The 144,179-nt window shown below is 43.4% G+C and overlaps 3 protein-coding genes and 1 long non-coding RNA gene across 7 annotated transcripts; all 4 read right to left on the bottom strand.

The window, feature by feature from the left end:
* Window positions 1–2,506: 2,506 nt before the first annotated feature.
* Window positions 2,507–21,802, bottom strand: AP1S3 (adaptor related protein complex 1 subunit sigma 3). Of its 2 annotated transcripts, none has more exons than XM_069864442.1 (5): window positions 9,670–10,226; window positions 7,352–7,530; window positions 6,258–6,366; window positions 5,162–5,299; window positions 2,507–3,606 (listed from the first exon to the last, which is right to left on the bottom strand). In XM_069864442.1, exons 1-5 carry the CDS (start codon window positions 9,751–9,753, stop codon window positions 3,571–3,573), a joined length of 546 nt encoding a protein of 181 aa, XP_069720543.1. In that variant the 5' UTR covers window positions 9,754–10,226; the 3' UTR covers window positions 2,507–3,570. The 2 variants fall into 2 exon arrangements, with proteins under 2 accessions (XP_069720543.1, XP_069720542.1); XM_069864441.1 differs by lacking the exon at window positions 9,670–10,226 and adding an exon at window positions 21,737–21,802 and having other exon boundaries at window positions 2,508–3,606.
* An 8,509-nt stretch (window positions 21,803–30,311) lies between these two features.
* On the bottom strand, window positions 30,312–59,185 carry WDFY1 (WD repeat and FYVE domain containing 1). Its single transcript, XM_069864806.1, has 12 exons — window positions 59,014–59,185; window positions 50,176–50,243; window positions 48,483–48,556; window positions 47,221–47,275; window positions 45,726–45,876; window positions 42,716–42,828; window positions 40,046–40,172; window positions 38,317–38,422; window positions 35,950–36,051; window positions 35,079–35,209; window positions 33,938–34,046; window positions 30,312–33,226 (listed from the first exon to the last, which is right to left on the bottom strand). The coding sequence occupies exons 1-12, from the start codon at window positions 59,148–59,150 to the stop codon at window positions 33,167–33,169; spliced, it is 1,233 nt and encodes a 410-aa protein (XP_069720907.1). The 5' UTR covers window positions 59,151–59,185; the 3' UTR covers window positions 30,312–33,166.
* Window positions 59,186–66,417: 7,232 nt separating this feature from the next.
* On the bottom strand, window positions 66,418–91,822 carry SERPINE2 (serpin family E member 2). 3 transcript variants are annotated; one of them, XM_069864476.1, is made up of 10 exons: window positions 91,799–91,822; window positions 76,548–76,822; window positions 75,223–75,342; window positions 73,828–74,055; window positions 72,571–72,768; window positions 69,803–70,001; window positions 69,558–69,658; window positions 68,505–68,591; window positions 67,892–67,975; window positions 66,418–67,080 (listed from the first exon to the last, which is right to left on the bottom strand). In XM_069864476.1, the coding sequence occupies exons 2-10, from the start codon at window positions 76,801–76,803 to the stop codon at window positions 67,043–67,045; spliced, it is 1,311 nt and encodes a 436-aa protein (XP_069720577.1). In that variant the 5' UTR covers window positions 76,804–76,822; window positions 91,799–91,822; the 3' UTR covers window positions 66,418–67,042. The 3 variants fall into 3 exon arrangements, with proteins under 3 accessions (XP_069720577.1, XP_069720578.1, XP_069720579.1); XM_069864477.1 differs by having other exon boundaries at window positions 75,223–75,339; XM_069864478.1 differs by lacking the exons at window positions 75,223–75,342; window positions 91,799–91,822.
* Window positions 91,823–102,092: 10,270 nt separating this feature from the next.
* LOC138724476 (uncharacterized) lies at window positions 102,093–136,860 on the bottom strand. Its single transcript, XR_011338064.1, has 3 exons — window positions 136,766–136,860; window positions 135,232–135,323; window positions 102,093–102,248 (listed from the first exon to the last, which is right to left on the bottom strand). It is a non-coding gene; the product is annotated as an uncharacterized lncRNA (long non-coding RNA).
* Window positions 136,861–144,179: the final 7,319 nt, after the last annotated feature.

Here is a 144,179-nt window from a genome sequence, read left to right as displayed (position 1 = left end):
AAATGAAAAAAACCCAAAACAGTAATTCATCCTTTCTTAAGTACGGCATTACTCCGTCTAGCACAAATTTAGACACAGAATCAGACCTAAACTTTACAATAAGTTTCCCACCTGGGTTTCCGAATTTTGTAGGTGTAGCTGGGGGGAGGTGTTGAAGATTCATTTTCAGTGGCTTTTCATTAAACAAAGGCTGACAGGAGGTAACGCAAATGCCAGTTTTTCTACAGTTATTTGTAAGCGTTAACACCTTTTAATGAGCCACAACACTCAGAAATTAATAAAGAAACAGAACTGATAGGAATTCATTAATCCTATGAATTCTGTCACTTTTGCTTCTCACTCATGATGATTTGTCATACTTTTAATATTCCTGTTGCCACTACAGCACTTATTTTTATGCTAGTCTAATGTCTGTCTCTCTCTTTTTAATTGCCATGATACGTTAAAAGACGTCACAACTCATGTTTTCTGTCGCATGACAGAAAACCAGCCCCATCACAACTGGTAAGCAGTAAGATCACAGTAAGAAATCTTTAGGCAGAGATGCTAATAAGAAAATCAAGGCACTTTTTGTTAGATGCAGCTGCGGAAAGCAAGGAGGGGAATCTAGGCTAGCAACATGACCATGATTAATGGTTATTTTAGTAAATGCAATTTTGAAAACTAGGATATATGTGCTTGAAGCAAGGTGAGAGTTTAGATAACCACAGAAGACACTACTGAGACTGGGAAAACTGTGAAGGAACCTGCTTTCTAATACTTTCTTTTGATAATAATTTCATAAAGTAATCTCAGAAAAAATTACAGCTAACATTTCCTAGAATAGACAGGTAGGCTGGGAAGAAAAACATCAACGGCAAACACAAATGAAATAGCTAGTGCTTCAGAGGGATTTGTGAATGTGTACAAAGACATATGCATCTCCTGCTTTAAGAAAAATCAAAGAACTAAGATATTAAGACATAAATCTTCTAATGAGCTAACAATGCGGTCCTAATGATGACAACAGCATTCCACAAAGATAGAGGAGGAGGCATTTTGACACAGTGACCTAAGGGTAACCTGACAATAACTGGGATTCATTTGGGCTTTTTCCCCTTAGGAGAAGAGCTGGGTTGAGCTGAATGCCATTCTAACACCACTTAGGGGTGTTAGTATATTGGGCAGTTCTTTAGAGTGCTTAGCACATGCTCTGCAGCACTTCCAGCATATAATTCTATACTAATTCCTCACATTCCTCTAGTTGACACTGGATACATCAGTTTGGCACTGCTATTTACTTCAGATGCTGTGTTGATACAGCCGGCATAAGTACCCCTAGCTAATGTATTGGTTTTTTCCATGAGCAAGACTTCATTTGAAGTTAGAAAGAAAGATGTCCAATAGATCTTAGAATGACAGAACAGACTCCTATTCACACCTGGATATCTTCTTGCTGGAACTCCTGTTTTGATATACTCCAGAATTCAAGCAACACATTTTTAAGAGTCTAAGAATCACAGCATGGCTCCAAAAAAAGAGTAAAAGCAAATGAAACTACTGATTATTTCACTGAATAAAAGTCACTTATAAAAGTAAAGAGTGGAAAGAGCCTCTTTGCACATTCTGAAGTGGCTTCTTAATCAATTAAACACTCTACTTTAAAAAACTTCATTTCAAACCATGAGGAAATAATGTACAACTCACAATTTCATTAATTTACTATTAAATTCAATGTCTTCAGAGCTATTAAAAGCCCTTCCAGCAATTTCATTCTTTTTTTTCAGTGCTGAAAGTATGCCTTTGACATCCATACAGAGAAAACAGATGGATAAAGTAATTATAAAAAGAGCAGCACAACGCTCTGAAGCAGCTTGTCACAATTTTACTAACAGACTAGATAACACAGGCAGAAAAGTGGGCTGAGAATTAGCTTAGTTTTCATGTTGTGTCAAAGTGCTCCCACCCCTAAAACAACTCCCTGAGCCCCTCCTCAGGAAGATACAAACAGACTGCGAAGGAAGAAGCAATGAAAAAAGTTAGAATAACCATGTAGGACATTTAAAGATTAGAAAAATCCCTGAAGGAAAATACTGACTGTACACCCCAGAAATCAAAGAAAATTCATGTTGAAGGGAAATGTGAATCAATACGTGGATCATTATGGTATGTTTGTCTGATACCTGCATAGGATAATCTCATGATTTTACAGAGACAAAATATCTATGAGTTATAGGCTGAGATAATTAGAATGTCTCTAAGGTCTGAGTCCCGTTAAAGGAGGAAATAATCCCTCTAAGGAAGCCAGTTCATTCAATTCAAAGAATCCAAATCGCACTGACAGGAAGGACAGGCAAGCTAACACACCTGGCTCCCCACACACATTTACTATGTTTTATAACACACAGTAAGAAGCACAGCACAATTGACCACAAAATCATAGAATAGTATGAGTTGGAAAGGACCTTAAAGATCATCTACTTCCATCCCCCTGCCATGGGTCCCACTAGATGAGACTGCCCTCTCTACTATTCTCTTTCTATTTGACCCTCTCCTCACTACTATTTGATCCTTTATTCCTTCGTGCAGCTTGCAGAGTTATAAAAGGTTGATTAAATTGTCCAACCTTCATAAGCATGGGTCATGTTCAATTACTGGAAAACTAATCATTCCAATAAGTGTGTGAATAGGGGAAAGGAAAACTCTGCTGGGAAAGATGGTTATTGGTGGCTACAGAGTGAAAAGATATAAGAGATGACCTTCACCCTAAAATCACACAGACTAATCTTGTCTCTTCAGGATAACTCCTACTCTCAAATCGCACAATTACCAGAGGTTGTAGCCCTTCTCTAGGTCCAGGGGATCTAGGAAAGCAATAGGAAAATGAGGAGAAAGGCAGAAAGAGGCCATCTGCACACAGCAGCAAAAACGATACATTAAACCTGGAAGGAGCCTACCTCGAGTCAGCACAGTCTTCCAGATTAAATGGTGTGAAGTGTGCTCTCTCTAATAGCAGCTGGAGAGGTCTTATTAGCAAATGAGCAGAAAAGAGAAGGAAGATAGCAAAAGAATGAGGCTGGTCCAAAGAGACACATAATTCTTCTTACGCTGGGTAGGTTCATCTTTTCAAAACAAGCTTGTGAAATCAAGGCCCACAACAATTTGGTTTTTAGAAAAAAAATTATTATTAGAGTAGAATAATCATTACATTCAAAATAATTGACATTTGTACAAAAGTAGTCATACGGTCAGCAGTGGACCAAAACGAGTAAAAATACCTCTTCAGAGTAATGTTTTATGATGACAAAACCCATAGCTAAAAGCTGTTGTACAAAACAAGTGTTTAGTCCTGCAAGTAGAAGAGAAACTAGACCAACAGTACTAACAATTCTGAGTAAACTCCTATGCAGAGTACTGCATGTACAGAATTGCTAAACCCTGAGCTACATTAGCTGACCTTCATCTTCATCATTAAACAAACAACCCCCTTCAGTTTTTGGTATTTCTCTAAGGATCTGGCACATTGGGAAGGTATCCAAGGAACTGCATTTTACCGAGGCACACAGCAGTTCCTCTCCAGGTAATTTAATGTTAAAATGCAGGCTTGTTCATGTACTCTTCCACTGTCTGGAGGGAAAAAAAAAAGAAAGAAATGATGCATTATGGAGCAGTACAGTAATATTCAAATAAAGACTTGTCCTCTTCGAAGACAGATGTGGTTTGGCATTACAGATGTATCAATACATATATAATAATATATAGATAAAATAATAGATGTAGCAATAATATTGCTTCAAGAAACTTTAACAGCCTTTTAGAATCTAGCCTTCAAATCGTAACATACCACAGTTGTGACTAAACTTATCATGTCTAGTTGGCCTTTGGACACAGCTGGCCTAGTTTCATCTGCAAATGCCAGACCACTTTGAGAAAACTGTTTGTTGTGCCCCTAGCTAGTTCTACCAGGAGGCTGTTTCCTTCAGTATTAGAATGGATCCTTCACTACCTAGGAAAAAATTAAGTAAATACATCACATTCCACTGTTCTTGTCTTTCCTGGCTCTTTCATGTACAAGTTACAGAAGAGGTCCTGCAGGGTTCTGAACGCAGGTTACATAACTGTACGCTGCAGAAAAACTACACAGGTGTTTATGAAGTAAAGTGGCATTTGCTGGCATGTACTGTTTCCAATTTCAAAAGTTAATAGTAGGTCATCTGTTTCCAATGTATTAGTGAAACAGAATAGATTTTTCTGTATTCATATATCATAGAATGGCTTGGGTTGGAAGGGACCATGAAGGTCGTTCAGTTCAACTCCCCCTCCAGTAAGCAGGGACATCTTAAGCTCAATCAGGCTGCTCAGAGGCCCATCCACCCTGATCCTGAATGTTTCCAGGGGTAAGGCATCTACCATCTCTCTTCTGGGCAACTTGTGCCAGTATTTCACCACTCTAAGCAAAAAATGTCTTCCTAGTATCCAGCCTAAACTTCTCTTTTAGTTTAAAACCGTTACCCCTTGTCCTATTCCCTCAGGTCCTGCTAAAGAGTTTTTCCCCATCTTTCTTATAAGCCCCCTTTAAGTACTGAAAGGCTGCAATAAAGTTTCCTCAGAGTCTTATCCAAACTGAACAACTCCAACTCTCTCAGCCTCTCTTCATGGGAAGGTGTTCAAAGCTTTTTATCATTTTTGTGGTCTCCTCTGGACATGCTCCAACAGATCCATGTCTTTATTGTGCTGAAGACTACAGAGCTGGATGCAATATTCCAGGTGTGGTATCATCAGAGAAGAGCAAAGGGGAGAATCGCCTCCCTTGACCTACTGGCCACGCTCTGTCTCTCAGAGGTGTCAACCTCACCACTCATAGATTATGTTGTTTTATTAAATAAATATCTTAGATGTGCCTTAAACTGTTTCTTAATATAATATCTCAGAAACTCTAGTAGTTAACCCTGCAAGAGAAGAATAGCAGTATATAAAGAGCTTCAAGATGATTCTGCAAGATGCAACAGAGTTCAACTGAAAGCTTATGTAACTGCTCCCTTTACTGCAGTTGTTTCTATCAAAACTGAACCTCGGACACATTCGGATAATTAAGAACCAGAAGTGCTTAGCTGTATCTTAAGCTATGGTCAGACAAGGAAGAAGTAGGAGTATGTTCACCTTTTGTCTTCCTCTGCCTTACCTCCTGCAACATGTCAGAGTCTTCTATGGCTTTCACAGCAGACTTCTTTGAAGTTTCTTGTACTTCTCCACCAATTATAAACTCATCAAGAATAAAATAAGCTTTTTCAAAATTAAAGATAATATCCAGCTCACACACCTGCCAGAACAAAAGGACAAGCAACATTTAAATTACTTTTAAAGCATTATATTATTATGTACTATATATTATTACTAGACCAAAAGTTAAGATGATCAAATGTATTCAACATATGCACTTTTGTGGCAGGTAGCAGGGTAAAGAAAGATACTGCGTATTATGTAATATCACAGGTTCTGCATGTATTCTTTCTACATGTATGGCCTAGATTTACAGTAAAGATATTGCACTTACTATATTTTATACGATATAGTACTTCCATGCTGGTTTTCAGAGAACAGAGCTGACTTCCTAGCCTACTGACCTTGTAAGAGACCTTACATACCACATGTAATATGGGTTACGTATGTTCACATGGTTTCACAGAGCAAGACAAATTCCCTGCCCTAGTGTTATCAACCTTACAGTTATCAACCACTTTTTGAATTTGAGACAGTACAAATGTGAGTCGCGGCACCGTGATTTAAATATGGGATGAATTAAGGTAGTGGAGACAATTTCAAAAATACTCATAGAAAAGGTGGATCTCTTGTACTTTTTATAGACTTACTGGAAGGCTTATTTGGGCCTTCCTCAGGTACTTTCTTTAAAAAATATATATCCTTATTTTTCACACTGTATTATGAAACAAACAAACCAATATATCTGAAGACGTCAGGAATTAAAGAACTGTCACCTGGGGTAGTAGTTTTTACAAATTTTCCTCAAGCTTTCCCCTTGAAATCTGTCCCGAGGAAGATATATGAAGCATCAAGATCAATTTTTGAGGGGAAAAGGATGGAAAAAAAGTCTTACATATTTTATACAATATTCTACTAATGAATTTCACTCTAGGTGGAGTCAGTCTATGGGGAAATAGTGTGGGTGGAAACAAAACAGCAACAGCAAAACAGCTATAGATAACTGTTTGCTTATCAGACAGCCAGGAATGCAGTTCATGGGAGAAAGCAAAACCTACATTTCCAAAGTATCGGTCCAGAAGTTCTACGTATCGATGAACAACCTCTAGTGTCAGGAGCTCATTATCCTGGTCTTCTATTGCACAACAGAAATACAGACTAGCATACCTAGGGAAACAAAGGCAAAAACCTGTGAACAGCTGGATCCTCAGCGCTCTGCTTGTCTCTTAGAAGTTATGCAAATGTCAGTTAATGTCGATCTTGTCCTTTTAAGAATACTTTTCTTTCATTCTCATAGCGTCCCAGAGAACACTTTAAAAGATCAGATAATTTAAACAAATTATTAACTCAGAAAAACAAACTCCACTCTTGGCAAAAAGGGATACCTCCTACAGCGGTCTTAATAAAACAAACAGTAAATCAATAGTAACTTTAAAGGTCTCACTCTCTTGCTGCAATAGCACTACAGTAAGTGAGGTTAATTATAGAATGAGTTACTGTTCTTTATTAAAAAATGAAAGTAAAGGCAAAAATAAAATTGGAAGGAGTTACACTGTTTTAGGTAGGACTGGAAAACATGAAAATGCTTAGACCAAAGAATCTTTGTAACTTTCTTACAGCACCACTTTACATTTAGATCAACCCAAGATGGAAGTTAACCATCTACTTCAGCCCTCTGGTGCTGTGGCTGGAGCCCCAGCTTCTCACAGCGTCTGGTCAGATGTTTACAGCCATTACTTCACAGCATGGAACTCAACTTTTGCTTAATTCGTTCTACACCTTAAGGTTATTTTTGTTTGCTACAGCTTTCCAGAATTAACAGGCAGTCAATGCTAAGCATCATGTAATCCGGGACCAGTGATTTGTCTGGAAAAGGAAAGAGGAATTAACACCTTCCAAAGTAAGAAGTATTTCAAGGGCTAAATTTGACCAAATGGTGAAAGCACCCCAGAACAATTCCTGCAAACTCCTGAAGAGCTTGATAAAGCCCAGCACACATTTCAGCAGGCTACCTTGATGAATTAGAAGTAGTGAAGCCTAAAGCCTTTTAACAGAATTTCAACCACTAATACTTATTAAGCCTTTATTTTTCCTCTTCTAGCATGTCTTACTTATACGAATAGTGATTATGTTCTCATAAAATTACTCACACCTTTTGTAAACAAGCTTGAGGTCTTTCCAGTCAACAAAACTACTTGTTTTTTGATTGCGAGACAAAATAATCTGAATGATTTCTCGAATGATCTTTTTCTTCTCCTTATCAGGTAGTGTCGTATACCATTTCTGAAGCCTTAATTTCCCCTGCCGACTGAACAGCAGTATAAAGTGTATCTAGAGTAAACAAAGCAACATGGTTAATGCTGGGGTCGTGGACAGAGAAAAGGATTCCTAGACCTGATACAGGAAACCCATGAGATCTTTGTGAAGGTATCTCCAGCCCTGATGTCTGGAGGTGGTGTCAACACGGTCCTGGGGAGGCTGAGTGTGGGAACAGTCATCCCTCTCCTGTTTCTTCCCCTGCCAGTTCTCCCCTCCCTGTGAGACCTCTCCCCTAGACATCTTCTCTGCATCCCCTGCCCTTCCTTACCTTACCTTTTGCCAATAGCAGTTTTGCCTCCAATTCGGCTTCCTCCCTGGGAAAGAGGAAGAGTATCACCACTCTGCAGTGGTGAAAAGAGGGCCCCTGCCCCTCCTCCAGCAACATTAGACACCTTAGTGAAGGGAATAAAGACTTGTATACAACAAGGCTAGGGAGATGAAGGAAGTAAAGTGTGGTACAAGACTAGAAATATGAATACCTAGATAGTAATAATAATCACTAACAACTCTGGCATTGTATTGTTTCAGCTCACAAAGAACACAGCATGTTCCTAGAAGAGGCTATAAGGAGCAGAAAATATCAACTACTTTGGGAAAGGAACTTGACAAGTTTTACTAAAGAAATCACCAGATTATGAAACACAGATGACTGTGATGACAAAGGACAGACCTCAGTGACCAAGGATATTACGTTAAATAAAGTATAATAAGTACACTCTTCTAAAATTTCCATTTTAAAGCCAATCACAATTTTGCATGGTTTGACCTATGATCTTTTTCATGCTTAACATGTCCTTATCACTACTACTGAAATACAGAAAAGCTAGCTTTTAAATGCCAATAGGCCTTTACGAGAAAAGTATCAATTCATATTTACACACATACTTTTATTAGTAGATTAAAACAAGACCATACCAAGTCTTTAAGCAGTACAGTAAGTGATCTACTCACAGCACAGAAATCGTTCTAAGAAAAAGGAAATCTATGACATCAGTCTCAATGGGGTGTCCTCTGCTAAACGAAAAAAACCTAGCAGGGACAGAGATGCTTCCAAAAGGTGAAAGCAATGTTCTTGACAGGCATCCCCATTGCTTTTCTAACCAGTACCAATGCTTAGAGTCCAAGAATTTGTCTAACTGCCATCATAGCAATGTGCATGATGACAGGCAAGCTCCAACTTGCTTGTGCAAAGAGACAAGGCTTCTCTCAGTCCCTGGGGACAAGCAGGAAGGCCAGGCTTGTTGAGGCTTTGAGCAATCTGATCCAGTGGGAGGTGTCCCTGCCAATGGCAGGGAGTTTGGAACTGGATGGGCTTTAAGGTCCCTCCTGACCCAAAACATTGCATGATTCTATGATTTTCCTCACTTGCTCCCAATCCTTGCAAGCTCCCAGTGGAAGAGCTGGCAGGTCCGTTGCCATATCCCCACTCACTCAGCTCACCTTTCTCTATAGTTTCTCAATCTACAGCCTAATCCCTTCTGCCCCTTGTTTTTTATTCAAGCTTATTGCTCTGACTATACTTCCCCATCACTCCATCTCCCCACTGAGGACTAAAGTTAACATTCACAATTACTATCCATATTACAACATAGATTTCCGTAAAGCCAAAATCATTCTATGCTCTGGTGAAGTCCAAGCAGAAAAGTGCACCAGAGAAGCTTCTATTTAAAATGAAAAAAAAAAAAAGAGAGAGAAAAAAGCTACCGGATTTTAAACAAAGCATTCATTCATAATTCAGAACCATCCTCTAGCTATTAAGTCACATAGTTGTTGACTAATCCGGAGATAAGAGTTCTGACTATATTGAGAAAGCCTTAAAATGTGGGATCATTTTAGGGAAAGGTAGCCTGTTTTATTCATATCTGCCTGTGGCAGGATCTACTGCTGGAAATAAGGCTCTTGCCATCATTAGTCTAAAGTGCTTGATAAAATTACATGGATTTTGTAGCTGCCTTGTGTTGAGTCCTGTAATACTCTCCAGATGAGCTTGCTATATAAAAACAATTATTCTGCTGGCAGTACACATGGTCTGCTTGCAGTGAAGATCAAAGCACCATGCTCCTGCCTTTCTCTGTCCTTATTACCAGTGGGGTTTTGACATGGTAATACTCCAGCTGTTCAGGGTTACCCCTTCCCAGGAGACAAAGGGACAGTACCTCCTGTCCATACACTTTTCCACTGGATGGATGAAAGAAATGATGAAGGAAAGACTATTTTGCTTGCCGCACAACACATTAATTCTAAAGCCTTTGTACAGATGAGAGCATTTCAAAAGCAGAGCTTATGTTCTGCTGATAAGAGCAGTGGGTCAGCTAGAGTCCATCTAAAAGCAATCAGGCACAGGTAGCAGTGATTTAATAAACACATTTCTAAAGCTAGGGTTAATCAGACAGGAGAGAATGATCTGATTCGACTGAAAATGCAGGGAATTAGCCAGTGAATCTCCAGCAAAAACTGATGGCACATTCAGCATAACAAGATCATGCTGTTTGAGACATCCTTGGGAAGAAATAGATCTGCCTGCTGTGCTTCAACAGGGGTAGATAATGCAGGGGTATTCTGGCTTGACTTCAGCTGTTGGACACAAAGGACTTTAAATGTGAGTGCCTGCAGGTAATAAATACATCTCCAGGAGAGAAGCCTTATGCCTCTAAAAGGTTAAATACCAACAAACCAGGGAATTACTGTGAATATTACTGCTATTTTCCGCTGATTAGTTTACTTCAGTAGGTTATGCTTTACTCACAAGAAAGCGAGCTGCTCTCCATATAAAAGTGCTTTGAAAACTCCTCTATTCCTTATACACATGCAGCTGACGTTTCACCACCACTTTCAGGGCCAACATTCTTTACAATCAGAAAATAACCATTAATATTCTTAAATACGTCAGGATTCATTCACAGGCCTCAAAAATCCTATATTTGGGTCTTCCATCCCACACTCTATTTCATATGTGGGACATAACTACATATCTCATAAGGCAATTTTATTACTATATAGGAATACATACAGCTAGAAAACAGATAAGAGTCTTTACTGCAGTCCATTTCTAGTGTTACAGTCTGCAGAAAAACCTTAGACCCTAAAGCCTAGGCTGGTATTGCCAGACAGCTAAGCTCTCCTGTAACAAAATAATGTACTAGAAAGCTGCAGATGTTTAGAAGAGAAAATATTGCAAGGTGGTGGTTTTTTTTCTTTTGATATTTCATCTTTTTTTTAATTTATTTCTGAAGTCCATTCAATCTGGAGAACTCTCTAGGAGGCAAATAATACTACATTCTCAAGAGGTTAAATGGCTTAATTCCTGGAAGTGCAAGCAGAGTGCCATAGGCACTGTTGTCATTCAGTTCAGCTTTGCTCTGCTCTGCCACACTGACATGACACATTCGTGACTCTCATAGCCCCGATTCTGATGCACCAATAAACCTAGAAATGTTGAAGTAGTGCACAAACATAAATCTAGGAAGTCATCTGCTCTTTGCTCCTTATTTGCTTTCCTATCGTGCTAATGACAAGATGGATGTTGATGAAGGAATTTTTGGTTTATTTTCAGCAGCCACACTACAAACAGAGGTAGATTATCCTGCAACGTTTTCTTCCTCTTTAAAAGTTCTAATTCTGTGTGATAACAAATGCAAATTATTTGCTTCAAGCAAAACACCTTTGAACTTGATCCCTTTCCTACCATTCCAGTGCTGCTGGCTGTGTACCAATCACCCCACCCCGGGGATATTCCAGAGGGAACCTGTAAATCCCAGCCTGAGTGGTCAGGATGAGGAGTGCAGTTCCTATGAGAACATCCACAGCCTTTGCATGCGGAGTCTGGAGGAGACAAGCCTTGGTCTGGAAGCTGAGTATAACTGTATTAGCCTGTTTTACTGAATCAGACCCAACCACCCACATCACTGTGCCAAACGATCTCCCTACATGTCAGTAAGTAGCCTAAATTAGTGCATTTTATATTTGTAGTCCATTATTTTCTAGTTGGAAAAACAGTGTTTTTTTAAATCAAGCATTTAAACCAGATTCCTAAATCTGAACTCTACCCCCTTCTTATGCATGCCTGAAACAATCGCAGCAGTGTTGTATAACGGGTCAGAAAGTTACAGAGCCTTCTGCTTTATAAAGATCTACCAAACTGTACCAGGGTAACAAAAACCCACCCTGAGTTACAGGACTATGAAAAAACAAAATGTTAGACTTTGGCATGAAATAGCTTAACAGTAAACAGAAAAGGCATTGAAAATAGAAAATACAGAAGTTTCACACAGTCACAAAGAGCAAATTTAAATGAAATCATAGAATTATAGAATCATAGAATGGTTTGGGTTGGAAAGGACCTTAAACATCACCCAGTTCCATCCCCCTGCCATGGTCAGGGACACCTTCTGCCAGATCAGGGTGCTTAAAGCCCCATCCAACCTGAACTTGAACACCTCCAGGGATGGGGCAGCCGAGGCTTTTCTGGACAACCTGTGCCAGTGCCTCCCCACCCTCACAGCATAATATTTCTTCTTAATACCTAATCTAAATCTCCCCTATTACAGCTTAAAACCATTTCCCCTCATCCTATCCCTGCATGCCCTGATAAAGAGCCCCTTCCCAGCTTTCCTGTAGCCCCTTTCAGTACTGGAAGGCTGCTCTAAGATCTCCCTGGAGCCTTCTCCAGGCTAAACAACCCCAGCTCTTAGCCTGTTCTCATATGGGAGGTGCTCCAGCCCTTGGACCATCTCAATGGCCTCCGTTGGACTTGCTTTAACAGCCCCACGTCCTTCCTGTGCTGAGGACTCCAAGACTGAATGCAGGGCTCCAGGGGAGGTTTCACCAGAGCAAAGGGGAGAATCCCCTCCTGAGACCTACATAAAAAGAGAAATGGGATGAAAGAAGCCACACTTCTGGCTGCTGACTTCAGTGCCGAAGCTGGAGGGGTTGGAAACCAGACTGACTGGCTGGACCTGGCAGAGAAGAAGCCACTTTTTATGATAAAGTTCTCTCTTAACTTATTCAGACTCCCTGGAAGTCTACATGGTTTTCTGGCACTGCTCTAGTCTGGTCGAGTTAATATTCTGCTTATCTTTCACTATTTATTATCCTTTCCTCTGATATGAAAGAATGAATTTCCCAGCACCAGCAGCTGTCCAGAATTTGGTTTATTAGTATTTATTTTTACATGACATCTGAAAATGAACAGAACCTACTTGCATTAAATTGTTTCTTTTTAAAAAGTATGAGCACTCAAATTATTCCAGCCATTAACCGATCTTTTTTTTTCCAAAACATTTGAAGAACAAAAAAATTCCTTTTAGTTTTTTGCTTTGTTTAGTGGTTTTGGAGGGAGGGAAGTAAATACTGAAACTTTTCCAAAGAAAATGAACAGCTATACTGTGAACACACAGATGGTTTGGAATGCCATGCAGTAAGGCTAAAATGAGAAAGATGTACTGAACAGACAACTATTGACCTGATGTATAACAATCTAGCCACATCAGGAAGAGACAGAATAATAACTCTCAGAAGTACAGGCATTTTGGTATTCTGCTGCTGCACAAAGTCCCCATCTGGCTACTGACTGTTAACAGAATCATAGAATCTAATTAAATTTGGGAAAGACGTGTAAGCTCATTCAATTCAACCATCAGCCCAACACTACCTGCTAAACCATGTCCTGAACTGCCATGGCTACATGCTTTCTGAATACCTCCGAGGATGGAGACTCCACCGCTACCCTAGGCAGCCTCTGCCAGTGCTTCACCACTCTTTAAGTAAAGAAATTTTTCCTAATCTCCAATCTACATCTCCCCTGACACTACTTGACGACATTTTCTGTCATCCTACCTCTTGTTACTCGGGAGAAGAGACCAACAGCCACCTCAAGACAACCTCCTTTCAGGAGCTGAAGAGAATGATGAGGTCTCTTCTCATCCTCCTCTTCTCCAGACCTAACAACCCCAGTTCACTCAAACATTCCTCATGAGATTTGCGCTCCAGCCCCTTCATCAGCTCCGTTCTCCTTCTCCAGATGCACTCCAGCCCCATAATGTCCTTCTTGTAGTGAGGGGCCCAAAACCGAACCCAGGATTTGAGGTGCAGCCTCACCAGAACCAAGTACAGGGGGACAATCCCTTCCCTACTCTTGCTGGCCACATCATTTCTGATCCCAGCCAGGATTCTGTTGGCCTTCTTGGCCACCTGGGCCACTGCTGGCTCATGTTCAGCCACTGCCAACCAGCACCCCCGGGTCCTTTTCCACCAGGCAGCTTTCCAGCCACAATTCCCCAAGCCTGGAGCGCTGCGTGGGGTTGTTGCAACCGAAGTGCAGGATCCAGCACTTGGTCTTGTTGAACCTCATACAACTGGCTTCATATCTATATTTAGGGGTTTTAGGGACTTTTAAATCAATTATGTAAAATCAAAACCAGGCTACTTTATTCAAAATATTAATTTTCTTAATTGTTTACTTTGTCACTAAAACTTTTATTCACAGCAGTGCAGAAGCTGACAGAAATGTTTATTAAATACTGCAGAATCTCAGCTTTAACGTTTAAAGCACATATTTAATCTGTACAATAAAAGCAAATAAGAAAAAAAAACCCAAAATAAGTGAAAAAAAGAGTGACACACAACCACCAAAGTAGCATATTGTTGCCTAACTGGCACAGAATTCTTTCTTGCTTAATCACCATTAGGAACATTTCTGCACAATTTCCCCTAAACAATACATCCAAAGTCCATGCAATAAAAGCTGTGCCAGATCATTACAGGCATATGTGACTATAGTTACACATTGATTTTATGCTTTTCATGATGCAGAAGTCTCCCTTATCTTATTACCAAAGATTTTAAATTGACAAGCGCACTAACATTTAAAAGGTATTTACACCACATAGTATTGATTCAGCCAACAATCTTCTTGATAGCCTCACTAGAGTTAAATAAAAGTAATCAAAACAGTATAGCTGAGCTCGAGTTCTGAAACAAAAATACCTTGAAGCTCCTCACTTCTGATCCCTACCTAAGGATCAGAAACAAAGCCCAAGGTGCCTGTAAGCGCCCCACAAGCTCCCTCCAGCTCTGCTCCTGTTATCGCTGCCTCTAACAGGTCTAGTCCTCCTGACCTTGACTCAGTTCTCATAAACTGGCCGCACTCCTTTAAACAACAACATCCTCCCTACAGTACAGGCAGGCTCCTGCCTCTTCCTTGCAGGCTGCTAGGCATCCCACCAGCAGCAAAGTCAGGCTTCCAGCACCTCTCCAGAGACAAAAGACAGCACAGTTTTCCAAGCCGGCTATAAAGACAAAAATGCAAGCAATGACATCCATTTTTTACAGAAGATAGTTACTCACCACTTTCTTAAATCAGTGGGGGTTTTTTTTATTCCTGCAAGTGGAATTAACTGCAGTTTCTAGGCAATGAGCAAGAACAAATCTATGCTGGGAGTTGGCATAAAACCTGCCCTGAACTCTGCAATGTGAGACCAGGCCAGTGACTGCGCTAGCACCACATGAAACAGAGAGAAGGCACTCACATCTTCAGCCTCAGCTCCAGGGTCAGATGGCTGCAAAGATGCTGGCTGATCTTACAGAAAGCAACACAATTTGAAGATATTCAGAGGTAATCATACCCCTTCTGCCCTCTCAAAGGTTTTTGTATTTGTTCATACATTTTTTGGGAGTCAGTGGACATCTTCATTAGGTTACAAGAAGCAGGAGGACACATGGGGAGAGGCTGAACAACTTGCCAAGAGAGCCACCCCTAACTCACCATAGCCTCAGTGTACTCTACAGTCTGAAGAAGCTATTTTCCCAGTCTCTTCCTTGAACACCTGTGAAGAAACAGCTAAAATCCCACCCAACACATTCTGGCAAAGGGTGTAGCCTGTTTTATTCTCATTTCCAGTTTGTCTTATCAGGTATTTGCAAAGCCCTGCCATATGAAGATTCTGCAGTGCCCTTCCCTTGCCTCTGACGTTTCAAGGAGCAAAGTCAAAAAGCTTTGCTCTGGGACAGGGCGGGCACGCCAGAAGGTGAGGAGTTTCCCCAGCTCCTCAGCCAGCTGACAGATACCACTTCAGCCAGAGACACCTGTGTCTGGTGCAGCAGGAACACTGCAGGGCTGCAGCAGCCTCACACCCATTCCTCCAGGTCCCAACAAAGACGCTCATGGAAAACCTGCGCCCTGGGAGGACTGAAGACACACATGAGTAAGGATCACATTTGTGAATGACTTTGAAAAATCCCAGGACTCATTTTCTGGAAACACCAAAGCGTTTAGTTTAGGCATTTTTCAAGTGATAAATTCTCAATTTTCCCTTTTAAATTAGCACTTCTTCAATAAGGTAAAAAAACAAGATGGATTTAATAATGTCAACATGAAAGAAGCAACCACTACTTACAGAAGGAAGGGCCAGAGCACAGGACCTCAAAAATGTTTTACGCTGGTCCAAAATTTAGCCTCAAGAATAAAAATGTAGACTAAGAATGAATTCTGCTATTCACCCAGGTGTCCTCATGAGATTTGGAGGACAGGAAAAGCCCAAGATCCTGACCACCCCCATCTCCTGAGCCCACTGGCTGCCAGAGTTGTGACAGTTCAATGCAGCTATTCCCATGGCTTTGCTAGAGCTCAGAGCAGACAGTCAGGAACTGGCCCAACACTTCACAGGTTCTCCTTCTAACAATGCAAGGCAAAGGCCTTTGTAGTTTGTGTCTATGGCTCACCTCAGGGGACTAAGCAGAGGGTGATGACCATACAGGAGCTCCTGCGCTGGTTCTTGAGCCATCAAGAACCATAAATGTCTCTGCAAAACTACCTTCAAGCTTCAAGGGCAAGTGGCGAGGAAATAGCAGGCATTCCTGCCTGGTGAGGAGGGGTTTTAATGCCCTCTCTTCTCTTTGCAGGTCTGAACAGAGGATAGCAGATGGACACCTTACACTAATTCAGCAAGTTAGGGAATTAAAAAAGACTGGTGCACAGAGTACCTGGGGTTACATCTGTGATGGTGAGAAACATAAATCCAGGATGAATCAGGCCAGAAAGGCATGTCTGGCCAGAAAGGCATGTCATATTTGCCTTCAAACACATAAATGTAAATTTTTTTCCCCCACCCCACTGACTCTGTATGCTATACTCCTACTCACAAATGAAACATCATTTGCACAAGACTGGACCTTGCACCTCTCGAAACTGCAACATCTGCAAAAGCAAAGGCCAGGGGTGGCCACTCAAGAAAGCATGCAGGTATTGCAAATAGAAGACAGCCTGTACATACAGGACAGTAGGGAAATGAATGGGCAGGGACAGTAATTAGTAGCTATGCACCTGTGACACAGAAAGAAGTCTTTTTACAGGAGCAGTATGGCTTTAACTTAGGCATCTCTGGGAAGACCACAACTGGCTGACAGAAATGCCTGAGGCACATGACAAAGTACTCTTGTGAGCACTATGGGGAGGAGCAGCTCTGGCTCCCCCTGACCCCATCGATTTCCTCAGTGCTTTCATCATTTTGTCCCTTTGTTGCTCTTGCAAATAACTGATGCCTTCAGGAGAAGGTCTACTGGATGGTTTATAAAGCATGGGATTTTGAAGTAATTAAAGATACAGGAAACCAGCAAACATTTAACATGATCCTCATGCTTAGCAGCATTTTCTTGCCTCCTCATAGCCCTGGTTGGCCATTACCCCTCCAGCCCTCTCCCTGCTTTTGCTTACCCCAGATGCCATGGCTTTCTCCAAAGCCTTCCAGGCAGTCCAAATCCTAGTAACTCCTGGCCCAGACATGCCTTCAATTTCCTTAGTTGTCAGTGAAGACATGAAAAAAATTACTTCAGCAAAGAATCAGCAGACAATCTATCATAACATTTCTTTTGCTTTCCGGAAACGAGCTTATTACTCAGGGACAGTAAGGCGTGCATCACATCACAATCACTGCAAAGTCAGAGCAGTCCCTAGGGTAACAGTGAAACCCTGTAAGATAGTGAATACTCCAGAGAGAGGATCACATCAACAGTCATACATCAAAAACTTCCTAAGAAGAATACTAAAACCCATTTTTCCCAGCAAATTCTGCAAAATGGTATTCAGAAGCTCAACTGAGTGACAGAGAGTAACTGAATACCAGGTTACAGATCACCCTCTGAGTAGTACTCTGATTTGAGCACCTTCAGAAGGAGCGACTATAAATAACAGGGCATGTGGAAAATCATTCTGGCAAGAATGATCTCCAAGAATCACTAGGTTCAGAATTTAGGGCCAGAAACTGGATCCAAACAAACCACCTGTGGACCCATCTTCTGTGAACCGCCTCACCACTAGGGGACTCGCCTTTGGCAGGGATAAAAAAAGGCATTCATCCACACCACAAAAAAAAAAAGTATTCCCTTTTGTTTTCTTTACATTCCATGCCTAAAACTTTCACAGGATGTACCCAGACTCTTCTGGTAGCGACCATTCTTTACAGCATTCATGATTTCACGCATTTCTACCACTTCCCCTGCAGCCATCTCTTTCCAAGCTGAAAAGTCTATCTACTCGGTATCTTCTAAAAAGGATGCCATTCCATCACCATTGTTTGTTCCCACACTAATTGCTCAGTGAGATAAAGAAACAAATACCACACCGACAACTTTTGTTGTCGTGTAGAATGCTGCCTCAAATAGCAGGGACCATTGATCTGTAATTTTCTGTCCTTCCCTCATCTATTCTGATCTGCTGCCCTTGTCTTTTAGAGGTGAATGCCTAGAGGGAAGGTTCATTGTCTTTGCTAGGACAATATTCAGCTGTATCTCAGAGTGGAAACCAACAGTTGTTCTTCAAGCTGCAGACAGTAAATTCTGGGCAGCATTGAAAACATCTTTTGCAGATTTATGTCTATTGTATGTCTAACAATTAAGGGCACGGAGAGTGTTAGTGAGGTCGATATTCAGAACAGGTGAGAGTTCATTTCCAAACACCAGGCAGGTGTCAGCAGCTGCAGTCACTTCATTTCCATCTACGCTTCTAGATCAGGGACTAGGATCAAATGTCTTCCTTAGTGGAAACATTGCCTGGCAACTCCTTTTTTTATTCAGACCAAGCACACGTTTACAGCCCTTGTGCTCAATGGAATTCTTTCGATCTCTGAGTTTCGGATTGTGTCCACAAGGACTAATTTTTCTCACTACTCTGATGAGCAGCACAGGTGGGAGGGAAGCAAGCCCTTTACTATGCAGGCACCAATTCTGCACCCAAAGCTACACAAGCAAAGCCAGGTACTGTCATGAAACTAGTACTGGTAACGCTGAGATAGCAGTAGGATCAAGGTGTGGCAACACTTAGAGGCACGAAAGACTTCTGCAACACACATCCTCGGGGAAACAACCATTTTTATTGCTCTCTGCTCTCTCCCCGCTCTTTGTTGATACAGCAGTCCTCCAAGACATATTGCTTGGCTGCACCCATAGACGTTGGGGGGCAGAACTTCACCTCTTTTCTAAAAAGGATTTTTTTTCTTTTTTTTTTTTTTTTCTAACCTGCCACAGAGCAACAGGCAGAAAAGCTGTTTTCCTCCCCAAGATGTGAAATTAGCTTTGCTAAACAGACCCTTTCCTGAAACCTCCCTGGAAATCTGCAGCAGAGCAAACAGCTAGAACAACCCTCTTGCTACGACATCTTGTGGAAATACCTTCCATTCAGATCTCAGAACACAGGAAAAAGGTGGCAAGCACAACCAGAGGAACCGATGTACAAGGAGTTTAAATGACCTGTTGAAAGCTCTTCCCTTGTGACCCTTGGTAAGGCTTATTCTTGGTTTGTAACCCAGTTACCCTCACTTCCTGACGCATAACCCAGTGTAACAACCCCTTCATGGAGACTGGATAACAGATAGAAGAATTTTAAGTGAATAAATACCCTGACAAAAGCACCCTTTCATCGGTACTGGTTCTACAACAGGAGAACAGGGTAAGGCTGGCAGTGCCAGTTAATGGAATAACGCCAGCATGTGTTTGCACTTCAACTTTAGAAAAGGGAAACAAAAATTATGAATTGTAAGAATGCACACTCGTCTTATAAAATTATAACAATCAATACAGTGGACAGTCTCCAAATCGTCAATAAGCAACACTATTGTAAGCAGTGCTCCCCTGGGACCATCGTGAGTGCTTTGCAAACTGGTATTTGCGAAGTGCGTGCATCAGGGAGAGTTCTGAGATCAGCTTCCCTGAAATCAGCTCCCTTATTTACTGACCTTCAAGGGCAGAATAGGAACTCCAATTGTTTATATAAGCTTTACCCCAGGGAAGTGGATATGTAGGGCTGTCTCGAGGTGTAACCAGAAAGGCTGTATTTACATACGGACTTAAGGTGTGGAGTCTGCATTGCTGTCTGTAAATTCATTACTGTGAATATTCTACTTGTCAATGTAATGACAAGTACACCTTTCTAAATACACTAGACTAACACATATTTAGTGTTCTGGCTAAACCACTGAAAAGAAATAACATAGCTCTGCCTTTGAGGATAGAAACAAACAAAAAAACTTGGCCTATGATGAAGGAGGTGAGAGACTTCTCTTCAGCTGCGCTGTTGATAACTGATATTACAAATGCACACAACAGGACAGGCAAACTGTGTGAGACACCAGCTCAGAGAATGCTCACAGAACCTGCCCCAAGTCTGAACTGTCAAGCAGCGAGATGGTTTCTCAATTAAGAGGCATCGCTGACCACCTCACTGCTTGAGAGCCTGCAGTCCACCTTGGGGAAAATATAGCCATTATTCTAAGGATATTGGTCATCTGGCTTAACAAACCAGAATAAACATGGCAACCTTTTCTAATCCCAGCAAACCACCACCAAGCACAGCACTGGAGCCTCACTCCCAGGATCCTGCCAGTCAGTCCTTTCACCTGGAGGGCTGCTGCCACCTCTGCCCAGCTGTGGAGCCAGGCTGCACACACAGACATCATACAAGGAACAGAATCAGACCTCTGTGTTCTCTCAGATGCACTGCCGGACGGAAAGGCAGCACTAATAACGACCAAGACCCTACAATGCCCGCGACACCCAGCAGTGGAGCAGAGGCACCCAAGCTGGAGACAATGCTACCACCCAAGCTCTCCACAAACCTCGTTTTAGGAAAAGCTCTTCCCAATGCTTCCGTCACAAGAAAACCCACTGCCCAACACTGCCTCGCTCTGACACCAGAGCCAGCCAAGAGACACAGATCCCTGAAACTACACTCTATCCTTCACCAGGCACTGGAGTCGAGCCTCAGCTCCTCAAGTTACAGGAAGGCTTTATAAAACCTCTCTCTGTAACAGCCTTGTTTTCCTTGTTGGTGAGGAAAGGCTGTCAGCACGACCCGAGCTCACCCCAAGGGTCAGAAAACAAAGGAAGTTAACTTTCGTTTCCTCAAAACGGGTGCGACCTTTGCTCAAACCCACTTGGAAACAGAATCTCTCCTCCTTGGAGCAGAGGCACAACCCTAGCAGGCAGCCTGGCACAGAACACGTTTCACCTTTATTAAAACCCCCTCATATTACTACAGCAGAAAGTTAGGGTTTTTTCCCTAAAAAAAATCTAAGTTTTTTTTCCTAACCCCGAGCGAGTTGCTGAGCTCTGCGCTTCAGCACCTGCCGGACCCCGGGCGCTGGGCCGGGTCTGTGGGGGCTGCGGCGGGGCCAGGGCCGAGCCCTCCCACACGGGGCTTTCAGGCAGCGCCTTGACCTGCTTCTGTTTGGTTCTGGCTCCCGGGAAGGCAACAGCCAGGCCGGCTGGCAGCGCAGAGGGTCTGTCCTCACCGGAGCCAAGGGGCCAGGGGGCAGAGCAGCTGGGCCCATGGGTGCAAGGGGCAAAGGGCAGCTCAGCTTGAGCCGCTGCAAAAGGCAGCGGGGCAGCTCGGCTTCGGCAGGGCAGTCGGTGCCCGTGGGAGCAGGGGGCAGCTGGGTCTGCGCAGGGGCAGGCGATGCCCACGGGTGCAAGGAGCAGAGGGGCAGCTCGGCTGCAGGCGACACACTTGGTGCTCGTGGGTGCAAAAGGCGGCGGGGCAGTTCGGTTTAGGCAGAGCAGTCGGTGCCCATGGGTGCGAGGGGCAGAAGGGCAGCTGTGCCCGCAGGTGCAAGGGGCAGCGGGGCAGCTGGGTTTGTGCAGGAGCAGCCGGTGCCCATGAGTGCAAGGGGCAGCCGGGTTTGCGCTGGGGCAGCCGGGGCTGTGGGGCGAGGGGCCGTCGAGGCTCTCTTACCATGTCGCAGGCGGCAGCGCAGCCGCCCGCTCGGCGGTGCCGGCCCTCTCCTCTCCTCCCCTCTCTTCTCTTCTTTTTTCTCCTCTCCTCCCCTCTCCCTCCTCTCACGCCCGGCAGGTGAGGCCCCCGCCTTCCCACAATGCACGGGAACGGCCCGGCGCCTCCTCCTGCACCGAAAGTGACGGCAAAGAAACTCCGTACGACTCGTTCTGGAGTTTCAGAAAGCGAGCAACCTCTCTCGGGGCTGGGCAGAACGAGGAGGGGTCTCCATCCATGGTGTGCAGAGAGACAAGGGCTGGGACAGAAGGTATTTCCCACTTACATGCATATGTGTAAACTTTCCCAGGAATCTTATGCACGTTCTGTAACTTTCCAAGGACTAATTTTAATGTTGTTATGAACTTCACAACAGTGAAAACTCTTGCTAATTTGGAGCTGGCTCCAACTCTCTGCTTCACCTTGCGTTTGAGACTGCAAACGGGTCCTTACTGCAGAAGACACCTCTGTTCAGCACAGATCACACTGAACACAAGATGTTATCATCTCCAAAAGTATGAACAGCGTCTGCAAAAACACTGCTTTAAAGAAAACGTGCTCTCAGGGGGGCATCCTGTCGAACTTTCAAAAAATACAATTACTTTGATGAAACGTAACTCTAGCTTAAATAAAAAATATTCCAATTTTTACAATACTGACTACTTGTATCCAAGGGCTCAGAGGGAGCAGGCAGAGGCATCCCAGGAGCACTGGCGGCCACCACTTCCCATCCCATGGGAGCAGGGAAACAGGGGTGAAAGGTAGGGTTTGACAGAGACACAGTGCACGTGTCTCTCAGACCACTCATTCCCAGGGAGCGAGGGTGCCGGTAGCCGCAGCGACCCTGCCTGCACACGGGGTGACCCCAGCTGCCGCCCTGTACACATGTTGACTGCTCAACAGGTGACTTTCTCGCCCCAGCAAAACCTGAGTGTAATGAAAGTGCAGTTCCTGTCCTCCGTTGGTCCGAGTGACTCCTCTTCCAAGCACCCTTACCCTACCCAGGTGGGGCTACAGGCGTGACTGCTCTGTGGTTCATCTCCATCGAAATGAAACTCTGATAGTTCAGATTCCTTTAATGGATGGGCTTTACGAATCTGGGCTTTTCAACACAGCTGGATGAGAAAGCCAAGACATGAGCAGCTCTGCCTGTAGATCAGCAAATCCCTGTAACCTCTGGCAGTGATTTGCTGATAAGCAGCTGGTGCCAAAAGAACGCACAACATCCACAGACTCAGCACTTGGATCAAAAGCTCTAAATCCAGGCCTGAGGCTTCTCAAGCTCTTACCAGGAGTCTGATCCAGGCGTTAACTACCACATGAGCATAAAATGAGAAAAAACTGGCCATTTAAGTCCCATGTTTGTAGTCTAAAGGAGAGACGTTCCCCAGCACATAGCATGCATCCAGCCCCAAGCACGGTGTGTCTGGATTCAGGATCTGGTTCCCATCTGCTCTGGGCAGAGACATGCCCTGCTCTTCCATGTAGTGCTAGATGCATCTGAGTCATCGGTGAGAAAAGGAAATCCGAAGGAGCTCAGGGACTCAAGGGAACACTCTGATGTCAATGGCTGACACCAGCAGAACTCTTCTTCAACCTCTAGCTTCAGCAAAGGGGAACAGTCCCCAGGCAAAAGCAATTGTGCATGCATGGCTGAGAGGGCACCTGGGCTGAAATCCACTCCCAGTTGTAAATGCCTGCTTGCAAGAGCGGAGAGCACATGCATGAGTGTCTCACTTAGCAGTGTGTCTCATTTAACAGGCAATTTCTACATTTCCCTGTGTATGCATGACCCTACTCCTCTCTGCCCTCCATAAGTTTTGATTTAATTTATACAGACATGCTGTTCACAGAGCCCTTCAGTGCTGCTTGCTCAGTTCTGGTTTCTGTATGTTCCAACCCCATCCTGCCAAGCAGCATGATATGTGCAGCGCTGTGATGCCTCCAGCTGCTGAGCACTCTGCTCTCACTTCTGGAGTGCACAACACAAGAAGTACAAGTCTCAGCTGCCTGCAGATTTCATTGATACCTCATCTGCTCGCTTGCTTCTGTTGCTTCCTGAGTACACATGTCGGGCCCATAAAGCAGCAAGCACTATCTACAGACCACAGGAAGATGCTCACGCTTTACTGCACAGCTGTGGTGCAGCACACACTGTGTCGTGCTGCCAAACAGCACTGGCCTCGCTCCTTTTGCTGGGGCACCGTCTTGCCTTCAGTGCACCTGCCAAATCCCTGCTTCTTGCTATCACCTTCTGATAAAGCAGTACAAAACCTTTACCTAGATTCTCCAAAAGATAGCTGGGATGAGTAAATAAGCCACACAAAGTACCACAGTTTAATGAAAACAATCCTCATCAGCAGCCTACATCCTACCTAGCTATGCAATTTATTCCAAAGATGGATGATAACCTATTCTGCTTAACAATCTTCTCCCAACAATCTCACTTTTCTATGCAAAGACCTTACTTAATTAGGCCCATGAACTCAGGAGAACTAGCCTGCTGCTTTTGTTTTGTTGCAAGTACATCAGAAAAAAAAAAGCAGCAGCAGAAAACACATCACGCCTACAGTGCACATTAACAGTGGTAGCGAACATCAACCCACTGCAGCCAATCTTGCAGGTTAGCAGAGAAGAATTTTCCTGTATCTGCAGATCCGGGATCATGCCTAAATTGGATGCTTTCTAGCACAGAAAGCCAGGGTGTATTTAATGGCAGGCTGACTAGAAGCCTTAGGAGAGTATGAATTCCCCCCACTCCCTTGGCTTTCCACCACCAGCACAGAGTGCCTGCATAATGTAGTGATAAAGAAGATAGCTCAAACTTCCCAGGTAGGAACTACTGATGGTTATCAGTGTTGAGCACCGAAGGGAGTGGGGGAGGCTGCTGTGGCACACGGTTGGGCCAGGTAAAGCGATCTTTTGCCAGCAAAATCACCATACTATAGACAACTTCCCTTAGGCCTGGTTAATTAATCTGAACACAAAAGCTACCAAGTATAGCAAGTTTACTTCTCTAACCAAAACCAGCTGCAAAAAGCCTCGAGATCTTTCTCTTTTGGCTTCTGTTTGTGCCTGAAGGAAAAGGCAAATATTCCTTTCTTGAGGATCCTATGAAAAGGCTTTTAAAGTGAGGAAAGGAGCTTTTTACTGCTACTGGATATTGCATCCTCTTTGCTCATATTCCATGCTTCTGGCAGCTATCACATTCAGAAGCAGAAGATATTCACAACAGGAGTTACAGTGGATTCAGTCAGCCTTGTGTGCTCTCAGCTGCTGGTTAAGAGCTTCTCTAGCTCCTAGGGATAGGTTTGGGTGAGTGTGGACATTATTTGAAAAGAAGACACTGCTAAAATGTCAGCTACCATGGACGGATGGAGTCTTACACCTGCAACAAGTTTTATATTAGGCACTCCTAATCTCTGCAAAGCTTTATGGACTGCAGAAAATTATCATGGGCCATATAAGTAAAACTATACACTCACTAGTGATTTACAATGGATTGGGGAGTTATATACACATACATTTCCAGGGAAACAAACAAATCCTGACAGCTCCAATTAGGAGACACAAACCACTGTCTAAAGAATGGCAGAGAGAGAACAAAATATAAAATTCTCACTTCTTTTCTAAAACAACTGCAATACATTTCCTTCTGAAAAAAAACAACCCCACCTTTTTACTGACAACAAATGTAGCAGAGCACTGTGCATAGAATCACAGAATGGTTTTGGTTGGAAGAAACCTTTGAGATCATCGAGTCCAGCCATCGATCCAGCCCTGTTAAGTCCGCCAGTAGATCATGTCCCCAAGTAGGACATCTACTCTTTTAAAAACCTCCAGGGATGGTGACTCAACAACCTCCCTGTGCAGCCTATTCCAATGCTTGACAACCCTTTCAGTAAAGAAATTCCTCCTAATATCCAACCTAAATCTCCCCTGGTGCATCTTGAGGCCATTTCCCCTTGGCCTGTCAGTAGCTACAAGGGAGAAGAGACCAACACCCACCTCACCACCATCTTTCAGGGAGCTGTGGAGAGCGGTAAGTTCTCCCCTATGTCTTGTTTTCTACAGACTAAACAGCCCCAGCTCTCTCAGCCACTCCTCCTGAGGCTAAACACATTGCCAGCTTTGTTCCCCTTCTCTGGACACGCTCCAGCCCCTCAATGACCTCCTTATAGTGAGGGGCCCAAAACTGAACACAGTATTTGAGGAGTGGCCTCACCAGCACTGAGTACAGCGGAATAATCGCCTCCCTACTCCTGCTGGCCACGCTATTCCTGATTCAGGCCAGGATGCCAATGGCCTTGACCACCTGGGCACACTGCTGGTTCATGTTCAGCTGACTATCAATCAACACCTCCGGGTCCTTCTCCTCCAGGTAGCTCTCCAGCCACTCCACATTTCACTTGGTGATTTTACAGACCTGCTGTGCAGGTTTTTTTCCACTTGATACTAGGTCTGTGGGGGAAAGAGAGAACTTTAAAAGCCCAATCTAAATTCAGCTGCAGGAGGTAGCTTTTAATTGCACTTTGGATCAATAGAGAAGCAATCTAACACTTGCTTTTGGTTTCTAGGCAAGGGTTTGTACTTTTCCAGCTAATTTTCCCCTGCTTTTCATATGTTCCCTTTTCCTTATTTGCTCACCCAATCTGGATCCTCCATAATTTAAGTGCAGAACAAACCACTCATATCACTAGAGAACATGTTGAATTATGTATCTGTGCCACTGATTTTGGTATGTTATCAGCAGCAATAACACGTTAAGGAAGTAGTCCCAATACTTAAGCAGTTTAAAGTACTAGAAAAGTGTTAAAAATAGCAGTCTCAAATTTATGTAGCCTGTACTAAAATGATAGGGGTACACAAGTACTTAAAGGGTGTCAAGTAGTATTTCATTTCTGAGCTGTATAAAACTACGAGCAAGCCAAAAGGCAGACAGACATTAATAAAGCTCCATCCAGAATACTCCTTCTGTCAAGAGTAAACGTGTTATTGTAGCCCTCTTGTGTTCAGTTGGATTCACAGCTATTAGATCCATAGTGTCCTTCATTATCATCCCTTAAATCAAGGCTCTGCCACGCTGCCATTCGGTTCTTTGTTCTCTCCACCTTCCCTCAGTTTCTTTCATGTTTCTCCCCGAAATTCTGGCTGTAAAATCTAAGCATATTCAAACCATGCTCTGAAACAGCAGTGCTCCATTGGTGTATTCTCACAGTAAAACAGGAGAATTGCTGTTTCAAAGCATGAGGACTACAAAAATCTCTCATTGCCTGTAAGCACACTTATGTTCCCAGCATTTCTTCTTCGTAAATGGACTGTAATGAACACAATTTACAGCCTTGTTTCCCTCTTTTAAATAATGCCTATGAGATCAAATTTTAGTTTGTGTCCCACAGACACCATGTAGACACATGCATCATTTCTGTACCCTTACAGAAACCACCTTGACAGTTGCCAAAACCTGTCAGTACTATTAGTCCTGTTGATTCCAGACCTTCCATACCAATTGCCGAGATTAAAAGCTCTCACGTTCACCACTTAACTGGGACACCACACATTCAGGGCTGTAAAAAGCAGTGGCTATTACAGTATTCTTTTCCAGCCTGTCAATGCTGTAGCAAACAGAGTAACAAATTACAGCTCCATTGCTATGGAATGGAGTCTTGTAACTGAGGAGGAGTTAATGGTTTTTTTTTCCTAAAAGGCACTCACCTTCTGTGTCTGCTGCCTCAGTCATCCTTAATTCAGCCACTGCAAGACCAGCTCACTCTCACAGATCAGAAGGCTCAGGGAAGCAGTTCAGTCGCACTTTGAGAGCTGCTATCGCCTGTCCCAAGAAGCCAAACTCCAACATGGGCATGCTGCTGCGGAGGAAACCTGGAGAAGGAGCCATAAACTAAGAGAGAAAGGAGGAAAAATTAATGAGACCAGAGAAAAGACAAAGGGCAGTACTAGAAGAGAAGAATAGCTATGGCTTAGCAGCAACAACAAGGAATATTAGCAAGCAGAACCCACTCTTCATCAGCAACAGGGGTGCACTTCAGGTCATGAAAAAACTTGAAGAGTTTGCACAGATACACAGACTAGATTGAAAGCAGCTGAAACCATGAGGAAAGCAGGCTTCAGAAATAAAAATCCATGTAAATAGTGTGAGTAATGATGTCTTCTTATTTTTGAAAGGCAGCTATAGTAGCAAAGCTAGAAGCAAGTTAAACCCTATTCTGTGACTTTCCCTATAAACAAGGTAAAGGGGAGGAAAGCATGCACCTCCATGCTGTTTGTTATTGCAAGCCAGTTTCCTGAAGAGCAGGGTAGTATAAAGCATTTCAGAAAGAAATAAAGGATAAAGCAGTTTATGAAAAGACTGTGTATGAAAAGAGAGACAAGAAATGCTACAGTCAGCCTGTATTTCTACATTAATTTATCTTGTTTTGAGCTGGATAAATCCAAAGAGATACCTAAGCCTCTGGGTTCTCAAAGAAAGCAGGATTCACAGCACATCAGGGCCTTTGTAAACCAAATTGACAGGACTTACCTAGTAACACAGTTATAACAGCTTAGCAACCCATGAAGTCTTTGTGACAGAAAGCGATTCAGGAATGGTTGTACCAAATATTCTGCAGATAAACCAGTCAATCCCACCCAAAATAGTATTACACATTGAGAGTAAGTCAAAGAATATGTCTCAGCTTCTCTGTGTGAGCACAGATTAGACAATAAAATTGGTAAAAGACTCTGGGTGTCCAAGTTGGAGGGCAATTAGTTAAGGCAACTGAGCTGCCTGTGTATTGGGGGAAAAAAGACTCATTCTATAGAAGCAGAAAGCAAAGCTTTTAATGACCCCACATCTTTACATTTATCATTTGATAAAATATTTAACTTTATGAAATTGTATAGATTTCATTACAGATTTGGATAGTTTCCTCCATTGGCAAAGCAATAAAACCAATAACAGTGTCCTTGAATCTGTTAAACTATTAGCTTTTAGATACTAATAGAGTTCAGCAGACCACTCACAGCACCTAGAGACCATGCCCTTACTCCCTCCAAAGGGGCAAAAAGCTTTGTGGGATCATTTGGTAGCAGTCACTTAAGAGACTGTTGAGAAGGCTTGACTTATACCCATGAGAGGAGCAGTGAAAGCCTTCAAAGGTCACATTACAACTCACTGACAGATGATTAGTTGATGACAAAAAAAAAAGTCTTTTTAAGGGTTAAGCTGGCAGAAATTAATTTTCTGTAGTTTGATCATGTTATTTCACTGCTAGCCAGGTCACTTAGAAGAGAGGACTTTGTCTAAAGCCTTAAGAGAGCTTTTCTTCTTAAGTATGTGGTAGTACTTCTGATCTGTCCCTTTCCTGCATCTAGCACGTTCTAAATCTCTCCAATGAGTAAAGTCAACACCTCATCAAAAACACCTCATTGCTAAGACCTGCCACATAGTCTACCTGAAACTTATATTTAAGTTTGCAACATAAGGAATGTGAGAAGTGATCAACTACATGCTCTCATTTAGAAAACTAATACACGTATTTTAGTGCTTTCACTACAAGGATGCCATCTGCAGTTCTTGGACACTTTCAAACTTACCTAAACTAAAGTTCACATGTCTTTTCTAATACATTCTATGTCTACACAGTTGCCTAAATAGGCTTTGCTGACTACAGATAAGCAACAGCTTCATTGTTTTCAGTCAGTTTTTGTTGGAAGTGAGAAATGGGGTATATTGTCTTGGGAAAGGTGAGAGTTTTAAGCTGATCAAAATGAGATGTCATGTTAAAAAAGAATCATAAAAATTCAGTATTATGTGCCACCATAGGCTACTCGGCCACCCTTCAGAGGTGGAAAGAGGTTGTGAAACCGTTTCAGATTACATTGCTCCTGAATACTCTAGGGAGCAATGAGCTACACCAGGTGTTAACAGGACAACATTCAGGCATTCTAAGTGTTAACAAAGCTGGCCAGTGCTGTACTTGAGCCTGTGAAGGCTGAGTAACTGACAGGAATTAGGATGCTTCAAATTCCCTATCCTTCCTCTGTGAGAAAAGATCATTAGACAAGTGTGACCACCTCCTGTGGCTGCAGTTTGTGTCCTCTGTACATATCATACTGTAAACTTTGCTCATCCCATCCAGAATAAATTAGAACTTGCATAATACCTCAGACAGGTCCAAGGGACCTCAGGGAGGGGGTTGACTTTCTGAAACTCTATGTTGTAAGAACCTTTGCAGACGTCTGAAAGGGACCCAGATGAACCAGAGAAGATGACTATATGAGCTGGCAAGCAAGACACAGCACAGGGTTATACATCCTTCCTTAGCTGGATCCAGGCAGCAGTTGTTTCTCAGCTCTCTGGTTCATCACAGGCCTTTAACCCCGCTGCTCCAGCTCATTCAGCTCCAATACAACAGATCTACAAGCTCCTCCTCCAACCTAGAAACGGACACAGATCATGTAAAGGAGGAGCCAGAGCAGACAATGTGGGTGTGTGCATTCACTGAATGGAAGAAAAGATGGATCATTCAAATAGACTAAATGAATATCAAGAAATATTTTATTGTACGTGTAATCAAAGTTTAAAAAACAGACAAGAAGGAACAAAGGACAGATTTATCTAGCATCTCTTAACTATGTAGGGTACAGAAATACAACTAGTAAAGAATTAGTACATATTAGTACCCTTTGCTCCCCTTCCCTGGCCCAATGAAGATTATACAAGCGAGATTAGTAATGCTTCAAATCAAGCCTTCTCAGTAACTGCACACTTGAGTTGACATAGTTGAAAGTATGTTCAGTTTCATGAGAGAGTATGTGCCTTCAAAACAGTTGTTTATAAACAAAACACTATCCCTTTAGTGGTTTGTAAGCATTACTTATTCAACACCAAGAGTATACTTAAATGACTAATGATTTAGCAGCCATAACTGTTGTGTTATATATGAACTGACACTATCTTTAAGTATATCAAGTATAGAAAATAGATTCCTTAGGTTTAACAATATGTAGTAGAGAATATAATATCTAGTGGCAAAACCATAATGTAAGGTAAGAGGCTGTCAAGAAGCAGAGGAAGTATTCACAGGAGCGGGGGAAGCTGCATGCTGAGAGCTGGGAGCACGTTGGCTAGTCAGAACTCAAAAAGCTGAAGCTCAGGAGTGCTAGCTGCAAAGGAGTTACACCTCAGTATCATTGGTGTAGGTTTCAGAACATCTGGTTTGAAAAATCCCACACCTATGTCAATCTCTTAGCTTAACTCATGACCCTAGAGCCACCCTGCCACAGCACAGTAGGATCAGTTCTAACAACCAAACTCCTGTTCTGCCTTATGTGCTGTGAGGAAGAAGCCTTTCAAATCTCTTCCACAGCCGGCTAGGAAGAAGTATGAAAGTGAATGCAGAGCATTATCAGAGCTTATTCAACCCCTCAACCACTCAGTTTCCTTCCTAGTTTACAAGGGTGAAGGCCTTTGGAACAGAAAGCTGCAACTTCTTTCCAGTACAAGCTGATATTCTCTCAACAGCTTAGAAATAAGACTTCATAAAAAAGTGAGCTATACAGCTTGTAGCAAGGGATGAATAATATCAGTGTGCCAACTGCTGAATCCCAAATTGAAGGCAAGACCAGTTTTGAGACACCCACAAAAGAGGGATTTGTTTATTTGTCAGTGATCCAATAAGCCTAGCAAATTAAAAGACTCCACAAAACTTCCAGAGAAGGCCCAGGGAAAGGCAGACAAAGCCAGATCCAAAATAACAACTAACACATTCTGGATTCTAATGCCCTGTGGAGACTATCGTCAGCTTTTTGGCCTAAAATGCAGGCGAATTGTGACATGGAACATGATCTCCATCTATTTCAGCCTACAGCATGGTCCAACTCAGATTGTTAATGTCAAGTTACACAACTAGCACTTGAATTCACTAACACTCATAGCACCACTTGATTGTTGCTGTAAATAAAGAGAGTCTAACCCTTAAGTCCCCTGCCAGAAACAGCCCATTACCTTTGATAGTTGTGCAACATCACCACCTGAATGGGCCAGGTGACCTACCCACAGTTTTTGTCCTTACAAATGCAAGTTTTCAGAAAAATCTAAATAGCTCCAAGCTTAAACTCTGTGACACATTAGCTTGGTTTTCAAAGTTTCAAAATCAGCTCTCCTTACAATGTTCAAATGTAGGAAATTCTCACTACCGACAGATCAATTTATTGACAATCTCTCAGTGGTCATTTCCTGTATGTGCCAACTACACAGTCATAAAAAGCCTCCCAGCTCTTCTTCATAGTTCTTAGCTTTGAAATAGGAAGGGATCAATATAGGTCTCTTAGGATTAACAGACCTAGGTGTAGGTAAAAAAAGCAGCTGTTCTGTACCTCAGTAATTATTGCACAGTATTTATCTGTTTCAAGCAACACCAAGGCAGTATTTGAATTTATGCTGCACTTTTAGCAGAGACAGGTTCCCTACCATTAAAGAAACATAAGCCTTTCCACAGGAAAAAGTCTCTAAAAATCAAGCTGGCCATTTTTTCTCAGCCATTACATTTAACAAGGCAGATTCGCTTAGCTTCCCATTCTAACAGCATTATAGAGTTTTCAAAGTACATGGCACACACCTATGGTCTGTCTTTAGAGTCGAGTAGCTGGGCTGCACAAATTTGTAAGAACTACAGAAGTTTATTAGCTACACTAAACACCACTTAAAGAGCCTAGATTTGTTTGAAGACTCACCAGCTACTTAAACAGAACAGTTGTCCCACAAAAGTGATTTCACTAGTAACTGAACTTGAAGATAAACACTACAAGAAAGCCAATAAAGGAAATCTTGTGTGATCAAAGGTTCTCTTGCTATTTCATCTGAAAGAAGCTACCTGCCACTCTGAAGTTTCTCCTCCTTCCATAGGAATAACCAACATACCTTTTGGAGGCAGTTTAGACAGAGACTACTTAAAAGTGTTTCTGCGAACTTCTTTTTGGAAGAGAAAATAAGTTATTTTACTATTTGCACAAATTGAATTTACTACACTGGTTTTACTCTGATAATGGTTTAACTACAAGGTATCTGTACAAGATATATCAGCAGAGATAGCACATGGTTAACACTGAGAACATTGTAAACTGAGAAACAACAGGTCCTTCCATCAAGGTGTCACATTGCAGGTAAGCCATTTTACATTAGTCCAAGAGCCTGTGAAACTGCACTTCCGCACCAAGGAGAGTCCTGGTGAGCCCAACAGAAAAGCTGTGTTCTACAAAGGTGACTGTCCATCCTGGAACAGCAGCAGGAGAAGAATCAAGCAACCAGTGTTTGCAGTAATATTCTTAAGACGGATTCCATTCATTCGGTGCATATTGCTGTACATAAGGTGCAAAAACCTGTCAGGTATGAGATCAGCGCGAAGAGAAGCCAGTTGCAAGGCTGCAACCAACTACTGGCGTCATGTCCCAGATCTGGAAGAAAATATGGGTGAGAATTACATGGCATTACAATAAGTCCCAAGAGGTATTTCTGTAAGAGGCATGGAAGCAAACAAAGACCTCCCTGGATACAAACTAATAAATCCGTTTTAAACCATACTTGAGGAAAACCTCAAAGATTTATACCAACCCTTACAAATGAAAAGCCAAACTTTGGCTCAAGAGAGTCCTCTACGAGTTCTCTTTAGGCCTATGCAAAGTGCTATGCAGTTTGTTATAAACGTGTTTACAAAGGGATAGACTAGAACAGTCTCAGTTCTGACACACATGGAGGAAGTGTAGTGTAAGCACAGCAAGATTTTACATCAGTCTGATTTCACGTCACTGTCATAACCAGGGCTTTTAGTGGCAATGCTCCAAGAAGTCTGGCAGCTCAGAGTAAAGGAAGCCTGCATATTTCATCATGTCTGCATCTTTAAGGCCACTGGCATATTCTCCTACTGTTGATGCCTGTTTTGTTTGTCTGGAGGACATCAACAGTTCTGACAGCTAGACTCCATACAGCAGAGTTACAGGTCACTTCCTTCTTCAGCTGCAGGAAGAACAGTCTGCAAAAGAATACAATTCTTCCTGCCCACAACAGTTAGCTTTGTAGAACAACTGTCAGAAGGAAAAAAGTATATACAAATATTAGTTCTCTTATTAAGTATCTCCGATACATGCAGGAAAGAGGTACATGAATACCTTCACAATCCGGTCACTCCCACAAGTCACCATTAACCCTCTGGAGATGTCCATGGACATGTGTGAAATGTTGTGTTTTCCTTCATGAAATGTTGCCAAGGACGTACGGCTGCAAGGGAACAATTCAAATGAAAGCCAGCCATCAGATGAAGCTTGATGGCATCACTACAGCAGTGCAAAATAAACAGAAAAAAAAATTAAGTTGCTCAAGTACCCATAAATCAGTCCTGAGAACTGCAGTGCCATATTAAAAAAGGGCATAATTAAATTAGCAAGTCATGCTATGCCATTGCTTGCGTATTTATACAGGTGACATTTCCCAGCCTCCTGCAGCCTGATTGTTAATAATACTATAGCAGAAATGGGACACTGCATTAGCAAATAATTCTACTTGGTTATGAAGTCAAGCTCAGCCGCATTTTTTCCTGCTGGCTCTAGTGAGTCACCTAGGGCACAGCACCTCCCTTTTTTAACAAAACCCAAACCACTCCACCAACAGAAAAAAATCCACAAACCAACTAACAACAGCAAAACAAAAACCCCAAACACACCCAAGACTGGCATCTAATTACTTTAGTCCTCTAGCATTCCAGGTGTCCAAGATGACAAGACAGTGAACAGCGAAGTTCTGTTCATAACAAAAAGGGGGTTCCTTACTTGCTAAGAAGAGTTTAATGAGACAAACAACATTAAACCCGATTTGCTTGCATGGGGAAAATAATGCTGGGCTGTGAGGAATATTCCGATAGAAACAGTTTTCCGTAAGTGTACATGAACTAATGCAGATACATCCTGGCAACAGTGACGCATTGTCAGGCATCCATTTACCTATTTTAAGTACAATCAATAGCCTTTACCTGACCAGAAATCTTGAGACATATGTTTCAACTCTAGATCTAGGCTCACAGAAAAAAAGAAACAAAGTGGATAAAGAAGTTGTACTACCACATCTGATCCAAATCAGCTTGTAAAGCCCCTTGAGGGATCTCTGCCACTGTAATGCTTGGAGTGCCTGAGGCAAAGGTGCCCTATTAGCAGAGTGTCAGCTTGGTAGGTTTGTGTAGTATCATGTATGGATATGGAGCAAGTACAAGGGTTTCTGCACCCCAGCAGAATTACTTTATTATTCCTTAATACTCACTCTTCATCCTTGATGGACTCAAAACAGGAATCACAGACACGGACCTGGAACTCAAATCCCATGATTGGGTAACTTGACCGTTTGGTACTGCACTTGCCACACACTGCTTGCCCGCATTTTCTGCAATGATGCTTCATGAAGGAAGAAGAAAATAAAATAATCACTATATTGTACCACCTGACCACCTTATCAAGTGTTCACTGATCAACAAAAAAGCTTCTAGTTTTCAACCTGTTAGGAAGCCTTCCATTACTTCAAGCAAAGACTCCTGAGTTCCAAACAGGAGTTGGCCATTAATGGGTTTACCTCAATAGTCTCCCTGACCACGCTCTTCTCCTTTTGCAAGCTCCTTCTGGGAGCAGGGAAAAAAGAGGGTTGAACAAGCAATCAATGAAATAACAGTCTAAGAGAGCCAGAAACAGATGAGTGTCTTGGTGCCTGTCCGAAAAGAAAGTTATCTGGAAAGCTTTCACATTCCAGCCTAGTAAGAACAGGGCCATCACTGTTTCACTGAACCAAGTACCTTACAACTTGTTATGCTGCAGTTTGCTCAGTTATGGGGCACTGTGTGCCACTTCACACAGCACTTGAGGCTTAGCTGTCCACAGCTCCCATGTACAGAAATATTCCAAGAAACCCAACAGAGCACTCCTAGCACAGCCTGCTTTGCCCTACGACAGAAGTTTGATGCAATGCTTTCCATAGAATTTGGAAATATCTTAGCCTAGAAGGTGTGACTTCTCAATAAACCCTCACTTCAAAGCAGCACAAAATGCCAACTGTTTGAAAGATCTAACAGCTTCAGTAGTTTTCTGTTTGCATTTTGCTTAATTGCTGAAGTACAGCTAAGCACTCAAATTGGCTATCTCACCTGTCTCAACCCTAGTGTCTTTGTGTCCCACATTTGCTTTATATTCCAGAAGAAAGGTTGTTCACACTTCTGACAGGAATCGCTTTCTAGCCATTGAGGAGCCTACAAAAGATCAAGAGATGGAAGTAATCAGAATAATTTTAGTTCATGCAACAGCCGAGGAAGTTATCTTTTAAGAACCCAGAGTAAAGTTTTACTTGGAAAGATGGTCTGTCTCAGCTCTGGACATTACAACAATAGATTGCCCACAGTACAGTATACAAGAGGTTTAATACAAAAAAACTGAAACCCAAGACAGTGATGTGTTAGACACACACCTCCTATACTTTTTAAACCCCCAGCAATATGTTAGTTACTGCCTTAATAAGAAAACAAATTCAAACATCTAAGTTATTAAACTTGCTACAGGCATTCAAAGACTGCTGCTGTGGTTGCTTAGATGATTTTTAAGGACTAGTGTAATCCAAGTTGTAGAAACTGAGGCAGTTATTCCCTCCAAGAAAAGGAGTCCAAAAGTAAATTCTGAAGTAAATATCTTTCCTGCTTCCCTAGGACTGCAGTTTGAAATAACCAAGAACTCATCTGTATTTTCCATCCTGCCTACATCTCCATTAAGCATCCCTTCTCCTACCCACATATTTCTCCTGCCACAAATGGACTAGGCCAAATGAAAATAGTTAGAGCTTTCACACTTCTCAACGCTCTCAGATATTTCAACTGAGCACCCTCGTAAGGGATGGAAAGAGAGGCACAGCATACAGGCTTGAATTGGAACATGCACATTCTACACAACCTTACACATCTGATGTGAGAGGCTCTCTAAAATGCAACAGGAAGAAAGCTGGAACCATAAAGATGCTTGTCTTCTCAAATCACTTACATCCATTGTTGATAACAATAAAACAACAGTATTCAAGTTGCACTTCCATCTCGCCATCAATTTTTGTTAGTATCAGATGTCCAGTTCCTACACCTTCAACCTCGAGCGCATCCCCTTCTTTCCCCCATGCTACTGAAAAATATTGCAGAGGGTAATAAAAAGTCCAGTGTGGAGAGTGAGAGGAGAGTAGAAGAAATGAGTTGCCTCTCCAAGTGAAAACTTCCATATTGCTGCTTTCAGTTACTTACACTGGCAGTTTTCAATTAATATCATATTTGAGAAGACAAAGCACTTGGTCTCCCTCTAACAGAGAAACAGGATAATTTTCTATTCTTGTAACCTTAATTTCAGGCATTAAATAGGAAGTAAAAACCTGCCAACACTACCAACACTATTACCAACATACAGCTGGATCAGTGCAAGATCAATAGTGTTGCTGCTAGTGGAGTTGTTCCTTTTAATCAAAAGGAACATTCTTATGTGCATATTTGAAAATGCCCTATGACTCGCTAGCAAATGCTTCAGATGCAGTATGTTCATAATTCTTCAAACATTTACATTCTCTGCTTTTGCATTGAGCTTGATTAGGTTTTTTTCAAAGAATTCTGATACATCAAGGCTGTTCTAAGCTAACCGTATTATTTTAATTGTACTGAAACTGTCTATTATTTAGAAGATCCCTTAATTACTGCATGCAGATCCAGAAGAGAAATGGCCACATCTTGATTTCCCAACTGTATTATAAGTCAATTCCTTGCAACTACAAAGATTCATAATACCACAGACATTTTGAAGATAGATCATCATACCAAGAATGTTAGGAGTCATCTGCAGCATTCAGTGTGTTTAAGGTGACAGCTCGATGCATGTGAGAAATTAATTCTTAAACATGACACTTGCATTTAAGGAAACACAACGGGGCAAGGAAGGCTGACCCTTAAATACTGCTTTATAGAACAACCAAAACTAATTCCTGGAATTATGGTTTAACCAAAGACAGTAGCAATATAAAAGTTTCCAGTGCCCACAATGGATATGAACAGATGCAGAAAGAATGCGGATGGGAGGCTAAGGTGCTGTGTACTGAAGTATTAAAAAAAAATTGGTTGCGGACTGAACCTCTGCATTCTGAACCGCATCTCAAAGGCAGCATCTCGCTTATTTAACTGCTTTGACACCAGCTGAGAACTTATTTCAAGACTGCTGAAGCACAGTTCTTTGGTTTCTATACTAGAGAGGCTTGCCTGCTTTGGAGTGTTCCAGTAGCAAGGGCTGTAGCCACCATTCCAGCGAACAAGTCTCACTGAGATAAGACTAAGCAGTACCAAGCCTGTCCTGCATGTCTGTCCCGGGAATCCACCTGCTACAATGCAGTATGGACAGCCACTAGAACAGAGGAGGTTTCAATAATATCATTCATCCCTAAAGTTTCAGGCAATATGAGGAAAACAGCCTGCAGAACTCTTTGACCTACGCCATGATCTTACCTCTTCTCGGCTGATATCCATGTTCCAAACAGCAATTCCCCCATCGGCTGAACAAGACACCAGCTGCCGCGTCAGCTGGATGTAACAGATAGCCTGCACCTTGTCACTGCAAACAAAATAGACGCTGTTTGCCCATAGGTATTTAAACAAAGCTTAGTTTCCAAGCAAATCACAATTTATTCTTGTAAAGCTACTGAGGAAGCCAAAACTACTTCCAAACACTTTGATAAGTGTACTAATTGAAGCTATGAAGGTGAGTGAACAGACACTGTCACTTAAGCACTACCTTAGCATCAGGATGTTGCCTAGAATGGTGTTCCTATAGTCTTGACCAGAATACCAGAGGTACAGTTTCATGTTAACATTTGCTGTCTGTAAGCATTCACAGTGAGCATCAACTGGCTCAGAGCGTGCAAGCAAATACCCTTTGGTGTTGGCAAGGACAGCCAGGTATCAAAACAGAGACAACTGGACAAATGAAGAGAGACACGTTTCAGGACATAGCCAGGAAGCAGGTGGAGCTTCCACTTTTTCTAACAAGTCACAGTAAGTCTGTAGCTGTAGAGCAAAGCATGTATTTACCAATAAAACGGTTTAATCTTAAGTAGTCAAGGCAAAAATAAGTCCACCCTAAGAAATTAAACAAAGGGTATCAATGGTATTAGACTACTTTTCAACATCTAAGTTGAATTAAAAAAAGCCATTCTGCTTCACAGAAGAACTTAATTTCCCATTCAGTACGAGTGTGACGTTTGAAGAGACACTAACAGTTCTGTAAGTCCTCACCAGGACACATGATGCAGAAGTAACAGAAGTATAACGTCCTCCAGTCACTGACTTCAGTTACATTTTTATAACCTATTACTCTAGTACTAACCTAGTACTAAAAGTACTATTAGTTCTTTAGCCATAAAATTAAATCCTTAAGATTTAACAAGAGTTCTAGTGCAAAGGCTATCAATCTTGGTCAAAGATGGATGAAGGTATTAATGGAATTAGAAAGGAGGAGAACGCACTATATAAATACAACTTTAAATATAAACAAGATCCCTATTCCCAGTGCATTTCTAAGCAGAATATATCTTCAGAGGCAAGCTGTCTGTCAGACTGAATTAAGGCCCTAGATTTAAAAATGGCAGCTAGAGTTGTGTCTCTGTAAGAATAGTTGATTAAATACAGACAACTAACTACCTAACCCACAGAGCAGTGGAGATGTGACATGGTTTCCTGAAGTCTAGAGACACATCCCTGTAATTTAGCCTATTAGCTTATCACCTCACCGATAGAGACCGTGAACAGGAACATACTGAAGCTAATTATACAAAGGTACATGAATGTGCTTATACATGAGTTATCCAGCCTCACCCTCACAGGAACTCAGCGAAGTATTTGCAATACAGAAGCATGCAACATAAAAGTCCAAGCAAGATGATTTAGGATTTTTACCTAAATCATTCTAGGTTCTTTCTAGAACCTACTTTTATGTTATAGTCTCCTTACTGATGGTTCAGAAGTATCAAACATGAGAAGAAAAAAAAAAAAAGATTTATCAGTAAGACTTTTTTGAGTCCTGATTATCCTTCTTTCCCCTCAAAGTCTTAAGTGTTCTGCAAAAAGTTATTTTCTCCATCATTCACAAAGATTCAAATATCTCGCAAAGCTATTTAGTCTTCCTGGGACTCTGCATTCATTACACAATGTGTAGGATAAATAAGACACCACTACATACTGATGTCCCTGGAGCAGCAGCGTTCGCCCCTTCCTTCCACCAATATCCCACATGATAATGCTGTGGTCAGAGGCACCTGAGAAGAGCAGCCGTTGAACAGGATCCCACCACAGGGAAGTAACACTTCCTAGGAAAGAACATTCTGCAGTTAGATCTTAGGGAGTCACTCCCTGACACAACAATGCACTTCTGGGCTATTAAAGTGAAACCTGAAGTAATCTTTTTCTACAGTAAGAAATATGGAAAGCCCATAGGACAGCATGCAACAGCAAGATACAGCCCTGCTAGAGACGTCAAGAGCATCTGACAATAGAACAAAACGTCCCCAAGACAACAGTTAGATGCAAAGAATAAGCCAGAAAGTTGCAGTTACTAACTTTCTGTTCTGTGTATTTAGGTAGTTGTTAAGATACGGCAGGCCACTATGCGACCTTTGGAAGACAAAAAGTCCTAAAACTTGCCAAACAGAGACTATTGTCTGCAATACAGTGAGGTGCTTGGTCAGTTGTTGCAGGACAGCACACAGTGTCCACGGGTAAACCAACACCCTTCATAATCATTTACAAAATAGTTGGAATAAGAAACTAAGTGGCAGTTTCACTGCTGTTAACAAATTTGGCCACTAAGTACTAAATAACAACACTAGATTTCAGAAGACCCAGACTGGCTGTGTACCTCATCAGTCAGAAATGGAAAGAAATAAGTCAGCTGACAGTACGAGCCTTATACTAAACCCATATGCATGGTAATGTAAACAAGAGACTAAAGAAGTAATTTTGTCACTCATGCTGCCTATAGTTGAAGTTGCAGGAACATTTTATCCCCTTACAGACATCCTTCCCTTTAGATCATCCTTCCACTGCTCAGTTGTCATCAAAAGCCTTGTCAGTCTGAAAGCAAAAGGAATCATAGTTATGGCCCAAATCAGTCCTTTTCAACTCTCTGGAGCAAGAGATTTTTCTTGCCTCCTTTCAGGCTGAGCTGTTTCCAGACTGACCCTTCAGGTATAGTTGTTCCCAAGAAAGCAGTAACTATCTGCACCATAAAAGGCAGTTTGATTATCTCAGTATTGCACAGAGCAGGTTGCTAAACATGGAGAATTTTGGAAGCGTGACTATTGAAGGACAAGTACTAAAAGCATTCAAATTGCAAGGCAAATCCTGCTAGCTTATGAAGTCATAGTTAGGCAAGAGCTAGAAAGGAAAGCGGCACTCAAAGAAGAACTCAATGCCAATGAAGTTTAGAACTACCAGGCCTTGAGAACATTATGCACATACTGTGGAGGAAAAAAGTTACACAGAATGTGCTGTGCTTTAAAAAAGAAAAGATGAAGGAGCTACTATTATACTTACTGAAGAAAAAATGGTTTCTACCCCTCACATTTAATTAACATCTATACTAGGTCAGTTCTTGTGTTAAGGATCAGAATCCTCTTAGGGAACTTACACATAAGCTAAAGTTGTGTGCTCTGTGGACAGCAGTGCTGTCGCCACTGCTTGGAAGCCCACCAGAACACAACACACAGTGCCATGTCAAGGCGTACTGCTTTCAGACTAACAATAATATCTATCAAAGAGTCGCATTTTAACATAGACTAGTGCAAAAGCACAGAGAGGTAAAGAAGTCTCAAGGGCCATAAGAATTATTTTGCTCTTAACTGCAAGAATCTGAAATTCTGCTTGAAAGCAGAAGAGGAATTTATCATTTGAAAAATCTCAATTTGTCTCCCTTATTCAAAGCCAGATCTATCATTTTACAGTCATCTGTAAATCAGGAGTCTATCCAGATTTAACAAAGGTTACTCTGTACCCACAGCTATTAAAGGCAGCCTTTTCCAGTGGGTCAGAGATTTATGGCCCAGTAATTCCTTCCTATGCAAATGCTAACAAATCAGCTGATTTGAACATTGCTAGTATCACACGGGAAGAGTCATTAAGTCTTGTGTTATCTCTTTCAGTATATTATTATATTACATATTCTTCTGTGATTTACATTCTTGCCTTCCTTATTACAGCAGACGGTGGCTCCATATCGTGTTATAGACTATTTGGTTCTTCATCTGACATAAGGACTTCTGCTATACTACACCAGATGAGACATTTGCCTTTGACCAGACAGTTTTGATTCTAAAAGGCTCCCTAGACTTCTTGCATACAGCGTAGTTTCAGCTAAACATAGGAAATTGAACTGGAATTTTGTAAAGACTGATCAGAACATGAAAGTCTGCGTGTGGAAGAATTAAATACCTTTTTAGAATCTAGCCTGGGGGTTGCTAAAGATGCTTTAGGGGTTATTATAGTACTACAAGGTCTCCAGAGGAAAAAAAAAAAGTAGCATTCTGGTCCTTTCTCATCAGTGTAAGCAGACTAAAGCTTTTAAAGGTGGCCATCTAGTGGATAACTTGTTTTTAATTGAATGCATCTCTTATTTTTCTTCTACAGCAAAAATACCCAACAGTATTCATAAGGCTAAGATCTCCCCTCAAGAAGGAGTGTCTGCTGTTTAAGAGACAGTCATACATACAGTTTTGAATAGATTTTGGTAACTACCCTGCACTTCCTGCTTACCTAACATCTATCCTTAAGAGTTAGACAGTCAGCTGAAGGTCTCATCCTGATTTACAAAGGGATATTGTAATCTGAGTTAAGTGTGAATTAAGAGTTACTTTACCTTCATGCCCTTTGAGCGTTGTGATAACCGAGCATGTATTCTGTTCAAGCTTCAGGAGTGTGATCTGTCCAGAATAATCACCAACAAACACATGCCGAGTTTCATAATCGTATCTGAACACCAGTCAAGGAGAAGCCTCATTTGCTCTTAACAGTATTTAAAAACAGATAGCACAGCTGTCAGCTACATAGTATAAACAACTTGGAAAAGAACATTTTAATATGTCACACAAATATTTACATAGCTACTTCTAAAGAGGGTTGGAGACTGTAACATTATAGTTAAATCTCTTTCATTCCTCTTTTCTCCTACCCTTCCCAACATCTGCAAGTTAGACAGGATGGAAATAAGCGAGACAGGTTTTAGAAAGCCACTGGAGAAGCTGTGAGATAATCCATCCCCAAGTTTAAGGCAAGCCCAAGTAGCGTTAGACTTTTCTAGCAGATACTTACAGAACACACTCATGATCCTCTACAAGAGATGCTAGAATGAATCAAGCTACTTGTTGCAGTGCAAAGCTACCATTAAGAGCACGTCACTGGACGTTGGGTGTCATTCAGACTTATGCTGTATCTGCTCCTCTAAACTCTTAGTGTTCTAGCACAGTATACTAGTTGATGCCCCCAGGACAGGAAAACTAAGATACAAGGGTGTTGACCCTCCACAGTTAGTTTATAGCAGAAGTATACTCCCCAAGTTCTAGCTACTGAGAAGGTGAGACCATCAAATTTCTTGTCCTATTGTCTGCACTTTCAAGTTTACCAATGCAGGTCCTTGAGCACGATATTGAAGACTGAACAGTACTTCAGAAAGGGTTGTGTCATTTAACACTGACATAAAAGTCACAACACATCCTAGCATGGGATCTGTTAACAAGGTGGCAGGTTTAACCAAAGCATTATACATCATAAAGTATTCTAAATACTCAGTTACTGTCACAACGTAACTACTGTCTCCAGAAGCTAAAGCATAGCAACCTGGATGGGACCAGATCATTTGCCATCTTTAGAAGCCTTTTGTTATTCAGAATATGAGCAAGAGCTACAAAAAAACCCACACAGATGACATCACATAAGCCAATAGTTGCATATCAACTCACCTGTCTTCCTGGAGCCATGTAAAAAACACAGCCAGCAGCTAGCCTGTTCTATGCAACAGAAAAGATTAACTTTAAAAAGTCAGCGCATCAAAAATCCTACCACCGTAAGTGAAAAAGCATGATGACATTCTGAAATCTCCTAAGCCTTTAGAATCTTGAGATAAACAATTCGCTTTCAACAAACCCACTTAGTCCCTGAACACGTGATGCTGTCTTCATCTTGGAAGTGTAGGTTAGCATTATCCCCACTAATCCAGTAAAGAATAGAAACTCTGCTGTGTTTTTCAGACACTTACTCAAGATCATTAACAAATAACTCCTAAAGGATCTCCTGATAGGGAGACCAAGTACCTTGTACACATGCCAGAAAGCTAGTTCTTCCAAACTCAAGTCCAAAAGCAGGATCAATTATGATGCATTTTGAAATGCCATGGTCTTCAGTGGAAATTTATTTTATCTTGATAGAAAAGGTCATATTAGTTATCCGTTTTCACAATAAACCATTCCACTATTTGCAATAGCATTACCTACAGAACCCATTGAATTCAAACAGGCTGAGGCACCTGACTGTTCTGTAAGGTCGTCTCCTAACACCCCCACCCTCCAGTATCAATGCAGTTCTGTGATGCATTCAGCTGTGGCAAGCTGTCCACAGAATGTTTAGAGGAGTACAAAGTCCCTGAACTCTAAAACAAGGACAGCAAAGAAGAGCAACAGCACAAGAATACAAACCTGTCAGCAAGGCAGTCTCTGCACAGACAGAAGACTTCAGAAGACCAGACATGCTGCTGGAAACCAAGCAGTTAGCTTTGCGAGTTTCTTAGCACTACACAAGTATCCAGCGATTCTAGAAAGGTCTTTATTTTTTTAAGAGACATACTTGACCTTTTTCAGCTTTCAAATCACGTCACTTCTACAACATTACTGCCATTAATCATAATACGCCAATCAGTTCCTCCAGTTACTGTCAGGCCACATCTCAACTGCCACCCTTAACAAGTGCTAAGAAACAGTTTTAGAATTTAAAGTATTTAACTCATGCTCATAAATTTTGATATATGAACTATATTTTAAGCTACTGGTTTTTTAAGTTTTTTACATAGGATAAAAAATGCCCTGAAGCACTTATAGCTGAATAGACAACCGGAGTTCTTAAGCTACAAATGCTGCAGTTAAAAGCAATTTGCAGGAATGCAAACTGCTCACACAGACAAATTACCACAAGCAATGAATTTTCAGTGTACCCTGTAGCTTAAAGATAGAAAAGGAAGAAATTATTCACAATGAGGGTTGTGAGACACTAGCACAAATTCTCCAGGGAAGTCATGGATGCCCCCTCCCTGGAAGTGTTCAAGGCGAGGCTGGATGGGTCTTTGAGCAGCCTGGTCCAGTGGGAGGTGTCCCTGCCCATGGCAGAGGGGTTGGAACTGGATGATCTTTAAGGTCCCTTCCAACCCAAACCATTCTCTGATTCTATGGCTCTATGGAAAGATTAACAGGAGCAAAGACAGAAAACTTAAAAGCAGTCCAAAGGGTTTCCACGATGTTTTGTGCTTTACAAGAACTCAAATGCACACCGGCATCTGTTGAACAAAGTGACTTGCCTATAAGTATACAGGCTGGGCTGCAGATAAAGTTCCGAGTCACTTTCCACAAGATAGCACAGACAAACATCTGAAAATTAGGACCTAGCGCACACTGCAATTTCTGGAACTCAAGGTCACAAAACGCCTTTCTATCTCGTAACAGCTAACAGAAGTAACAGTATTAAACATCTAATTAGAATAAGGGTTTGCAGACTTCCCAGAGATTTCACTCTAGCTTTTTACATGAAAAGGAGGGAACAAATTATGCTAAAGTAACAAAGTACTCCTGCAGTTTCAGGGTAGCAATCATTTTTTCAAAGGATACTGTAGACATGAAGCCCAAGAGGTGAAGTAATGTCTTCCCAGCATACTCCCGCTCCTGGTGCACATCCAGCTGATACACTTGTCATGGCCAGTGCTGATAACCCACTCTGATGTCAGGCAGAAAGTAATAGCAGACACTCGATTCTGATGAGCTATGGGAAGAAAAAGATTCTGGCTACTTCTTCCTAAAAATCAAAGCGATGTGTTCTTCTGTTCCAATTCAGAGAGACATAGATTGAAGATAATATCTAAACAACGCCCCAGAGAGATGTTTTTACCATCATGTTATACTTACCTTTACACTGCATTAAAAGGGTAGCACTGTACTCTTTGGTATTTGCCTTCTGAATAGCTTAAGTGAACCAAACATGTCAGTCAACTAATTTAAGCCTTTCTCCCACAGAGAGAGAAGCTGAGTTCAGCCCAGACACCCAAGATGCTCTCGTTGAGAAGCAGGCAAACCCTCAGCTTCCTCTAGTTAGGCCAGGTCTTCAGGGGACAATCTAACACTTCTAAAAATTTTAATTGCTTTAAGTCCTTCTTTTCCTGACCCCAGGGGAGCTATGCTCAGATTCATGCTTTTAAGCACCTGGAAGGGTATCTAGACCACTGTATTCAAACTGCTACCTGTGACAGCAACCAAATCCCACCCAGCTGTGTTTAGAATGGCTGCCACTAAGAAGAATGTTACATGAGTAATAGAAGGAAGCCCCTCTGCCCCCCAAGATGCAAGTACTTCCCTTGACTGAATTGTCAAGTCATCTTCTGTAGCATAAAGGGGAAGTTTTGTTGCTTTAAGAGCAAGGCCTTTTCTCCTAAGTAGGAACATTGCTACTGTCAGTATCAGGGACAAACTGCACTTTGCTTCTACATAATCTGCAGTAAGTCTCCTTCAGGCTTTTCACATTAATAGTCCAATTTTAACCAGCAATCAAGTTTTTTATTTCTCTTAAAGCTGTGCGGGCAAATGCTGAAATTAGCATCTCCATAAATACTGGAACATTCCCTATTCCCTATGTACCAGAAAAATAAGATCTTTTTCACCCCTACTGCTCTCCTAAGATGACAGAGAAGGCAAGGATTCTTATCGTTGGCTAGAGGGAGCCAAGTCCAGTGATTACAGAAAATAAGGATGGAAATTGCAAATACTAAAATGTACCTTTAGAATGTTCCTACTGTAACACTTATGCAGTATAACTACTTCACTTGAAGAGCAAAATCTGAACTCACTAGTTCTGGCTAATTGCACTGACAGGCTAGAGATGTGCTGAACTTAATGATAATGACTGCAACTCAGATGCAGCTGACTGAGGATCACTCAATAAAAGAACACTTATCTTACGGCAGTTATCCCCAGCAAAGTAACGTCTAGAACGTCAGTCAGATTTTTAAAGCATATCAGCACTTGTTTAATGTGTGACAATGTCAGTTTCCCAAGCATTTTAAATGCCTCCCCTTCACACAAACGTTATTGTAGATACAAGTTAGCAGTTTACCTGGATAGGTCTTCACAAAGTTCATCTTATTGAAGTCCTCTGAAATATGAAACTCCTAAAAGCAAAGCAGAACTGTTAGAAAAGATGCCACAGTGACACAAACAATATTGACACCCAAAACAGAGCAGTAACCTCACAGGTCAAAATTTGCAGAGCAGCAATATATCCCACTAAAAACTAGCAGTTTCTCAGGCTGAAGCATAGCACACTGACACACCAATGGTAAATTAAGGTTATTAGTGAACTACATTTTCAACAAGGAGCATCCTTTCAGAAACGAATATGCTGAATGGAAGCTATAAGAAGAGATAAGATCTCATTTGTCCCCAGTGGCAAGAAGCAAAACTGTATCTTGTAGAATGCAGGGTTTAAGTATCCAAGACTTTGTAACAGGCAGATTTAAGTGAGAGTTTTCTCTATTTGATCCATTAGGCTTACAGAAATTCTAAAAGTCTAGCTTATGATTTCAAGTTCTCATTTGAATCACTGTTGTGTGTAGTTCTGTGTAGGCTATTCACAGTAGTTATCAGTGGCATCGCTATTTATGACATGCATGCAGTACCCTGGCTCCTTATAGGACAATTGTTATTTTGACCTTATCTTCATAGAGACAGGAAACCATTAAGCCACTGAGAGTCACAAGATTCCTCCTCCTTCGCAAAGAAAAGAGGGGAAGAATACAGACCCATTTTCTGTTCTTATGTATCTATCTGCTCTTCAGGAGTGGGAAAGCAATTACAGCAAGAGTATAGAAAGACAGCAGGAAGACTTCACAGAAAGAAAAGAGACCAACCCTGCCTCTTGTAATTTTAGTGTTTAAATTTCTGCATCGTGAAAAGATCTACAGCAAGAAAATCCAGACACATGTGCATGGTAAGACATAGGCAGATCATACTTGTGGCCAAATGTAAGCCAGTTGCAGGTCACAGCCCTTGTTAGCACAGCACCATGGAACTCTGCCCAGCTCATGTACTCCTCAAAATAATTCCTTGATAAAGTGTAATAGTTTGGGTCCACTGCTACGTTAATGGCTCAAGGATTTCTTGAGGCTAGCTGGCTCACATCTAGCCAGAAGAACCCTTGTTTATTTGCAGACCTCCCATGCACATGTCAGGTAAAGCCAAGAAATTCAGTCATTTACTAGTAGCTGCATTTCAAAAAGAAGGGAAAAAACAAACTATCAGCTGCCAGCAACACCTGGTGCTCACAGACAATCTAAGCAATTCCAATCTGCATTCTGAAGAAGAGTCACAGAAACTTACCATGATAGCTCCATTATCCTGGCCTACAAATATTCGCCTGCTGTCATGGTGATAAGCCATGGCTGAACATGGTGCTGTCAAAAAATGCAAGCACAGTCCAGTTATTGAAATAAAGGTATTAGGAGTCACATGATTTATTAAACCAAATTCTTTCACTTGGGACAAAAGCTGTTTGAGATCAAGTAGATTGACAGAAATTAGTCTTCACAGATAATATTCCATGGCAGCACAGTTAAATTCCCATACGTGAAGCTGAAGAAAGGTAGACTGCTGCAGTAACTCAGATACACTGCTAGGCACCACGCACAAACATGATTTCCTGCCACAAGGTGCACCTCAGTAAGAGGAATTTTATACATGCTGAAAGCCTACCTAGCAGCGACTGTGTGAGCAGCCAACTGCACTTACAAACTCGAGCTCATTAACACTAACTCAAATGGAGCCCTGAGTTGCATACAAGAACAACATTCAGATCTGTACATTTGAGGACTGTACCATCAGAGAGTAAAATGATAGACTGAAATATGTAACTGCATGTCAGCTTCATATAGAATCATGTCTCAGCATCTGCAGCTTCAAGGATACTCATGGTTTTGGGATGGCATACACTCTCTCTAAGCAAGAGGACTCTACAGACCTAATTCCCTGTTTGAAACTAAGAGCTAGAAATAGACATGAAAATCAACTACAGCAAAACCACAATAAAGTGTCCTAATGAAGAAAAAAAATTTTGACGGAAGAATGTCCTCTTTAAACCTGCATATCACAAGGATGAGAAGGATACAGTGTTCTACACTAGCACCTTCTTCTCCAAGACCCTCATAAAGTGTGGCCTTGAAGGTGGTTTTCAAAATTTAAAGCCAGACAGGGTGGTCATATTGCATAAGGACAAATCCATCCCTTGGAACTACCGACAGGCAGACTTTGCTCTGTATAAACCATTTTGGACCACAAGCTGAATAATCTACTTAGAAAACTGACAAACGGAGGAAATGCTGTAATTTAGACCAACTACTAGGGAAAAAAATATTAACAGTTGGCATTTTTAATCTAGATGCTATTCTAGGTCCAATTCTTCAGTCTTCATTTAATATTGTATACCAATTACTTCAGAAACTGTCATTCCAAAGACTCTCCTTTGTTTGCATGATGTTTCATTTTGTCATTGTATTCCCTTTTTTTAGATGTGGTACATGTCTAGGCAGCAACTTTACATTAAAGAAGTTACAGCAAAGTGCTCAGGCTAAGTGATGTTTCAAAAATCAAAAAAAGCACGCTAACACTCAAGATCTACTCTGCATGGAAGCTAGCACCCAGTATTGCTTTCTTAATCATCTAAATGCTTAAAAAATAAGAAGATGCACACTTTGGAAAGCAGAGAATATTCTAACATCCAAACTTTCTGGTTCACTTATTCTGGACATGAGTTATTTGCCAGCATTTGAGACCTCTCCAGCACAGAGTGCTTCACCTGGTGAAGGATGTGGTTCTGACAGAACGCTGCCTGAGATCTTGCCCATTATGCAGGTAGCTTCAAATTAAAATCTGAGCTAGAGTTGCTACGAAGTTCCCAAATTTGAGATCATCAAGTGAATCCAGCACTTGTGGCAATACCTCCTTCCCATTTGCCCACACAGCACAGGTACAAAAGCCACACTAAGCCACCACGTAGCATTTCCAGCACTGTACTTACATGACATGGTGTGGTAGATGCTGGGCCAGTACTGTCCACTGTCTCGCTTCAGCCATACTCGTATTGTTCTGTGTCGTGGGAAGAGCATGAAGAAGGTAGTTGTAAATGCGTGCATCATCCCTTGCATCTGAACCAGTTCATTACTTACACATTAACTCCAATACTCTTAGCTTTTGTGCATCTCAAACATAATAGAGGAAAATAATTGTACTCCAATAGTACTATAACATTACAAGAATAATACTACTAAGAGTAGCCACACCCTTGGATTCTGAAGAGTTTTCTTCCAAACTATCTATACTGGAACTCAATGAAAGTATGAAATAGAAATACTATTGCAGCCCACCTCAGAAATTGCTACATATTGCATCCCTTTAATTCCTCTTCCTTGGCTCTAGCTGATTTAAGCCAAATTCAAGTTGCAGGAACTTTCAAACTTTAGCAGAGCAAACCACAGTTTGTTTTATAGCAAATTAAGTGTTTGATATGTAAAGAAAAAAAAAAAAAAATCACAAATCATTCTATTACGGAAGTCTGAATTTAATTGTTACAGCTTGTTTGTGCAATTCATCCTTCAGCAAGCAAGCCAGACACTGAGTATTAGTAACAGAAGCACGTCATCCTCCAGACCAGCACATTACTGAGGTATGGATCCACAGAGCACATCATACCTAGTTCAGTACTGTTTCCTCTAATCTCTCATGCACGAATGTGAACGACAAGCAATGTTAGTACTGCTGCTCCCCTGGCCTAAGTAAGAACAGGATTGATTAGCCAGTCAAATGGGAACTGAAAGAGGTTGACAAGACGATTTGGACAGTATGCCAAGCTCTTTATAAAACTGTTTTTATTTTTAACCTTCCAGAATCAGGCTTTGGAAGGAAAGGAAAAACAATCTTAAGAACATTTATACTGCTCTCATGGCTGTAAATTCCTGGGAGGAGGGATAGAAGTGAATCAGTAAGGAAGTGGAAAGTTATTGTCAATTAAAAACGTTCCTGCAACAGGCGCATTTGAAGGGAATCTACAACAAGAAGTTGAGAGTGTGCATGTAGACAGTCTTAAGGTTATTTTAAGTCTACTTGAAATTTCCTCTCCAAGCCATTGTTTGCCTTTTTGTTACTGTTCAACTTCCGCATTCCTAAATGGAAACTGAAGTGATATGTTAAAAACATGCACCTGGAAACACTGTCAAGAGACTTCATTGAGATGAGTTGTTCTATTTACTTTAAGCTAAAAAGATGGACCTGTTTGTTAGAATTTTTTAGAAACAAACCAGGGGGTAGATTTGCTAAACATCGTATAGGATTGCCAGTAAGAGTTTAACAAAGAGCACAGGAGGGGACCAGTATCTTGTATCTGGACTAGCGCTGTTCAGCATGAAAATATAGAATCATAGAATAACCAGGTTAGAAGAGACCCACTGGGTCATCGAGTCCAACCATTCATATGAATGTAGCATTCTACTTTGGTAAACCATTTAAGGGCTTTTCTTTAAAAGGCCACTCAAAAAGAAAGCAGACAATGCTTACTCTTAGTGTACTACTCTCCTTCCCAAAAACTTGAAATCAATACAGCCAGTACACACTGCCTCAAAACAATAATTTTCAGCTTTTGAATCAAGTCACTTTTCACCAGTTCAGTGGCAAATGCACTCCGGCCCACTAACTACTTTGCATTAAGAGTCTGCTTTTGAAGCTATGACTTCCTCTTTACACTAATAGACACCCTGCCTCCTGGCCAGAAAGTTAACATTTCAGTAAAAGCAGTTGCTATTACTTAGTAACATGAGAAAAGGAAAAACCCCAATGCTTCCAAATCATTCTCATGATGGGTTACCACCTAGGCATTTCCGCAGCTTTTTAATCTGCTTTTTAGAGCAGCTCCATCACACTCGCTCTTCTGAGCATCTCTGATGCTTCCACCCTTTACTAACTCAACTCTTTCACTTCTGGCTAAAATAATGTAATATTTTTTATATAAAAAGACTAGGAATTATCATAGTGAAGGAGATCATGCCTTGCTGATTTTCACAAAGTAGACTCTCTTTCCTCCCAGTATTCCTGTCAACTATACTAAACGAGGGATTAATACAAAGGAAGCAAGGATTTGTTTTTTCCAAGCAAATAATTCTGGATGTATAATTTGTGCACTGATCATTGACACACACCACAGTGCCTCACTACAGTTGAGACCCTAAGCAAGCAGCTGCAAGAGTTAGCAAAATTAACTTCTGAAAGCTTCTTATTTTGGTTAAGTAAGATTTAGACTTCTCTAGCCTCACGCTTGCGAAGATAAGCTGTCAGACAGCTTTATATCTAATTACACAAAGCTCTGACTGAGCAAAATGTGAAGAGATTGTTTCACAGTGGCCAGCAAGTAAACCGTACCAAAATCCCACTTCTCCTAGGTTCTCTCTCCTACAGGCCTGTTGTTGTGGTGGATCGCCTGTTGTCAGGACAAATTCATTTGGGAAACGCCAGTTCTATTTTAAAGAACTAGAGAAGTCCTCCAACAATGCTGCTTCCACAGCCTCCTGCTCCCATGAAACTGCTTCATTATGAGAACCACCATATCAACCCTGGAGCCTTTAGCACTCTTCTCAAAACCTGGTCTTTATTTCATGAAGAGGCTTGTGCTCAGTACGTGAGAAGAGCTGGCTCCCACCTTCCTTTCCTTAAACATCCTCTGTTAAGGGCCCAAAAAGACACAGCTTTGCTTGACAGCAGTCTCAATGAGGATGTAAAAATGTTAAAACTCCTAAAGGAGCACCCAGAGATAGATACTTACTTTTAAAATTACAGTAGACTCAGATATCTGAGACTGGCAGGAGGAAGCAAAATAACATTAAAAAAGACCTCCAAACTTCCCTGACATCAAACATTGAACCAGAAGCTGCTTTCAGCTGCAAAAGCATCCACATGACGGGTAATTCAAAGGGGTTTTTTGTTCAGTTGGGTGTTTTTTAAGTAACAGACACACAAGCCATCTTTAGTTTAGGTAATACTAAGCATTGCCTTACCAATTGGCAAGAATTTCTCCTGTCCTCAATTGCTGTGTCGTTTACAGAGCAAGTAACAACACTGGAGAAAAAAAACTGGGGTTTGAGAAGTGAGAAAAATTCTTCAGTGCTCCAACAAAATTTGTGCTCGTGCTACATAAGGTGTCCCCTAAAAGCCAAACATGTGCACACCAGGGAGAAAGAAGGGGCAAATTCAAATCTGTTACTAGCACCTCTGCAAGTGCTACAAAGCTATGCTAGTCCTGTTCCAAGCACTGCTGTTCCTGACACCTTCCAATCACTAATAATTGCTTTCCTATCTGAAATCAATCACTGACAATTTCTTTCATAGCAAGAACAGAAGAGTGCTGGTAGTCAAACCAGAGTATTTTGACTACTGCTGTTGAGCATGTTCCCAAAATAGTATTAGGAACCTGGTTTAATCACCATGCCATGGAAGCTCAAGGACATAGATGCTTTTTATCATATTTCTGCTCACTAAAGCATTTGTTTTGGCCAATATGCAAGCTCCATAACTGGAAAAAGAACCCAAATACCACAATCTAAGCAGCAGGTCCAATGTAACAGCAGCTGCTGATGGTCACAGAACACCAGTACTTGGATGTGCTAATGAATTTAAAGATCCTGTTAGCCTGTGGTAAATATAACATCACCACCTCTCACTCGGCGTCTTGTACACTAGCTTATCCCTCAGCATCCCCAACTACAGCTGGGAAATACTTGCCTTAGTTACTTGTCTGCTGAAACAAGGATAATAAGGCTAAGTCCAGAGATTTGACTGTATCAGAGATCTGTACGGCCCACGCTGGCCTATCTCATCCCTGAGAAAACATGAGCCAGCCTGGAGCAGATGGATCTGACCCCCAGCTGGTATCTGAGCCAGCTGCCCAGCCTGGGGCACACACTGCAACAATTCCAAACGCCATCTTGGAGCCGGGGTCAGGTGGGATGCCCACAGGGTCACAGAGTTGGTCATGCTTTCTAGGCAAGCTCTGAAAAAGCTTCAGAGATGGCAAGTGTCCTGACAAAAAATTAGATCAGGGAAATTAACTGAGTAACTCCTGCAGGAATCCTTAATTCCTTTTATTGGCTTCAAAACTTTAAAAGAGCTGCTATATTTTTATTGGCATTCACAGATCTATGTTATCTTTTGCACCCTCAAGAAACCCCAGAACTATTTCCCAATACAGGAAATACAATTTAAAATAGGAAGAATTACAATTCCTCCAACAAGAGGATAATCTACAGCATTCCTGGAGAATGCTTGTGAACCGATGTTTTTCTCACTCCTTAACTTGTAAACACATTCCTCTGACTGGTTATTACAAAATAGCTGACAGCCTTAGCTGTATTAAGATTTAATCAAAAATACTTTGGCCCTCCTTTTTCGATTTACCGCCCTTTGGGGTTGCACACAGCAGCTCTTTCACTTCTTGAACTCTGTACTTTGCTTGCTGCTAGCAGCGGAATCAGTTATGCAGTATTAACACCTAAACACAACTGTTAGAGAACAAACAGGAGCATAAGAAGTTCGGTAACACGTTAAACTGCGTGTGATGGATCCGTGAGTGACTAGGCTCTGATCTAAGCTAGGAGGTATCCCAGATCAGAGGTAATAGAGTGCAATGATGCCCGAAAGTTTAGGGATCAAATTAAACCCCACAGTAAGGCAGGGGACATGGATTTAGCCTGGAGTCTAAAGCTGCTTTTAGAAATTCACACACACCAAAGGTGGGTAGCGGCCTCCGCTCTCCTTGCACAGGTCTATATCTGACAGCTTGCCTAGATAAAGACACAGCTGCATCCTTGGCTCTTATCAATGCAGGTCTAAGCACGCAGACTGCTAACCTTCAGTGTTAGACCGTTATGGTTAAAGGCTAGCATAATCTGCTACAGGCAAGCCTCTACAAGCCTGGACCGTGAAATTCTGTTCAGGTTTACCTTGGATAGGAGCTCTTAAAAATCCCTATTTCTGCTTCTCTCCTTCAAGAAGCACGTCAAAACAAACTGAACGCAAACACATTAACATGCAGCCCACACTGGCATCCCAGAAGTGGGTGCATCCCACTTCATCCTGCACAGCACTAAGATACCAGAACAACTGCACAGAAGAGAGCGGAATAAAAAGAAAGCTGCCCAGTCCCATTCAAAACTTGTTATCCAACACGTACAACAAAGCCATTTCCATAGGAAGGGAAGAGCCTAACCAGGACCATCTTTCCATCAAAGCTAGAAAGCACACCTAACGCATCCAAGTGCCACTGCTCCCAGCAAGCCACGCACAATTACTGCCACAGCTCAACAAGGAGCAGCACGTACTGCTTCAATGGATAAGGATTTAAATCCTACAGCTTTTACACAGGCCTTATAACAGCGAAGGAAGCCATTATTTACCTCTTTAGCAGGCAGGAAACTATTTTAAACTCCAAGAAGTCCCACTAAGTTGCAACATCAGGCTCTGAAGAGGCAGGTGAGGAGTCACAAAACTTAAATACCCACCTTCTAGTGCACACAGTATGATGCCCTGTAGTCTAAGAGCATGGACTATTTAATACATTAATATCTAATATGCTTCTTAAACTGTACAATAAGCCTTCTATCCTCTGACCCTGCTAATGCTGTGCTGAATGCTTCCAGCACCCAAAACACTCTAGCATTCTGGAAGCTTGAGAAAGATGACCAAGATACTCACATGCGGAAGTTGGTGGGATAACCCTAACGCAAATATTAATGCACTTAAGAGCACTTCTTTAACAGTCTATTACAACAGGTACGAAATCTGAGGACTGAAAAAAAATATTTTTGAGGAACAGGAGCCTGACTCTAAGTGCTTCAGGAAAATATTTTCAAGTAGACTTTAAACAAAATAGGGAAATATCTGGCATCAGTCATCCCAAACTGAAAGCATTTGTACTGCAGGGTTTTAGATTTCAGGGATGAGTTTTTGCTTCAGTCCTGACAGCTTATCTAAAAGTGAAGCGGGCTAATCTTCAAGTAAATAAAAAACGGGGGGGGAACCCAATAAGACACTTTAAAGAACTACTTATCAAGTCTTCCTCTTCCAAATTCAACTACTCGTACTGCCAGTTTTCTAAAGAGTTCAGCTAGCCCTTGAAAACAATTCTTAGCATGCCAATGAAAAACACATTCTTGTCACCTCCCCACAGAAAGTGAAGACAGCCCAGCACTTTCTGATCTCTCAGATGTTGTGAGCTTCAACAAGCATTGCTATAGCTTCACGTTTTTAGTGCCAGATTTAGGTTGCCAGGTCACTGACAAGTATGACAAATCTGACAGTGTTTCTACCTGATCTACACATAAGCACCATGACATGTCCCACACAAATGTTGTTGCTTTAAGCCCAGCTAATTAAGAATAACAATATCTGATAAACTTAACTTAAACCAGGATAGTTTACATCCTTTGCACTTGATTTGTTCCTCTCCCCTCCAAATTCTGAACACCTTGGCTAACAGCAAACTTACAAAGCTAGCAGATGCTGTTGCCAGATGGTCTGCTTGCTCTTTTTGACCTAACAATAAATGCCAAATAAAATAAGTTTCCCAGTTCAGGTAACACCACGAGTCTGCTGACTTTCAGCATTCATACCCTACTATTTCTCACAAGGTCAGGCTTTTCGAACAAGAATTCACACAAAAATTAACACAAAATCCATTTTAAAAGTTTTATATTACAACCGTAAAATGATCCCTCCATCAAGCTACTTCTCAAATAAAGTGCTTTCATGCTTCAACATGCTCCTTTCAAACCCTGCCACAGCTTCTGGACAGGAGTTCTCAGGCAGCATCTCCCATCTCTCTCCACATTTAAAAATCACTTTCCACACAGCACAGGGGAAATTCACCACTTGTAGATGTAGACCCCTCTGCTCTTTCCTCACCAACGACCCTCTGTGCTACCTGCTTCAACATTTCCATTTTCCTTTTGTCTGAATAACTGCTTAGTGATGTTACCAGCTTTTGCAATAGCTGTTTCACATGCTGTGTGAACCAGTGTCAAGGATTAGGACCAGGCCCTGAAGACCTTTTCCTTTCCAGCCAGGAACCCCCACCCACAGCAGCACGTCACCCTCAGATCTGCCAACTCACTCCCTGAACTGCTTCAGCCAGAAGGTTTGAGACCGTTTCCACTGGGATGGGCTTGTTTCCTCAGAAGCAGCTCCGGGAGCTCCAGCTCCCCCGGCAGACCGGGGAAGCAGTAACATACCTGCAGATAATCACAGAACGTTTTGGGCCCGAAGGGACCTTAAAGCCCATCCAGTTCCAGCCCCCTGCCAAGGGCAGGGACACCTCCCACAGGATCAGGTTGCTCAAAGCCTCATCCCAGCTGACCTCGAACACCTCCAGGGATGGGGTAATCCAGCCAGCACAGCCAAAGGCAGAAGGAAGCACATTCCCACATCTCTGGTTCTGCTCCTAACCTGTGCAGAGCCCTTTTGCAGACACAAGCAAGGTGTCCTTTCCCTGGCCTGCTTCCAGGGACTGGAAGGCGCGTAGGGAGCACCATAGCCATGCCCATTTCTGCTGGCTTCTGATACCGAAAATGCTGGCAAATAAACTCTCTACAACTTGTTTTAGAAAGCAAGAATCCTTTATCAGGCCTGTGCAACTAGAGGGAGTGATCTCCATCAATTCTGTGCAGTGAGACAAGAGCTGGGGCAGAAGATATTGCCCACTTACATTCATAAGCTAAAGTGGAGTTAAGTTTCATCTAAGTAATTGTATTTTTTGAAAGTTCGACAGGACGTCCCTCTAAGAGCAGGTTTTCCTTCAAGCAGTGATTTACAAACACTTCTTGGTCTTTGGAGATGATAATGTCTTATGTTCAGTACTATCTGTGCTGAACAGAGGTGTCTCCTTCTGCAAGCACTTCTGTTTGCAGTGTTTCAGTGTCTCAAATGGCATCTTTGCCTGTATGAGAAACAAAGTGGCCAGCAGAAGCAGGGATTGTGCCCCTGCACTTAGAATCATAGAACAACCAGGTTGGAAGAGACCCACCGGATCATCAAGTCCAACTATTCCTATCAAACACTAAACCATGCCCCTCAGTGCCTCGTCCACCCGTGCCTTAAACACCTCCAGGGAAGGTGACTCAATCACCTCCCTGGGCAGCCTCTGCCAGTGCCCAATGACCCTTTCTGAGAAAAATTTTTTCCTAATGCTTAGCCTAAACCTTCCCTGGCGGAGCTTGAGGCCATTCCCTCTCATCCTGTCCCCTGTCACTTGGGAGAAGAGGCCATCACCCTCCTCTCTACAACCTCCTTTCAGGTAGTTGTAGAGAGCAATGAGGTCTCCCCTCAGCCTCCTCTTCTCAAGGCTAAACACCCCCAGCTCTCTCAGCCGTTCCTCATAAGGCCTGTTCTCCAACCCTCTCACCAGCTTCGCCGCTCATGGTGCTGGTGAGGCTGCACCTTGAATCCTGGGTTCAGTTTTGGGCCCCTCGCTACAAGAATAAAACTGAGGGGCTGAGGCGCATCTGGAGAAGGGGAACAGAGCTGGGGAAGGGGCTGGAGCACAAGGGTTTTGAGAGGCGGCTGAGGGAACTGGGGTTGTTTAGCCTGAAAAAAAGGAGGGCCGGCTCCAGACGGTGAAAATTCACAGTAACATTAAAATCAGACCTCGGGAAGTTACGGAATACGCGTGAGATCCCTGGGAAAACGTACGCGTACGCCTGTAAGGGGGAAACACCTCCCGGCCCGGCCCCAGCTCCCGCCCGGCCCCGCGGAGGGACCAAAGCGCGCCCCGGCGGCTCGTGTCCCGGAGCCCCGGGTCCCGCCCGGCCCCCGCCCCGCGCACCGGTCCTCGCTGGCCGTGATGACGCCGTCCTCCTTGGGGATGAGCAGCGCGGCGCTGACGGCGTCCTGGTGCCCCTCCACCTTGCTGAGCAGCACGGGCCGCGCGCCGCCCGCCCGCGAGTGGATCTCGGCCGCCATCCCTGCGCCGGAGGGACCGCGCCGTAACCACCCGAGTAGCGGCGCACTCGGCCCCACCCCTCCCCGCGCCGTAATGCTGAGAGTGGCGGCGCATCCAGACAGCTTGGCACCGCCGTAATGATGAGAGCGGCGGCGCAGTAGAACAGCCCGGGGTCGTAATGATGCGAGTAGTGGCGCGGCGAAACACCGTAAGGCTGCGTATAGCAGCTCGCTAAAATTCCCCGGTGCCGTAACTGCTGCTCAGTAGGCCAGCTGTATTCTCTGGAATAGAAGAGTCATGCACAGTATTTCACAGGTTCGTCAACTCACAGGATGATTTGGATTGGAAGGGGCCATGAAGGCCATCCAGCCCAGCACCCCTGGGGTACAGGGACACTTTCCACCATCCACCCTGACCTTGAATATTCGAATGTTTCCAGGGATAGAGCCTCCACTACCTCCCTGGGCAAGCTGGGCCAGGGTTTCACAGCCCTCATTGTGAAAAATTTCTTCCTTGCATCCAGTCTAAATCCCTTAGTTTAAAACTATCGCCCCTTGTCCTGCCACAGCAGTCCCTGCTAAAATATCTGCCCTCCTTTCACAAAAGGATGAGTAATACCACCTTGACTCAGGGCTGGGGCTGCTGGCAGCAGGGAAGGGTCACCTCCAGGAGGGCTGTGGCTTCCCAAGGAGGAGAATCATATGGTTGAAAAAGACCTTTGAGATCATCAAGTCCAGTCATGCCTGTCCACTACTAAACCAGATCCCTGAGCACCTCATCTACCCATCTTTTAAATACCTCCAGGAATGGTGACACCACCACCACCCTAGGCAGCCTCTACCAGTGCCCAAGAACCCTTTTGGTGAAGAATATTTTCCTGATATCAAGTCTAAACCTCCCCTGGTGCGACTTGAGACCACTTCCTCTCATCACCAGCCACTTGGGAGAAAAGACCAACACCCACCTCACTACAAACTCCTTTCAGGGAACCGCAGAGAGCAATGAGGTCTCCCCTCAGCCTCTTCCAGGCTAAACAACCCAGGTGTCTCAGATGCTCCCATAACCCCTGTGCTCCACACCCATCATAAGCTCTGTTCCCCTTCTCCACATACGCTCCAGTCCCTCAATGTCCTTCTTGTAGTGAGGGGCCCAAAACCGAACCCAGGATTTGAGATGCAGCCTCACCAGAACCAAGTACAGGGGCACAATCCCTTCCCTACTCTTGCTGGCCACACCATGGCTGATCCCAGCCAGGATTCTGCTTGCCTTGGCCACTTGGGCCACTGCTGGCTCATGTCCAGCCACTGCCAACCAGCACCCCCAGGCCCTACTCTGCCGTGGTGCAGCCAGGCAGTGACAGGGGCCACAAGCACCTGTGAAGGCAACACTGCCCAGTGCTTCGGCATGTGGGAATGGGAAGAACAAGCAGGCAAAGGCTTTCCCAGGGCACCCAGGCCACCAGCACATCGACACATACCTTGGGATGACAGAGGAAAGGGAAAAAGCCCTCCTAAAATCATAGAAGAGTTTGGGTCTGAAGGGACCTTGAAGCCCATCCAGTCCTACTCCTTGCCATGGGCAGAGACACCTCCCAGTGGACCAGGCTGCTCAGAGCCCCATCTAGCCTGGTCTTGAACACCTCCAGGGATGGGGCAGCCACCACTTCTCTGGGCAACCCGTGCCAGAGCCTCATCGCTTTTGCAGGAAATTTTTTTTTCATAAGATCTCATCTAAGATCCCCCTCACCCTGTCCCTGCACTCCATGTTCAAGAGCCCCTCCCCAGCTTTCCTGGAGCCCCTTTCTGTAGTGGAAACCGCTCTAAGGTCTCTCTAGAGCCTTGTCTTCTTCAGGCAGAACAACTCCAACTCTCTCAGCCTGTCTGCATAGCAGAGATGCTCCAGCCCTCTGATCACCTCCATGGCCTCCTCTGCACCCATTCGAACAGTTCCACACGCTTCTTATGTTGAGGACTCCAGAACTAGACACAGGGCTGCAGGTTGGGTCTCACCAGAGCAGGCAGCAGAATCCCCTCCCTCGCCCTGCTGGTCCCACTGCTTCGGACACAGCCCAGAGCACAGTCCATTTTCTGGGCTGCGAGCACGCTTTGCTGGCTCACATTGAACTTCTCACCCACCACCACGCCCAGGTCCCTTCTCTGCAGGGCTGCGCTCAGCCACAGGTATCTGGTAAGAGCAGGAGCTGAAGGGATAAGTGGGAGCATCTCCTCCTGCGAGTGCGAGTCTTGGCCACCAGAGGGCGCCGGGTCAGCAGCAATGCCAGAGGGACAGGGCAGCCCTTCGTTCCTCCAGAGCATCCCTGGTTCCTCCAGGGCACCTCTAAGATCTCATAAAAGAAGAAACGGAACAGGGGAAAAAAACAAACCAAAACAAAACCAAAAAGGACGCTGAGGAGCTGGAGCGTCCAGAGGAGGGGAATGGAGCTGGGGAAGGGGCTGGAGAACAGCGGCTCAGGGAGCAGGCGAGGGAAGACCTCCTCGCTCTCTGCAAATCCCAGAGGAAAGGAGGGTAAGGAGGGTGCTGGTCTCTTCTCCCAAGTAACAGAGGGTGAGATGAGAGGAAATGGCCTCAAGTCGTGCCAAGGAAGGTTTAGATTGGAGATTAGGAAAAGTTTTTTTACCAAAAGAATGGTGAAGCATTGGAATAGGTTGACCGGGGTGGCAGTGGAGTCTCTATCCCTGGAGGCGTTCAAAAAACATGTAGACAGGGGACTTGAGAACATGGTTCAGTAGGCACAGTGGTGGTGGGCCAACAGTTGGACTGGAAGTTTTTTCCAACCTCACTGATTCTGTGAAAATTATTACAATTCTACAGTTTTCCCTCAGAAGTTTAAGTTCTTTGTTTGGTTGTGGGGTGTTTTTTTTTTATTTGTCTATTTATTTATTTATTTATTTAGAGTACATAGAACAGTGTTAAACACCACCCTGCTTCTCAAAGGGACCCACACTGTTCCTGGCCCCCCAGAAGCCCCACGATGCCTGCCAGCCCATGCCAGGACAAGGGGCACTTCTGGCAAGAAGAGCCAGAGGTGACATGGGTCTGTGCTTCTCAGGGGTGTGCCCCTACCTGCAAAGCTTTGGACGTGCAGATAGCAGCAGCGTTCCCACCTTAGCCGTTTCAGGAAGATGAAAGAGCCCCATCTGGGAAGATACAGCAAAAGATACAGCATTACCTTCCCCACACTCCACCACTTGTTTGATTCCTAAACCAGCCCACCATAAATTAGTCTGGAAGTGGAACAAACGCTGCCTGTGAACCAAGGAAACATCACCAGCCCTTTGGTCTAGGGGAGGGGGGCTTACAGCCAGTGTAATGAACAGATACCCACAGGCTCCATGTGCTTGGTGCCCTGATTCACTCCCCTTATTGCACAAATGCCTTCTAGGAGCTGGTACACGTAATTACAGGGAACCTGGTGCATGAGGAGCCCAGATCCAGTATCTAAGATAGATGCCATGGGCTTAGCATCCAGCAAAGGCTGGGGGCAGCTAATTCTTGGCTCAGGGCTAATCATGCATTGGAATAGAAATGTCAGCATGTTAATGCACATGTGCATATCCCAGAGAGGGTCCAGCCTTCGAGACTACTAGTTTTCCCCAATATGGCCCCGAAAGCAAAACCAGCATCCCTGGGAACTTCAGCATGATCTGAAGGCCAGAGAAGACCAAAGGCAGCACAGCTTTAAGAGGGCTGCGTTGCTCTGAGCTAACAGTACCCATCCAACGTGACTCCATATCCCTGCAGTACACCAAAAGCATTGTTATCCAAGGGCCCTCAGGAAATTGTCATCTGGTACATGAATGATGCTCACCTGGCCATAGCAGCAAGTCTAGCAAACCAAGATCAAGGAGATGTGCATGAATCATCAGCTTCAGCACCATCCTTCCAGGGAGGAGGGCAGACTGCCTCACCTTCTGGAGCTTCTGCCTTCAGGTTCCCCTAATGCTTTTGGTAGGGGATTCTCTTCCTGGGTGTCACATCCAGCACACAAGGCTATCACAGCCCCCTAGCACCACAGTAATTATGGAAATCATGAGTATGACACAGGTTTCTACCAACACAGGCAGGAGTAGCGTTACTAATAAATAGATGCAGTTTAAATTAACAAGGCTAAGCTAAAGGGCTTTTTCTTTGAAGCACAAGGGAGAGTTTTTCAGAACATTGCTTAACAAGGAGGCATTTGAATTTCTTTCTCTTTTTCATCTTTATTAACCTGCTGTGAGGCAACGCAGTCATATTTTTCAAGGAGAGGCTGCTGTTAGAAGAGGGCTGCTAGCAGGGAATTTGGTGTGATGCCAAGGCATGAACAGCAGTTATCCTTTTACATGGGCCAAGGATCTGGTCCCTCACTATTCTCCCTCCTTAGTCCAGCAAACAAGCTTTGAAAACTACAAATTTTTTTAATGAACTGGGGAAGTTGTAAAAGAAAGGCAGACTTTTTGGAGCTCTCTGAAAGTTATGAAAACAACATTGAGGCATAGTTTAGTAGGTTAATAGCCTATTTTTCCTGCTAATTATTTAATGAATAACCACTTTCTTCATCATAAATCTGGCTCAGGAAACACTCGAAGTTTTACCAAACTCCTCTTCTTACTTAGTCTCTAGGCTAAAGCAGTTGTAACCACAAGCATTTTCCATAATCATTCCATCCTCAGGGCTCCAGTCTCACATTACTGAAGAGCTAACAGACTCTCTAGGCTTTCTGCTTCAGAAAAGTTGACAAAGGATGTGTTACCTCTACTTTTAAAGATAGAGAAACTGAGGCATATCTAGGGAAAGCAGCCAGTAACAGCAGATAGAGAAGGAGATTGTCTGAGCTGCAACTCTGCCTAGGGTTAAACTCCTGCTTGAAGTTACCAATCCATCATTAAGTTAAGAGCTTTACACACCATCTCTGTTCTTCCATGAGGAGACTCCTGTCCGCATTGTAGGGCTGAGGGGCCCAAAACCACCTCCGCTTTTCTGTAGAATACAGAAGAAAGGTCAACTGTGAAGCAGTTAGGAGTAAAGGAGGAACTGATGGAAGCAGACCCACAAATCCCCAAACCCTTTCAAGAGCATCTAAAGGACTGCTGCAGTAAGGGTTAACAACAGTAAGGGTTAAAACATCACAATGAACTCTAGTTACTCTGTCTAGCGGGACTGGAAATTTGATATGAACCTACTCCTGGGACTGAAGAACCCAGACAGTGTTTTTACAGCATTACTGAAAAGGAAGTTTTAGCAGCTAACCTAACCCTCTCCCACCCAGGTTCTTATTTCAATTCCTCAGTCCTGATCTCCTTTACCCAGTTCACAGCAAATACCACCAGCATCTTAGTTTGGACCTGCTTTTGGTAAACTTTTCTTTCCCAGCACTGAAAAAAACCCCATACTGCCTACAAGTGTCAGAAACAGCAGAGCTGAAAAAAACCCCTTTTTCTGAGTGGTGATGTATTTCACCCATGTCCTGCAGAATGCTGAAGCTCCCAAGTAGTTGCTATGTCTGACATTCCCCACCAGTTTGCTCAGAGCTCAGCTTGGGCAGTTCGTCCTGGCCCCATCAGGCTGAATAAGCCTGTTCACATTTGCCAAGCCACGCTCTTTGTTGTCCAGCTTTGGCTTGGGTGGGGGAAAAAGAAAATATCCCCAGTTACTCAGTGCTCTAAGCAATCATCTTATTTTGCAAATTATTTCAGCAGTAACAGTTGTTTACAGTGAAAGTGTGCTAAGGCAAACCTGTAAACTTATGTCACTGCATTCTTTTTCTTTGCCCAGACCTAATCCCAAGCCTGCTCACTGCACAGAGCGCACACTGCTGCTGCACGCAAGCCCTGTCAGAGTTCAGTTTGAGTGCAAACCCCTTTTAACAGCTGAATTCTTACCACAAACAACAGATATAAGCAACTAGAAAAGCAATTCTCATACTGCATTTTTCTATTTTGTACTATTGCTCTGAAATAAAATCCCATGCTGCTCCAGAGCCCAAAAAAAGGCACCTCACACTCCTGCAGTCACTTCTCACATATGTGATGCCTTCAGAAGTCCAGCTTGGTTCCTAGCTATATAGTTTCTGTGAGGCACCATTTCTCTAGTTTTGCAGGAGAAATCGTACCCAAGCTAGATGCAAAACAAACCAATGCACACACCATTAACTGCATAAACCTCAGTAACAATTCTGTTATTATCGTTGGTTCTTACTCTGTGCAACACAAGGAGTGGAAGGTAAGCCTGCCTAGGCAAGCCAGGAGCAGTCTCAGGCTCAGTATCAGAATCCCATTACACCAACCACAGAATTTTTTTTTTTTGTCTGCCTGCATGGCTCGCTTTGATTGGACCAGAGGAGACCTATAGAGCAGTTTCTCTGTTCACCTTTCTGGAGTGAAGAGTGCAGGAGACCCAGCCCTCAGCACGACAAGTAAGCATGCAGCAGGAGCACTCCTCTCCCAGCTTATGAGGATTCAGTGGTAGGCAGCCAATATGTCCCATAGCAGACAGCTAGCCAGGTTTCTTCTTGACGTTTGCAGTAATCGACTCTAGCAGGAAAAGCAGCCAGCAGTTAAAGCCAGCCATTCTCTCTACAGAGCCATTTTGTTACTCCCCTCCCTTTAGGAGGGTAGCACCTATACAGTATCTGTGAAAAGAAGATTCAATGCTCATTCAGCCTCCAGCTTGCGGATACACACAATATTTATGCACTTACACCAGCACCAAGTGTCGAACACAGCAGGAATTCCTCCCTGCAGACCACCATCAGCCAGCCTTCTCTCACTGCAAGTGCACCCTTAAGCAGCAGCTAATATCAAAGATCTGCCTTCCCCATCCAACTCCCTCAGTTGCCACAGAAGCAATACAACATGATAGCAAACAAAGAACCATCTGTAACAAGCCAAAGAGATTTACTGCTGATGTTTTTAAGAGTTTTGTGCTCAGGAGAGTCCTGCAAGGGGCTGAAAACATGCAAATGTGGATATAACCTACACCACAGGGAGCAGGAAAGGCCCCAGAGGGGCACAGATATGTCCTCACACAGCAGCTTTAGAAGTAACGTGGGCAGAGCAAATGCAGTTTTCTCTTCAGACACTGAATCTGTGGGTAATTCATCCACAGCAGAATGACTTCAGCAGAAAAACAGTAAACAGCAGCAGGCAGTAAAATCCAAAACACCTCCATACAATAAAATCTCACTAAACCACTCTTCTTTCACTTTCCTTAGAAGGAAGTCTCAAACAAGTACTTCATGGAGCTCTGTACCCAAATACCCATCAGCACATCCATGATCCACAACACTGACTGTTTATAATGCAGTTTTATTTTTTCCTTTGTACAAAAACAAATATAAAATTTAAATCCAATAGAAAGTGTATACTAGCAATGACAAGTTTACATTACAATAAGACAGGACAATGCGATGTGTATTTAACACCACATTAGTTAAAACTCTCAGCAATACATGCACTAAATAAAATAAAAATTGCTAGAACTTTTAATCTATTTCTACAAAGAACATCCAGGTATCAAGACCCAAAAGTAATCTCGATAGGCAGTATCGACAAAATTAGACCTTTTCCACACACAAGAAGAAACCAACATTAATAGAAGCACTTATTCTCTTAAAATCCTCTCACAAAAGCCATACATAAAATTCTTAGTAGATACAGAAAAAGCTCAAAAGTTTATTAGCATAGGTAACCATTCAGTAGTTTAAAGAATCTTTTAGACATTTTGAAAAGATACTGTAGTTTTCAATCTGTACTTTTTCCCACAAAGCCAGAACTATGTTGACTCCTGTTTCAAAACCTAGCCAGTGGTTAAAACTAGCTTGAGTGAAGTCAGAGTAGTGTACAAAATATTTCATGGAACACGGCTGTGTCACTAGAGTCCGTTTACTTCTTGAAGAAAGTCTTTTCCACATTCAAGGTTTGTTTATTTGTCCCATAAACAAGATTGTACCTGAGGGAAGAAGTGAAAACAAGGATTACCATAGTCTGTAAACAGAGTTCAAGTTTTCCATGAAAGCCTCAAGTCCACAGAGCAGAGCCAAGCTAGCTCATCAGTCTTGTGTAGCCTCCCTCAAGTTTGTGAGCCTAGGGCAGCGTCTGTTTGTATAGGTGGCCAGCTCTTATTTCTAGAGACACACAGTTCTATTGATGTTCTGTGGAGTCTCGGGATGGGAACTGCTGCCAGGAGCCTACTCTTCCCCCACTGCTGGCAGCTGCATCTTGTTCCCTACTAACTACCATATCTATCATCCACACAACACCGCAAGAAGTAGACGAGTTATTCAATGTACTGGGGCAGCTCTGCTCTAGGGAAATCAGCCCATACTGCAAAGAAACCATGATCGCTGTGTCTGAACACTCACTTCTAGGAGGAACAACACCCTAGAGTCTCTGAAGCTCCTATTATGGCCTTTGCCCTAACACTATCTTACTGTCCATCAGAAAGCTGGGTCCTATTCACCAATATGCTACCAGTAAGAGTTATTTCCTCTCCACTCAGAGGAACTATGAGTATTAAAGACTGTTCTTTTGTACCCAGGAACTTGCCATGCTTGTTTCAATTAACTTGGCAGCCAGCAATAATTTCCTCCTGTTCCAAGTTGTATTCCAAATAAAATAATCTAATATTAAAGGCAGAAAAATACACTTGCAGGATTTTTTTAAACTAGAATAGTTGTTCAGTAGCTCCAAACTTCTTTTGTCTCTCTTGCATAGCTGATATTCAACTTCTATGTAAAAATGTACATAAAAATGCTACTTACCTGTAGGATTGTGCCGGATGAAAAATACAAATGATCTGTCTACTATGAACCAAGGAGGGGATGACCTGGCTATTAAAATTGCAGCTTGCAAGAAAGAAGGTTTTAAGTTAGATAAATCAAGTACCACAACACATTATATACTCTATTAAAGTGCATTTTCCCAGTGTAAACTAGAATCCTGCACAGGCCTAAAACCTACCAAATTGGATAGTTACACCCACAAAGGTCACATTACTATGGTATAGCAACCACATTAAAAAGACAACACGAAAGACAAAGCTGGAAGGAAGTCTTGGGGTGTCGCACGAAAGAGGTAGTAAGCTCAGTCCTCTTTGTCACCTAGATAGCCAGGAATATTACATTGGTGGCCAAAGTGGTTGCTATCAGAAGACATTTGTCTAAAGTAAGCCTGTTCAAATTTCTTGGAGTGTATCAGTCTGATCAATATTGGATAGTTGGGATTTTCCAGAGAAATTATACAAAATCCATCAACTGATCTGAAGTCAGAGCCCATTCCTGCAAGGGCCTCAGAACAGGCTCTCTTTGCTTAGTGCTACAGCCCTCTAATAGTGTTTTCCCCAAATCTGACACAGTTATCAGTACAATTGCTTACTTGTTGCTGCAGAAGCTTTGGTTCCATCTTCACTGACTTCAATTTTTGTCTTTTGCAAAATATGAGATACATGAAGACCTTCTGTTCCTGAAAACCCAAGGAGAACACCACTTTCAGTAATAGTAGTTGCAAGAGTCCTGGAGTACTGTGTAGCTAGAGCTATGCTAGTATGGCTAAGAATAATAAAAGCTGCTACAATCCTGAAGTTGCAGTGAAGAACACTACTGGTAATATCTCTGAACACAGTCACCAAGTTTGTGACTATAAAAAAAATAGGTTATTCCCCATCTTCCTCCTCCCCATTTACTATGTTTCCTTATTTGATGGTTTAAGTTAGAAATGTTCACTTGTATTTTCAGTTTTTATTAAACAGAAATACGCTATCTAAATTTCAGCTATACTTCTGTTTATCTCAATCTCGGGGGTAAAGGACTTAACAAGACACCTTGCTTACAATGAAACACAGAATTTGTTTTCAAATTCAGCTAGGAGAAGGCAGGCTTTTTTTGTTGCAGCTCTCTGTAGAAGCTATCAGGAGTTTAACAGAAACGGAGGACAGAAATAAAATCACACTTTAGAGCCACGAGTTCAAAGATGTCTATGCCACACTTTCAGATACTAAATTTACAGCTCCAGGTTAGTCCAGTTCCTTAAACTAGGAATTCAGCCCTTGAACTTTCCTAGAGCTCGAGAAAATTTAAGTCATTAAACACATATTTCAGGGGAAAGTTAAATACTGCAGTTGCAGTATTTGCATGGTATTGTCACAAGTCCTGCCACAGATTTTAGACAATGCTTGAGACCCTCAGTTTGTAATACCAAATCTTAAGAAGCTGAACAACATGATTTACTGCTGTAGAGCAAGACAAGGGGAAAAAAGCCACTGCTGTATTCGGTAGAACCAAGCAGTCATGCTTGGCTGGCTAAAGAACAGAACTTCACTCTAGTGTCATGGTAACACTTATTCAAGATAAAACAGACAACTGCAGTGGTAAAAACAGAGCTTTACTCAGTGCCTGAAACTATGAATGAAGACTACCACAAACAACTTACTTGTTATTTTTGCAAAATTTGCCTTTGACTCGTCAAACATATCTGTAATTCCAAGTGCCTGCAGAGGGTCCTTTAAGTCTGTTTCTACTACTGCTGTAAATCTAGTTGGAACAAACAAAAAAGAAGGCATCAGTATCACGCAGGGAACATGCCCTAAAAGTGCTCCATTTCTCCTGTATCAGAATAGATACACACACCACTCAAAAACACTCCCTGAAGGAGGAATGGATTATACTAGTACTTACTTAGGTAAAATAACCTGCACTCTTCTTGCTACCATGGTTGCCATCCAGCTTCCTATTGTTTTTGTGCTGATGTGGGGAATGATAGCAGAGAGCGGTGTTGTGCTTTCTGTAGGCAGAGCAATCAACATGCTTATCATTTCACCATGGTACGGCAACTCAATGATATTATACCACAGCTCATTCGGAGTACTTGCAGTGCCTAGAAAACAAGCAAAGCTAATGAGCCACAGTTATTACAGCATTAAACATCTATTTTACCCTTAGACACCTACTGCTACAGAAGTTTCTTTGGAAAGCTCTGCCCGCATCTTAGAACTGACTCTAAAGAGTCACAGACTGAACATCTTCCTGCTAGGCAACCTTCAGAAGTGGCATGGGGTCTGATCAGATGCTAGTTTGACAAAAAGCACAGACAGGATGATAACACAAAGTAAATATTCATTTGACTTTGATACGCATACTGTTTCCCAAACATCATCGGCCTGGAATCATAAGTCAGCTATGTCTGTAAATCAGCTGGACCTCTGCTTCAAATCTTGGCTGTACCAGAACCGACTGAGCAGAGAAACAAAAAGCAAGAAAAGGCAGCAGGCTATCTTTCCAGGCTGAAGAGATCCAGTAGACAAGCTCTTTTTCCTCCAAGAGTTATTGGAAGAGCTCCTGTTTGAGGCAGTCTGTTGCATTTACTTCATTTTCTTGCTTAATAGGCCTGCTTCTAATAAGATCCTTAAGTCCTTCAAGGTAGTGGAGAACAGCCACTTTGAGGCAGTGTAGGAGGCCAATTAGATGAGAAGGAGCAAGATAGCAACACCTCTGTGAGTTATAGCAAGTGCTGAGAAGGCTGTCTTTGAGCAGCCCTCTCCTCCTCCAAGTTCCCTTTGGCTACTGTGGGATTTCTGGCATGAAACTGGGAAGCAAACGCTTTTTCCAGGAGTTTCAAGTGAAAACTTGTCAGCTTAACTACAGACAGGGTTTCTGGGAAGCTTTTTGGATAGCAATAAGATCTTACTATCTTTCTCCTTTCTTTATGTAAGTCTGCACTTGTCAGCCCAAGCTGAAAATCTACATCTTCATTAGAAATTTAATCTTGTTGCCAGGGCCACGCAACCTCAGCTGAGCTCAGACTGCTAGAAATCTGGCAGCACTGCACTTATTTTGCAGTAACTGTGTCAAGCTTAGCAGTCTGATTATTTCCTCCTATTATGGCAGTGGTTCTCGGACTACAGCCTATGGATCAAAATACTGGTCGCGTGCATCAGAACAGGAAAAGAAGGTAAACTGCCCAGCAGTTAAATACTGCTTTCCTGGTCTGTTTTGTGCTATTACCATTGCTACTGAGGCTGGAGGAGAGTTCATCTTCGCAGTTATAGAATCACTGAACTACAGAATGGTTTGGGTTGGAAGGACCTTAAAGCTCATCCAGTTGCAACACACCCCTGCCATGGGCAGGGACACCTCCCACTGAATCAGGCTGCTCAAAGCCCCATCCAACCTGGCCTTGAACACCTCCAGGGAGGGGGCATCCATGACTTCTCTGGACAACCTGGGCCAGGGCCTCACCACCCTCACAGGAAAACATTTCTTCTTCAATCTCACCCACATCTCCCCTCTTTCACTTAAAACCTTTCCCCCTCATCCTGTCTCTGCACTTCCTGATAAAGAGACCCTCCTCAGCTTTCCTGTAACCCCTTTCAGAACTGGAAGGCTGCTCTAAGGTCTCCCTGGAGCTCTCTTCTCTAGGCTGAACATGCCCATCTCTCTCAATCTGTCCTCACATGGGAGCCAACTGACAGGAGTAAAATGCTTAACAAATTTAAACTTTTAAACATTCCATTGCAAGCAGAAATAAGATAGAAGCCTTGTGTAAGGTTATCTAGAAATACCTTTCCTACAAGGAGTTCTAACTCAGCAAGATATCCCTTGTTCCTTTCTAGCCTCAAAACCTTTTCTAGCTTAAACATACACCAGCATTATGGGTTTTTTAACCAGCATCAGAATCATAAGTCAAAAGCCTTTAAGATAACTTCAGATGGGTTTTAGCAAGACTGTTATTAACACTGCACTACTGTTATTATCACTTTGAGCAATAAAATCCCCACAGGGCTGCAACACCAAAGCTCTGAAGTACACTGAGTCACATGAAATGCCTCCATCAGCTTCAAGAGTCTCCAGTGGAAGTCTGGCTGAACCTGCTGAACTTCTTTTCACTTGTGACTAAATTTAAATTTGAAAAGCTGCTTCACACCTTGAAAGATACAGCCAACAAACTAACCCTGTGCTCCTTTGGCTCCCACAGGACTCGGGGCTGTGCAAGTCCCCTTTCTCTAATATACCATAAAACACAGACCGATTCTACTCCAATGTCTTTCATACATAGCTCATCATCAGATGAACCTCAGGGTTCTGTTTCTCTTGGTGGTTTTCCTTTATTCTCACCCCTTAAAAAAGTAAGGATTTCTTCTTAGCGTGATGTTTCAGTAACATACAAAGTTCTCAGTTTGAGTACTTCAGATTTTTGTTTTTGAAGACAACAGGATAAGGCAGGCATTTGGGCAGAGCATTCAACCTCAAGCAACTGTCAAATACCTAGCACAGCAAGCTCATAGATACATCAGCAGTGTGCAACACTTCTGTAACACCACCTCCCACATCAACTACAATAAGTACCAACATTAAACACCACAGGTACAGCCAACTTCTGCTCAGTTTGAAGGAACAGATGAAATATTACAGCCATTGTTGGTGGTAGTGGGAGTTATTGAGCTTACCACAGCGGAAGATAGATAACTGGGACAGCATAGGAACTTGGTAGGTCTTTCCATCAGCTCCATAAAAAGGGCGTTTCTTTGTATTTTGAGGTCGAAATCGTGATTTCCATAAGCCCTTGAAATACACAGCATTTACTAAAACCAGTCTGGTCAAGCTGCCACCAATATCATCTGGTGTTACAACCTGATCGATCATACCTAGAAGAAATGAAGAACATCTGATTATTTGCTGTCAGAAAGCTGTTCATTAAGAACCTAAAGCACATATTACTTTAGGCCTCCTGATCTGCGAGTATGCCAGCTCCTCAGGGGGCAATATATTTAAGGTTCTTAAAGCCAACAGTATTCTTTGTCAAAAAGTAAACCTTTGGGAGAAATAAAAAGCAAACACATCTTGCTAATAGATAGACTGATGTTGTAACTAACAGCACCTTACCCTTTCCAGCATGCGAGCATATCTAAGTCTCAAACTAGGCATGTTACAGTGGTAGTAGTTTCAGCTGAAGCACTTCCCATTCACACACTGCTTGCAACACTGCCATGCAAAGCTAGTGATGTGGTAGAGAAAGAATTTGACAGCCTCATTTCACAAATACCACATCCAACATCATTAACAACATGCTCCTCACATCCAGGAGGCACTAGTTTTAAATCCAAGAGATACGAAACACAGTTCACCTAGACTATGAACATGTTGTGAGGCATTATCTCTGGCTTTAGCACGTGCAGGCTTGACAACTGGATGCCAAGCAGCTTGAAGCATGAGTAGTTCTGCGAAGACAGGATTAATTAAGAATCCTCCACTAAATATGACTCCTAAGAACACTGCACTATCTTGGAAGGGCAATAAAAGCAAAAGAAACTACTCTCCAGCTTCCCACAAGTCTTTTACAGAGTCAAATGTGCAAGTCACTTGAAAGCATCTGTTATGTTTGAGAGAGCTTAGCTCCAGGAGAACTCCACTTAGATTTCTCATCAGTTGCATGAAGGCAGAGAACAGTAGAATCTCCCCAATGCCATGTACAGACAGACACCATAGCCTTCGCCTGAAGCCATGAGACAGGCACACCTGCTGGGGTAGCGATCCTGCAGATTTCTGGCTCACCAGCTCTAAAAATGCTACCTTAAAGACAGTTTTCAGTTAAAAGGCACAGCTTTTTCTCCTTCCACTCCCATCTCATCTTTCCCCAGTATTTCAAACTGAATCCAAGATGTCTCAGACACCATCCTGCACAAAAAGCAGTAGCTAATACTCACCCCTTGTTTCATTTTTCACCCACTGGTTGATGGAATCACATGCTGCCTTTGGGTCCTCAAAGTCCATGCTGTTGACACTGCACTGAAACACCTCTTTGTTCCTTGTAACAAAAGGCACTTCCATTTTAAAGTCACTCTTTGCAAACACTGCATTAGCAATTGTAACAATGTCTTTATTCTTTTTTGAGACTATGAGCTTGTTTATCTTCTTTAAGGCTTTACCAACCCCTAGTTGGAAAGAACAGCAAGTTTAATTTAGCATAAGATGATGAACAGTTACTTTTTATGCAACTACTAATGACATGAAGGATGACACATTTTAAGTGCTGGACTAGAAAAGGAGACCAAAGCAGGCATTCCAAGAGGCCTTCCAAAATACCAATTTCTGATCTTTCATCTGAAGAATACTATGGTTTCCCAGCAAAAACATGGTTTTCACTCTGATGCCTGCTGCCCCCTCTAGCTGTCAGCTCGGAATGCTATGGACAGTGCTTGGCATAATATTCAGGTTCAAGTCTTAGTGTGGAGCTACTAACCACGCTCTTTCACAGAACAGACTGTTCCAAAATGTATTTCACATCATCAAAACCCAGGTCGCCTGTTAGTTCTGTGACAGTGACAAACTCAAGGTCTCAGCCTGTTCACTCAGAGCCAACAGGTCTGCAGGATTATGCAGATGGTCTTGAACCTCAGAGCACTAAGCAAAAATTGTTTTGTCACCATCCTTCCTTTCCATTTACTGGAGAATAAAGGAAGCTGTCAAGATTTCTTCAACAAATCTTCAAGTAAAATCTTAGTTTCCTTAAAGACTAGGTCTCCTGGCATAAATCACCTATAAGCATGAGTCAATCCTTTCACGTATTAACTTGCCTTTAAAAATGAAAAAGGGAAAGCAGTAGGTTCCAGTGCTTACAGTCGAGATCCTTAGGACCTGAAAGCAGCTCATATCAAGTGCTTGCTAGCTCCTTCGCTGTATATGAGAGAAGGCATATGGCAGCACAGAAGAACTGCTATGTTAATCACACCCAGTTCTCCTTGTTGTTATGGCTTATGGAGGAGCACTTGTCTACACAGGGAAGCTATTGCCAAGCAAGAAACTTCACGTTCAATATTGAACAAGATCCTCGTGTGGCTGTTTTTACAGCAGTTATTAATGGGCTCCCTCTGTTTCCTAATAAAATTTGGGTAGAAACCCTTCCAGACCACTTCCTTACGTAGACAAGCTTGTGATAAGCAATACAAAGGGAATAAATTAGTTCAGGGTTATTCTTTCAGCGGCATATAAGAAAAAGCCTCAGATGGCTTTGCTGTTTAAGTGCTTTAGCAGTTCCATTTGTATGAATTTCTACATGTTCACTCTCCAACACCATGGGCAAATTCTTTTGGAGAACATACCATAACAGAGGTTCTCAAACTTTATCCTGTGGACCACTGGTGGTCCACGGAGCACTTGCTTGTGGTCCAGGGAGAGCTGGCTGGTCTCATGACGCTGGCTCTCCTCTTTGCTTCCAGCTGCTAAATTGCATTAAAAGACAGCTAAAGATAAATTAAATACTTTCCAACTATTACCTTCCCAAAGAAGCAGTTGCTGTAGTTGCCAAAGGACTATAAGGCAATTGTGTACAAAAGCAGAGGAGATCTGTGCAAAGAGATAGGTAGCACCACATACCAAGTTTCTGTAACAAGGTACTGCCTACCTTCTAAGGAGTTTGAGAACCTCTGTATCTCGCAATTGGGATTAGAAAGTCTCGGGCCAAGTAAAATCAGTTGATGTAACACTTTAAAATTTTTGCAAGTACTTATTTTCAGCATTCGAATGTTCCTCAAGTCAGTTATCCCATGAAGAGATTTCAATCTACAATATTTAGATCTTAAGCTGACAAATCATTTTGCTGTACTTTAAGCCCAGAACCAAAACAGCAAAGCAAATGAAAACAGGACAACACGTGACATGACAATACTGCTCAAGATTTAAATGTGCACTTACCTCTTGGAGAGCTTCCTATTCCTGGAAGGAAGGCAGAACACTAGCACTAAGATGTTAAGTCTTCCTGGCAAACCCTCACAAAAAATACACAGCATGCAAAGTAAAGAACAGCAAGAACCTTCAGCCTACACTCTCTTAAGGGGCAGACATTGGCAGAGGAAGATAAACAACAATGCATGCAGTGTCAGGTGCACAGACAAGCAGAAACAGGTGCTTCAAGAAGAGGACACTTCAAGAACTACAGATTCAGGGATCCTGACAGCAGAAACACAAATGAACACAGCTGAAGAGCATCCAAGTGAAATTATCAAGTGTATAGTTTGAGCTTGCATTGCTTTCAATGTGGTGACAAGCAATACTTTTTCCCCATTACCTAAGAAGTGGTACATACACTAGGGGCTGTTCAGTACAGCCTGAAACAGGGTACCGCAGCCTTCCTGCATAGCACTGGCACTGGACTGCTGTCCACATTGGTCTGGAAACCCAATTTTGTGAGGACAAAAGCAGTTCTAGCCAGGACCCTGAAGTCATTAACAAAGCTGCTTATCAGCCAGTTCAAGCGTATGTACATGTCCATACTCAAATTGTCAATTAACTTTAAAGTGTGTCCATTTCGTGCTTTGGTAAACAGAGTTAATTGGTGCATGATGAAATCTACCACACTTTGAAAGCCACCTCATGGTGGCACAAAGATTCTGACAAAACACTCAAAACCACCTTTGGAATCACTGACCATTTACGCTGTATCTCATCATAGTTGTCAGCTGCTTTTTTGTCTTGCCGTCAGCACCAAGCTGCAACACGCCCAGCACTGATGCAATCCCATGAGGAGAAACAACGACATTGTCCTGAGGCTTAGCTTTCACTATCTGATTGAAGACTTGGATTCCAACATCAGAGCTAAGTTCCTCCAGAGGGTAAAAGCTGAACTGGGAACATACAGATGTTAAAGTCCCAAGAACAAAGATGAATGGGAAGTGCCAGTTCATGGTTTCTGGCTAGAGATACCTGCAAGAAAACAGGATGGGAAAATTAAGTCAGATTTAGCAAATACAGCATTTTTATTTTCAACTTAAATTCCAATTTACCTAAAGAGCAGGCAAGTCTTGCACATGCTTCACACGCCATTGACAGAGCTCTGGCAACAGAACTCATATCTATATTAATGACAGGCTGAGAGAGTTGGGACTGTTCAACCAGGAGAAAAGAAGGCTCCAGGGAGACCTTAGAGCAGCTCCTGTTACCTGAAGGAGGCTACAGGAAGGCTAGGGAGGGACTCTTGATCAGGGAGTGCAGAGATAGCATGAGGGAGAAGGGTTCTAAGCAAAGAGGGGAGATTGAGATGAGATCTTAGGAAGAAATATTTTCCTGTGAGGGTGGTGAGGCCCTGGCCCAGGCTGCCCAGAGAAGTCATGGCTGCCCCCTCCCTGGAGGCATTCGACTTCAGGTTGGATAGGGCTTTGAGCAACCTGATCCAGTGGGAGGTGTCCCTGCCAATGACAGTGGGGGAGGGTGGATGAGGGGGGTTGGAACTGGATGATATTCAAGGTCCCTTCAGACCCAAGACATTCTATGATTTTACTGCTACCACTGTTCTGGGTTTAGGGGTTTCCAGAAGCAGAAAAACATGAAATAGCTGCCAGCCACTACGTAACAGGACAAAAGCCACCAAACTGGAAGACTACCTCCCACCACGCACAAAATCAGTCAGTTGTGTTTCAGCTAAACAGAGTCTTGTCATTCTATTCAAACTGCCCTTTAGGATAAATTAGTGCTAAGAAGCCTCATGGTACTGTCCTCGCCCACTAAGATGTGATGCACAGTACATTTTATAGATCATTTTCTGCAGTGAACAGAAGCACGTATACATATGCAAACAGACCTTCTGTTGCGGGAATTTACACCTGCCTAGAATAATAAGTTAGCTGCATAACTGGCATTTTCCATGATGAGCATATAGCAGAAGACTTCTAGATTTTAAAATGCAAGGTTAAGACTGTATTTCAGCCTGTATGTTTCCATTGAAGAAAATTCAGCAGCTAATGAGTACAGAAGGATGTTCACATTCAAAACAGGCTTCATCTGCAGATCTAACAGAACTCAGGACCACTACAGCCATGACTTCCAAGAAACTGAGGCACAAACAGCAGCAGCAACAGCTTGTTCAGGACCTCTCAGCAACTGATTAGAAAGCCAAGCCCAAATCTTAAAAACTGAGTAATGTAAATACTGGGCTATATTTCCTCCTCATAGAAGCATAATTCAGTCCAGTGGAGGTCTAGGTTGGATATTAGGAAAAGGTTCTTCCCCCAGAAGGTGGTGGAGCACTGGAGCAGCCCCCCAGGGAAGCACTGACAGCACCAACCCTGACAATATTCCAGAAGCATTTGGCCAGCCCTCAGACACATGGTGTGAATGTTGGGGCTGTCCTATTCATGGACAGGAGCTGGACTTGATCCTTGTGGGTCCCTTCTAACTCAGGACATTCTATGATTCAATCCTTGGAGGGTTTTTTAGCACAAACAGATACTTGGAAGAATAGTCATGCAATAATCTCCTATTTTGTGAAATTAGGTTCTCTGCTCACCACAGTTTCAACCACAACACTTATTTTAGACAAGTCCATCTCAGTTGCACAGTTGAAAAGTCCTGGCTTCCATTTTCAGACCATCAAATAAGCCTGTTCCCCCACCACACTGACTCCAAGAGCATGCTTAGGTGTTAGTCTCAAACACCCTGAGGAGTCACCTCATTCCATGTCTCGCCAATGGCTAATCAGGCTGTAGAAAGTATACAGCTGATCAAAATGTAATTTGCATACCACATGCAAAACCCAAATAAAAATAGGTCTCTCCTCCCTCCCCTGGAGTCCTCTGCACACTCACTCTTCTGGCTCCAGCAACCCCGAGCCAGAGGCCAGCAGAAACTGCATCCAGGCAGGGCACACATTTTGGCCGAGGCGTTATTTCACAGTGCCTCCCACTCACACAAAAGGGCGTACTGCACCCACGAGCTGTGCCATCGCACAGCCTACCTACGCTGCCAAGTTCAAACCATGCTGGAGCACTTGATTACCAGAAAACCAGCTGGTGTTTGTACAGATTCATTTAATCATCTTTTAATAGCATGTACTTTAACTGCGCTAACACACTTGAAAGTAACAAATACAGCATTTCCACTTTCTTCTACACCATTTCAGGGGATGGAATTGGCTTCAAAGTTTGCTGTTGCAGCGCAGAAAGAGCCAAATGCTTAACACAAAATAAGGCAGGAGTTGAGACATTTTTCTCCCCCATCCCAACTGCTGGTGTAGCTGTGATCAGAGGAACCTGTTGGACTGTTTTAAGTTGCGCAAGAAAGTGAAAAGCCTGTCCTATGAAACAGGTTAACAGCCCACCCATTCATTAAGTCTTTCCTACCAACTTAATAATCCCCTACAGTTTTGGAGTCACTGAAGTGCAATTCCTTCCAGAAGAGCTTCATACCAATCATCAAGTGGCATTTCTCAAGCTTAAGCTGAGCACTACACACATTTGGCCAGCTGCAGCAGAGACCTGCACAAGGAAAATCCAAACACCATCTGACGCCCATGAAGCAGGTTAAGTGAATCACATCCTAGATATGTCATGCACCCCATCCCACTGGCTGCAGTCAGAAGCAGTTGTGGGAAGGACTAGCAGCCTGGCAAGTAAAGAAAAAAAAAAAAGTACTGCAGGTTTATTCTTAAGATTTCTTTGATACTAACAGAAACCAGCCACCTGAAGTGTCCAGGTTTGTTCTTCGCAGAATGGTTTGGCCTGGACGAGAACTTAAAGCCCATCCAGCTCCAGCCCTCTGCCATGGGCAGTGACACCTCCCACTGGATCAGGCTGCTCAAAGCCCCATCCAACCTGAACTCGAACACCTCCAGGAACGGGGCATACACAACTTCCCTGGACAACCTGTGCCAGTGCCTCACCACCCTCAGAAGAAAAAATTCTTCCGAAAATCTAATCCACATCTCCCCTCTTCCCACTTAAAACTGTTCCCCCTTGTCTTATCCCAGCACTCTCTGATAAAGACCACCTCCCGAGCTTTCCTACAGGCCTCCTTTTCAATACTGGAAGGCTGCTCTAAGGTTTCTCCAGAGCCTTCTGTAAGCTGAAGAACTCGGATCTCTCAACCTTTCCTCACAGGGGAAGTGCTCCAGCTCTCTGATCACCTTCGTGACCTCTTCTGGACTCACTCTAAGAGATCCATGTCCTTCCTGCACTCCTCAGGGGCAGACCTCCCTCTCCCCCAGGCAGCAGATCTAAACTGATGGCAATGTTGCCTTGCAGGAAGCAAATGTGACTTGCCACTCAGAGAAGCTAGGCTTCTGTTTTAGGGATTTTCCTTGGTGGTTTGGTGACCATCTCTTCTCCCTATGAGGGGACCCAAGAGGCAATTTAAACAAAAATTCTTAATCCCAATATTAACCAAACTCTCATCTTTACCTAAGTACCTTGACAAGGAGAAGAAAAAAAAAAAAAGCAAGCCACAACCCCCACAACTATCTGAAATCTTTAGTATATGTATTTAAAAGCAAGCAATCAGTTAATATTGGTGCAATAATGCCTGCTCCATGTAGTTATGGAGACCAGGGACAGCAACAGACAATAGTCAGGGCACACAGTCTGAGCTGCAATTTGAAAACCCCCCGCTTTTGATTGAGGCCACTCCACCTGATCCACCTGTCAAACCAGGAGATACTGGCCTATTTTGAGCATGGCACACTACATTGCCAGAAGTATATTATGAGGACAGAGACAGGAACAACACTTCTATGAAACCTTATAAAACAATGCTTCATTGCCATTTAGGTACTGTCTCTGCACAAGCCTCAGTAAAATCTGCTCTCTTCTTCGCCTCTGCCAGGATATATTGTTGGTCCCAAGTTTTCTCCTTCACCGCTGACAGCCACTATGAGACTCGGGGTGTCAGCTCCCAGTAGCTTTGCATCTTCCCCATGACACGTGTGAAGCCTTGTCAAAACAACCCAACTCTGCTCCCAAGGCCACTGCTATGCGACTTCATTCTTGATTATTTTTTTTTGTTTCAGGGAGAAAACTACTACCTGCTGCATCCAGTTTCCCCAGAGGTCTCCATGCCCGCCCAGTCTCTCCCTCCTGCTACACTATTACAGCACATTGGTCTCCATTTTAGAGCACAAATTCTAGCAAATACCTACTCATTAAATAGAATAAGTTATGCAGAGCTCTAAGCACAGGGAAAGAGCAAAGTAGCTCATCAGCATTAGCTACAGAGCAGTCACTCTCAGCCCTGCCCTGCCCACTGCGTAGTTCAACCAGCTAACTGAGGAGCTAATTTAATCTCTGAGCAGAAGTCATATTCACGTTATTAATGCTTCTGGCATGGATTTCACTATATTCAACTTCCATGGAGTTCAGTAACAAGAACTGTATTTGCATATCCTGAAAGAAAGAAACAGCCTAAGTACAGCGCAAGGCAAACAAAATCCAAAAGGATGTAGGATGTGTAAGATGGAAAGCAGCTGACCTGCTATACAGAATACCAGCAAGCTTTCAACAAGCTTTCATAACTTTGAAGCTAAAAACTTAGCGACAGTTAAATTTGAATCCAATGCTTCAGAAAGCCAAGCAAAAATACAACCTAGGCACTTCTTTGCCTACGACCTTTTTATCTTTGTGAAGTTTACTGATGAGGAGGAAGATGTATAGGCAAATTCATTTGCATAGATGTGGGCTTTTGAAAGATGCTGGACTAAAAAAAGATCCCTCTTAAAGGTAGGCTGCCCATTTCTTAGACTGAAAACTTCTAGGAAGAACATTCCATAACTTAAACTTCTAAACAGACAACAGACATACTGACACTGACCCAAATAAATGCAACTAGAGAACAATAAAAACCAAACCCCAAATTTAATTTAAATCCAGTTCATAACCCTAGTGCTAAAATTTCTGAACAAAACTGATGACAGCGTCATGCATTGACCTGTATGAGGGATGTATGAGGGATTGCCCACAGCAAGCCTACCAAGAACTCCATTACTCCACCTGCCTCAGCAAACAGCACCATACCTAGTCCTGTACACCAGGCTAAATTAGCAGTTCCTACCCATATCTACTGCAAAGCCTCGTTTAAGCCATTTTTAGATAAATGGTCCACTGAGGCATGCAGCTCTGGGGAAGGCAGGAGAGGAACACTGCAGTGCATCATCTGCACTAGTAGCTTGGTATTGTTCCATGACAGATGATGAAATGTCTTCAGGCTACCAATCTCTGGGTGACCTCAGCCTCTAGCCAGTATTGCAAACCCTAACCCTCATACATAGTAGGCAATGTACTCGACTCACTATGCACAGCTATCTAGATGACCCACATAATGCATAGTTTAAGCTTTTGGCTGAAGCTATTATGGAAGTATTTATGTCAAAGCAGACATGATGCTTTTGACCTGCATTTACAGAACACTCGGTACAAAAGCGAAGTTACATTAATACAGACTTTTTGATCTGGATCTAGAAAGGCATTTGGTGGAGCAGAAGTTACGTCTTCAGCCCCAGGCACAAAAAACTGCTGAGCATGAAGATCCTCCTACAGGAAACAACTAGCTTAGGAAGGACTTCATCTTCAGAGAGCCAGACAGAGCTGCTGTGCTCTTCCCAAGAGGAAATGGAGAAGTTAGTTTGGTTCAAGATCAGACAGAAACATGAGCTGGAAGCATAGGCAGATTTAAAATGCAAGTAGGAGAAAAGACCTGTCCCAGAGAGCCTGAAGAACACTTTGAAGAGAATCGAGAATGAAATAGTGAATTGTACATAGATTTTTAGTTATCTGTACTGAGTGCATTAAGTACTGGATGTATGTTAGTATCCTATGAGATACCTCCAAGTTGTTTATTTTGAAGCCTGACCTCAGCAGCAATAAAGTACAACCCACAGGACTCATTCTTGAAGCTGCAAGATGGATTCTGCAGTTTCTTTGAAGACATATCAAGTATAAGGAAGTTTAGACACCAAACTCCACTTCTGTGAATAGCTGTAACCCAAACAGCAGCAAGTGCAGCAAAACAGAATGAAACTAAAAACAGTGCCTTGCAGCATTGCTGGTCTCACTGTATTGGACCCAAAAAGCACAAGAGCTCCTGTGCCTACGTAGCAGGCACTGGGCAGCCTGTGTGCCCAGAGAAACCTGCCCTGGGACATGCATTTAGGGACTTCTCAGAGTTTGAGAAGTTCATGTTTTCTTGTCAGTGCCATCTGTGCTACTAATTTAAAAGTCTTATTTCAACTGACATGAGCTCAAAGAAAGCAGTTTCACTTCAGGCATTTAACCAACTCTCTCCAGCAGGACTGAATAAATACTCAACCAAACTTGTTAACAGCATTTAAGGAGCTGGCTGAGTACACAGCAATTGTTTCTCCAAAGCAGAGACCACTCTGGTTGCAATGGGAAGGCCACAAGCTGCGTCTTGTTTTCCAGATGATGCACGCTTGGCAGCATATTAATATAAGCAAACCTGTCAGTAGGCTTCTCCTCCTCACACCTCTCAAACCTCTTATATACCAAAGCCTTCAGCTTCAGTATCCACTCCTCAGCCCCTCCTCCTTACCCTATGCTATCCTGCTTGGCCTCCACTATATATAACCAAGCTTTTGGGTCTGAAGCAGCAGGACCCATGGTCTGAATGCAGGAGAATTCAGAATTGGCTTAGTTCACACAGCAGAACTGAAGTGTTTAATCTTCCTCCACATTTTCTGGTACAGCTTGAATGTTGGTTCTTCCCTTTTGTCTAACAACTCTCCCAGTGCTTCCAGCTTTAAAGTAGTGATTAGAACCCCCACAGACAAAATTAAAAGCCATGTTATATCAACAAGTAAGATCACACACACAAATAAAATCTAACACAGCAAAACAGACTTCGATTACCCAACACCTGGAAGGTTTAGTATCTGCACAGCATTACTAAGAAATGATGTCTTTTAAGCACTTTTGAAAAGCTCAGTACTTACATTACTCTGAAGAGGAACAAGTCACTGTCAACATGAGATAAACATGAGTTGTACACAGAGATAAGCTGGAAGGGTTTGTTAGGAAATGCTTTGTATGTTAAGACATTGGACTGACTTCAGGCACCACAACCAACACTGCACACAACTACAAAAAAACATGGCCCTGGTCCCAGAGCTTTCCTCTCTCAACCTTATATCTTTCTCTGCCATTTCTAATTCCCTCAGTTTGGTAAAGCATTTGGGTTTGTTTCAGGATGGACCATCTCCACCTGAACACCTACCTTAGCCATGTCCAACCAGCCTCCCCTGACAAGGGGGAATTTCCCAGCAAAGCATCAGCTTATAAAACTGGCTGGCCTCAGACAGGAACCATCTCTTTGTCCAAGCACAGCTCCTACACGAGCAGAGACTTAGAGTTTAGTACTACAGAAAAGCTGAGGAGAGACTTTTTACAAGGACATGGAGCATTAGGATGAGGGGGAATGGCTTTAAATTGGAAGAGGGAAGACTGTGATTAGACATTAGGAAGAAAGTCTTCACAATGAGGGTCATGAGGCACTGGCACAAGTTGCCCAGGGAAGTCATGGCTGCCCCATCCCTGGAGGTGTTCAAGGCCAGGTTGGATGGGACCTTGAGTACTCTGATCCAGCGGGAGGCATCCCTGCCCATGGCAGGGTTGTCGGAACTAGATGGGCTTTAACATACCTTCCAAAGGAACTCATTCAATGATTTAGCATGGACAGGCAAGCTCCACTTAAACTCTGTAGCCTCATGACTAACGTCTCCTGTTCATAAGGGAGACTGATTTTCTCACCGATGTCTTCTAAGACATTAGGCAGTGGTGCATGGTAGTTCACTGGATTGTGTAAAACAGGTCTTTGTAAGGCTGACTTAGAGACAGCTTTTGATTTCACCACTCAGTTGTAACCATACTACAACTACATAGGCACTATTCAGAGTTTCAAGGACACAGATAGGCATTTATGTATCATGTGCTTTTCCTTCCATCTCTCTCTCACATATAATTCAAAAGGCCAACTTGAGCTCTTCTTCATGAAGCAAATAGTTTGCTGACCCCACAGGGCAGGGGGCTTATGGAGATGATTCTTGGACTTCACAGTTCTACCAGGGTTTTCAAATTTCATCTGTGTTTTCCCATTATAGACAGCTCAACAACTATTATTAAAGTCTCCATGATTTAAATACCGGAATAAATAATGCAGTTTCCACTGCCTTCTCCAAGATCTATTAGCAAGTCCTACAGTATCAGGAAGATTAAAGAGAATTATGTTTTTAATTTACTGGTACCCCTTTAATAAAAGAAGTGGTTTTGTTGATCTTAAGTTCTTTATGCAATGTGGTTATTTTAACATAATGAAGAAGCAGCATGGGACAGTCAGCCCATCATGACTAATGTTGCAGAACCAGTTTCCCAAAACGATGCAGCACAATCGTGTTTCACAACAAGGCAGTGAAGCTATACCCTCTTGCTCTCCATTCACCCCAGCAGAGGGAACAGTTGTTCAATGATTAAAGCATTTGCCTAAAATTTATCAGCAGGTTCACAAATCAGATTCTATTTTAAATTTTTGTGGAAGAAAAGCTTTGTGGAATCACAGTTCCCACATTTACTGTAAGTTAACAATGCTTGTTGTGCAAGTACAGACTCATTAAGAAGCAAAGGCAAGCCTACAGGATTGTAGGCTCCCATTAATAAGGTACAGGGTATTAACTCTTTGGTAATTGGCTGCATAAGGGCAGGCTTATGAAGTAACTCCACAAGGTGCTGGACTAACAACATTTGGTGTCTTACCTACTCAGGTCCCTCATCACAACCTTTACCTTAGCCCCCATTTCTGCTATAGTAGTAGACTTTCTTCCTTCCTTAAGGGATAATAAAGGCAAACCCAGCACCCTTATTAATTTCCACTTGTGGCAGGACATCTGACAGCAGGACTCTTGCACCTCTACACCCCCACAGAGCAAAGTGAAACTTCTTCCTTCCCTCCCTAGGGAAATTTCTATCTGCTGGCCAGTGACACATGCCCCATCTCCAGCACATATGAGGCTGAGAGAGCAGATACAGCCTTCTGTAGATGGTTCCACAGCCACCTTGAGACTGCATGGAGAGCTGTACTTGGAGCAGATTTGATATCAAGAGCTTCCCAGTACACATCCTTATTCAGAAGGGTTAAGATACCAATATTTGTAACACTCAGTCCTAAAGAACTGTCAAGCAAAAAAAATCTTTGTAATAAATAATAAAAGCTGAAGACCTAGAATCAAGTCTTCAAACCAGTAGTCAAAATTTCAGTAGAGCTTTGACAAGGCATGCTAGTTGCTGCAGAGCGGATGACATTACTGTTTGCTTTCATATTCTACATCTTTCAGGTTTAGTTTACTCTACAAAAGAGGTACAGGTATTTCCTATTATGCAACATCTTACAAAGCCCAGTTCCTACCATTCTACAACTTATGGTTCAATCTGGGTTTGCAGCACAACTGAAAATAAAGTTTTTTATGTAGCAATAATGTTTTTATGCTCCTGGGAAGCTAAGAGAGCTGGCAGGCTGTACCAGTCACGTGTTAAGTAACCAAAGCCTCTACATGCTTTGATTAGGGATGCTCAACTAGTAATAAGTAAGAGACAAGCTGTCAGTCTTCTAAGCGGCCTTTAAGAGATACCATATAAAATAAGTAATTCAATATTACTAAGTTTTTACTTATTCTTCCTCCTACAAGGAGGCAAGCCTATGGCACTAACAGCATTGGCACTACTGCAAAGTTACACAGGTGTATTTAATACACTCATTTCACCATAAAAAAATTGGAACAACTCCAGTATTCTCTGCTCATAATAAGAGCTTTCATAACGTGTACTCACACAAACTCACTGATAACTAAGACCTGAATCTGAAAGCATTTGTAGTTAGAGAATACTACCATCTGACAAAACACCTGGGAGATACCAGGAACACTGCTCTAACCATTTACTTCACTTGTAGCTGGAGATTTGCAGTGATAGGCAACTAGCCTTTTATTTATTGATTAATCATGCTGAACAACATTCACAGTCAATAGCTTCCTATTTGCAAGTTGCAAGTGACTTTAGAAACTTTGTTCTCATCTGAAGTACTAGATAGCAAATGTAACTCAATGTAATGTAGCCAAGGATTAAAGATATTAATATTTAAGATAAAAAGACAAATTTATTTTCTATCTCTAGGATAGCATCAGTGAAACTTAGGCTTAAGCTCATAGAAACATCAGCTACTAGTTTTCTAGCAGCGTTTCCTCAAACACTTCAGAATTAGCCTAAAAGTTAACCAAATAGGATAGGGATGTTTACATTTTTCTTTGCAGCATATAGACACCTACATTCATCTCTTCCTCCTCCAGAGCTTCAGAAGCTGAACAAGCCAACCGCAACAGTATCAGAAGTCACAGATGCTCTAAGTGTGCAGGAATCGCACCCAGCAAGGATGCGGGAATGAAACACTGTGCTGGGACCCCAAAGTGTATATTTAGATACCGCCTCAGTCATCTGCAAGGGTACTTATATTAACCAATTAATAACAGAACTAACAGCTATTTAGAAGATATGTATTTAAGAAAACACTTTTCAGTAACCTGACCTCAATCCCAATTAATCCCACCAGCTTTACTACAGGTTTCTGGAAAGGCAAGACCTAAACTTCAATAGAAAACAAAAGGGACAACTGAACATGAACTATGCACGTGTATCCTCAAAGAGCAGGTCATGACCTGGTATATTAAACCATCTGATTCAGTTCAGCTTGAAAGTTTGTGAGCTGAGTTGTGAGCTGTGTTGACTGAAAAGCCTCCGCACAGTCCATCACTATTTCCATAACACAGATGACGAACCTCAACAGAGGAAGCAGACAATTAGCTGGGAAAGCAGCCTCTTAAGCTGAGCTGCCAGAGCAGCTGGAGCTTCATTGCTGAGAAAGGTGCATGAACTGCTCCTTCTGGGAAAGGAAGGCACAGAGCAAGATGGAGCCATTTAGCCAACAGATAAATCCACCAACTTCTACACAGGATTTTAGATTGCTTAGAGATGTAAAATAAGAAGAAAACAGAATGGAAGAAGAAAAGTTAGAGGCGCATCCAGTTCTCCTCTTGTTTTTTGTACCTGTAACCCGCCAGAACCAGCGACAGAGACTGCCTCTTCCTATTAAAACCAAACAAGGAACCTCAAAATCCATTCACAATCTCTGGTCAACAGAAACTTGCAGTTCAGAGCAGGTGACGTGGCCATCTCAGCAGCAGTGAGAACCATCACTAAATACCATGACATGCCCTTCTGCTGGAATAGATGTTTCAAATTGCTAAATAATAAGAAAAGCACTTAAGAAAAAAGCTTGGTCAGAGCCACACAGCTGATGAACGTGAATTCATACAAGCTGCACATCAGCTGAACTAAGAGAGCAAAGATATACCAATGTTTTTCAATACTCCTGCTAGAGACCCCAGAGTGATTTATACTGTAGCTTACAGTCTTTTGGCAGCTAATATTTCTCCCAAACATTTTCTACCTGCACGCTGAGGCCACTACATACACACAGCCTTGTGCAGGCATCTTCAGTTCAGGACTCTGGTAATCAGTCTTGACACCTTCCATTATTACTCTTTTGGTCCCAAGATACTAAAAGAATTTCAGGGCACTGTTTCTGAAGCCCTGGAAAAGAACAGGGTGCTGCCTGAGGCACATGGTTTACATCATGTTGTTGAGTATGGTCAGCAAGACCGAGATTTCCACCATGAGAAGATCAATCCTTAAGATGAATATGCTTTCTTACATAAACCGCTTTGTGGTGTATTATTCAGACCCCAGCATGAGTCACGTCCTGATTTCAGACGGGAAATACAAGCAAAAGCCTCTTTCTGGCTATTAAAGGTGAACACCAGACCATAGACAAGATACAGCAGCTGCCAAAATACATGTTTGCACAGACGCTGCTCAAGAAGAGATAAAGAATAAATAAAGCATTTCAGTTAGCACTTAAGTGTATTTCAAGACCAGGAAAAGAAACTACAGCCCACACTAGCACTGCCACTAGAATTGCCTCATCTTCTTCCTGTCCATGATCACTGGCTCCAACTTCAACAGTGCCATCCTCTGTGCTTGCAAAAGTTTTCATGTAGTTGAGTAGTGAACTAGGTTCTAGTGCTAGGTAGGAGACATGGAAAAGCAGAAAACAGGACAGTTTCCTTCCGTAGCATGCCAGCCTAAACATAGCTACAGCTGTAGAATGCTACCACCTTCATCTGCATCTTCCTGGTCTCCTCCCATTCATCATGTAGGGGAAACACCTAAGCATGTACATGGACGCACATATTCAGCTTTCTCCTATTTTCACAGAGATACTACTTACTTTAATTAAAATATTTTTTTTTCATAGTTTTTAATTTACACTGTCAGCCTTAAATTCAGATGTAGGTGATTGGCTACTGTATGCTACCTCCTCTCCAAAGTTAAAAAAGAGGCAATTCTTTATACCACTCTTCTTATTCAAAAGTTGCTTATGGTTAGTATAGGTGCACTGGATTACATGGTACTTACAGGCTAGTATTTTGCTGTAAAATATGATTTTTAAGTTATGTCATGGGCAATTGGGAGGATGCCCGGAAGCTTGCAAAGCTGACAGCATCCAGCAACACTTCACAGCTTAGTGATGATTAATCCATCTTTTCCCCATCTTCCCATGTATAAAACCTTTGACCCTAAAGAATAGTAGAATCCAGTTAACAGACCAACTAACTGGAAGTGCTTTGATGATTAGGCTGGATTTCCCCCTAATTAATATTGCAAAAGCATGATATCTCATGCATGTTTGTGATTAAGTAATCCAAGTGGTCCAGACAACCCTAACTCCAGCTTCCAAGAAAAGCCTTCCACGGAGCCCCAGCTTTTTCAAGCGCGAGCATTGCAGTTGCCTAGCAAGAATCACAAGCCGCAAGCAGCTGCATAAGCCAGGTAGATACTGAGTCCAGCACCACCAAAGCAACACAAATATCTAGCCAGAGCTTCCTTTGAACTGTTCCCTTACTGTAGGGGCACAAAATTTATACACACGCTCATTTTAATTCCTAGCAATAAAGCGAGATGGTTATTTTTATACTTATATACACACACACACTTCAATCTAATCTAAAAACATCTAGCGCAACTCAGTGGGCTCACTGCTTGACATTTCTCTGCCTAACAGTATGCTATTAACCAGCTTTAGGACTGGAAGACATTTCTGGCTGTGCAATTTAGAGACCCACAGTAAAAGTCTCCGCATACTCCCAAGACATGCTATTCTCCTGGTTGTCAATGACAACACCAAACAGAAGCTTCTACACTTCTGTATACACCTTGAGACAAAAGCCACTGCAGATTTCTGTTTTCTTTTCTGCACTGGCATGAGTTTGTTTCTGCCTCACGTGGGAGGGGGTGAACTATATATAGACAGTTGGCTGTGGCAACAGTCTCATCACCATCCAAAGCAAAGAGGAGTTTCTACAACATCCTGATACCTAGGGTAGAAGATGCAAGGGTAAGGTCCAGATAAGCAGCTTTTCTGCATCTTAAGAGCACTGACAATCTGCTGACAGCTTGTCTGACATAATTGTCCCTCATTTTAAAGAGGTTTTAGACCAGCATCCATTACTCAAAGTTTACTTCTGTGCCAAACAGCTGCAATTCTTACAGGTTTAATCACACCCCACTAAATACTAGAATTTCAAGCTATCACATCTTATACATATGTGAAACCATCTACTCAATCATCCAGCCTTTTGATTTGTGTCAATTTCCACCTCGCACACTTTAAACGCTCATCTCGTCACTCGGCAGGCATGCAGCTGCTTTTCGCTTTGCTTGTGGGCTCCTGCAGCTTCTCCCCTTTTCCAAAGCTCCAAGACAGTACAGCTGCATCCACCTACGTATATTTTGTGAACAGTCCCAAAAAATCCAGGTTTCTAATGAATTCCTGGGGAGACACGTTACTGAATGCTCACAGAAGAGAAAGTGAAGGGAGAAGAGGAAGTCATTTTTCAGTGCAGTGAAAAAACAATAATCAGACTACCAGGTTTTCTTTCAGGAAGTTGCCCAAGAATGCAGTTAAAACCACAAAACCCAAACCACGTTTCAGAATCGCATGCAGGCATGAGAAAGGGGAGAGAACCAAGTCACACCGAGGCCGCTCACCCATAAGCGACTCTTCTCAAGTTTTAAAGGAAATCTGGCATTTTAACACCCAATTGTTAACACAACGGTGTTTCCCAAGACTGCATTTCTCTCTGAAGATCCTCCCGCTCTGCAGAACATTGAGCGAAGAAATTGAACACCCATCCGAACCAGGAGATAAAAAAAGAGCGTATGAGGATTTCCAAATGCTCCCAGAACTCCGTTTGTAAAGCACACTCCAAGATAAGGGCTTTAACTAACCGGTTCTCTGCTTCAACACGCATTTGGTGCCACCAGCAGTACTCAAGCCCTGTTCCAAGAGCAGAATACACACACCCTGAAAGAGCTGCAAGGGATAGCGAAACGGGAATAGCTCAGTTGCTGAAATACGAGTTATCTACATACATATATTTTAGTACAAGACGAACCTCTCTTACAGCAGACACTAACGAAGCCAGCAACTCCCAGTTTTAAGGCTCTCGGGTAACCCTGAGGCTGGAGAAGGGACCCCTCCGGGACGGAGCAGCGGGGACAGGCCGAGTGCCACCAGCCCGCAAACCCGCCCTGCTGGGCGAGGAGCCGCTCGGGGCTCCCGCAGCGAGAGGAGCGCAGCACGCCAGGAGCTCCCCGCGCTGGGAAACCCGGGGAGCCGCAACAGGCACCACGAGGCGCCCGGGACAGCGCGGGGGGAAGCGAACCTCGGTGCCCGCAGCCCCCCGCGCCCCCCCCACCCCCCGCCGTGTCCTTGTGTGTGTCCGTCCGTGTGGCCGCTCACCTCCCCACCGCCGCTGCACCGCGCTGCTCCGCCAAGGCGCGGCGGTGCCGGGCGTTTATAGAACCCGCGGCCGCCCCGCCCCGGGCCGAGACCCGCCTCGCACCGAACCCCCCGCCCCGAGGCTCAGCCCCCCGCCCCGAGATGGGGCTCCGTCCCGCAGCTGATCCCGCTATCCTCCAAGGCGGGCCCTGCACCCCAAAGGCTGAACCCCCACCCCAAAGGCTGAACCCCCACCCCAAAGTCTGAATACCCCCCAAAGAAAGGCTGACGACCCCCAGGCTGATCCTGCACCCCAAAGTCTGAACACCCCCCAACACTGACCCTGCACCTCCAAGTCTGACCCCCCCCGGCTGCCCCCCCGCGTGCCCTGGCTGAAGCGCAGCCCCTCGCCCGCCCGAGGGGAGCAACCCCAAGGGCATCCCAGTGGCTGTGCCCCTCACACTGAGGCTCCCTGCTCTGTCCCACTGCCAGTTCCCCCACACAACCCTGGGATCCCTCCCAAGCCCCACCAGCAGCTTTCACCCCTCTGGGGAGAAGGAAAAGCTCCAAGCCTCCCCTTGGGGCTTGAAGGCTGGACTTGATGATCACAGAGGTCTTTTCCAGCCTTAGCGATTCTATGATTCTAGGCAGCTTTGCAGCCACTGGGGGCAAAGCCCAGCCTGGCAGGACTGCTGATGAACCAGGGCACAGCGAGGGGACCCAGACCACCGAGGCCACAGGCTGCAATGTCCCAAGACTCCATGAGGTCGCTTCCTGGCAGTGGTGCTGTGGGAGTTGGAAGGAAAGGATTTGCGCCAAATGGGCACATCCTCTCCCATCCCGGCATCATTGTGTGGTGCCCCTCTGGCTGGGGCCGCTGTGCCCACATCCTCCAGCAAAAGAAGGTAGGAAACATGGACCAGGACCTTAATCCCCTGTATGGCACTGAGATTTAGGGGACTACTTGAAAGCTGGGGAGGGGGCTCTTTATCAGGTAGTGCAGGGATAGGACGAGGGGAACAGTTTTAAACTGAAAGAGAGAAGATTGAGATTAGATATTAGGAATAATTTTTTTTTCCTGTGAGAGTGGTGATGCACTGGCACAGGTTGGCCAGTGAAGCTGTGGCTGCCCCATCCCTGGAGGTGTTTAAGGCCAGGTTGGATGGGGCTTTGAGCAACCTGATCCAGTAGGCGGTGTCCCTGCCCATGGCAGGGGTTTGAAACTGGATGGACTTTAAGTTCTCTTCCAGACCAAACCATTCTATGATTCTGTGAACCATGTAAGTGGTATCTGAGCGGCAAACCGACCCTCCAGTGTGATGGCATGGGCATGGCAGTGTGACAGGACAAAATAATCCTGGGAAAGCACATGTGTATCTTAACACTGACTGATAAGCCCCTGATGCCTCAGCTGACAAAGCACAGGAGGGAATTCCCACTATTCTTACCCAAACAGGGCTGCCCACAGCCCCAGAGAAGCAGGCAGTGCGTTGGTCCAGCAGAGGACATGCTGCTTTGTTAAGTCATCCTTTCTGTGCTTGTTTTCCAAAAAATTCCTGATGCATGGAGCAGTCCAGCTTTGAAGAAACAGGACAAGTATGCTGTAAACCACATTTCTTCCCTCAGGAGTCTGGACTCTTCTGGATAAAAAATAACCCACCTCCTGGCATGAGACCAAACAGCAGCATCAGCAGGTCTGTCGGTGGAGAGCCTGGTGTCCCTCAGGGTGGGCAGAGAGTTGGAACTGTGGAGAGACCGTGTGCCCGGGCAAAATGCTGGTAGTCAGGGTGAGGGAGACAACAGAGTGTGGCGGCTCAGCCTTAACACAGGCAAGGGGAATTGGGTTGGAACAAGGTGCTGGCACCAGCAGGCTGACTTGTCAAGGAACAGCGTCTCCACAGGCAGTGCCAGCTGAGGTAGATGTTTCTTGGGCTATTTCCTAAAAAGCCATTTACTAACTAGCTCAATTTTTCTACTTCCGTTAAACATTGTCCACGTTTCTTCTTCCCAAACTACTTCATACCATCACTTCTGCAAACACAGATCCATCTCTGAGTTGAGAATAGAGATGAATTAAAAACAAAGCAATAACAACAACAACCTGTTTTGTGTGATGGTTATCGTATTAGCAGAGACAAGCTTTGAGTCTTCATTTTCTCACATGGATGGAGAGAGAAAGCTATGTAGACCATGTCAGATTTTCTGCCCAACTACTTAACATGAAAACCACATGATAAAAACGTATTGAATGGTTTTAGGAGCCTTTTGGTTCCTTAATGGGAAGGAGGTAGAAGAGCCAGACCATGACTAGCCAGTTGCACGCAGATCTTGGGGCAAGAATCCTGGCTCTAGAAGAAGACCTAAACCAACAACAAAATACCAAATACCCTCAGCTTGGACCCAAAGCCCGCCTTTGCAGATGCAAACTTTGTAGCCTGTCTTCAATAGAAACAGTACAAGGATAAGGGAAGTTACATTCCAAACAATTTACCGTGAAACAGGCTCAGTTTTGATTACACTGAGTTTGGACAGCACAGTTCCAACCCAGTGAAACTGGAGCTAAAGTGTCGCAGCCAGAAGGCAATGCCGTTCTTCCTCTTTCTTGTTGCCTCAGTAGCCCATAGCTAGAAACTGAAGTAGCTGTAGGCAATCACCTCTCACCCAGGCAAGAAATCACTGTTTCTCCTCATTAACAAGTGGTTAAACTGCATGAAATTGGCCCAATCAACTGACAGCTGCCAAAAGGGTAGCGATATCATCCCTTCCTTTTGCTCCTACTGCTTGGAGGGTCTCAGGGCTTCATGAGCTCTGCTAATTGCCAGGCCCTTTTTTGGCCCATCTCATCCTGGCAGGGAAAAATACTGAAGATAGAGCTTTTTTTTTTTTTCCCCCTGAATTTATTTTCTGAAGGAGCCTTCTGAGGGCCTTGATGAATGCTGGAACCACTGGAACAACAAAGCAGCCAGGCCCATGGCAGCCAGGAGCTAGACTGGCTTAAACTGCTAAAGACACAGCCACAGGAGGCATTGCAAGATCTGGTGTAGATTCCTTTAAGTGGATGCATGTGGAATACACTTGGTCACTACAGGAGTTAATTTCATACATAAGTACCTATGCAAAGAGATTAAAGATGTGTACATGAAAGCAAAATCCACTGACAAGCTGCATGTGCTGTGAGGCTGTGCTTAAAAGCATAGAGGTTCTTCAGGTGGTATCTCACCTTAGAAAGGGCAGATTTCAAACCGTACACCGAGTTGCTAATGAGGATACAGGAAATCTCATCCATTTTTTTTCCATTTGAAGCAAAACATCTCTTCCCACAGAGGGAAATGTTGATGTTTCCCTCTGTGATTTAGGCTTAAAGAGGAAGCTGGCAGGCAGAAAGTTGCAGTGAAATAGAAAAAATGGCTCCAACACAAACAAGCCTAAGCTTGACAAAATAGGCTCTAGTTTTAACAAGCAGCTTAGGAGAAGACTAAGGCGGAGGCCATTAATGAAAACTACCGATTTTTGAAGCCAAAAATTTTACAGCACCATGTCTCAAGTAGTTCAGATTGGAAATCCTATAGTTAAAGGAACTTCACAGTCCCCATACTTGTTTTATAAAGCTAAAGTGAAAAATTATGGTAAAAGTGATAAGCCTATAGAATTTACTGTTTCATGTATGGTTTTGACAGGTAGCCAAGAGAATGGTGCTGCTATGTGGAGAGTGGAAGAAATGACATTTTCTTTGCTTTAGATTGTTATAAAACTCTCAGTGCTTTACAAGCCCCCAGATGGTTTTTATAACCCCTTCAGAGGTTGCAACGTATTGACTAAGAAATACTGATTTATATAGCAAACTCCCCTCTCATTGCTGGCTAAAATTACTGCTTTGTACTTGTGCACACACACAGTGGCTGAATATAAATAAAAGGCCAACAAATAACGAGATCTCAGACAAAATCCACCACCTGGCGGTACATTAACTTGGATGAAATTGTAAATTTATACGCTGATGTAAGCAACAGGAATATTTGGCCCTAAATCTTTTAGGTGAGCTCTGGATTGACAATTAAAAAGTTTGTAGTCTGTTTCACCCTGCAAACACAGCAGATTGCTGGCTGCTTTTAATGGTGGCAGGAATAGGGAAACATTGGCAACCAACAATTCTCCCATTTGCTTACTGGCTTTCAGTGTGTTCATCTGCAGTGACTTAAATGGAAGGCATCAGTGACTAGGGTCATAGCAAGCCTGCAATGGAAACACCACAGCAGGTGATCTTAGCACCTCAGGAGGAGCGACTCTGAAATGATTTGCATGTGATGAATAGACCTCTGGAGAAAACAATGTGCCCAGGTTTTATTTTATCTTTGAAAGACCAGTAGATTTGTCTGTTTTTCATGTAGTCAGAAGGGTATAAGAAAATTCTTCCTCAACAGTGGCTTCCCAAAGTTTGCTGAAATCCAGCAGTGCCTCATGAAGAACTTGTATGCCTTAGGTGACTAAACCTGTACCTTTGCTGTTGTCCACAAGTCCTGTACAATCAGGCTGGTGTTCTTCAGCACGTGGCTGCGAGGAGGCTATCTCCGTTCATCCTGTAGCTCAGGAGTTAGGTGGCCACTTTGAACATGGGGAGTATGATTTTAAATCCGCAAAAGATAGGAGAGTTGCTGGTGTTCCCAGAAGAGGTCTCTAGCCACCCTGTCTGAGGCTTTTCTGGAGGTCTCCAGCTCTTATGTTGGTGCCTTCCTATTTTGCATTAAAGAATTAAAAATGCATTTGATCAGGCAGAAGCAAATTAAGAGCATGTCACCGTGGCTTCATATTTAAGTCATCCTTTGGGAGGGTGGAGAATGCAGTTCCACTCCCTGCTTGCAAGGCAGAACGCTTTTGTATTTTACATTAATCAGCCAGTGGATAAAATACGCAAACAGCCCTTAGGCTGGGCAGAAAATTTAACTGACTGCCCTGCCTCAGCATCTGCTTTGCCCCTTCGCAGTGCAGCACCTCAGTCGCTTCTGGAGCTGGGCATTAACCTGTGCCTCATAGCTCTGCACAGGTAAATGCAGATCCACTACGTTGAACTTTCTAACAGTTTTCAGTCTGCACATTATAAAACATTTAGATCACAAACTTTCTCTGTCAAGGCACGCACACAGCTCACAGCTCCTTCAGCCCCCATCTCAGCTGAAGCAGGCTGACATTAACATTAAGAGAAGGCATTGAGCTGCTTTTAGATTACCATGGATTTGTGTGGATATGGGGCTGAGCCCCATCAGCAACACTGCTGCTTAAGCTTTTGCATGCTGTGTTTAAGTTTTAGGACCCAAGTGACCAGAGCCGGCTAAATTGGACTGTTGGTTCAACTATTCCTGCTCACTTGGACAGCTGTAAAAAGAGCAGGCAGCAGAACAGCTCCAGACCTGATGAAGGCAGCAAAGCAGACTGGGCAGAGGAAAAAATGCACAGGCAACTCGACTGGCTCGGGGGAGGCAAGGCAGAAGAACGAGCCTGAAGCACAAACAAAGCAAATGGTAGCCTTGAGGCTAGTGCTGGCCCAGGCTCCGCCAGGGCCGAGCCGAGGCACCGGAGAAGGCATGGACTGGTTCCAAGGCTCGGAGGGGTACGTTGGCAATGGGGACAGCAGGAGGATGACATCAGTGAATGCCCCACTTTTTTTTTTTTTCTGTGTGAAATTTGCCTGTTGCTCCAAGTTGGGAATGCCACTATTTGCTATAATAAGTACTCTACTGTGAAACATGGGCTCTCAGTGCTCAGACGAAAGATCTCATCTGCAACTCCTCAGCCTAGGAAAACACACAAGCCAAAATTACCTTCCCTTGGTGTGGGCAGGATGCAGCCTTAAACCCCTTTGACATGCATTTCCTCGAGAGGAAAGGCAATTCCCTCTGTGGCCCATCATTTACTATCTACATAAAAGCAGGAGATGATTAGAGTGGGAAACTGCCCTGCTCTTGCTATATATAGTGCCCTTGTTGCTCAGCCTGTAGCATTTTTCTATTCAGTTGCAAATAATACTTTGAGGAAGGGAGTAAAATGAAAATCGAATTCTGAGAAGCTGGTGTAGAGAAGCAGGCAAAAAAAAAAAAAAAGCACAGGTCCAGAACAAACAGGAATAAACCTACTAGGGCATAAAAGTAGTCATTATTAGTGGAATGAATCCCACCACCTTCCCCACGGTTTGCAGGAATGCAGGGCTGCAGCCTTTGGGGTCCGCTGGCAGAAAGGCAAATAAATCAGTCTTTCTGGCTGGTTCCTTCTGCCTGGCACCTGCCAATACAGTCTGACGTGAAGGCTTCCAGCATTATACCTAAAGGAATTCTCACATTTATATTTCAAAGAGTGCCGGGAGGTTGCACATATTCCTTTTACATGTACGTATTTAAATCTATTCAAATTTGTTCCTCTTGTGAATCATATCTTCATGAATCATCATCAGGACTTATTAGCTTAAACTCTACACAGTACACACTTGTAAGGAAAAATACAAAATATATATGCCCTGAATATTCCAGTGGTAGTTGGGTGCCTTGCAACAATAAATAGATTTTCTAGCAACAGCCTTAGAAGGAGAAATAGAATTGTTCCCATCTTACAGAATAGTAGTAGAGGTAAAGTTGGTAGTCCATGGCTATTCGGGAATTCTGTGGAAATGAACCCAGATCTCTGGTATTTCAACATAATTGCTAACCTAGGGACTGGCTTCTTCTAAAACCAGACAGAAAAGCAATGCATAAAGGAAAAAGAACAAAGAAAGGGGTTTGGTTTGGTTTGTTGCCAGCGAAGAGTAAAAGAAGAAAATCATTAACAAAGCATTTTCTCATGTGATTCAACTTAGGGCAGCCATAATGGCTGAAGAAAATTGTGCTTTTATTATTTTTCAGTGATATTTTCAAATTTGGGAAAGTTTTTGTTGTTGCTTTGCCATTCAACATTAAAAAGCTGAGTTTGGTGCCATCACCATAATGACTCACTGCCCTGAAGAAGTTCAGAATGTCCTCAGTAGAGGAAATCCATTACTAAATTTTAAATCTGAGCCACATCAGTACAAATTCTTCTGTGCTGGGAAACAATCTCTCTATGGTCTGGAAGAAGTGCTTACTAACAAATGCAAATTAAATTCTGTGTTGCAAACACCATTAAGTTCACTTGTTGGGTTTGGGGTTTTTCTTTCAGGAGCAAGAAATGAGTAAAAACAAACAAACAAACAAACAAATCCTTTTGGATAAGAACCAAAAAGATGCATAACATTAGTTGGGCTTTTAGCCATAAGTTACTGGGAGATGGATGGTCTCAATGAGTTTTTGTCATGCTCTTCAGGAAATACACAATGCAGAGTTTAGTCAAGATGACTTAATAGTAACAACTCAAGGCATTTTAGTTCCTAGCTGTAGGTTTCTTTCTTACTGACAGTGTCTTCTAGAAACCTGGCCTTGGCTCTGCATATTTAGATTTTAGTTTCTTCAGTTCTTTTAAACTGAAAAAGGAGAAAAGAGTTTATGAAGAATATTTAAAAAAAATATTAACACAAGGTTTTCAAATGAAACATTTTGATTCACTTTTAGGGCTTCTTTTATATGAAAACTGATAAAATTCAGTTTTCAAAATAAATATTTATAAAACAAGTGCTTGCAAAATGGGCTTTCTGGCCAGCTCTGGTAACTGCTTTCTGATCTCTGCTCGGCTCTCATGATTCCCCATCTGGAGTCCTGTGTCAAGTTCTGGAATCCCCAGCATAAGAAGAATATGGAACTGTTGGAACAGGTCCAGAGGAGGCCACAGAGATGATCCGAGGGCTGGAGCACCTCCCATACGAGGACAGGCTGAGAGAGTTGGAGTTGTTCAGCCTGGAGAAGGCTCCAGAGAGACCTGAGAGCAGCTTCCAGCACCTGAAGGGGGCCTATAAAAATGCTGGGGAGGGACTTTTTAAAAGGGCGTGGAGTGATAGGATGAGGGGGAATGGCTTTAAATTGGAAGAGGGAAGATTTACTCTGGACATTAGGAAGAAATGTTTTTCTGTGCGAGTAGTGAGGCCCTGGCCCAGGTTGCCCGGTGAATCTGTGGCTGCCCCCTCCCTGTAGGTGTTCAAGACCAGGCTGGATGGGGCTTTGAGCAGCCTGGTCCAGTGGGAGGTGTCCCTGCCCATGGCAGGGGGGTTGGAACTGGATGATCTTTAAGGTCCTTTCCAAATCAAACCATTCTATGATTCTACAATTAGCTGTTTTCCTGAGTCTATCTGCATGTTCTCATACTCCCTGCCTGCAATACAATACAGTGCATTCCCTTCACCAAGAGCAGTCAGCTCAGTCTGAATTGCATGTGAAAGCACCTTGCATTTGGTTGAACAGTCTTGATCTATTCTTTTCCATACGCTGAATTCTGGGATATATTTGTATAATTTGATTGCAGAAGTAAACCAAAGAGTGTAGAAAGTGTGTTTCTTGTGATAAATAACAGGAAGTTGTAGAGGTGGGGTGGTTTGGACTATTTCCTGCATTTACTGATAGGGAAACAATAAAAAGCTAATATTCTCCTCAGAGATTTCCAGATTGACTCTAGTTTTTTATTCTGTGTTCTTGTTGTTTGTTTCCTCCCATTTAAATGACTTTTGGGGCTAGGAAGTACTTTGCGTGCTATGAGGCTAAGTTCTAAAGAGAAATTATGTATCCAGCCCAAGAATATTAAATCAATTTAGATGTCTGTTCTACTTTAGAGGCGTGTAGAGATGACCAAGGTTCAGGGTTTTGCTTTCGACCTGCCTGGATGAAACAGGCTGCTGCTAAGCATGTCCAAGAGAGCATGCTATCGGCCTGCTCAGACTGTAGTAAACATCTAAAGTACAAAGTTAAGAGTTCAGAAGAGAAATGCTATGCCTTTGATTCCCCAAAGGTTCAAACCACTGTCTGAACTAATTAGCAGCTGCAGCCTGTAATCATTTGCCATTCAGGCAGGAAGGAAACCCAGCAGCAGGCAGCCAAGGTCCAATGCAAATGTACCTCACTCCTGCCTCCCTGCCTTAATCTGGCGTCTGCTTTGGAAAGCAAAACAGCCAGCCCCGAAAAGTAAGCCTTCCAGCTTTCTGTGGGAACATACTTTCCTCATCGCACGTCAGCTGGACCTGACACTATAGTGAAACTTCACCATCTCAGATTAGCTCACCTTTTCTCAAAACAAAGGCCAGCTGCTGCGTTCACAAGCTGCAGTACTACTGACAGGAAATCTCTCTTTGCTCATTTTGCCAAAATGACGTAGAAGATTGCAGATGAGGCTAGTCTTTGGCTGAATGTAAAGCTTTCTTGTCTTTCAACTAATTGAATACTTCAGGTCATACTTTGAATATCCTGTTATTTATTAGCAAGATAATTCGTAGTTTCCTTCTGGTCTCTTTATTTTCCTGCCTGCACTTAAACACTGATCATAGAATCATAGAATAACCAGGTTGGAAGAGACCCATGGGATCATCGAGTCCAGCCATTCCTATCAAACACTAAACCATGCCCCTTAGCACCTCGTCCACCCGTGCCTTAAACACCTCCAGGGAAGGTGACCCAACTACCTCCCTGGGCAGCCTGTTCCAGTGCCCAATGACACTTTCTGTGAAGAATTTTTTCCTAATGTCCAGCCTAAATCTCCCCTGGTGGAGCTTGAGGCCATTCCCTCTTGTCCTGTCCCCCGTCACTTGGGAGAAGAGGCCAGCACCCTCCTCTCTACAACCTCCTTTCAGCTAGTTATAGAGAGCAATGAGGTCTCCCCTCAGCCTCCTCTTCTCCAGCCTAAACAACCCCAGCTCTCTCAGCCGCTCCTCGTAAGACCTGTTCTCCAGCCCCCTCACCAGCTTTGTTGCTCTTCTCTGGACTCACTCCAGAGCCTCAACAACCTTCTTGTGGTGAAGGGCCCAGAACTGAACACAGGATTCGAGGTGCGGTCTCACCAGTGCCGAGTACAGAGGGAGAATAACCTCCCTGGACCTGCTGGTCACACTGTTTCTGATACAAGCCAAGATGCCATTGGCCCTGCCTGGAGGAGAGGGACCTGGGGGTGTTGGTTGACAGCCGACTGAATATGAGCCAGCAGTGTGCCCATACTAATGATCTTCAGCTTCTGTCACTCCTGTTGTGCTTTTCATAACTTTCTGGGTCTCTAGGGCTTAGCAATTAAACACTCAGCTCTGGTTAAAGTGAAGTTTCTATATACTTATGCATATGTCTTTTTTTATATATATAGTGCCTATCACCATATTGACAAACATTCTTTGGAAACACATTGGATCTCTTTTTCTATTTTCCCAATTTATTTCTCCACCTACCACCTCTCTTGGAGTGTTTGATGCTGCTGTTTGCCCTCTCCCTCCTACAATCCACACCAGCTTCTTCCAGGACTGGGATGTCCTCTTTGCTTGATAGGAAAGTTTTGGCTTAACTTCTCTTGCCTATAGTTTAGTCCAGACATTCCCTTGTGTCAGTTTATGCTGCAACAACAACAAAGACAGGGTTAACTGGCTCAAAGCTTCAAGAATTAAGGCATATCACTATAATTTCAGGGATGATGGGAAAGGTCCTTCCCCTCTCAGAGATGGAGATCAGGCTAACCACTTCTTAAGTCATAGTTTCTGAAGCTTTTAAGGTTTCAGTTTCTGAAAGCAGAAGTAGACTGAATGGTTCACAGTTCAAACACATCTTTTCAGGTAGGGGTGAGGGGTGGTTTTAAGAAGGCCAGGCTACTTTGTGAATGAATGTCTCAATTTTCTGAGGTGCAGGAGCAGTCTGTTTTGGAGTACTGGCTGACAGTATGCAACAAAAAAACGATGAGGACAAACAAATTTAAGTCTTTTAGATTTAGTTGCTGTTGTATATTAAGACTAAAAGGACAACTACCCACTCTAAGTCTATAGGAGATGTTTCACATATTTTCATTGCATGATGAATAGATATGAAAGCATATGTGACATTAAAAAAGTGTGGTTTTTTAATTAAAGGCAAAACCCACTAGCACTATGGGATACAGATGCTGTGTTTATTGAAAAAAAAAAAAGGAGAAGCAGTAAGTTTCAGAAAACAATTTTTTGCAACTACTAATAATAGAACAAACACCTTTAATCATGAGAGGCATAAAATTACCTCTTCGTACACACAACTTGTCTTTTGGGAAGAAACAACTCTGTCCTTATTCATTCAGAGGTATCCGAGAAAGCTCTGGAAGACCAAGTGGTCTGTGACAAGGGGACAGGCACTAGCTGGCCTGTGATTAGATAAGGCCAGAACCACGTGCCTGGCCGGCATGTTGCTGTGGAGGGAGCAGGCAAGAAGGCATCAGCTGCCAAGGAGAAAACCCATGTTTGCCTCTGATTCACTCTTCCACAACTACAGCCAGTGTCCTAAGTGGATTTTTTGGCTGAAACCTTAGGCTGCACATGAGTAATGGTGAGGCCAAGGGAAGACACCGAAGCCTGGCCTCTGGCAAATGTGGTATCCTTTGCCTTCCAGTCTACAGGACCCTTTCACACAGCACTGATGCTAGTAAGTGAGCATATACATTTGTAGATTAAAGAGGAGGTGAAAATAATGGTCAAAAACCTTTCTGAGAATAATATTCTAGATACTACTCTAGCCAAACTTAAGTATGTCTTGACTGAAGCCTAATTATGCTACATCTGCTTAGGTCAGTTCCTGCTGGGAATGATGCCACAAGAAAAAATACAGGGAAGGGGAACAGACAGGATGCTGAACCACTTCCCAGGCATCAGCAGGGTCATTCTTATGGGACGTGGGTGTTGCAGACAGATGTAGCCCATGCTCTTGCTCTGTGGTTAGCCTTCACCACAACTTCCCAACCTCTTCATTTATTTCTGGTCTTCTTGGTGGCCGTGCCTGGTCAAGCCCCGGCCAGATGGCTGCGGCCAGATCATGCCAGTCTCACTGCTGCACCAGCACAAGCTCCCTCTCTTTCTAAGGCTTCAGCAGATGGATCTTTCCATGAATCCTAGCATCACTGGGAAAGTTAAGGAAGAGGCTTAGACTGTCCTGGGAACCTTTCACCATGCCAGAAGGTAGGAAGCTAGACAGTTATACCAGCTGATGGCTCCCCTTAGAAGCAATTAAGCACACTGAAGTGATCTTGTGGGTCTGAACAGCTCTGGCAAACATTTCTCTCCCAAGTTTGGACCTCTGGCTCGTGCCTGAGCACCATGAGTGCCCCTTCCTGAACAGAGGTTGTTGCTGCAACGATTGGTCTTGCTGTGGCTCTGCAAAGAGTGACTGCCCTTTCCACGGCTATCATAACAGTGCTTGGGGATAAGTTTCCATCTCCATGCTGTTTCCGCTGACTACATTTTGAAACCACATGTAAGCCTGTGGGGTCATGGGCTAGCCAGAAAACCTCAGCTCTGCACCAAAGTCTCTCTCTCAGGGTCTTCCTTGGGTCAGCACCTTTCCAACTCAAACACACGTACCCCAGCAGCCCAGAGATCAAAGCTACTCTTTAACCAAGACAGGACACAGCAGATCGGAGGTTGTCTAATGTCAACTCCTTCTAACGGAAAAACAAACATAACTTTTTTTGTGCTGAGAAGACAGCTCTGTCTTCCCCACCACATTTCAGTGTCAAAAGAGGGGACATGAGTCAATGTCCAAGCCCACTCGGTGCCCATCACTGCATTGACTTCCCCATGTCACACGGCAGTTCTGTTTTTTGGTTTTGGGTTTTGGGTTTTTTTTTGTTAACTAGGCTGAGATGATCTATGTTTTATTTGCAGCTTTTGTTTTGCTCTAGTCCTGGCTTGCCTCCATCCACTTTTGTCAGCTAGAGTTTTGCTGCTTTGTTTTCCAGTCATTCCATTTGGGCCCACTGGATAAGCTTTTAAGTCAGAAAGCTAGCACGCTAGCAGCGGTGTCCCCAGCTCAGGCTTCCTCTGCCCCATTGGGCTTGACAACACTTCAGAAATGATTGATGCAGCAGCCTCAGTGCCTTCCCTTGAGATGACAGCACTCAAGAAAGCTGGCAGTATTTGAGGATAAAGGATCACTGCAGATATATTAGCTTTTTTCAGTTTATCTCCAAAGTTAGTTGCTCAAAGATCATAAATACATGAATTAGTTGACACTGAGAGCTGTATTTCTCTGCAGTGAAGTGTGGATGTATCTCCCTCTGGTCACAATGCCGTGAAGCAGTCAATATTTATAATTTATTTGGTGTATTATGTGGTTCAGAAGTCATGGAGGACCATGTAGAATATCCACCCAGCTTATGAATGACTGCAGTTCAGTCCCTGCATTGAGTATTCTTTGAACTATGCCCTGGGAGGAGCGGGGCAAAAGGCGAATGACGCAACAGGAGGCATATGCGCTAGCACTGATGTTAAGTTATTGGTTCTTGTGTCCTACACTGTCAGAGGAAGATATATTTTGACAAAGTGCCTGTCATCAAGAAGGTCCAGTAAGGTAATCAGGATGGCAATGAGCTGCATAAAGCAACTTCATCCTTTCTTAGGAAATTCTCATTTGGTCTATAAACTAGTCCAGAGTTAGCGATCTTGCCTGGTAGCTTTATGCCTGCGCTCTGTGACTGGTATTTGTGCAGGCTGAACAATCATTTGTACTGAAGAAACGGCATATATCAAACTATAATTTTTAGCAACTTGTAAGAAAAAGGTCAGGAATAAGGCTTAAAGTAGTTTTGAGACAGCTCAAAGCACCAGCCTCTCATATCCATCCATTTCTTCTAAGAACGCTTCAAATTCCCTTTGCTTCTCACTGTCACTTTTGGCCAGCACAGTCCTCAGAGATGCTCTGGGCTCTGCTTTCTTAAGGTGGTTATTTCTCTCACAAAAGAACATCATGGTTTATCTCAATAAATCTTCATGTACCCAGTTTTTATAAGCTTTTTTCATGTTAAGTGTTGAGTATTCTAATGTTACATCATCTGTACTGAGTGTTCATTGTCATCAAGAACAGAGAACTGCCTACTGCATATGATTTCCTTTCAGAGGCAAAACAAAGACATTTTTACTAGCCTGAGTGTTTCAGTGAAATGACATGAGTCTGACCCCAGCCTTTCACGTGTGTGTAAAACCAGTGGCAGGCAGACATTGAACACCACAGAGCTCCCTCACCTTTCAGCAATGGTTTGTTCACACTAGCAGAGCAATGTAGGGTGACTGAATTCCAGTTCAGCAGCATTTAGAGTTCAGTTTGCTCATGAATAAATAGTTACCCAAGGATGGAAGGCAGAGAATCAGAGCTTAGAATCCAAAATGAATGGAACGTGTGAGGACAAACTGTTGCAGGTCTCGTTTTGTAATCATTAGGATTGACTTATTCTAAAATGTTTTTATTAAACAGATTCAACATGAATTACATCTTTGCTAATAACCATAATACTTTAAATACTAGACTCTTAAGTTGTCTGTTTGCATATGTGTGTGCATAGGTAGTGCATGCCATATCTCTTGGCACTAGCATAGCAACTGTGTGTATAGAAGTGGCATCTGTGCCTGCACATGGCCAGCTAGACACCAGGCTGGACTTGGACATAACACCCAGGTTGGACACACAGATCTCTCAGAGCAGTTGGTTCCTACTCTTACTAAGTTACCATCAAAACAGTGAGGACAATAGAGCAACATAAGCTAAAAGCCAATTCCTCACATACCACTCAAGAAGTACAAGCAGCTCCCCTGATTTTGCATCCATCTTCCCTGAACAGCAAGTCACACCTCAGGTGTGATTACACCTCAGGTTAAAACATTTCTTCTTTTGTACAATCTTCTTGCCAAGTATCCTTTTATATTTTATTACCAATGGCTGTTACTTACTTCCTTTGTGTAACTGGCTACCTCCCAGCTGCCTCTGAAACCAGCAATGATGAAGTGGAGTAAACAAAAGCAGCAGATGCTCTTCCTTCAGTCCCCACCACCCACACTGCAATGCAGCACTCAGCACTTCTTTTCCAGACCTCTGTTCTTCATCCCTTGATTTCTGGAGCTAGGGAGGGGGAGAACTGCCACTAATGGCAAATGGGATGGTGATAAAATGCTGTTTTCCTCTTACCTCTTTATATTAATCTCTGTCAGAGCATTAAAAAAAAAAATCCACGAACAACCACCCAAATTCCATTGTCCTCAACAATTTCCTTTGTCCTCAGGCTCTTCACATTTTGCCTTTTGGTTCCCATTTAATACGGACTCCCTCAACACTGGCAATTATCGTAAATTTTGCCATGTCTAACTGGAAATTTCTAAGCAGTCATTCCAATATCAGGCACTGTAAAATACATCATGACAGCACCAACTCTATTCACACTTCTCCAATATGCCCTTGATAAATCATCTACTGTGTTTTCAACTCCTTTTCTGGATTGGCATTCAAACCTTCACTTGGTATTTCTGGAGTGTTAACAGCTGTCTCCCTATTCTTGGTGAATACTTAACGAAGGTTCTTGAGAATAATCTCAAACACCTAGTGGTCTGTTCCTAGGGCTGGTCAAGTTTTTCATAAAGGTACTAAGGGAGACCATTAGGAGCACTACTGTCCCACTCACCCCTTGTGACACTGGTATCTTCATTTGCTAAACGCTGCTTGAGATTAGAGATGCACTTAAAAAAAGACAATGCAGAGGTGGGATGGGAGATAAATTGCCACTTAAAAAGATCAGATGAGAGACTGAGGCACACTTGGCTTTCAACCAAATATGCAGTGCATGCTCCATATAAACACAAGAGAACAAGAAGGTGGCACACAAAAGCCCTTAAATCTGTCAAAGAAGAGAAGAATAATGATTCTGGATTATTAACAATGCCCCATTTCACAATTCAGCAAAGAAAATTCCAGTGGCTAAAGATGAAGCTAGTTCTTTGGGGATGAGGGCTCAGTCCCTGACCTACCAACAAACTCAGGGCAACCTTTACAAAATCACATTGGTTTGCTCTACCTTGCTGTCTGTAAAATGGAAATAGTGGCATTCCTTTACTGCTGTGCCAGACAGCAGAGGTTTTGAGCATGGAGGTGCTCAGATGCCACAGAGTCTACTACTGCTCCTCGAAAGTTGAATATTTCCCATCTTGCGGAGTGGTCTTTTGATGTACGTGTAACAGAAGGTAGCTAGCGAAATGAAGCAATTAGTTCAGTGACATTTTCAGCTGCCTAAGAAGTTTCTTTTCTGCTTGTCACAGAAGTATTTCAGAATTGGAGCTTGTGGTACCAGTTCTCAATATTTTACGCTTTTCCAGGCTGCAATTCAACAGCTGTCTCAATATTGCAGTTGGAGCCAACAGATTCCATAGAGATTTTCCTCAATATGTTGCCATTTTTGAAAACCTTTTGCCCTGCCTCTTTGCTATTCATGGCTTGATCATGGCTACCTTTTTCATTAGAAAGCTGGCACTTGAGTCTTTCTCCTACAAATGTGTGAAGGTTGTTTTAATAGCAGTGAAATGAGTTTCTCTGAAAGCTCTGGTTTCTATCCCAGCACTTTCGCCCCACTCTTCCGAGCTGCACATCATGTGCTTGTTAGTCAGTTTGCCACAAAAATACCACAAATCTCATAGAGAAGACTGCTTTTTCCAGCCTTTCTATTTTGCTTTCTAGGTTCAAGAAGGTATTATATTTATCACCCATGTTATTGCAGGGTTTTTTTGGTCCATCCCCTATTCCTTAGAGCTGGCCCACAAAAATTTGTCTTTATAATTACAGCTCTGTATGCTCTCATTATTAGTATTATTCTCCCCAAAATACTGTACTGTACTGAGACTGTGCCTCATTTTTAGTCCTCTTGACCGTATAAAAATCCATCTGGTGGAGAACTACACTGTGAAACTTTGGTATGGTTAGAGCTACACTTTTCTCCCACTTAAGTTCTCTGTCCTGACTTTACCAGCCCTAGTGCCGAAGGATGTAGGAATCTTGCTTTATGCAATTAGGAATCATTACAAGTGCCTGCACTGATTTTAAAATTAAACTGACAGTAATAAATAGATAAATAGATCAATATTCTTTGAAGCTTTGCATTCCCGCTGTTTTGCACATCCCACAAAAAGGAGCCCCTTTCCATGCAGGAAGGAGTATCTGCAGCAGATTCATCACTGCCCAGGGGTGGAACATGCCTACGGATAATTATCTCTGGAAAGATTTCAGACATACCCTTTGGACCAGTTCAAGCATGGAATTATTAAATATGTGGTATTTAGTAAAAAGGAAAATTCACCTTTGCATTTGATATTGGTTCTATTATAGTATTTTATATATTTCTGGAATCAGACATAATATAGGAACGAATGTTTATTTTGGTTACTATTAGGTTAAGAGGTATAGTCTCTTTTTACCCATTACACTTTTCATGCAGTCCACAAGTAGTATTATAGAATCATAGAATGGGTTCTGTTGGAAGAGACCTTAAAGCCCATCCAGTTCCAAACGCCCTGCCATGGGCAGGGATGCCTCCCACTGGACCAGATTGCTCAAAGACCCATCCAGCCTGGCCTTGAACACCTCCAGGGAGCATCCACAACTTCCTTGGCCAACCTGTGCCACTGCCTCACCACCCTCATCATGAATAATATCTTCCTAATGTCTAATCTAAATCTTCCCCCTTCCAATTTAAAACCATTCCCCTTTATCCTGTCATTCCATGCCCTTGTAAAAAGTCCATCCCCAGCTTTCCTGTAGCCCCCTCCAGGTACTGGAAGGCCGCTATAATGTCTTCCTGGATTCCTCTCTTCTCCACTTGTATTCTTCCATTTCAGTTGTACCGTTATATTTTTTGCTTTCTGAAAACAGCTTATGTAGCTTGTCAAAATCTGGACATTCAGAACTTTTTCTGAATTTCAGAACTATTTTTAGATCAATCATATACAGCTCACTGCTTATAATCTTTGGTTTCAGGCAACCTTCTTTCTTAATTCACTATATGTTAACAAAATCCATGAGCAGTCCTTTGCCTTCTCTCCCAGCTATGACACTCAAATGCTGTAGCTATTTTGCCTGCTGTAATGGTTTAAACCTAGCAGGCAACTAAGCACCACATCTCTAAGCACTCAACTAACTAAGCACTCAATCACCTCTTCCCACCCTGCCCCACCCATGCCCAGTGGGATGGGGACAAGAGGGGAAGAAAAGCAAAAATCATGGGTTGAGGTAAAGACAGTGTAATAGGACAAAAAAAGGGAGAAAGATTATTTTGGTGATTGTAATGATAACAACAATAACATAACAAATAATGCACAATATAATTGCTCACCACCCACTGACTGATGCCTAGCCCATTCCTGAGCAGTGTTCACTGGCCCCCAGCCATCTCCCCCTGTTTATATACTGAGAATGATGTTGTAAGGCACAGGACAACCTTTTCACCAGTTTGAGTTGGTTATCCCAGGTGTGACCTCTCCCAGCTTCCCATGCACCCCTGCCACCTTCTTGCTGGCAGGGCAGCATGAGAAGCTGAAATGTTCTTGACTGCTTAGCAGCAACCAAAACCATCCATGTGTTATCAACATTATTTTAATCCCAAATCTAAAACATAGCACTACAACAGCTACCAGAAAGAAAATTAACTATCCCAGCTGAAACCAGAACACATGCCTTAATATTCTTTGTCCTGTGTGGATCAATCTCATCAGGCTCTCCTATTTTCCTAAGTGCTGCTCAGGTGAAATAATTGCCTCTGTTCCCTCTTTCAGGCTCAGTTTACCCCTATGGTGCTTTTGGGTGAGCTGTCCTCTGTTGGTCCCTGCAGCACAGCTGCATAGGGGTGAAATCCTGTCTTTGGGATGACGTGATTCACCATTCATCCAACCTGACATTCCCTATAGACAGTATCCCTGCATACTCGCTCTGCTTCAGGTCAGGTTTAGGGGAGCAGCACAGGACTCAGCACTGCAGTGGTGATGGTGCTGCCAGGAGACCTGTGTGAGGTGGAGGAGAGAGTCAGGACCGCATCCCCCATGCCCTGGGTAAACAGTCCAGCCTTTAAACTAATAGATGAAGGGAGCAACTGCAACAGCCACTGCGTGCTGAGTGCTCTCCCCTCCTTATAAACAGCTAAGCGAAAGGTTTTGTCTCAACTACTTTCCATTTTTGTTCTTGTGAGGAAAATGGGGAAAAGTACATATTACTTGAGCCAAGAAAGCAGATCACTGCACATCCCCTACCTGCAAGAAGGGAAACATTGGTTAGTGGTGTCAAAGGGAACAATCCAGCTGAGCTATGGAAGGATAAATTGTCTCCTGTGACATCAGATGAAGCACAGCTCTTGTGAACAGACCAAATTGGTGCAGCACCTCTGAATGTCCAAACTGGATGATCCCTCCCCAGCCCAGCCCACCCTGAAACGTCCCCGTGCTGCATGCAGCCCTCGATCAGCTCGGTGACAGCACTGGCCACCCCTGGCAGAGTGATGTCCTGGCTCTCGCCTATTTTTCCTGCCAGCTGTCACTGCTGTAAAACATTCTTTTCCAGTCTAAGCTCCATCCTTTTCCCCTTCCACTTCATCTGACTTTGTTCCAATTCTGTCTATTGTTCTCCTTATGCATGCTGTAATCATAATTCTGGTTTAACCTCTCATGCCCTCTGCTAATGGAAGCCACTCTATAAACTTTACCAAGGGTCAGCACCTTTATTTCTGTGTCACAATAGCTAAACTGAGCCATGAGAAGGTGAAGTGAATTGCTGGAGGCCATTAAGCTGACCTTTGACAGCTGTGGGACAAGAGGCCTGGTCCAATGAGATCTTGACAGTTGTCCTGCCTACTTAGAAACTGTTCTTCCTTCCCATCTCACACACATGCAAAAAATGCACCAGTGTGGGAATAGCAAATTTACCCAGGATGAAGAAACTTCCACAGCTGTTGTCAGAACCTGGCACTTCTGTGGCCACAACCATGCTTGAGCTGAGTATATTAATATCAAACAAAAATGCCTGCTTGCCAAATGTCACATAAACAGCAGGGAACTCTCCACCCCAGCTTTCATCAGATGTGGGCAGATAAAGTGGGGCCGGCAAGCTGCACACGGGCTTGGAGCTGACCACCACTTTTGCCTCCCAGCTGTGGACTGCATCACCTGGAGTTTAATCTTTCCCATGGAAGACGTGCCTCATCTGCTGGATGTCTCCTTTTTCTACTTGATTCCTCCTTTCTGCCCATCAGAAGCCACCTCTCCCCCAAGCTCTGCCTGGTGAGCCTCCTCCTGCTGCACTGGAGCTGTGGGGTCAATGGGCTATGCTGGAGTGCTGCTTACAAAGAAAGCTCATAGTGACCCACACAGCCCGCATCTTCTCAGTGAGGCAGAGCAAAGGGTTAAAAAATCATGAGGGATTTCTCTATGAGCCATGGAAAGGACTAAGAAAATGGAAACTAGCCTGAATTTAAACTGAAGGACCCCATTCTTCTGCCAAGCCACTGCGTTCCTTAATCAACTGGGGCCTTGTTTTGCAGTCAGTCATCAAAGGCTTTAGAAAGTCGTTCAGACAAATCTGTTATGGGAGAGCCACAAAGGATGTCTTTTCTGTGGCACTCTCTACCTAGAATATGCAATGCTTGGGGACAGGGCTGACCTCACTGGTGCTTCTGTACAGCTGGAGCACAATGCACAATGATGCTGTAGGATACTTTTCCCTACTGAGGTCCTGCTTGTTTAAATACACATTTAATTAAGGCAAGTTCTGTAGAAAATTGAGCCATGAGCTTTCCTAATGATACTTTTCTTCCTCCCCAAAATAAAAATCTTTGTTGAGGTCAGGAGTGGGTTTTGGAAATGCTGCAGTCCAATCAAAGTCAGACTTCTCTTTTGCTCATCAGCCCCACAGTCCTGTTTCTTACTAGATTTCTAGCTTCCAAGGAAGTACTTCATTCCATTTTTTAAAGCTCAATCTAGTAATGTTTTCAATGATTTGTGATAACTATGCTTTTATTTCTCATTATTATAGAATCAGGAGGAAAAAATACCCTACTTAATATCAGAAATCTGATTATTCTGGGAAACTTTGAAGTTCTCTTCTCCAGTGGTGTTCTTTGATGTTCTTATTAAATAAATAATGATGTTACATCTAAGGTTTATCTTGCAGGGCAAAACACACCATTATCCTCAGTGTAAAAAAATCTATTCATTGTTAGCCACCATAAACATCAGCCGAACTTGTGATCCAGGAGAGCTTGAAGCTGACCTGCCCACATATGGGGCAACATAGTTTTTTCACATTATCTACCTGTGAAATAGAGAGGGGTACTGCAGACAGAGGTACAGCAACAGAGGGAAGAAAGGAAGAGGCTAGACTGAAACAGAAGAGGCATGCCAGCAAAAAGAAACCAGTAGATGCTCTAAAGACAAATGTGTCAGATTAGAAACAGAATATGAGTCTTTTCATAAGATTTTTCAATTGCGGCCTTGGGCACTTTGCATGACGGTGGGAAATAGGGTGACAGTTCTGGAACTGTGCTGAAATTAATAATAATAAAGATCAGAATTTACTGCAGGAGGAACTCATTAAAGACTTCAGTAATGGTACATGCAGTACACTACTGTGGTAAAGCAGGCTACTTAAAATAATTTATGTGTTTACTTTATCTCATAATGGCTTTGACTGTCAGGTTTGCAGCATCTGGAGCGCAGAACTGCTTGGTACCTGTGCAGCTTTCTCATCAGGTCTGCCAGGGCTCATGCTCTGTGCCATTCACTCATCCTCCTTGCTATTCCTCTACAAGGCTGGGAACTGCCTCATCTGCAACTGAGTGTGTTGGTCTCTCCCTGGGTGGAGCTGTGCCACTGTGGGCAGAGGTAGAGGCAGGCCGACCAGGCTGCGCATCCCTGGGCTGGACAGAGAAGCTGCTGTAATGCCCATGGGCTTAGTAGGAAGTCATGGATGAGCCCCCAAATCCCTATTTATCATCTGACTTCCAACAACAACATTTTGGCATGGGGAAGGCCCCCTTCTGCTGCACACAAGCCTCACAAATCCAGCACGCACATGGGTTTGGGTGCCTCATGCGGGGCTGGTAGGCAGGGTGTTTCTCCTGGAAGTGCATGGGGCTCCCAATGCACCTGCCTGAGGTGAGCACCCACCCAGGCAAAGCCTTTACTTGTGCATGTCAGAAAACACCCCCAGCAGCACCCCCTTAGTGAGCCACGCAAGGAGGAGGACAGGTGAGATTCACAGCAATACTGCAGGCTAGAGTGTAGAGCAGCAACATGCCAGCACTGAGCATAGAGAGAATAGAAGGAGCAGGACAGAGATGCAGAAGCTTGAAGGACAGCTCCCATATTTTTTCCTGCCTTTATCCCCACTTTTATGTCCTGATTTCTCTAAGAATTTTTTTTTTTTTTTTGCATTACAGGTAAATCCTAAAAGGCTTCTCCATCCTCCCCAACAGCTGCCAGATATTCTTCACACTCCAGGAATGGCATGCCTTCCTCTTTCCTCCTTATCCCGTACTTTCAGCTTCCACCTGCACTTCCCAAAAACTCCCTGAGCCACTGCTCCTCTCAGCAGTCCTATAACACCTTTTGTTAAGGCTTTTCAACAACACTCATCTGACAAGACTGGAAGAAGAAATCACCACAGGCTTCTCAACACAGAAATGCAATCTCCTGCTCAGGAAGAAAGCCCCCATGAGACCAGTTGCCAGAAGCTGGGAACTTACCCTGGCAGTAAGCTGCTCTTCCATTTGTTTCCCGAAACAAATGTCTGTCTGCAGAAACTGAAGGTGATAATCCTGGGGAGTGTTTACATCTGGAATGGAAAAGCTGTGCTTAAATCCAAGCATAAGAAGTGTAATGATGAAAAGGTGTTTATTTTGGATGCTGGTGGAGAGGGAGGAGGATGCTGTGGTTGTGTTCCCTTGCAGTGCTGTGCAAGCACTCTGCAGCCACCAGCCCTGTTCAGAACCTGCTACATCCTCATCCCAAAACAGGAGCAATCAGCAGCTGTGACCAATAATAAAGTGAATGGAAGAGAGAGTGTTTATGTAGAAAGCAGAGCTCCCTCCTGGCCTCCAGATTGTTGACCTGTATAAATGTATCATCAAATCACCTTTGCCTAGCTGATTTGTTCCAAGGGACACTTCCAAAAGAAGGCTACTCTGTCTGCAGCCCTGCTCACCAGAGACTAAGCACAAGGCTCCAGGCATTATATAGTTCCTGCATGAGGTCTCTAAGAGGATTTACCAGTGGTTTTCTGTTTTTCGGTCTCCTGAGCTGCTGAAACCAGTTCAGCCTCAAGCATTATTGAAATTGGTTTCCCTGTATTCCAGTTTCATTCTACTCAATCCTGTTTAACTAAAGGCTACCTACCAGAGTAGTATTTCTTCCTCTGTCCTACCAGATGAGGCCTCCAGGGTTAGATTGTCATGTGCATAGTTATGGCCTGACACATACTGAACCTGTAATGCACAGAATGTCAGCTGCTTTATACTGAATGAACAACATGATCCAAGTCAGCATGTGGCTTGAGGATATCCAGAAGTGACAAAAGGGAGAAGGCAGGAATATGCGCATGAGATGCAGGATGTGGAGAGGCCACCTCTGTTGGAAACAGCTTGCATTTAAATTAGATTAAGCATTTAATGCACCTACACCCTTAGTAAAACTGAACTTATCTTCCAGGCTACTCAGTCATCACAGGTTGCAGCATCCTTCCCAAAGGCCACTCCATAAACTGTGTGCCACAGCACACTGTCATCTCCAGCAATTCTGCTCTCCTTGTGTATTCCATATGCCAGCTGGCTGGCCGGGTTTTGGCATGTCAACCCCACTAGAGTAGGGCATGTACCATTGCACTAGATCAGTCAAACTCTCGATCATGCCCATAGCTTTATACAGCTGCTTAGGCACCAGTTCCATCTCTGTTTAAGCAAACCTAAAGTCAATGTCACTCTGGTCCTCTCCTTCTCTCCTTTCCCTTGTACTGGCTGTGTGTTCCCTCCTCTCTGCCTTGAATTGACAGTGGCATTTATCTGACCCCTGGAGCTGAGTGGAGCTCCAGACTCCACAAGAAAAATGAATATTTTTTTGGTAGTTTAAGCTACCATAAAACCACACCTATAAACACATAACTGCTCTGAACCGTCCATGAGAGAATGTCAAAAAGCAAGTTACTGTAAATGTAGGCTTCTCTTGCATTTATCATTCTGTAAGATGTCAGATGTATTTCAGAACCACAGACAATTAAATTTCAGAGAACACGAGTAGCTGAAGACTTTCTTCTCCAGAAGATCTCTCTTTCTTTAGGACTCTGTTCCTAGCAATTTCTTCTTTAATAGATTTTCAGAAAACAAACAGCTTGCTAGATTTTGGAAAAAAAAATAATTCTAGTTGAAGAAGCAAAAATCTTGAATAATTTCTCATACTCTTTTACTGGAATCCAACACATTACTCTGTATATTTTGCCAGGCTAAGTTATCTTTGTATGTATTAGAGGCACAGCATGAAGCAAAACAATAAAAAAATTAACCTCCTTGATATAACTCAGCAGAGTTATAAAATATCTAATTGAATAAACTACATTTGACATGAACAAATGGCGACATTTCCATGTAATGTTGTCTTTTTGGCTTCCTGACAAAGAAAAGCTTAAGGAACTATGATTTTTGTTTCTTAAGGGCAAGTTCTTCTATTTTTATAAACTTAGCAATTAATACTAAAGTATGAGCATAAGCACTTTTAATTTATGAACTGTATACTTTGAGCAAGTTTAACAGTTTAATCTTACGCATGTTGTTTTAAGAGTTTATTTTTGCTGTACAGCATAGGGCTGCTTAATGGAAAATATTGCATTAAAGCATAAAATCAGCCATATGTGTGGAAAACCAGAAAAGAAATAATTAAGACACAACAAAATTAATACTGTGCAGAGTTCTTGTAATCACAAGAGCACCATTAGCTTGAAGACAAGCACAACCCCAAACAGGGAGCCTGCACACCTGTCACCTCTAGGCAGAAGATCATCTGAAGATGAGATGATCCTGTATTTTACTAGCACTAAGATGAACAGGCTTCTTCCTGCCTGGCATGCTTCTTTTCCTCTTAAAGAGTAAAGCTCAATCCTTATCCAATATTTGGCTTAGGTTGAGTTTTGCATCCAATTCCCATCTCTGATAATGCTCGTTATCCAGCATGTTTCCTCCAAAGCAACTCTCCAGTAGTGGATCTGCCAGTTTGCATGAAGCAGAGAGTCAGCCAGGAGGGGTTACATGCCTTGGTTTAAGCTGACCTAGAAAGGACTTAACAACAACAACGTCACTTGTCTATAAAAATATCACTTCTATTCATCTCAAAGAACAAGGAGTGGACTTTTATGAGACAAGCTGCAGAGCAAATCACTGCTGTCCATTATTCACAGCTGAAATATAGCGTGACCTGCTGTTAAGTCTTAGGGAGGGTGTGGCCTTTCGCACCAAGCCCATGTTCAGATCTGATAAGGATTTTCACAATGCCTATTTATCATGTGAAAAGTAGGCTTTTTCAGTTTGTAATATTGATGTTAGTCACAAATGGTCTGCTGGTTGCCATGCAAATGATAATGTTCTAGGGAGTTTCAGTTAATATTAAATGGAAAGTGGCTCAATTTACAAGTCTCTCTAGAAATGGCACACAACCCATCTTGAGAATCAATATTGACGATACTCTGTATGTGAAGCAAAAAACAAACACACACAGCACCAAGAAGCACATATCATGCAGTGACTCCAATACAGTTAAATACTGCAATATCACATATCAGGAAAAGCAGGAAATTTCAAAGAAAGCAAAAATCAAATTTGACGTATCCAACTTTGCCAAAAATAACATCAGAGCCGATTCTTCATAACCGTATTAATTAGCAGATTGCAGAACGTCTATGTAAAGTCACAAACTTTACTTGACAAATACCACTGTAGGTGAGCACCACATGCAAGAAGGTCGCACACAAAGCGCAGGCAGACGCAGGTCAGCTGAGCTGTAGGTCATGTCCTAGAAGTTTCCAGGAGCCAGGAAGAGATCTCTCAGCATCCTCTGGCAAGGCAACACAGGGCTAAGGTGAGCCCATCATTGGATGCTGGGCTTTTTCTTCTGGATATTGGCCTATGGAAATGTAATGAAACAAAGCAGCGGGCAAGGAGTTTCACTCCATAATTCTGATTCCCAAACCCCATCACACACAACAAGAAAAAGTGATATTTGCTCACCCAGCTGCTTCAAGCTAGGCTGAAGTGCTCATGACCACATGTGGGACCAAATGGCTCACATGGCTCTCACCTTTCTCAAAGGAGTCTGATTTCTCAGCCTGGTTATGCAGTCAGTAATTCATGGAAAATCATATCATCTGAAAAACGATTTCTACAGAAGCCAAACCGACCCCTCTAACAGCCTGCTGTGTTCTCTTAGTGGAGGCTTTCTTACCTCTATTTATGGAGGAAATAAAAGATTTTCAGGAAATACACAGTATTATTAGCTAATTTTACGTTACCAGTAGTCTGACTTCTGCTAAGTATTCATCAAAACAGAGGATCATTTGAATCAAGGCATGGTAATGCAGACAAGGCAAGCATGGAGTCCTACACACCCTCTGTAGGCGAGCCTCATCACACAAGCAGGATTTATTTAACTAAATGCTAGTGTGTGTGTGTGTGCAGGTAATTCCAAGAAAATAAAAACTTTATTATGTTCTAAAAAAACTAAAGAAAGCAAAACTCAGGGCAGACCAAACTAGGAAAGCCACTTGATGGCTGGCTTGGAACTTGAACGAAGGGAAAGGCGTTTTTCCCACAATAATTGCATGCAGCGTTCATCCCAGCAGAGCCCACGTTACATCCTAAACTCATCAGTGAAGACCAGTATTGAGATTTTGGACAGAGGCAGAAGCTAAAACACATTAAAAAAACACTGAATAACTTGCAATGCTGGGGCGAATCCTGATTCAGAGCTACTGGTTAGCCTTAGTGATGGCACTGATCTAGATGCAGCTTCTCTCCTTCAGCTCAGGCTGGAATTGGGCAGCCTACTCAATTCATGACAAGTGGGGCAGCATCTTCATTACCCATGTGTAAACAGAAAAGAGGGACATCAGAAACTAACCGGGAATGTAGAAACAATTTGTGCATCACTTAGTAAAATAAAGGAAAACAGAACATGAGTAATTGGAGTCCTCCAGGAAGGGAAAACAGAGAACAAATTTGGCAAAGCTTAAGTAAAATATAAATGAGAGTGCTTGTGTATTCCCTTATCTGCAGTCTCAGCTCTCCAGCCTGCTTAGGCAGGATCACCTCTTGTTACAGCAGGCGACTTTTCCGCAGTGAGAAGAGAAAAATCATGTTATGAGCTCAATATCTCATTATTTAATACTCGAGAAATTAACTTAATTTTTAATTGTTTTTATAGTTTGCTGTTTTGGCTGGACTCAGCATTTTTTCCAAATGACTGTCACAGATTTACCTGTTCTAATAACAGTGCAGTGATTATAGATGTGAATTTTCACATTAAATTTGTTGCCACAGAAATAAATTGCAATGTTATAAGCACAAAACCGAAGAACCTGCTGGAAAGGAAGATGCGGCAGCCACAGCTTTAAGAAAGTGCTTTTTTGGTAATAAATGATGAACCAATTCCTCCACACCTCCTGAACTCTAGGAGGTGATACAGAAGCCCTGTTTTGCATTTTTATAGAGCTGTGCATAATGTCTCAAATCACTTCAGAAACACAGTGCCTCCCACTTTATGGCTTGAGGTTAAACGGTAGTTTTGTCATAGCAGGAAATCAGCTGGGACCTCTTGGAGAATCTTTGCTTTATAGTCTGTTCCTCTGATGCTGAAATACAATCTCAGGAACACATAGTTGCCAAAAAATGCATAAATAAATAAATGAATCTCTTTTGTAGGAATAATATACAAGCATGAGCATGACTAAGATACCTGATAGCAGACCCATCCTTTCAGGAACTCTCCTTAGGCAGGAGGATGTCTCCACTGGCCGTATCCTTTGAGCCTGTAGCCAGGCGATGCCACAGAAAGCTATAATGGCTGACAAAGTCTGATGAGATTGAGGGAGTCATTTTAAAGGAAAAACACCCCACAGTGTGGCTTATTTCCTCTTGTATGTTCAAGAGAAAACACTTATGGTCAAAATCCCCTCACGTGCAATGAATTAAATACAGATTTGATAAAAGCTATCACAGAATCACAGAATAACCAGGTTGGAAGAGACCCACCGGATCATCGAGTCCAACCGTTCCTATCAAACACTAAACCATATCCCTCAGCAGCTCGTCCACCCGTGCCTTAAACACCTCCAGGGAAGGTGACTCAACCATCTCCCTGGGCAGCCTGTTCCAGTGCCCAATGACACTTTCTGTAAAGAATTTTTTCCTAACGTCTAGCCTAAACCTCCCCTGGCGGAGCTTGAGGCCATTCCCTCTTGTCCTGTCCCCCATCACTTGGGAGAAGAGGCCAGCACCCTCCTCTCTACAACGTCCTTTCAGGTAGTTGTAGAGAGCAATGAGGTCACCCCTCAGCCTCCTCTTCTCCAGGCTAAACAACCCCAGCTCTCTCAGCCGCTCCTCATAAGGCCTGTTCTCCAGCTTTGTTGCTCTTCTCTGGACTCTCTCCAGAGCCTCAACATCCTTCTTATGGTGAGGGGCCCAGAACTGAACACAGTATTCGAGGAGCGGTCTCCCCAGTGCCGAGTACAGAGGGAGGATAACCTCCCTGGACCTGCTGGTCACGCCATTTCTGATACAAGCCAAGATGCCATTGGCCTTCTTGGCCACCTGGGCACACTGCTGGCTCATATTCAGTCGGCTGTCAACCAACACACCCAGGTCCCTCTCCTCCAGGCAGCCTTCTAGCCAGACGTCTGTGCTGTGTGCTCTCAGCGAGATAGGTGCATGACCATTCCAAAGAGCATGGCTGTGCCAGGCACGGGATGCAAAGACAGTGAAGCAAGAGAGAACACAATCCAGCCACTCTCACCATAAACATTTTCCTTCAATTAAGAAAGCAGGTAAATAAATAAGGTTGCAATAAACCTCCTGTTATTTTTAATTATCTAATATGCTTTTCCAGCCCCCCCAGAAGAATCAGAGTATCGGGCTTGCAGTAGCTTCTGTGCGCATCCCTAACTTATTTGATCCTAGCCCACCTTTACCAGTTGTGATTCTGCCTTGGTTGGTTCAGGCTCCAAGTCATCAGCCCTGACAGTTGCCCATGCCCTACCTGCGTGGTCACCAGGCTTCTGGCCAGCCCTGTGGACCAACCACCTCCTGGGGAAAAGAGCCTCTCTGGAAGGCATACAGGCAGGCACAATGGGACAGAGCCAGCAAGCTGGGCTGAACCCACCCTCTGTACACGTCAGTGGCCACTGGGCATCAGGAAAAGAACATTTAGAGGACGCAGCAGCAAGTTGTGGGCATTGCTAGAGCCCACCCTTCATCTGCTCTCCGGGTACACGCAAAAGACCCTTTGCTTTCGTAGTCTCAGGCCGACTCATGTCACAAGCAGTCAATTAGCTTTTTAGAAGTTAAACAAACAGAGCAGGAGATTATAACTGATTAACTGAAGGGCAGGAAACATGAGAAGCTGGTGTGCTAGAAAGAAAAGGTCTTGTGCTGGGATCTCCAGTAATTAGCAGCAATAAGACCTACAGAAATTTATGAGGGAAAAAAACATCAAACCCTTCCTGTTTAAATGTTCTCTTTTCACATGTTTTGCTTGGAATGGTAGCTTAAAATACAAACACAGGCAGTGTCTCAAAAACAGAATAGACTTGTGCTCTGAGAAAGTCATAAATTCAGGTTGCAAATCACATGAACATGGATTTTTTTTTTTTTGTACTTTCCCCCAGAATTGTGTATTTTGTTAACAACTGCCAGACTGACAGCCAATACTTTCCTCCAAGCACCTGGAAGAAGAGTTGATTACTGCTGGCAAATACCTCAGGTCTTCCCTGGAACACAATTGTAAAACGAATCTCTGGAGAGTAAAAGGAAGACTTCCTTTCCCGTTACTGAACAGTGTCAATAATAATTCAGCAATTTCAGCTCAACAATGGTTTACGTGACATGTTTGTCAGCCTTCAGTGAAGCTGCTGTTGACTGTGCAGAAGCCTGCCTGTTTTAGCTACACCAGTTCAGAAGTCTTCTCCACCTGGCTCCTGGAGCAGCACAGAGTCTCCTTGATTCACATAATGAGATCCCCAGGCAGCACTGAAACCCTGACCTAGATTTCAATGACTCTCCAAGTTGTATTTATGCATCTTCAGCATCGCTGTGTTTACTCTTTTAAATTGCAGATAAACTGAAAATTAAAGAGAACCCTGGATGGGTTTTGTTTTTTTTTTTTTTTCTGTTTAAGTGCATTCATCCCTGCTTCTCTGTCATGGCTTAGCCTTTCTTTGCCTTTGTTGGATATTTCAGAAGAAAACTTGAATCAAAATTAAGACTTGCTCAAATTGATTGCAAGCCCTAGTGTACACTCAGAAAAACAGCACTAGCAGACCAGCAGTGATTTCACTGGGAAGGAGGATGGCAGGTCTGATCCTGACTGAACACATTCAGCTCATTAGTATTAGGTTATTATTTTGCATTATGATGTGGGAAGGCCCCAGGTGCAATTACAGACCCAGGATGCAGGACTCTGCGCATTGTTAAGGATGGTGCTTAAATTACAAAATAAAGTTGAAGATGAGCCAATATCCTTCCATTTCCCTGACAGTAAATCACAAAAAAACACAAGGTAAATCTGCTTAGCAATACAAAGTAACAGAGAATCATAGGATGTGCTGAGTTGTAAGGAACCCACAAGGATCATCGAGTCCAACTCCTGTCCCTGCACAGGACACCCCAACATCCACACTGTGTGTCTGAAGGCTTGGCCAAACGCTTCTGGAGTATTGTTAAACTTGGTGCTGTGACTGCTTCCCTGGGGAGCTGCTCTAGAACTCCACCACCCTCTGGGTGAAGGACCTTTTACTAATATCCAAGCCAACTCTTCCCTGGCACATCTTCCTGCCACTCTCTCGCGTACTGTTGTTGGTCACCAGAGAGAAGAAATCAGTGCCACTTCTCTTCCTCCTCCCTTTATGAGGAAGCTGTAGGCCATGATAAGGTCTCCCCTCAGTCTCCTCCCAGCTGAACAGACCAAGTGACTTCAGCCGCTCCTCATACGACTTCCCCTCTAAACTCTTCACCAACTTTGTGGCCTTCGCTGGACACTCTCCAGTAGCTTTATGCCCTTGGCTCACAGGAGCTACTTGGCCCAATAGCTCTGGAAGTCCCACCAGCAGCATTGCTGGGGTGTACAGCCCCTGTCCCATGCAGGGGTATCACTTAAGCATTTGAACCTAGCTTCCAGTAATCCTCAGCAGCGGTCAGACTCTTCCCCAGCTGAGATCACTGGCAGCAGGATTAGGCCACTGCAGAGGATTCTGCAAAACCCTCAAACAGGGAGCATCCCTCCTTCCCCTTCAAAAACCAATCATAAACTGGGGAAGAAAAGTCAAAGCTTGACCACCTTCCATTACAGCATGTTTGCTGTTTCTCTGCATGCACATCCTCACTACAGAAGCTGGTGAGGTTATTATCATCCATTGACACCACATGGAAAAAAAGCAGAGCCAGGGGTTCCAAATTTCCACTGCTGGAAAGCACGGAGCCCTTTTACCAGGCTACAGTCATAGGCACATGAGAGGTACTTGGCTTCTCCAGCAGTGACCTTGTATTCATTTAAAAACCTGCCTGTGGCCACACTGGAGGTCCCCAGCAGGTCCCTGGCTGAGAATGCTCTGGAGCAGGATTGGTGAGGGCAGAAGGCACGTGCTTTTTGGAGCCTGATGGAGCCCTGTTCACATTAAAAAGGAAATGAGTAGGTGACAATTAGTGTGTTACATATTTTTGCCTAAAAATAGCTTTCCCACAACCTCACCCCACTTATTTCAGCACAACACTGAACTGCCATTAACTTACACTTACCAGAAAAGAATGATAAAGTTTTAATTCTTTACATAAGTATTTTCTATTTTAGTGCCTGACGTTGTGGGTTTCCTTTGCAACCCAGCACAGAGGTCCCAGCAAAGGCTGATGATACTTTCAATGGCAAAAATATATTTTCAAAAACATTTTAACAATTCCTGTCCATAATTGTTATCTACAGCACTGTCAAAAGTCTAGCTGCCTCCAGTAGAGCTGCTGGGAGCAAGAGCTTCCCAGTAGCCAGCCCTGCAGTTACACAGGTTGGAGGCACAGGTCTCCACTGCAGTCCTAGTTGGGAGCCAGGGAAGAGTTCTGCCCTTCTCAGCCCATCAGCTTGCTCTCTGATTACTCTTGCTGAGAAAACAAAACCTGATAGGGCTGAAACATGGAGAAGAATGGCAGAATCGGAGCTTTTTCTGCGCTGAGAGTCAGGCAGTGCTTGGAGAGCTTTTAAAACTGAGAAGGGAATGCAGCTCCACTTTGAACAGATGGGAAGCTGGAGATAAAGTCTGTACAGCTATCTTTAAATCAAGAACTTCCTTTCCACATCTGCTTCTACTTTGTGTCAGGTACCAGAGCCCTTTCCCCTTCCCTGCTCTTTGTGCACACCAATGAAGATCCTGTGGAACTGAACTCTGCCCCATCCTGCTCTCAGTGCCTTAAGGAGCCATGCCTGTGTCGGGGGACCAGTCCTGGAACGAAGCCCTGCTCTGTATGATGGGAAGTGAGAGAACCAACCTTCAGGAGAGCAGGAGGTCACGTTCCCACCCCTCACTGTGTGTTGTACTGTCCCAAGCAGCTCCATGCTGGGGATCTGGCAACCACATGGCCTCTCAGCAGGTCAGACACCTCTCTCATCTGGCAGAAAGCTACCCTACCACAAAATGCTTTGGAGTGACACTGGCAGGGGTGAGGAGTGCAAGGAGCCAGCCCACCCCCTCTTATCACAACACACAACTCTGCTGGACTAAGCAAATCCCTAATGCACTCCCTGCCATATGAGGTGCTGTAAGCCTGCTGTGAAGCCACCACCTTGTGGGCATAGTGCTCCTCACCCGAGACAACATCGACCACTCAGGCTGATAGCTGGTGAAAAGAAGAGCAGCAAAGCTTTGTCCAGGGAGGGACATTAGCATTTCCTTCAACTACGCAGTGAGAAAAGTTTGAAACTGGTCCCCAGAACGAGGTGGGTGTTGCATTTCTGTTGTGAAAAAAGCTTGTGAACGAGAGGCATTGCCTGCAGCAATGGTTCCAGCAGGCAACTGTGACTGTTTCTACTCTGACCCTTTTTCGCACAGATACGTTCATGAAACTGCCTCTATGGGAAGCCCATTGCTGGCCTTGCTCATGCAGCCTCAACAGTGCCTTGCTGTTTTCAGTCAGAGCTTTTGATAACCCTTTTGCAGGATGAAGTCCCCACCTCTCAAGCACTTGCATCAGTATCCTCCTCTGTCCATCATTAATCTTCAAATCGTGACTGTAAACTGGTATGCTCGGTTAAATGAGAAACTCTTTTTCCAGCCACCCTGATGGCATTATCATGCTTTGTTGTTACGGTCATGATTCAGTAGGTTTCAGTGCCCTTTAAATTTCCCTGTTTGGGCTTACCTCCACCGGTGTGACCTGCCGTTGAGGCTGTTCGATGCATCACCGAATGCACCTGCCTGCATGTTCCCATCACACACAAACACATGCCTTATTTATTTATTTTGGAATGGCACCAGAGAGCCACAAGATTGATAACGGATGATAATGAGCTAAAACTGCTGAGCAGGGTTTAGCTGCATTTTAATTACAACTCCGGTAAATGCACAGAGCTAGTGAGGTGGGCCCAGGGAGTGGTGTGTAGTGCTCTGGTAACATTCTCATGAAGGGCCTTCTCCTGCTGCCTCTTCCAGGCAGCCTTCCCTTGGCCAGGAGCTGCTGCCAGTGGTCAGTGCCTGGTGTTCATCCCAGCAGGGCTGCATGCCCTAGCTGGTCCTGGCAAGTCCATCATTAGGAAACTCAGCCTTTGAATTAGCAATGTCTGGGAAGAGAAATATGAATAAACAACAAACTACCAACTGACAGCATTTGCAGATGCCCTAAATGTGATACAGGATCTTTGCACAGAATCATGGAATGGTTTGGGTTGGCATGGACCTTAAAGCCCATCCAGTTCCAACCCCCCTGCCATGGGCAGGGTTATCTTCCACTGTGCCAAGTTGCTCAAAGCCTCATCCAACCCGGAGCGGGGCATCCACAACTTCTCTGTGGAACCCGTGCCAGTGCCTCACAACCCTCATAATTTCTTCTTTATATCTAATCTAAACATACCCTCTTTCTGTTTAACCCATTACCCACTGTCCTACCACCCTATACCTTTGTAAAAAGTCTTTCCCCAGCTTTCCTGTAGCCCTCTTCAGGCGCTGGAAAGCTGCCATAAGATCTTCCCAGAGCCTTCTTTACTCCAGGCTGAACAACCTCAACTCTCTCAGCCTGTCCTCATAGCAGAGGTTCTCCATTCCTCTGATCATCTTTGTGGCCCTCCCCTGAATTTGTTCCAACAGGTTTATATCCTTATGTTGGGGGCCCCAGAGCTGCACAAAGTACTCTAGGGAATGTTTCACTAGAGCGGAGTAAAAGGGGAGAACCCCCTCCCTCGCCCTGCTGGCCACACTTCTTTTGATGCAGCCCACAATATGGTTGGGGTTTTGGGCTACAAGCACACAATCCCAGCTTATGTTGAGCTCCTCATCCATCTAAGCACTCCTAAGTCCTTCTTTTCAGGGCTGCTCTCAGTCCAGTCTCCACCCAGCCTGTCTTTGTGCTTGGGAATGTCCAGACCCAGGTGCAGGACCTTGCACTTGGCCTTGTTGGACTTGATGAGGTTCACACAGGCCCACCTCTCAAGGAGGCAAGGTCCCTCTGGATGGCATCCCTTCCCTCCAGCATGTCGACTGCACCACACAGCTTGGTGTCATCAGCTGAAGGTGCGCCCAGTGCCACTGCCCATGTCTGTGACAAAGATGTTAAACACCACTGGTCCCAATACTGACCCCTGAGGATCACCATTCATCACCAGTCTCTATTTGGACATAAAGCATTGACCACAACTCTTTGAGTGCAACCATCCAGCCAATTACTTATCCACCAAATGGTCCATCCTTCAAATTCATGTCTCTCCAATTTAGAGAGAAAGATGTCATGCAGGACAGTGTCAAATGCTTTGCACAAGTCTATTTTTATGTTCTTCTAAATTAGATTCACAGAAAATCATTTGGTGATGCCAATACTGCCAGCCCAGGAACAGTAAATCATCCTTTACGGGCACATAAATATGTGCTTCATTCTCTGTCACTTTTAGTATCAGCAATGATTTCACACACAGCTGCAGATCAACTCCCTTCTGGTCACAATCTGCCACCATTTCTAGCCATTCAAATTTATAGCAACATTAATAGTTCAAAAATAATAGTGTTTACTGCGTACTAGATTTTGATAATTTATGAGGAAGTAACAGTTCCCAACAAAGACTCCAGAAAGCAGCAAAGCTGGACTGAAAGTAAGCTTTTTCACCTCGATTAACACATCCTTGCCTATTGGCAGAAAGTTTCTGTTGTAGCTGTGAGAAAATAATTCCATGGATTATGTCACATTGATTCAAAGTGAAATTCAAAGCCAAAGAGAAAGAAGAAAAGCTTTCCCTATGTTCTTACAGAAAATATCACCACTTCAATTAGGTGCTACAGATGCTTGGAGTAAACATATTTTCCACTGGTTTTCTTAGAACCATACCCATTTAAATCTCTAATATTCTTCTGCATGTTCATTTTTCATCCCAGTTTAGTACCACGCCTCTGGGTGTTAGTGGTTAAGGGGATGCTGCCAAGCAACTCAAGCCAAGAAAAGCTGGGATAAGAAGGGAAAATATATAGTAAATAAACTTTTCAGCCTTAGTGTTATGGCTGCTGTCAGCATAAGTCAGAGGGTAAAAAAATAACCCAGTGCTAATTGTACCTTTCATTTCTTGGACCTCGTGAAAGTCCAGTTCTCAATCTGCTCCTAATCCAATGGAAATAATGCACACAACTGAGCATTCAAGTCTCTAACAAATCTCATCTTTGCGTAGAATCACTGGAATTCAGAGTGAAAACAAAGCTATATAAGACTGTTCAATATTTCAGTAAATACTGGGTTTGTTTTTTTCCAGGAAAAAATTCAGTTCTAGAGAATTTACATATGTTGTTGATATCACAAGCACATAGTGGTAAGTTCAGAATTGAGACCTTGAGCATCTGTAAGCAGTTGACTTGAACTGTACTTAAATACATGTAACATATGTATGGATCTCTTCAAAACAATAATAAAGGCTAGCAGCCTTATTGCCAGAATAAACCAGGGGCATCCTAAATTTGAACCTCCTCACCTACAAAATTCCCTCCTAGGAGTGCTGATAGTCAAGGTAGCCCAGAGATGGGAATACTGGTGGAGATGCACCTTCTTCCTGGCTGCAGCTTCATCTTCACATGGGAAGCTGGAACTGCAACTCCCCTGTCACTGCTACAGAGGATCCAACTTCCTAGTCCTTGCAGCATTCATCTTGGTCCTGCTTGTGGACCCAAGTCCTCCTGAATGTGCTGCACTGTTCTTCATATACACCAACAGAAAATTTTCACCCCAAGTCATTACTGTATATATCCTTCCCTTGCAGAAGTGTGCACAAGGAAGAAAGAGGGGAAAAATCACCAGGTTTATAGAAGTTATAAACACAGATTATTTTAGAGCTAAAAATCCTGGCAGATGGTACCCAACATCTGGGAGAATGTTAGTGCCCAGATATAAGATTTGTTTTCTTTATTTCTTTTTATTGGGACCCTATTTGGTTACAATGTGCTGTAAGAGCTATTTCCTAGGTTTGCCTTTTAAATAAATCTCAAAGCAACATTTATAAACATTACAGCCTCCCAGTTATTACTGTAGCGCAGGGCTGAATTCATATCAGTGATGGTATGCATAAATATGTCACGTAGAAGAATATCTGCAATGCTTTACCAAACCAACTGCTAAGAATTTCTTTGTAAGAGAGATGGCTAAGAAGTAATAAAAAATAAGATCATTTTAGGATACCCCATGAAAACAAGTAGTTTGACCTTGCAGCAATAAGTGTAGGAACAGCCCATTAATCATGTAAACCCCCCCAAAATGATAAAGGTTCACTGTTCGGGGGGCAGGAACCATCTCTCTTCATTCCTCTTTGACAGCAGCAGGCACAGCAGGGAGCACGAGCCACGGCAAGTACTCCTAAGCCCTGCAATAACTGCTTTACAGTGTTGCAGAGATTCAAGCTCTGCCCACGGTCTCAGGGGAGCAGAACAGAAAGGCTGCTGAATCGATGTTCCCTCAGCCTCTCCCAGTTGGTCACCAGGGAGCTGTGAGTGCTCCACTGACAAGCAGTCCTGAGGGGATGCTGAGCTCCTGCCTGGAAAGCCTTGCCTACCCCAGCGTGTTGGGGCTTGCTGGGGTGCAGCAACATGCTTCCCACCCAGCCCTTGTCCTTTCCTGTAATTAGCTCCATTTTCAAACTAGGTGGAGATAACTGGGTTTCCCTTTTCTGACTGCTGCTGTGGCTCCCCCTCAGCCCCCCAGGATGCCATATGGATTTTGCTTTTCATCAACTGCTCAGGAAAACCACAGGTCCTCCCTGTTTAGGATAGGTCAAGTCCATTCGCAGCTGAAATACTGCAGGGGAAAATAATCAAAAGAAGGATAGCTTATTCCCAGCCTCAGCGCTGCACGAAGAGTCCTCCGTGCCAGCTTTCCTGGGCTGATGGAAGTGAGCAGCTCTGCTTAAGTTTGCTAATTAACAGCTGGGGCAGCAAGGGCTATCTACATCAGCTGTACACCTGAAAAGCCTAGAAAATATTCCCATCAGAGGCATAGGAGTAAGAGAGCTGGGGATGCATGTCTTTTAAAGCCCAGATCTCTCCTTAACAACTCTCTTTTCTTCTGCCATAAACACAGATGAGAGCAGACAGGTAATGGGATGATGTGGGTAAACAAAACCTGCCACAGAGCCTGTGGATGGCCCAGCTGTTACGAGAAACGTAGATGGAATGGGAATATTTTCTTCAAACCAAGTAAAATCTGATTGTAAGAATTTGTTTCCACAGCCCAAGCCCCTTCACAGTACCTCAGCAGTTATTACTCCAACCTCTTGCCCTCTTCGCCACTACATCCAGCTCCCAAGGTTGCTGTGGAGAGATGACAGTGCTCCTACGAGCAGGCTGCTTGAGATGGTGGAGACACCTCAGGTTTCTTCCCATCCAGCGCACAGAACATGGTGTGCCCTGCACGCTGTCCCTCTCTGTCCCAAGCCTGGCTGCTGGAGCAGCTCATAGAATCATAGAATCATAGAATCACTAGGTTGGAAAGGACTCACTGGGTCATCTAGTCCAACCGTTCCTATCAAACACTAAACCATGCCCCTCAGCGCCTCATATACCTGTACTTTAAACACCTCCAGGGAAGGTGACTCAATCACCTCCCTGGGCAGCCTCTGCCAGTGCCCAATGACCCTTTCTGTGAAAATTTTTTTCCTAATGTTCAACCTAAACCTCCCCTGGTGGAGCTTGAGGCCATTTCCTCTTGTTCTGTCCCCTGTCATTTGGGGACAGCTCAGCCACCTCCACTTGCCACACTCCACCACGCCGCATCAGTCTTGAGCCACAGCTTTCAGATTCGAATGGCAAGGGCTCCTTACACACAGAAAGGCTAATGAATTATAGGACAGGCATTAATTCCAAAACATTTGGAAATCAAGTTGCCATAATATATATCTAATTTCAGACAACTGAGTTTGAAAGGGTTAATTTACCAAGTTATTTTTTTCCCTATTCTATTAATAATCCACCAATTAATTAAATATCACATTAGCACACTGAAAAAAAAACCAACCAACCCAAACTCCAAATCAATCCTCAAAATCAAATAAAAGGATTTACCCTGCAGAAAACGCTAGCAGGTTAGCTGGGGTGATCTGGGAGGACTCTGCCAACAGAGTGCCGGCTCTGTTGTCAGCATCTTGGTGAATGACAAGTGCAGAACTACTCAAAGTCTGAAAAAGGGGAGATTTAGATGAGGTATCAGGAAGAAATTTTTTCCTATGAGGGTGGTGAGGCTCTGGTACAGGTTGCACAGGGAAGTCGTGGCTGCCCCACCCTGGAGGTGTTCAGGGCCAGGTTGGATGAAGCTTTGAGCAGCCTGATCCAGTGAGAGGTGTCCCTGCTGATGGCAGGGGGTGGAACTGGATGGCCTTTAAGGTCCTTTCCAACCCAATCTATTCTATTATTCTAAAGCTGCATACTGACAGCAGCACAGCATCCAACAGCCTTCGCCCACATGCAGAACACCTTGTTGATGTTTTATAAGAACAGGTTTACAGAGACCAATACACAGAGAGGACTTCCTTCTATTAACCACCAGCACCTTGGATCAGAGGCATCTTTCCTGTACAATGAAGTTACAAATTCCTCAAGTTTAGCAAAAAACAAGCTCTGCTGAGGAGCACATGTTTCACAAGCACGCTATGAAGTAATACTGGAAAAGAAAGGGCAGACTCATTCCTGGCCCCACCCTTACTTCAGTTCATCATGAAAAAGTACATTTCTGCCCTTATATTTTTGGTAGCAGCTTGAGATTTCCTTCCTGTCACCTTGTAATTGAGCAGATCTCTCCCAACCACAGCATCTGTCTCACTTACTGTCAGCTCAGAGACTTTGCTGGGGATTCCCAGCATCAGGTCCTGCTGATCCCAGCAGCCGGGTCTGGTGAAGAGATGGGCAGCCACCCAGAATCACACACTGGGGCTTTCTCAGGAGCGTTGCTGTTCTGGAGGATGCTGCCAGCTGCAATAAGCTAAGTGAGGATTTTTACCTTCCATGGCCAGAATGGGACATTTCTCTCCAGTGAGGTCAGGTGTTCTCTAGAAACTTTCCATAACATTTGGCCAACCAAATAGTTATATGTGAGTAGAACAGAGAAAAGAGCCCAAATTCACTTTTGCAAAGAGCATGGCTGATGAGATAAAATGAGAGTGCTTTTAATAGCAAAAACGTGTTTTCTTTGGCCTACATGCAACCTAGAGCTCTCCAGGTGCTCAAGCTTAAGCTAGTCCTATAGATCTCCAGGGGCATTAATTATCTAACAGGCACAAAAGGAGGCCTGAGGAAATGATTCCTCCTTCCACCTATTCAGCACTTGGGTACAGCTACCCCTGGCTCTTGGATCACAGAGGGATTTTTCATCTGCTCTGGAAGCCCGACTTTTATTTTTCCCTTCCTTTCCTTCCTGCTAAAGACCCTCTTGGAGCATAAAGCCTTGAGGTTTATCCATGCTCTCTTAGCATGAGTGCAGCTTTGGGTGAGCCCAGTTTGAGATCAGCTGCGTGAAGGTGGACAATTGCCCTCAGAGGTGCAGCTGGAGCCCACCAAAAACTTGGGCCAGCAGCTCCATAGTTCAGTCTTTTATCTGATTGTCAGGAGGGGTGCACAGGGTGGAACTGCTCATTTCTCAGCACCAGGTAAACGCAGCCTGCTGGGAACCAGGGAAGATGCCACAGGGTCTAACACACCAAAGGTCTCACCATGCTGCAGTGTGTCTCCCCAAACGAGATGATCTCTCTCCCTGCTAACTGCCCATGCACTCAGACCCTAGGGGCCATGGGGGCTGGTGGGTCCAAGTCATGCTTCTGGCTTGGCTGATTAGAAATACAAGCGATTCATCTCCTGCCTAAATTTGCAGTGAATGCTTCCTGTTAGGGCGAATGAACTGCTCCGAGGGATCGTTCTGGGAAATTAACAGCTATAACGATTTCCAGAAGCTGATGAAGGCACACACTGTTCCCAGGGTGGTTGACTTGGTGGATTCATCTTGTCAGAGTGTTTTGTCCTCAGCCTCAGACACCAGAGCCCCCCCAAAAATACCTTTTGCCTTAGCTTTTGCCACACAGCATGCTGGCTTTATAGCTGGTGTGAGGCACACACTGCTGGGAAAGAGCAGGGAATCTAATTCTTACTGCCTGGTGAGGGCGAGGCACCCCTGCACATGTATCAATAGTAAGTTGGCATTGGCTTCTGCCAGGCTTTTACCATCACCATCATTAGTGAACACTGGCTGTGTTTCTCCACAACAGTTTGTACAAACTGGGACTGCTTTAACTTAGTTAATTAAAAAAAAAAGAAAAGAAAGAAAGAAAAAAACAATCGATCAAAAATGATCCAGATGAGCCTTCTTATGCTCATTTTTTTAGGCTGTATTTAGAAATGCTTTCATTTCACTTGTCTAGGGTGGAAACAATGTAGATTTGAGAAGGAGACCTTACACCAAGCTAAGACATACTGCAAGAGACTGGCTTTGCAAAAGGATGGAGCTAAAGTAGGGCAGAATAAAAGAGGCAAAAGGGACACATGTTCCTCATCTACCACAGAATTTTATAAGACACTGTAAAGTGCAGTTAGTTTTAAGAGCTGGCTGCAACTGGTCTTCCTAAGGAATTTTCAAGAGCAATCAGTAGGGGTTCAGCTTTATCCTCCACACAGAAATTTAGTTTATTTGCTGTGCAAAAGGATATTTGTACTCAGCACTTCATTTCTGTACAAACCTCCAAGTGAGGCGTGAGCAGGGTGATGTCAGGAGCTTTCTGCTTGCCCACTGGATCAAGTCTGATTTCTCTGGCATAACGCCAACATATGATACCTACTAAGTCAAAATAATCCAACTACATCATAGAATTGTTAAGGTTGAAAAAGACCTCTAAGGTCATCAAGTCCAACCATCAGCAAAATACCAACATGCCCACTAAACCATGTCCCAGTGTGCTACATCTACACAGTTTTTGAACACCTCCAGGGATGGTGACTCCACCACTTTTCTGGGCAGCTGGTTCCAATGCTTCACCACTCTGCCAGCAAAGGATTTTTTCCTAATATCCAATCTAAACCTTCCCTTGTGCAACTTGATGCTGTTATGCACCTCCTCCAAGCTGTAGGGAACAACTTATACAGTCATTTTGGAATATCTCATTGCTGCAAGGTGCCAGTGAATCCTCACTATGTCAACACCCAACAGAAAAACAGTCAAGAGGAACTACAGGAAAAACCAAAGAATTATTTCATACTTCTAGCAGTCAGCAGAAAGTTCAGTTTATACCTACTGACCAGCAGCAAGGTGAGATGCCAGTACTTATTCCAACACCTTTCCAAGTAAGCCTGTGATATTCTGGTTCCTACACTCTTCCAACCCCAAGTTTAGCACTGGTGTCTCACTTCCCCCAGGCCCTTGTTGCCTAACCTTGCAACCTTGAGGTGCAGGCGAGATGCTTTCCACCTCAACCAGGGACTGCAGCCAGCTGAAAGTCCCAGGCAAGACTATTTTCATGGGGGTATGCACACAGATGCTGATTAAATACAGCTTATTGCTGTTATGCTCTGCAAGGTGAAGTCAGAGCTGTTGCTGTTGTCCTTAGCCAGCGTATTGAACTGCTAGGTGTTTCAAATGCATTTATTCACTCTTCATTTAAAATAACAGTGCTTTCTTCAAGGTGGAGCTGATGACAGAAGATGAACAATCTGCCCTGGCTATTTCTATTACAGTCCTTCCAAATGATTTTAACTCAGGCTTCAGCTGTTTCTAGGGCCTCTCTGTATCGGTACTATCAAGGCTGAATTACCAGATCTTATGGTGGACCATGGATGACAGTTACAGACCTACTGTTTTCTCCCATTTGAAACTCCATTTGGCTTTGCCCTAAACTGGAACACAAAAGGTCATGTTTTTGCAACCCCCTGTGAAGCATGGGAGTTTAGAGCATTCTTGGCTTAAGTATTTCTTGCGAGGAATCAACTGCACGAAGCTGCTCAGATGAGCAGCTGTGAAACTGGGCTCAGAGGCCCCACGCTCCTTACTGCACGTGCATGACGAACTCCTGACAGAGCACCTACCCCACAGGGAGCTGTAGTCACAGGACAGCATTAAGCTACTGTGGTTCAGCCAGAACGCTGGCACAGAGCCACTGTTGTAAAAGCAGACAAGTATCAATGTTTCACCAGCATTTCCCAGAGGAAAAGTGTCCTCCTGATTTCCTTGATGAAGAACTCAATTCCTCAGCTCTCCCAAATCAAGGCTTGAATTTTTCTTTCCTTCTTTTTTTTGGAAAGAAACACTCTTTTTAAAACGCAACCATATATTGCTCTCAGGAAATACTGAGAGTAATCTCCTAAGCAGCTCAGCTTTAGCCATCTTCTGTGCAGCATCTACCACCAAGAGACAGAGGCTTTCCATTCAAGAGGTATCTTCCCAGCCTGGTATGCTACACCATGTTGCTTTGTTAATCACTAGAGTTTCAATGGAGACAAAGCAGAGGAAGCCTTTTACACAAGCATATGGGTTTTTCAAGGAAGGCTTGTGACCGCACTCGGAACACAAAATGTACAGAAGTTTCTCAGAATTTTTGCAAAAACTTGTTAAAAATAATAATAAAAAAAAATACTGACTTTTGCTGCTTATTCAGCTTGGTCACAAGAAACCAGATGTTTTCAGGCTGTTAGAGTTCAACAGCAGGTTCAGTTCACTGTCAGCTATGAGTCTGAAATAGAGCCATAAGGACATAAGCGCTATGTAAAAGACCTTATTTTTGTAGATTAGGTGATGACTTGTACAGAAATACCTGCCACAGCTACAAGCAGATCATTTGGAAGTACAGAAGGCAAAAGGAAGGAGATATAGTGCTTACTCAGACAGTACAGATGGCCCTTTTATAAAATAACAGACTTGTAAGAAAGATCTAATTAAAAGGCTGTTTGTACAATAGCAGTTTAGGAAACTTGTAAGCTGGAAAGTACTTGAACATTTAAAAGGTATGATGATGACTTCCAGAAATAAATGATGATGCTAAATTATGGACATTGGGCCAAAAAAAAAAAAAAGGGTTCTTACTGATAACTCCTCTGGGAAGCTAGGGCTTACATACATCTATAAATCTATTTTGTGCTGCTACCCGCCTTGTCCTGGCAAGGTTGGATAAGGACCTTGAGCAACCTGGTCCAGTGGGAGGTGTCCCTGCCCATGGCAGGGAGGTTGGAACTGGAGGAGTTTGAGGTCCCTTCCAACCCAAACCATTCTATGATTCTATGATTAAGTGCAGGGGCAGGAAACTGCCAAACCTGTAACCACCCAGAACATAACATATATCTTCAAAGAAAGGTGATTTTAGAAGAAGTAAGATGGGAGATCATGGTAAGTATCTCCTTTTGGAGCAGCCTGCAACAATGCCAGAAAGCCTGGAAGCTGAGCTTTGCACTGAGTGAGATCTTTGATAAATAAAAGCATAACACAGCAGAAAGCAAAACCCACACAGATAGGTACTCTTAGTCATCACGTGTGGTGAAACCCGCACTAGCTTGAGCATAGCACACAGAGCCTCCTCTGGCCAACTCTATAGGACATTTCCTTGACCTACCCCTAAAAACTGAATGTGCAGAACACTGGTTTTGCAATATGTTGGTCGCACTTATTAAAAACCTTTCCATAACACACACAGAGAGATACCATCTTCTGACATGGCCTGAAACCCACTTCAAATGACAGTTTCCTCAAAAATCAAACAAAAATTTATATTGAGCTGAAAGATGATGACAGACTTCAGTGGGATTAAGCAATTTCTCTCAGCATTTTTGTGGGTTTAAATAAACCCAGAGCTTACAGGCAGAAAGGAAAGAACCACCCCCACATTTTCCATTTTCAAAAAAGGAAAAAAGAGTGAAGAAACATTCTGAAAGAACTATAGAAGGTAAACAGGCTGGTTAGCTATGACGTCCTGTAGACTTGACCTCCCACCAGTACCATAACTCTCTGTTGTTCCCATTCAAATCAATCGCTGATTTGGTTTTCTTCTCACCCAGTAGCTCCAGCTGTTTCGGAATGTTTCTGCTTTCCAAGCTTGCAAAAGGAGAGCACACACAGAGTGGAGAGTAATACACATAAAGAAACAATGAAACCTTTGGCTCTAATGAGCACCAAGAGACTCACCAAACCTGCAGCACTCTTCAACAATCTGCTTCGAACAGCAATGCAGTGCCAAGGCTGGCCCAGGGTAATCCCTCGAGGAGGGAATTATCGTTCTTAGGCCAAGCTCAGGTGAAGCTGGGCAGGTACTTGCCCTTCACCCACCCTGCAAGAGAAATAGAAATCAGGCAAGTATCACAGCTAAGCAAGCTGCTTCTCCAGAGCACCTCAGGGAAACTGCAGTCAATGAATCACTCCTAGTTACGGAGTGGGGGAAAAAACAACGTAGAGGTCTTAGGAAGTTAGATGGAATGATTGCACCAGCTTCACAATGGGAATCTCAGATTAAAGCATCTCACCTGTTGCTTCAGATAGCTCATTATTTTGAATGCACGTCACACACAATTGCTAAGAGAATAAACCTGAATCACGCTGGATGCTTCTGTTAAAACAGTTAGGAAAAAAAAATGCAGTCATCTGACATGAAAAACCACATTGTAAAATTAGAGATGAAGTCTGCCAGGATGGATTTAGCTGTATTTATGAAGGGCCCATCAGTGATGTGAGTATGGTCCAAAGAAATTAAACAACATACTTGATTGCTAGAGGAAGGACCAAAGATGGACTGAAGTTCACAGAGGAGCTTGTGCATTTTCACATAGAATATGAAGGTAGAGGTGTTAATAGTAAATACACCCTGTGTACACGTTAAGATTTATGATGCATTTTTATAATATATATTGTAATACACGTGTTTGTGCACAAAAATCATGTACCAAAATTCATGCTGCTATTTGGGCCTTGCCATTCTCATGAGTGTTTTAGTTCTGAACACAACCTCTGTGCTCCAAGCCCCCTCACAACCATCACCCAGTGATGCAGGTGGTGGGAACGCTGCCTCGAGCCTGGCCAGCCCGCTTCCCCCAGTCATCACCAAGCTTGTTGCCAGACGTTAGCAGCAGAAATGTTAGGGCCACTTTTCAGTTTTTGCATCACCCTTCATTGGTGACACAGGTCTGTGGGCCACTTTCTTATTGCAAACAGGAGATGCTGCCACCTGAGATAAGTCTCACCCCAAATGATGCTCATATACAACCCATGATTCAGCAAGTTAATGCAAAGAGTCTAACAGAAAGGGTATCTGTAAAACTGTGTCTTGATAGATTAATCCTTGCTAGAACCTGAAAATTAATAATTTTCTAACGACTCAAACAGTAAATCAATAAATTCTAGGACATTAAATCTGAAACACAGTAAAAAGAGTGAGATAAACAGCAATATCTCTTCTGCAGACATGAAAAGAAGTTTACCAAGATTTTCTAAACAAGACCAGGAAGTCAGATTTAACTTCTCACTAAAGTAAGCAATAGAAGAGGAACCAAATATACTTGTAACCAATTCATTACAGTTATTAGCTGCTTTGTACTTGATCACCAAAGTGGAAAGTACCGAAGACAAGCAGTTTTTCCAGGGTGTTCTGCATTTTTCAATACTTAGACTGAGAGCCATTGAACACATTACCACACACAAACATCTCCTACAAGTACCCGCTCCTCACTGTAAATGGCTGGCTTCTGATCCAGCTGAAAGCCGACCAGATGCCAGAGCTGAGAGTCTTGGGGACTGCCAAGCACTGCTCCAGCAAGCTGGGGCGGCAGCCAAGCCACACAGAAAAGGACAAGTCAGGTAACATGTTACAGCAGCTATTTTTCTGCTTATGTTTTTTCTGATGCTAAATAAGTTTATAAACCAAAATGCAAAAGTGAAGCACATCTGAGTGTATGCGAGGTCAGGCATGGAGAGGGAGGGAGGGAGGGAGGGAGGGAGGGAGGGAGGGAGGCAGGAGGAGCTGTGCTGCAGAAAGGCTGAGTCACGGCGGTGCTGGGATTAGGGTCAGTGGTCACAGGGCATGCGATGGGGTAGGGAAAGGTTTGGAGCACAAGTAACCAGCCCGACAACAACACACAGGGAGAGGAGGGAGACACCAATAAGCTCCAGGGGAGAAAAGTGCCCCAGGTGGCACGTGGGCCACTCCACCAGTGACAGGTCTAGCCCCATAGCAGTGGGGATGTGTTTTGAGTTTCCCAGTATATGCTGAATATCTGGTCCTTTATTTGCAATTAAAAATAAGCAAGCAATACCAGCTCCTTCAAGAACACTGCTGTTCAGACTGCATTTCTGCACAGCATACTTAACTGATTTAGAGGGCGCGAGAAACTGGGTCTGGCAACTCGATTGTTTTGGGGTTTTGGCAACGTAACAAAACTTCCTGATGAGATGGACACACGTAAGGCCCTTTCCCTCGCTACTCTCCTCAACTCAGGCATCTGCAAGCACTTCTCTTTGGGTCATCTGGAAGCTGATTCGGAACAAGTTAGATTTTAAGTAGAGCACAGCCTCTGCCAATAACAGACATGAGATGCTTGTTACCTGGATCTGAAGGGTCAGTTCTCTCTCAGTCCCCTATGGAGAAATATTCAACAGATAAATCTTAATAGCTAACAAAAATATGTGGGATTCACCAGCTTGGACAGTAATTTACCCATCATTATAACAAACATTACTTCATCCTCTGCTAATACAGTTAGACCAAAGAACAGAAGAGGATAAATTGCTCTGTTGAAATACCTAGTGCAAAACGGCTAACTAAATGAACACCAAGACAAATTTTCCATATATTTTGCTTGTGGTAATGTATTTATCATCCTGATTTTGCTTGGCTCTGATTTCTGATTATGTATAATCCAAGTGACAAAGTGTACAATAATAATAAGCAACTTGCACACAGAGAAAAAGAAAAGCGCTCCCAGGGGCTTCACGCCTGTCTCTGCTCCTTTGAAATGGTGAAAGGGCTCCAAGTTGTGACTGTAAGAAAAAACAGGCAAACAGAGGCTGGTCCTCATCCAAACTGCGATCAGCACTGCTCCACCATGCCTTGATCTCTGTTTAGGGGGAAGCTAATAAATCTTTCCAGGAAGGGTACTCAGGCCAGCCCACACTGCATAAGCAGAGCCAGGCAGTGAGGCAGAGGACAGGGCTGCTTGCCAAGGCTGCTGTTCTCTGAGCATCACAACACTCCCGGTGCCGCCACAGCCTTCACCTTCCTCAGCAAAAAAACATGCAAAGGCTTCGCATCAGCAGAGATCTGTGGCAGTCGGTGGAGCTGTGCTGCTCTACAGCTGCTGAGGTGATGAAGAGTCACAGTTTCAAAAGCGTAAAACAAAATTACAATAGAAAACCATTGTCCCACCCTTGATATGTTACTGGTATGCAGACCTGACTCTAGCAATCACACCAGCGTCTCTTACCTTTCCAGACAGGTATTCTGCTGTATTCAAGCAAAACTACCCTTTCATTTACCATTACCCAAACTGTGCCAAGGACAATCCCACTCCGTAACGCAGGAAGGACCTGCCACTCCAGGTTATGGGGGTACGGAAAACATCAGTTTAAAGTCACATCATAGCAATGATTTTGAAAGATGCATTGAGTGCACAGGCACAGTTGTGTGCCCTGCATGTGTGTATGGATTGAAGGCTCTCTGTACGATGCCAAAGAACTCCTGATCCATGAGGGATTCCTGTGGCAAAGCCTTTGCAAGGCAGAGAATATTCCCATTCGTTTACTTCCCTCCATAAATTGGCAAAAGCCACCTTATGCAGCTCAGGCTTCAGCAAAGCTCCCGGGCAGAGGTTTCATGACTTCCTAGGAGCCTGCACACTCATAATGCTCAGTGGTCTTTCCTTTAACAAGATTCAAAACCCCAATGCCAGCAAGAATGAAAAGACACTGGCATCATGCGTGCAATTTGGTATGCAGCCCTAGTTTTGTCCCTATCACCGTGTGCCTCTCTGTTCCAGTCCCAGGAGAAATTTGCTGATTTTTCTCAGACATGGAGCCTCTGTCAGGCCGCAGCTTCTACTTGTGCTGCTAAGGATGCAGAAGTACTTCTGCATCATGACACAGTCTTACCTCCTCCTTTTTTGTCTCAAAAATATGTACAATAATACCCCAAAATGTATGTTTTGGCATGAAAACAAGAACAGATGTATGAATATCTGCACAATAAAAGATTTAAAACTGACAGAAAATGTACCTGAAATTCAATGAAATTCCTAATTGTCTACAACTGTAATTCCCTCCTTGCATTTAAGACAGCATTTAACCTGGAGCAAAATTACTGTAGCTTTCTATTTAATTTAGTATTTCTATTTAATGGTTTTGTGGAGAATTAAAGATATAGGTTTGATGCTTGACACAATGCAACCGTGCGGGATATTCCCTCTCCCTCACAAAACCAGGCTGTTTTCCGTAAAAGCTGTGAAACAAACACACACAAAGCTGAGGTTCAGGTACAAGAATGGATTTTGTAAGCTCAGACCAAGGTCCCAAGACAGGCAAAGCAGAAGCCACTGCTGAAAAATGGAGCTGGTGTCAGAAAACAGGTGACATATCGAGCTGCTAGTAAGCAGCTAAATGTTATTACAAGGCCTTGCTGCCTTGTGTGGGTCACATTTACAAAGAACAGTAGTTCCATGAGCTGACAGGACATTAATCTCTGCAACTGTAATTGAGTTTCCTCACTCCAGTGCTGACTATTGTACATTTAGCACTCGGGACTCCAGAGCTTCAGAGCACAAAACCTGTTACTCTGGCAAAGCAAGCAAGCAGCTCATGATCTTCAGAATCATAGGATGTTATGTCCAGGACCACAGTAGTATTTTTAAGCATCTTTACAGTTTTCATACTTGCTCCTCTTGTAGGATATTATGAGCAAAACTCAGCTAAATATTTCCCCCTCCATCTGAAAGAATTTAGTGGTGGCGTCACCCAGAAGCCCTGTGGTAGAATTCGATGCAGCGAGGAGGAGGATGACAAACTCACTGCAGAACAGCTGGGGAAAGGGAGGAGGAGATGAAGACAGACAAGGAAGAAGCCTCTTAACATTTTAAAGCATAGTTCTGCTCTACAAGAGGACTTCATGCAGCAGTGTGGGGGTTTCACACTGCCTTCTGTGGTGCCACAGTAAATTTTCTCACTGTGCAAGCATAAAGAAACTGTAGCAGCAATGAAGAGTCAAGCAGAAGTTTTCCAGGCTTACATACCACTACTGCTGCTGGAAGTAATATAACATGAACTCAGGCAGTGATTAAAAAAATCTTCTTTCCCAACTGCCCTTGGTCATATTCAGGACCCTGCACTGACAGTGTTTGGTGGTGTATCTGCAATAGAGACAAACATGCACACGCTGCGCTCTAAACTTGCTTATCTGAGTTCAGCAGCACAAGCCAAAGGACCTTCCCTGCGTGGGTATCTGAGAGTGCATACAGTCAGTAAAATAAGCATCCTGGAAGGTGCTTAAAGGGAGGCATTTTTTAAAGCTAGTTTCGTGACTACTAATCTGTGGCTGCCTTCTAAAGAAAAGTAGGTATGTACTTAGAACCATGGAATGGTTTGGGTTGGAAGGGACCTTAAAGCCCACTCAGTTCCAACTCACCTGCCATGGACAGGGACACCACCCACTGGATCAGGTTGCTCAAAGCCCCATCCAACCTGGCCTTGAACACCTCCAGGAATGGGGCAGCCACAACTTCTCTGAGCAACATGTGCCAGTGCACCACCACCCTCACAGGAAAAAAATTGTTCCTAATATCTGATGTAAATTTCCTGTCTTTCACCTTGAAACGATACCCCCTCATCCTACCCCTGTGATCCCTGATAATGTACCCTCCCCCTCCTACCCTGGATGAGCATGAGGGACAGGGCATAACAAACATTTATTTTTTAATACACTGTAATTTTTATACGTGTTTGGAGGAGAAGGAAGCATGCCTGGCAGACAGCAGAACAAGAACCACACCAGGGAAAACAGAACAACATTGAAATTGGGTATGAGGAGAGGGAGAAGAGAAATCTTGATTTTCTGCAGTTGAAAGGTCCCTGGCCTGGAATCTACAAGGCCAAGAACAAGAAAACACTACTTATTTTCTGAAGTGCTTTTTTCAAAGTATTCATCGTCACAATTCACCCAACATATTTACATCAATCTGCTTTGCCTTTTCTTGGAGACTTGGTATTCAAAATGTTTATTAGAGACTAAAAAACAACCTTTGAGAAATAGATCGGCTAGTGTTTCAGGCTGGGCACACTCAAACTGTAGTTTTGAACGGTTGAGTTTTTGGGGCGTTTTGGGTTTTTTTCTCTAAAAAGAAAATTAAAAAATACTTCCATTTTAATTGTTGAAACTGTATATTCCCTGAACCCCTTCCCATCAACCCCTCATTATTAAGAAAAAAAGCAAGAGTCACAAGTTTGACAGCTTGGCTTTTCAGTGACCAAGGCTGGAAAGTTTTAAAAGGCTTCCAACTTCAAAACCTTGGTGATGCTTAAGCGCCATATCAACATAAGCTGCAGGTTTTCATTTTAAGCAGAGTACCTAGCATGTGTTGTCCCTAAACAGGGCAATATAACTCCTTTTTATAAAGAGTGCATCAAGAAACAAGCTTGTATGGAATAATTTAATCTTAAAATAAAAACACACTCTCAAGGGATCTGGTACATGAAGCCATGTCATGAGCTGCTTCGCATACTCCTCCCATGGCTCTCTAGGAGGGTGGAATCATAGAATGATAAGGTCGGAAAAGACCATTGAAATCATCCACTCCAACAGTATCTGTCCACTACTAAATCATATCTGTAAGCACTTAATCTACCTGCCTTCTAAACACATCCAGGGATGGTGACTCAACCACCTCCATAGGCAGCCTCTGCCAGTGCTTGATAACCACTTTTGTTGAGAAATTTTTCCCAATGTCCAGTCTAAGCTTCCCCTGATGCAGCTTAAGGCCATTCCCTCTTGTCCTAGGGAGACGAACAACACCAGGGCAGGAAAAGAACCCGGGCGCAGATGCTGCTTAGCCAACCACAGCCTGGAAAACTTTTCTATCTAATACTTTAATTTCTAATTTGTTAGGACCACTGCTAAATGGCAGTTAGATTTATGCACACCGCAGCTCCTAATGCATTTTTGTAAGTGTAATTTACTCATTTTTCAGTTGACCTACTTCCAGTCAGTCTTGATATTAAAGAAATTCTCCAACAGACGCTAAAAACTCTGCATCATGTAAAAAATTTTTATTTGTGTGTGCGACCTCCCTGAAACACAAGAATTAGAAGGTGAAACGTGATAGTATTTTACTTTAATCTAATTCCTGTTGAAGTCGGAGCTGAGCTTCTTGGCCATTGGTGCCATGTAGGCAGGATGACAGACCTGTGTCTCAGCCAGCTGCTTCCTCACCACTCCAAGGCCACTCAGGCGCTACAGTGACCAACTGTCTAATGGTTTCTGCCTCCAAACCTTTCCCTTTCATGTGCTTGCAAAGCTGCACAACTGAAATCAATCACACTGAGATTTTTTTTTTTTTCAAGCCAGGTGTTT

This window comes from Phaenicophaeus curvirostris, chromosome 10 (genome assembly GCF_032191515.1).
Source record: "Phaenicophaeus curvirostris isolate KB17595 chromosome 10, BPBGC_Pcur_1.0, whole genome shotgun sequence".
In the NCBI taxonomy this organism is placed as follows: domain Eukaryota; kingdom Metazoa; phylum Chordata; class Aves; order Cuculiformes; family Cuculidae; genus Phaenicophaeus; species Phaenicophaeus curvirostris.
This window is presented reverse-complemented; position numbering and strand designations above follow the sequence as displayed.

Excerpts from the sequence above, each read along its gene's own strand:
- AP1S3 (XM_069864442.1), bottom strand. The coding sequence starts at position 9,753 with ATGTGTTGTGCGGCAAGCAAAATAGTCTTTCCTTCATCATTTCTTTCA. Across the intron at positions 7,531-9,669 it reads GTGTATGGACAGGAGGTACT|ATACACTTTATACTGCTGTT; the intron begins GTCCCTTTGTCT and ends TGTTTACTCTAG. Across the intron at positions 6,367-7,351 it reads CTCAAGCTTGTTTACAAAAG|GTATGCTAGTCTGTATTTCT; the intron begins GTGTGAGTAATT and ends TTGTTTCCCTAG.
- WDFY1 (XM_069864806.1), bottom strand. The coding sequence starts at position 59,150 with ATGGCGGCCGAGATCCACTCGCGGGCGGGCGGCGCGCGGCCCGTGCTG. Across the intron at positions 35,210-35,949 it reads AGACACTAGGGTTGAGACAG|CATCATTGCAGAAAATGCGG; the intron begins GTGAGATAGCCA and ends TCCTTCATGAAG. Across the intron at positions 34,047-35,078 it reads GAGTCCATCAAGGATGAAGA|CCGTACGTCCTTGGCAACAT; the intron begins GTGAGTATTAAG and ends GTTCCCTTGCAG.
- SERPINE2 (XM_069864476.1), bottom strand. The coding sequence starts at position 76,803 with ATGAACTGGCACTTCCCATTCATCTTTGTTCTTGGGACTTTAACATCT. Across the intron at positions 75,343-76,547 it reads GATGAGATACAGCGTAAATG|CAGCTGGAAGCAAAGAGGAG; the intron begins GTCAGTGATTCC and ends AATGCAATTTAG. Across the intron at positions 70,002-72,570 it reads GTTATCTATCTTCCGCTGTG|GCACTGCAAGTACTCCGAAT; the intron begins GTAAGCTCAATA and ends CTTGTTTTCTAG.